Source organism: Pyrgilauda ruficollis, unplaced genomic scaffold (genome assembly GCF_017590135.1).
Source record: "Pyrgilauda ruficollis isolate IOZ18807 unplaced genomic scaffold, ASM1759013v1 scaffold21, whole genome shotgun sequence".
NCBI lineage: Eukaryota > Metazoa > Chordata > Aves > Passeriformes > Passeridae > Pyrgilauda > Pyrgilauda ruficollis.
Genome location: NW_024520318.1, coordinates 3,869,007 through 3,998,867, shown reverse-complemented (window position 1 = coordinate 3,998,867; position 129,861 = coordinate 3,869,007). Strand labels below are relative to the sequence as shown.

General features: G+C 42.2%; 6 protein-coding genes across 17 annotated transcripts; 1 reads left to right on the top strand and 5 right to left on the bottom strand.

Moving 5' to 3' along the window:
- Positions 1 to 4,915: 4,915 nt before the first annotated feature.
- Positions 4,916 to 14,940, bottom strand: CLDN11 (claudin 11). Its single transcript, XM_041467825.1, has 3 exons — positions 14,563 to 14,940; positions 11,859 to 12,023; positions 4,916 to 6,023 (listed from the first exon to the last, which is right to left on the bottom strand). Exons 1-3 carry the CDS (start codon positions 14,786 to 14,788, stop codon positions 5,791 to 5,793), a joined length of 624 nt encoding a protein of 207 aa, XP_041323759.1. The 5' UTR covers positions 14,789 to 14,940; the 3' UTR covers positions 4,916 to 5,790.
- A 6,477-nt stretch (positions 14,941 to 21,417) lies between these two features.
- Positions 21,418 to 37,568, bottom strand: SKIL (SKI like proto-oncogene). The gene is made up of 6 exons (XM_041467824.1): positions 34,936 to 37,568; positions 30,059 to 30,156; positions 28,053 to 28,294; positions 27,612 to 27,853; positions 26,366 to 26,590; positions 21,418 to 23,541 (listed from the first exon to the last, which is right to left on the bottom strand). Exons 1-6 carry the CDS (start codon positions 36,040 to 36,042, stop codon positions 23,380 to 23,382), a joined length of 2,076 nt encoding a protein of 691 aa, XP_041323758.1. The 5' UTR covers positions 36,043 to 37,568; the 3' UTR covers positions 21,418 to 23,379.
- A 3,761-nt stretch (positions 37,569 to 41,329) lies between these two features.
- Positions 41,330 to 67,420, bottom strand: PRKCI (protein kinase C iota). 2 transcript variants are annotated; one of them, XM_041467871.1, is made up of 18 exons: positions 67,231 to 67,420; positions 59,994 to 60,115; positions 55,546 to 55,635; positions 54,757 to 54,807; positions 53,485 to 53,570; positions 52,319 to 52,459; positions 51,460 to 51,514; positions 50,924 to 50,982; positions 50,266 to 50,442; positions 49,447 to 49,544; positions 48,591 to 48,677; positions 47,863 to 47,998; positions 47,293 to 47,380; positions 46,234 to 46,359; positions 46,051 to 46,130; positions 45,005 to 45,094; positions 44,579 to 44,694; positions 41,330 to 43,832 (listed from the first exon to the last, which is right to left on the bottom strand). In XM_041467871.1, the coding sequence occupies exons 1-18, from the start codon at positions 67,344 to 67,346 to the stop codon at positions 43,745 to 43,747; spliced, it is 1,806 nt and encodes a 601-aa protein (XP_041323805.1). In that variant the 5' UTR covers positions 67,347 to 67,420; the 3' UTR covers positions 41,330 to 43,744. The 2 variants fall into 2 exon arrangements, with proteins under 2 accessions (XP_041323805.1, XP_041323806.1); XM_041467872.1 differs by lacking the exons at positions 53,485 to 53,570; positions 67,231 to 67,420 and having other exon boundaries at positions 59,994 to 60,045.
- A 2,914-nt stretch (positions 67,421 to 70,334) lies between these two features.
- On the top strand, positions 70,335 to 99,457 carry PHC3 (polyhomeotic homolog 3). Of its 7 annotated transcripts, XR_005955166.1 has the most exons (16): positions 70,335 to 70,378; positions 73,166 to 73,313; positions 74,053 to 74,211; positions 75,601 to 75,678; positions 77,194 to 77,352; positions 77,812 to 77,910; positions 79,004 to 79,238; positions 80,679 to 81,553; positions 82,969 to 83,119; positions 83,433 to 83,686; positions 84,386 to 84,542; positions 85,815 to 85,929; positions 86,640 to 86,790; positions 86,875 to 87,106; positions 87,263 to 87,363; positions 90,973 to 91,007. XR_005955166.1 is itself a non-coding variant. In XM_041467693.1 (15 exons), exons 2-15 carry the CDS (start codon positions 73,188 to 73,190, stop codon positions 91,125 to 91,127), a joined length of 2,913 nt encoding a protein of 970 aa, XP_041323627.1. In that variant the 5' UTR covers positions 70,335 to 70,378; positions 73,166 to 73,187; the 3' UTR covers positions 91,128 to 99,457. The 7 variants fall into 7 exon arrangements, 6 of the variants coding, with proteins under 6 accessions (XP_041323627.1, XP_041323626.1, XP_041323628.1 ...); XM_041467693.1 differs by lacking the exon at positions 87,263 to 87,363 and having other exon boundaries at positions 77,227 to 77,352; positions 90,973 to 99,457; XM_041467692.1 differs by lacking the exon at positions 87,263 to 87,363 and having other exon boundaries at positions 90,973 to 99,457.
- GPR160 (G protein-coupled receptor 160) lies at positions 88,942 to 102,845 on the bottom strand. 5 transcript variants are annotated; one of them, XR_005955167.1, is made up of 3 exons: positions 101,877 to 102,845; positions 99,908 to 101,388; positions 88,942 to 89,040 (listed from the first exon to the last, which is right to left on the bottom strand). XR_005955167.1 is itself a non-coding variant. In XM_041467701.1 (3 exons), exon 3 carries the CDS (start codon positions 101,332 to 101,334, stop codon positions 100,312 to 100,314), a length of 1,023 nt encoding a protein of 340 aa, XP_041323635.1. In that variant the 5' UTR covers positions 101,335 to 101,388; positions 101,877 to 102,480; positions 102,589 to 102,845; the 3' UTR covers positions 99,589 to 100,311. The 5 variants fall into 5 exon arrangements, 3 of the variants coding, with proteins under 3 accessions (XP_041323635.1, XP_041323634.1, XP_041323633.1); XR_005955168.1 differs by lacking the exon at positions 88,942 to 89,040 and adding an exon at positions 93,744 to 93,859; XM_041467701.1 differs by lacking the exon at positions 88,942 to 89,040 and having other exon boundaries at positions 99,589 to 101,388; positions 101,877 to 102,480; positions 102,589 to 102,845.
- Positions 102,846 to 110,170: 7,325 nt separating this feature from the next.
- On the bottom strand, positions 110,171 to 126,334 carry SEC62 (SEC62 homolog, preprotein translocation factor). The gene is made up of 8 exons (XM_041467834.1): positions 126,256 to 126,334; positions 118,655 to 118,763; positions 118,167 to 118,272; positions 116,943 to 117,153; positions 115,175 to 115,267; positions 113,124 to 113,184; positions 112,700 to 112,819; positions 110,171 to 112,147 (listed from the first exon to the last, which is right to left on the bottom strand). Exons 1-8 carry the CDS (start codon positions 126,289 to 126,291, stop codon positions 111,681 to 111,683), a joined length of 1,203 nt encoding a protein of 400 aa, XP_041323768.1. The 5' UTR covers positions 126,292 to 126,334; the 3' UTR covers positions 110,171 to 111,680.
- Between the last annotated feature and the right edge of the window lie 3,527 nt (positions 126,335 to 129,861).

Below are 129,861 nucleotides of genomic sequence, written 5' to 3'. Positions count from 1 at the left end.
CGGAGATGCTCTGCCTGGAGCCGCAAGAGTATCCATCCAGCTCCTGTCTCAAACAGTGGCAAACTACAGTCCTTTTCCCAGTGGAGAAGAACATCCAATTCTGCAAATCTTAACCTGGAGTGCTCCAGGCAATCCAACGGAAGTTTGGCCTCTGCAGCATCTTCAGGGTGGGAGTGAGGATTTGGCTAAAGGACCTGTAAGCTTTGCTCTGGCATTGACTCCTGCTGCCCACCCCTACCACGCTTCTACAAGGAGAAATCCTGAGTGTGTCCCACTGAAAAGCTGTTGCAATGTGCACCGCTCACGGGCCAGCTCAGGAAACCTCTGCGACAGCACTGAGCTCCTCTTGTGACGGTCACCACCCACCCATGCTTGGCTGCTCTCATCCTTGATGCCTTAGAAGTACCCAAGAGAGATGGCACCTCGCAGGTCTGGCTGTGTGTTTTCAGGGAGAAAGATTGATGCTATTTTCCTACCAGTTCTTGTACCACACCCAAGGTAGTCGTTTTCGTCCTGCTTCCACACGGTATTTGGGCATCTGCCGAGCCATGAACTCATGCCCAAGCACCCTGTTGGGTCAAAGCCTGTTCTTCTTGCAGCCTTAATCTCTTGCTACGGAGCAGTTACCAGTACCAGTGTCTGTCGTCACGTCCGCTCTAGTCACGCCGTAAAATTTGACAAGGGCTTGACCCCTTGCTCTGGTGTCTGTAGGAACTTCTCCATTGGATCTGAGCAGCCTTTTGGCTGCCCCCATTCCCAGTCACCCATCCTCCTTTCCCTTCTGGGGAAGATGGCTGTGCCCCATCCTGGTACCCCAGGGAACAGCATTTGATGCCACAGATGTGGATGGGCTGCTGTCAGCCGTGCTGGGGGTGGGAGCTGTACCACATCCCACCCAACAGAGGTGTTTAAGGAGAAGGTGACCAAGCCACAGGTCTTGGGGGTTTGCCAGTGGCCAATGGGTGGGTTTACAGGATCCCTGCTCCCTGTTCTGGGTGGCAGCTCCTGAGAGATGTGTGGGTTCAGCCTCTGCCAACCACGTGCTGTCTCTTGTAGCAGCATTGGGCTCTTCAGTGGGCCCGAGCAAAGGCTGAGAAGGCAAAATGTCCAGGTGTGCCCATCACCTCTGGGCACTGCTGGCCAGGGGGCTGGGAAGAGGCACAAGTGTTTGTTTTGCTGTAACCCCAAATCCAGCCTTTCCTGGGGGTGCCCTGAGGGAGGTTTTCACATCCCTGGGCCATCAGGAGGATGTGGCAGAGCGGGACCATCCTGCTCCCACCTCTGGTGAGAGGCACAAAGCCCCTCTGTGCCTGCCTGCCCTCCACGGGGCACATGCCCTGAGGGGCCAAATGCATGGTACAGACGGAGCATAAATACCTCAGACCTTCCAGGCCGACTCTGTAAGATCTCAGCCCCTCCACAAATTCACTCCACATGCTCACAACCCCTCAGTGCGAGGCCCAGCGCTCAGCATCCTCCTCATGGCAGCGAAATCACACCCCAGCAACGTGGGATGTTGTAAATCCAGCTTGTAAATGACCTTCACTTCGTTTTGTTCAGTCTTTCTGATGTATATCTTGCCTTCTTTTTTTTTTTTTTTTTTTTTTTTTTTTTTTTAAGGTGGTACTTTCTGGTGTAACAATTCTCTGCAGTTCTGGTATGAAGTTGGTGTATTTGTTAAAAGCAGTTTGTTCTATCCTTTTTTTTTTTTTTTTGTGGTTTCCAGAAGCCCATTGGTGCATTGTACAATGGGGTCTTGTAGTGTGTCATGAGAAAGAAAAAAATATGCAGATATGTTATGGAGTGATTTTTATTTTCAAATGACTGTGTTGTTGACAACTATACATATAATACATATATATAATCAAGATACTAAGAAAAAAAATCTAAATTTACCAAAATCTGTATATTTTAATAAATGCATAAAGCTTTATTGTGTGCCTTTACATTTAAAAATCAAAGAGGAACTAAGGGATTTGTAAAGAAAGCCAGAGGCAAATGTGTCTTAGAATTAGTTTCCATAGCAATGTAAATCTTTTAAATGAAAAACTAAACCAAAAAGTAATAATCAAAAAAATTCCCATGTAAATTTTGTTTAGTCAGTCAGTACCTGAAGTTCTAATATTTTTTCAGTGCTAAATTGCAGCTAGAAATTAACAAAATCTTGCTATAAATTATTCAAAAATTCCATTTTAGACGATCCATTTCAGCAGGCTGACTTTGTTGTTTACTTGTGGTGTTGTGAGAGAAAATGGCTATCTGTTTGCACAATAAAAAAAAAGAAGAGGGAAAAAAAAAAGGAAAAACCTAAAGCCAATGACCACAGGTTGACTATTGCAGTGCAAAGGCCTGGGGTGCACCAATGCCTTCCCATCTGCTGAAACTCACCTTTCCTTGGGGGAGCTGGGGTGTCACAGCACTGTCCCCTCCCTGCAGGGGCCGTGGGGCTGTGGAGAGGCAGAAACGCCAGCTTTCATCTGATGCCCAGAGCCTGGGCAAAGGACTTATTTTTCCCCTGGAAAATAGCCTCTGTTTGCGGCCACTCGCCCTGGCCACCCTGGCCACCCAAGCTAGAAATTTGCAAATTTTGCTGTATTTCTCCAAAACTAAAGCTGCCAGAAACCAGGCCTCTGCAAGTGCTCAGAGCCCCAAATGCCAGCTTTCATCTGATAACCAGACCCTGGGGAAATGACTTCTTTTCCCCTGGAAAATGTCTGTCCCCTTTGGGGAGCTCAGGGCCACCAGTGTGTCCCCAAGGGCTCCTTCCTGCTGTCCCTGTTATGTGGGGATGGGGAGCCTGCCAAGTGCTCTCCCCGTCATAGGCATGGGATGAAGAGCTCCAGCTGATCCTGGTGGAGCAGGGGAGAGCTCTGCTGGGCATCAGGGACCTCCACACTGGGGTGACCACCACAGCTCACAGCCACCACTCCACACTTGGTGTTAGGAACCGTGTGGAGCAGTTTTTCGATTCAGGAGAATTGTATTTGATCCTATTTTGAGGCTTTGGGTCAGCAAATGAGCACTAAAAGCCTTCATGAGCCAACAGACTAAGAGAACCCCACAGGGCAGAAGGAGGTTTTGGGCAAGCACAAAGCAGGTATTTCAGCTTTGATCCTTTAAAAACTAGAAAAGTTTAATGTTCTTTGTGCTTCCTCAGAACCCTTCCCCTCTGTGGTGCCAGCACTAATACCCTGTCACATTCTCAGCCCCATCTCCTCACACCCCATGGAAGCAGATGTGCATTTTCCCTGCAGCTGCTCCGGGGTTGCTTTGCTTTGTTTGTTTGTTAATTCTCTTCCCTGAAATAAAACTTTTTCCTTCCTCTGAGCAGCACTCCCAGGGCCTTTCCAGAGTTGGATTTGGGGTCGGATGCTGGCAACCTGCGGCTGTGGGCAGAGCACACAGAGCCCCAGCACCACTCCCTGCCAAGGATCCCCAGCACCACGAGCATGAGGAGCACGGCATGGGTGAGATTGGAAGGGACCAGCGCATCCTAACGGGGTGGGCAGAAAAAAAAATCCCCTAAACGCTGCCTGGCAGGCAGAAATCACCAACAGTGAAGGAGTTCCCAATCACCTCATGCACCTCCCGCAGCACCAAAACCTTCCCCTGGGCATCCCACATAGGTGTTCCCGTGTTTTTCCCTCCCAGTTTGCTCCAGGGCTGTTTGCAGGCAGCATTCCATGGGATTTCTGCTCCGAGATGTCCCACTCGCAGCCGGTGCCGGGGTTAAGAGGGTGAAGCCGCGGGCACAATCCACAATCCCCGGGCAGCCTGCACAAGCTGGCACGTCTGTGCCCCGCTCCTCCCGGGGCAGCATCACATCAATGGCAGCACTGACAGCGTCCCCGGGCTGCACAAGAACCGCCTGTGCCCTGCCCGTGATGTCATGGGCACAAGTGTCCTGCCACCGCCCGGGGACATTGCGCAGCGATGCGCAGCCCGCACAACAGAGCCGCGTTCAAGGCTGCTCGGTGTGCGGGGAAGATGCTCTGGCTGCTGCCCGTCCCTGGGCCAGGCAGGCAAGGGTCCTCGTGGAGCACAGCCAGCCTCCCTCTGGATCCTTTTAAAGGCTGCGGCTCCCCGCGTGGAGGAGGGGAGGTGGGAGCTGCAGCATCCTTGCCCGTGGCTGCATCACTCAGTTTGGTTTCTCCAGCTGAAGCAGAGCGAGGGCAGTCCAGAATGCACGAGGCTTTACTGACAGCCCTGTTTTCCCATTTTTCATCATCCCAAGAAACTTGGTTGCTCAGACCTTTCTCCTCCTGCTGCCCCTCCACTGGGGCTCTCCTCTTGCCCATGTCTGAGCAGCAGCTATTCCTCTTTTCCTTCTCTTGGCCTACACAAATTGTTTGAACTGAGTTAACATCTCTGAGAACAGATGGGATTTTGTACCAGTGTAATTAAACTACAGCCCTTGGTAAGGACAGAGCTAGATCTTGATCTTGCACAGTTTTGATCAGAGCAGTGACTCCAGATCAGACCCCTACTTCAGTTGAGAGCACTCTCAGCAACATGAGGTCTCAACTTCACAGTGCTCAAGGTCATCTCCACCACTTCAGGGGCTTTCTAATTCTTCCTAATATAAAGAAACCCACTAGTGGGTACAACTGGTACAAGCTGCTACTGGGAGAAGTGAAAGAACCAAAGGATAAAATAACAGACAGTCCCATGCAGGCAGATTACTCATATTTTAAATATTCTTCATTTAATGCCACAGCAGAGCAGTTTTTCATCCTGAACTGCTATAAAAAAAGAAAATCTTCAAAATCATTGGCAATCCCTGTCATGGAAAAACTGGCTATGGAAACACACAGGAAGGAAGGAAATAAAAAGTAGTCAGGGGTTGCAGGTACTCTGTTATTTATTGTACAGTATTTCACTGAAAGTACAAAGGCATCATCAGTACTCACCAGAATTGTATTGTAACAGGTACATTATACTGCATGTTAAAATGTGCTGCTTTAACGAGGCAAGATGGAACACAAACTTAGAGGAAGAAAGAAAGGAGTTTAAAAAAATGTAAAAATACATTTTTTAGTAACTGATCTGTACAAAAGAAAAAAAGAAAAAAAAAAGAAACTGAACCAGAGGGCAGGGATTAAAGCCCCCAAAGTCATTTATAACTATTTAAAAAGGCACTGTTATCTACCATGTCATTAGGACCTTTGGGTTCTGTTTCCTTCATACTGATGACTGTGGGGGTGGGGGAAACACTGTTACTAAAATGATCAGACTCATACAAAAGTATTTACAGAGAAAGGCAGAAAAATCCCCTCCTCTTGTTCCAAAAGAGAAACATTTGCCCGGTGGGAGAGGACAGCCTTTCTCCCTATCCTCTCCCCACAGCCGTGCCAGACCCGAGACCTTGAGTGGGAGAAATCAAACAGTGAGGATGGGGGAGAAGCCGAGTCCTCCTAACAATGGGAAAGTGTCTCTCTCATTTCTGCTTTATTGCTTTAAACTCTCCTATTATCAGGGGAGCTAGAAGATAAACTAAAGTCCCTAAACCCCACACCACATCCCCAAACCATCCTGGCTGCAAGAAGAGAGGGCAGGTGCTCGGGACAAAACGGTGAGGACCAAGAGGTAGGGCTGGCTGGAGCTGTCTTTCTAGAGAAAGGGGGGAAGAGACGGGGAGAATAACGCTTCAAACTACCAGACATTTGTGCTGCTTTTCTAAATCTCCCCCTGGGAGCCTGCCAGCCGCGCGTGTCAGCAGGAGCAAACCCAGGGCACACGAACCCACCAGCCAAAGCATCCGACGGCAGCCGTGGGACGTCGCCGGGGCGCCTACACGTGAGCGCTCTTGGCGTGGGTGGGCGAGCTGGATCCCGAGCCGTAGTAGAAGCGGTTCTCGCCGAAGGTCTGCGCGTCTCCCGAGCAGCAGACGATGACGCAGCCGCCGAAGAGGCAGAGGGCAGAGCCGATCCAGCCCGTGTACAGCGAGTAGCCGAAGCTCATGATGGTGGTCTCGCGGTGGGCGCACACCGGGAACCAGATGGTGGCCACGACGCCGCACATGGCTGGGGACAGGGGGGAAGGACTGAGTTAGGGCTCTGAACAGGAGGGAGTGGCAGCAGAGTGTCTGGGGACAGAGAGGAAACTCATCCCTACTCCCTTCCAGTCCCACGGTGGGACCCAGAAGCGGCGGCATCAGGGCGAGGTCCAGGAGATCTCCAAGCAGGAGGCAACATGGAAACCTCAGGAGGAGAGAGGACAGCCATCTCTCTCAGGCACCAATACGAAGGAAAAACAACTGCTGCCTGACACAATGTGATATATTTATTAGAAGGGAAACAGATTTGTTCCCTCGAAATATCTTTAAGAGGGAAAAATGAGAGTCATCCCTGAAACTGATGTTCTGGAGAACTGCAGAATTAGGAATAGATTAGATATGCAGAGGCCGTGGAAACTATATGGATCAGTGAGAGAATAAAATCTGTGGACCCGTGTGAACTGGTTTAAATCCCTATTTCCACATGGACTCACATGCTGTGTCCTCAGCCTATGTCCCTCCTCATCATTGCAGTGACTCTACTGAGTGGTCACATAAACATCACCAAAATCTCCCAGCACCCTAAGGCAGAGTAGGGTTTATGAAATACGAGCAGAAAATGAGCAGGGACAAAATAAGCAGCAGTTAGGCATTGCTGGGGTTTTTTCAATGGAAAAGGAAATGTCTCGCAGCTCTGGAAAACAGATTCTAGTTCCCTGTGGAAAATTTCTATCAAGCAATGGGGACAAACCCAGCAAGACTCTCCAGACATTTACTGAATTTAATAAAAATGGGACCTGAAGACTCTGCAGAAAATGGGATCCTACCTAGGCACTACAGTGGGTCAAAAAATGACTGCAGGTTTCACCTTTTACTTGATATCCCATAGGGGGTTTTTCCACAAAAAGCCAGAAGGCAGCTGCAGTGGTGCTGTGAGGTGACATGTGAGGGAGACAGTCCCCACAGAGTCCCCACATGCACCGAGGGCAACGGGAGTTGATGGTGTTAATCACCTCCCAGGAGCAGGTCCTAAAACAATACTCCTTGATGGCCTGTACATCTGAGAAGAATTAATCTGTCAATATTTACTTGCCTCCGGGACAAGCTGTGCAGGACTCCATCCTTGTGCCTATCAGAGAATCAGAGCAAAACAATAACAGGACCATGGCAGCGTTACAGATTTCCACCAACCGTGTTAAAAGGTATCTGGAGGCAGTGTCAGAAAGTTAAGGTTGCAAGAGGGAAAAAGAAAGGGGTGAGAGTAAAAATAAAATTGTTTAGTTAAAGCAGAGAACAAACCGTAGCTCCTGGCCGGTACAGCAAAAAACCCATCCCCAAAGCTGCAGTTATTGTGAGAGAAAATATTTTCTTATGGAAAAGAGAAGAACATTTGAAGGATGCTTATAAAGCCAGAAATAATTTTGGGCCTCCTCAAAGGAAGGGCCCCGCAGCTTTGGAAGGAATTTTGGAGAAGGCAGGGAGGGGACAAGAGCATTTCTCCTGCGTGTGGAGTGGTCCTGCAAACAGCTCATGAACCTCCAACGCTTTAAAACAAAAATGTATCAGTTGGGAATCCACAAAGCATTCTAATGGGCTCTGGGAACAAAGCTGCTTTGTTGTCCGAAAAAACACAATCATCTTTTCTTTCTCTGTCAGCAGTAAATATATATATATATTTGTCTATAGACTATAAGAGCCTTATCTCTCCAGACCCTCCCCCACAAGACAGGACCGAAGAAAACACTTGCACTGGGGTGAGAAGAGCTCTCAGGGATGCTCACACAATGGCATCTCTTGTGCATGTGGCTCCACTACATGTAAAACCACCTTATTTTAATGCTGACGATACCAGAAAGCTGTGAAACACAAGCCAAGGGCTTTGCACGGGTTCACTTGACCTCTCTGTCCTCGGAGGCTGCCAGCTGCTGTCAGCCACCAGTGACCCCGCTGCTGAGCAAGAGGAATGCCCTGGAACAGGACTGGGCTGCATCTCTCTGCATAGATTAGGCTGGGCTGTAAATCCTCCCAGGAGATGGGAAAAGGACAGTCAGCAATTGCAATGTCTCTCTGCGGGCTCAGATTTTATTCTGGTTGTACCAAAGAGAAAGGTTGAAAAAAAAAAAATATGATTTGACAGGAAACCCAAAGAGATGGAAAAGGAGTTTTAGGGCAAGTTTCAAGTCCTAAAATGGCTGCCCATGTGGAAAAGAAGTGTAGATAGAAGTTGTTATCCCTTCTCTTGTGCTAATGTTGGGACACCCTTTGCCTCTCTCTAAACAAGAAATCTTCAGACAGTAGAGCTGTGTAGCCAATATAGTCCAGCAGGAAAATAAAAGAAGGTCTGCAAAGAGAAGGAATATTTCCTATTAGAGCAACCAATTTAGCTGGGAAAACAGGCCTGTTTTGGGGCACACATGTGGAAATCCTGCCTGCTTTTTACAGCTGGAGTAGGCAATCTAGTAAAAGCCACTGCCTCTACCTAAAAAATCCTCTCAGCACTGCATGGCATGAATGTCCTTGCTCCATCAGATTGCTGTGAATCCACAGGGATACATCCCAGCTCTCAGTGTTTCCAAGACTTTTTTCACTGTGGATTTGCAGTAGCTCAGTCTGCTGAGCTGAAACCCTCAATACTCAGCATTAGAGATGTGTTGGAGTCAGAAGGACGTGCACAGAGACAAGAAGCACAGAAAGTGCTTGGGGAGCTGGGAGAGAGGGAACAGGATTGTTCTAACTCAGGGGACAGTGAGTCCCTGCCAAATTCCTTAACAGTAAGTTAAAGGCTTTTTGCAGAAGAAAGAATACTTTTCTTTCACATCTAAATTTAACTATTCCAAATTGCTGACTCAAAGTCACATGGATTTCTCTTTCAAAGCATTTAGCTGAAAAAAATAGATACCATTTTTTTTTTTTTGTGTTCAAGGCAATCTTTTTATCTTGATATCTATGGTTTTACAAGTAAACCTCATGCAGTCTTCAGAAAAACTCATTAAGATCCTTTATTTAGTACACAATGGCTTATTTTGTAGCAGCAATTCCCACTAACGTATATTTAATCTATTTTCCAGTGTCTGAGTCCTTCTCCTCCATTGGGAAAATGCCCCCTTGGTTACCAGCAAGGGGTCCTCCAAATCAGTGTCAACAACAAGCTGGGCCAGGGTTTTTCCATCAACACCGACATGTGAAATGTTTTCACACCAGCTCAGAGCAAGCCTCTGCTGACGGTTGTTTTCAGCCATAAATCAATTCTCTCAGATAGGATCAAACAGAGCCATAAACACATCAGCAGCAGAATAGCAGGGCGTGCACACAGGTTGCACTCTGGCAGCCTGTGATTATCACTGGACAGAAAAATCAATGGAATATCTGAGCCCATTGTTTTCCTGGCAACTTTTCAGATTTTTATATTTTTGGTTTTGTTTTTTTTTCTCTCTTTTTTGGCTCCAAGCTGTGTTTCAGTCCCTGTTTTCCCTTATACCAAATCTCAGTGACAAACTGCCATCCCTTCCCTGAGCAGCAAGTGAAGTTTGCTTTGGGGCCAGCTCCCCTGTTTGCATCCCCACTCCTTGTTTCTGCTGCATTGGGGAGTGTTTTAGGGGTCATTTTCTTTTAACCAGAGCTCTGGGTGTTGCTCTCCCCTAAGAGGAAAATTCTGGAGCCTGTGAGGTTGTGGAAACCATAAGTGAGAGTTCAGTGGCTGAAGGGTGAATAAAAACAGTCCAGGGCATGTTACTTCTAGAATATAATGGATTTTAACTCAGAGCCTGATCCATGCTTGTTAAATGCTCTGGAATGGTGACACCTCATCTTGCAGCTAACAGATCATTAATCAGCTTAAATAATGTCAAAGTCCTAAACTCTGTACATTATTCTTCTTCCAAAGGGACTGCCTTGCTGATGAGCCTGGGAAAAAATGGGCTTTGTAAATATAAATGTGGGTTCGCTTCCTCTTTTTTTTTTTTTTTAAAGCAACCTAAGAGCAAAAGAAGCTTATTTATTCTTCATTTGTGATCTGACAAAAAGAGCATTATTGTAACTGTGACTAAAACATTGTGACCAGGCTGCTGATCCCAGCCCAGATCATTCAGGGCATCAGGAACACCAGTAAATCATTCACCTGTAGGTGCTTCAGAGCTCACAGCAGTGACAATCAATAAGATGTGGTCCAAATCTGACCCAAAGATAATTTGTCTGCCAATGTCTCTGTGACACAAATGTGAGAGATGTGATCTCTCACACTTCCTTTCCTCACAGGGTCTGCCTCGTTGGAAAGCCATGTTCTGAGGCAGAGGGGAACCTGGTTTATGGAGCACCACAACTCTCCATCATTCCCTCACATTCCCTGGTGTCCCACTGCAGCGTGACTGGGGTGGGATCGTGGCACACCAGACACCAAACCCTGGTGGGACACTGCAGCATAAAGCATTTCACTTGTTCTAACACACTGGAACCCAACACTGTCACTGCAGTTTGTCATCTCTGATTTGGTCCTGTCATCCTCTTGCCCTTTGGGAATTTTAGGGACAATCCTCCTGCCTCCACATCTGCAGCCGTGCAAGGAGGCTGACCTGAAGTATAGTTCTCCTTGACTGGAACCAAAATCTCGTGGCTTTTGTGGCAAAGTGCAGCTCTGCTGGACAGGGCAAATCCACCAGAGCAGACTACTCTGGCACTAAAATTTCATTCACATGCAGAAAACCTCCATCTTTTCTTTCACTTCTCCAAGCCCAAATGCATGACTCAGGGTTCCAGAGCTGGGGTGAAGATCACACTCCAACATGGCTCTTCATGATTGGGATATCCTAGACCAGCCCTATAAAGCTGATATTAAGACTTCCAGCTGTGCTCTTAAACTCCACAGGCACCTATAGGGCCCCTTGGACCCAATCCCTCAGATTTGGCATGTATGGACTTGTGCTAACCACAAGGTGATGGAGGAGGACTGACTACGAGGAGCATCCAGAGGACAGCCCTTCTGAGCGTGCAGCAATATTCAGTGCCCACTTGAAAAAAAAAAAAGAAGAAGAAGAAGAAGAAAGAAGACGGGCATGATGTCAGTGCTGGCTGCCAGCGAGCAGCAGAGCCACACAAAGAGGTCACTTTGCCTCTCCCCTCCTCCTCTGCCACAGACGGGTGAAAACAAGGCCCCGCAGACTGTTGCTGAGATGACGAGGCCTCAAGAACATGCAGGTGTGGCATGGGGGACAATGAGCTCCACAGTCTGTGCTGCTCAAAACAATCTCCTCCACAAGCACCCAGGACGGGAAGAAATTCCCAGGGGAGCTTGGAGGCCGAGGGCGAGGCTGGCCAGAGGAGGTTGGGAGGCACTGAGGGCATGCCAGTCCTCTCCCCGTGCCAGTGCCATCCCTCTTCCCATGTCCGTGCCACCTCCATGCTCCTTTCCCTGTGGATGCCGCAGGACCAGCCCCATTCAGTAAGGGCTTCCCTTCCCACATGCCTCAGCTTACTTGCCCTGCATGTCCAGAGAAAATTTGGAGGCTCTGCCTTCCCTATAAGTAGCTTGGAAGTTTAGACCCTTTCCCAAAAATCACCTCCACAGCGAACCAGCACGATCCGTGCCTGCAGGCACTGCCCGTGTGCGATGGCCTTCCAAGAAAAGCTGTGACTGACGACCCCACAAGGCAAAGACGGAGGGATTCACAGCCCTCCCTCTAACCCTGCTTCATCCCTGCCTCCTCTCCTTGTCCTCCCACTCCTGTCCCTGCCTTTTGTCCACCCACAAATGCTGGAGAGCTCCAGGGCCAGCCCTGCACAAACCCTTCCAGGAGAACACGCTCCAGCAGGCTGCAGGGTCTGGGAGCAGGGATGGGCTGCAGCCCCCCAGCTGGGGCAGGTGCCTTACCCAGGAGGATGATGAGGATCCCTCCCAGCTGGGAGCGCCGGTACTTGGCTGCCCCGGGCTCGTGGCCCATGCGGATGCAGGGCAGGACCGTGATCAGCAGGAAGATGGCAGGAAGTCCCAGGACGGAGGCGGCGATCATCAGCGCTCGACATGCTTGGACGTACCCTGTGGGCAAGGCAGAAGAGGAGGGTTTTGTTATTTGGCACAAGAAAAGGAGGCTTTGGGCTACAGCTCCTGTTTGGTTAGAGCCCAAGATATGCACGGAGTACGGGAAATGGGTTCATTCTTGTGTAAACATTAAATCTGCACCAGGCACGGGGCAGTGAGGCTGCGGGGCAGTGGGGAGTGCGTGGACACGGGATGTGCAGGCTCACAGATTCCCAACAAACAAACAGCACTGCCCGGAAAACACAAGCTCTTCCCAGAGACACTGAGAAATCATGGAGCTGGAAAATACGGGAAGGGAAAGTAGGAGAAATTTTCTCTAGGAAGGAGTTTCCCTATATTTTTTCGTAGCAAGAGCTTGATTAAAAACCAAGACTTTTAAATCTTCAAAATTAAATAACAGTAATGTAAAACCTCAAAGACTCTCCTATCATTCAGAGGGCTGAATAGTTGTAGATCCACTGCTGGCACTGCAGGTCCATGGGATGCTGCCAGCAGCTGCCCCTAGGCAATGAGCACTGTTGACCTGGGAGGAGGAGGAGGAGGAGGAGGAGGAGGAGGAGGAGGAGGGATACTCCTCACCCACAGCCACACCTCAGCACTGAACCCCAGGAGCTCCCATTCCTCTCTTCGTGTCCCTGTGCACAAGGCAACAGGAAAAAACAAGGACCAGAGGCTGTGGGGGTGCTGGGCAGGACCATCACATTTCTGCCACTCTGGGAGGGTCTATGTATCACAATATATGATTTTAAAAATATTTATATACTATATGTATATCTAAATTTTAAAATATATAATTTATATGTGATGTATATATACTATACAAAAATTGCATGTAAGTAAATTATACCAGGTCATTATTAGCATGCAAAAGGAAAAGGACAAATGTCAGATTTGCTCCAGTGCCTAGTGTCCTCCCCCAGCTTTCAGGACAGTCTCAGCACAGTGAGTGTGCTGGCTCTCTGTCCCCTCTTATTAACAAAAAGGAGCTGTCAGATGCAGACATGGAATTCCAAGATGCTTCAACCAACACCAGCAAAGAGGGGCCTTGAGTATATCCCACTGACACACAGGTACAACACCAGGAATGAGAATTTTACTGTCTCAGGAAATGCAGACTCTGTGTGTATTGACTATTTCCTTGATTTTTTTTCAAGAGGAAACTTTAAAGAAAATTATTACCTGAGGAGCTCAGAGCATAAAAGCAGTGTGGATTCTGTGCAACCAATCCCAAGTAAATGAGAATACAAACAATTCATTTTAAATACTTGACTCAGACAAAGAAAGGCTCTAAATATATTTTAGATACTGGGCACGCCAGGATAAATTTCCCTCATGCCAAGCTGTGGGTATCAAACAGGCTACAAGCAGAAACATCTTGGTTTGTGATTTGCTTCTGCTTGAGGGAAGCTTTGCTCTCTGCTACTGCAAGACCCATTCACAATAAGTTGCATTCACTAATGTTTCTTTGGGGCAAAACCTTCCTCTGCCTTCTCTGCTGGATCAGATTTAACAACAGCAGCAGTAAGGGAGGCAAACTTACTAAAATAAAAGTAAGCACACACAGAGAAAGGGAGAATGAGAGACTCAACATTCCTAAGTGCTGTGTGCCACAGACCAAGCTCTGTAACAGAGAGACATTCAGGAATTATCTTTTTCACCTCTTGTAAAATTATCTTCACAACAATTTAAAGCAGCAAATAAGGAAACGTGAAAGCAAATGACAAGGAATTTCTGCCCTGTCAGCTTTGAGAGAGGCACCTTCGACACGGTAGAGGAGTTGCAATCTAAAACACAGCAGAATGAAGTGCTGCAGAGTTAACAGTGGTTGAAACTGGCAAGATCACAAACCAAACTTACAGGGACCAGACCTCACAAGACTTTGGCAGGTTTAATTAGCCCAAAAGATGTATTAACGCTGACTAAACACCTTGCTTAATTTTTGCTTTTCAGTAAACTAGACGAAAGTTACTATATCATTAAAAAATATCAAGTTAAATGTAGTTACATCAGTTTGCTGTGTAAAAGTTCTGTCTTGCCTCAGAACCTGTGGGAAGCACAAGACCATCAAGACTAATGATGATCTTCTGAAAGATTAAAAGCCATAGCAGTATTAATAATAGATGCTGAAAGATTCATTACGCTCCAAATCACTTTAAGGAATCAAACATTAACATTTGTAATAGTTCACCCTCCCCTTGAAATGCTCTATTACACCTCAGTGTGCTCTGTGTGTTTTGCAGGGCAATCCAGACACAAGATGTGAGAGGAGCAGTGAGATTTTACTGAGAGCAATGATTAAACATTAACAGAATTTTAGCAGCCACAGAAAACCTGGGTACGATTAAAACCAGGTGTAAATCAATGAGAATCATGTTAAGAGCTATCATTCACCTTCTTTAGTGCATTTAATGGACCATGTCCTGTGCTGATGAAGCTGGAGGAGCTTCACCATCACCTCCTGCGGCAGCAGCACCTTGCTCTGGGCAAGGCTTCATCCCTCACTCGGGGTGGGAAGGAGAGGATGGGACACACTCACCTGGCAGTATCAGGATGTCCACGAGGGGCTTGCAGTGATAGAGACCTGTTGCCATGACGCAGTCTGCCCACAGCCCCTTGGATCCCAGCTCATCCATTTTCCTGCAGGTGGTGATGGTGTAGCCGCAAGTCACCACCCAGTCGTTGGTGGCCGTGGCCACAACCACCCCGATCCACCCGACAAAGCTGCAGACAAATCCGGCCAGGTGCAGGCAGGTGGCCACCATCTCCGTCCTTGGGTGGGGACAGCTGGACAGGACAGTGCCCTCGGGGTCAGCGGAGCCGCCCGGCGAGTCCCGGCTGCTGGAGCGGGAGGATGGGGATGGGCAGGAGCAGGTCCCTGGTCAGGCTCTGCTCAAACACTGGGCTGCCTCTGCCCAGCTCCCTCCCTGGGAGGGGTCAGAGCTGCCTCCAGCCCCACAGCGCAGGGGAGGAGCGAGCGGGGAGCCCCAACTTCTGCCGGAGCATCCGCAGCGCCCGAGGGGAAGGAGGGAGTGCAGAGGAGGAGATGCACCATCTCCTTTGCAAAACAAACAGGGGGGGTTGGTGGGTTTACTCAAATGCAAACAAACAGCCCGACTGTTTATTAGGGAGGGACAAAGATTAAGGCAGTGCTTGCCGGCTGAACTTTAATAGTCGCGCTGGTGCATCTTCATGGAAAGGTAAGGGAGAAATGTGGTGGACAGAGTGACTCAAGAGGTGGAATTGATCACCTCATCAAAGCATCAGCACAGCTGCTGTAAAGGGCCAAAATCAGTCTTGGGTCTTTCCTGATGTTTCCAGTAATTGTAAAAATATAAAAGACCCACTACTGCTTTCTCTGCTGTGCCTGGGCTTTCAGAGCTATTAACTAACACTCACTGAGTATTAAATACGTGTTTAACAGCACCGTAGTCGCACTTTTGAATCCTCAAATTGAAACGAGCAGCTTTTAACTCAGACTTTTAGTCCGAGTAAATTTGCTATACAAATTTTAGTACATTTGATAAAACAGGAGCAGCCCACTTCAAAACGCCAGAGGTGGAGAAACTTCACATCTTCCCGTTCTGCACCAGGAGAAACAGGCAGGCAGGACATTTTCCGAGCTTCGCTCTGTATTTTCACGGCACATATGCGTGTTCTCGTGTGCCAGCACACCCCTGAGGATATTTCATTGCTGTGTGCTCTCCTCCAGCGCTGCCGGTTTTGGGAAGAGAAGGTTTGGAGCAGGCAATGCCGCATGCCTGGAGAGACCACTAGTGGAGAGCTGCCTGCGGTGCACGGGCAGGAGCAGGGACAAGTGACACAACAATGAATTTCATTCACTCCTAGAGCTGTCAGTGAGAAAGAAACACTGGAAACGCCACTCCGAGTTTAAAGTGCTAGGAATTCAATATATCCTGCTCCTCATCCAAGGGTATTTTTTGCCGTTCTTTAACAACTAAGAAGAAAAAGAGCATCCTAACTATAATTTGTCACCTGCTCCTTAGATCCAAAATTCAAGGACATGAGGTCACAGTTTTCTGTCAAAGCCTCATCTGAACACTGGAGCACGACCAGTAGAGTTGAAAGCTCTTTTTCAAGAGAAGATAATTCTAATAAATATAAATTTCATAGTTGTTTTCGCATTTGTTTTATATTGTTCTTTACTTCTTAGGGTTTTTCTATACCTGGTTTATGGTATTTCTGTGAAGCCAAGCTGCCAGCTGGCCTTCCATGAAATTTCCTGATGTGATTCCACCTTCCTGCATGGCCTATCCTCCTACTGCACCCACCTCAGGTGGAGTGTGCTGTCACTGACATCCAAACACCAATTTGTGTTGTCTAGGGCTCAATTCGAGATGGATTTAATCTTCCCCTAAAAACCATTCCTTCTTATTTATTATTCAGGAGATAAACTTGCAATCTTTTGGGTGAAAGTGGTGTTGTTCCACTTCTTGGACTGAGCAATTGCACTGGACAGACCATGGACACCTCCTGAATTCAAAAGGAGATGAGAGATTTCACCCCAAAGCTGAGGTTTGGAATAATCTTACACTGTGATAGTGCAGGCACATCCTAATGCACAATATAAGTATTTTTTAAATGCTGAAGGCATTCATTGGTGCATACATCCTTCTGTAATTCAGTCTCCTACATTTTTGGTTTCCTTAACCACAAAAGCTTCTTAACTCCATGTTTTCCTTCACAAACGTATTTATCAAGGAGTGTGCAGGAGCAAGGAGTAAAATTTGACACTTTGGTAACCAGCACTGTTCAACAGAACTCGAGCTGGTGCCCACAGGGCACAGTGTGAATTATTTCATTAATGCCAATAGAGACAGGAGACATTTACCATTTTGTCAGTGTTATAAATCACACCACCAACAGTTAAGTGAATATAAGTTCATACAAGGCAAGTGGACAATGATTTACAAGATCAATAAAAGAAGGAACAAGAAGAACTTGCCAGCTATATGCCAAATAAACTGATACACTTTGGGCAATAGTCTCAAAAGCTGCCTTTTTAAAAGCAAGTGCTACACAGGCATTTATTCCAGCAACAGTGTGAGCTCCTTAAAAATCAATTTTTTTACCCTTCACTCCCAGAGTTTTCCCCTGATCTGCATTGTTCTCTCTGACAAAAGACAGGCATGGCAATTAGTCACAGCTATCCAAGCTATCAACACCCCAGGGCTTTCTCATCCAAATGACTCACCTTGAACTTTTTCTTTACATTTTCAGTCTCATTGTTTCTTCCCTGTTTGGAAATACAGCAGTATACAAAAGCAAGACGGGAAGCAGAAATAAACAAGTTTAAGTGGTACAGTCAGTTCTTAATTTCGTTCTATACCAAAGGGTGAGCTCATCGTTGTAATTTTCATCTTTATTCTGGTTCATACTGCTCCTTTCTCTCTTTATCTGTAAAATACAGGTTTGCAATTATCTGAAACATCATCAGGATTTCCTGTATGGGAGAGCAGGTCCTTAATACAAGGACAAAGTATTTTTGCAGTGATTTGAGAGGAAGAAAAAATGCCAAAAGGTGTGTGAATGTGCTTTCTTATGCATCAAGAAAATCTTCTCAATATGAATAAAATCCCCCAGAAATTCTCCAAAATATTATTTGTAGCAAAAGTTAAGGTAATATAATTAGATGGTTTACAAAAACTAAGAACTCCTGAGAGTTCTACCATCAGCAGTAACTATTTTTTTTTTTCAGTAAATAGAGTAAAATTCTCATTTCTGATTTTAACTTTGGATAATCTCAGCATTTGATCTGGCAATGTGTGTTTTTAATCTCATTTATTATTGAGCTACGGAAGAGTTGTGCACAACTCACACATTGCTTGAGCAGTCAAGCAGCAACAAAGCTGGGCACCAGAGAGCTTGCCAAGCATGCAAGGAGTTCTATTTTCAGGTATAAACACCAAATTTATGGAAAGATACATAGAAAACTTGGTGCCAATGCCTTTACAGAATCTTAAGAGCTTTAGAAAGTGGATCCATGGGGAGGGACAGCTTTGATCTTGTCAATTTTGCTTAAAATACCTTTTAGAGAACTGAGGACCTGCTGCAGGCTGTGGGAGCTCTGCTAACAAGTTTTGGTGTAATCAGATTTTAATTTACTGTAATGAAGGCAAGGAAGGCTCTGTCCTTAAAAAAGCACTGAGTTAAACACCTTCAAAGAGCCAAGTTTAGAAGTCAGTGTTCAAAAATACGACAGAGACAAGTGTTCTGACATTACAGTTCTTTATTTGTTTTTGAGTCCACGATCTATACAGGTATTTACAAGGCATGGAAATGGATAACAGCACAAAATACAATTGAGGTATAAGCTAAGAGCACAGTATGTCATGTTTCAATAAATATAATTCAAAATTTGTAAACTAAGTGACCAGATAGATGCATCTTGTCTACTAAAACCATATAAAATATCTGTTAAATCTCACGTGAGGTAGAGGACAGTTTTGTGTGTCATGTGATGCAACCACAGCAACGCTGACAATAAGACTGTACATCATTGGCAAAGTATTAAAAATTGTTGAATGCACTGGTCGTTTTTCACAGGCCTTTCCTATGGTTTCAGTATTGTCACTCAACCTGTTGCCTTGAGCTAACACGGACTCAGCTGTTTTGCAGCTACTTTCTGTCATTTGAGAGAATTACACTGGCATGTCAACAGCAATAAATACTTTAGAGTGTGAGGATGAAAACACAAAAAATGTTCTGTCAATCACAGAAAGCAACGTGATGGCAACGAAATATTTCAGACCAACTTTTTATTATTTCCTAGAATTCGCTTAAATACAGTACAGCTGTGCTTTCCTTTAAGTGAGGTATCTCTTAGAAGAAAAAAAATTCAATTGATATCGTTACACTTAATTAATTTTCAAATAGCAAAATTTTATACCGTGTTTGCTGTGCTTGATGAAGTGCTTAAAACTCATTTTTCAAGCATTTTTCAACTGAACCACTAACCCTGAAAAAAACAATTTGCTAAGTAATGGAGACACACTATAAAATCGTCGTGCAATTCGTAAGCAATAACTGCTTTCACAAAAGCTAAAAAATGACTGCATTTTTTAAATAGATATATGCAGCAAATAGAAAATTCTACAAGCTTTCTGTAAAGAAAACCAATGAACACTCACACTACAAATGTAATGAGCAAAAAGAAAACTGAAATTTGCAGCTTTCTGCTGCTTACTATCAATGGCTTAAATAAAATTACCAAAATATTGCAAGCACAGATTAATAGGTAGGAGAAATCATGTCTTTTGTAGACTTCACCATGTTATAGAAAACTCTGTTGTGTGGATTAATTACACGAATTAAGTGCAGAAAAAATACAAAGTTGTTATCTTTACTGACAATCAAAATATATACTCTACAAACAAGTGAATTTTAGGAAGCTGACCACTACACCATTTTGAGGCCAACTTCCCAACTAATGCTAGGAAAGGTTTCCAAAAATTTCATAACACATTCTAGCTATCCCCTCCCCCAGTACAAAACAAGAATGTATGAATAAAACATTGTGACTTCTAAAATACAGGCCAAGACTTATTTCTTTTCAGGCCACCAGTAGCTTTATGCTCCCACCCAACTTTTCCTACATCACTAATTGCATTATGCCTTTATTATGTACAGATGGTTTTACACCTAAGCTATCAATATATTAAATATAGAATAAAATTAGTTTAAGAATGTGAAACAGAACTACATTCATCTAAATACTCCAACTGAACGATATGCTTTACAAAAACTAAACCACAAACTTAACTAAATTTGGAGATTTAGATAAAATCTCTTTCATTGAGGGACACCTGGTTACACTGTGAGTGAGGTGTTTCCAGACTGCCAAAATTACAAGAGTTTTACCCTCTAAGCTATCATATTTTATTGATTAAAGTATACAAAGCATGTTAAACTTCTCTTTTATAAAAGTATAGGAGCAAATTAGGTAATCACCTCCGATCCTACTTATTCCAAAAGGTGCACTAGGCAACTTCCACCTCGGTGTAGGTGTTTAAGAAAGCAACTTTCAAATTATAGACAATTTTAGGGCTTTGTTCTACAGGCTTCATGTCACATCTACCTGGGAAAAATTACTTCTTGCCTGAAAAGATCAGTAAGCAATGACTGAAGGCAAACCAAATAATACATAAAATGAGCATGCTATGACTAAAAGCAAAGACCTAATGATGGGTTTAGTCTCTACCATTAAGTGTGCACTTAAGTGAGGGCCCTCAAGTGTGCATTCCAAGTTCCTATGTCAGGCTGTAAAATTAACCATTCAACAGAATTAGGATAAGGTAGCAAAAAAAAAGTCAACATATATTTTTTCTAAAACTTAAGACCATTATTTACAATTTACTAAAAAACTATCTTTCAGAAACTGTGAGCACACAAAGGTCTATGGCACATTTATGTATACATTATTACTTAAAATCAGTATAAAATTAAGACTACACATATGAAAATTGTTTATGTTATGTCAAGAGCCTGAAAGTAGTATTTAAGAATTTTAAGAGGATTACAATAATTTAAAATGCATTCTAACTTTAGATTAACTGAATGGAATATTTACAAAGCTACTTTTAAGGTCATTTTATAATAAATGTTCCATTGGCTTTACCAGCCAGATGTTCAAAAATAATTAGGAGGCCTTATCTGCAATTGGAATTGGTGAAACTTCCTATAGCTGCTGGAGTTCTTGCAACAGTGAAAATTTTGGTACAAAGGATGGCCACCTTTTTATTGGTGCAAAGGATGGCCACAGCATTTCCAGAGCCTCCAGCAGTGACCCAAGGGCTGGCAGAGGCACAGGAACCTGGGCTGCACCAGCCCTCCAGGGCCACTGCTGAACAAGGGGAACATCTGAGCAGGACAAGAACACAGACAAGACCTGAATGGAAATGGAATATTCACTATCCTACTAATAGAGTAGTCCCAGCAGGGTTCCAAACATCCCACAGCTAAGCTATGAATACAGTAGTGCATCAGGCACTGCAGCTGTGAGAACGAGCTGTGGCTTTACCCTGCCCCACAACCCTGAAAAGCAGCACAAAGGAACTCTCTCCATCCTTCAGCAGCAGCCAGGTGGGATTCCCCATTCCCCAGCCCACCCAACACAGGCTCTGCCAGTCCCACTGGACAGCCCCAAGCTCTGCTCCCCAGCCATCACACCTCCAGCAATCCCCCTGCCTGCTCTCCCTGTGCCACGGGTCTGGTGGCTGCACAACAAAACATTCCTGGTGTTTTTAAAGCAAGAGGTGCACACACAACCAGGAACATTTAGTCAGCACCTTTCCCTCCAAACCAAGCTGCAAAGACAGGCTTTTTCCTTTTTAGTTTGATTTTTTCCTCTTTTTTTTTTCCTTTTTTTAGGAACATTTAGTCAGCACCTTTCCCTCCAAACCAAGCTGCAAAGACAGGCTTTTTCCTTTTTAGTTTGATTTTTTCCTCTTTTTTTTTTCCGTTTTTTTTCTTCTTTTTTTTTTTTCCAAAGGAAAAATTTGGAGATGGGACCTGAAGAAAAATATAATCCTGGTATACTTTTCCAGCAGGGGGTGGAACTAGATGATCTTTAAGATCCCTTCCAACCCAAACCATTCTGTGATTCTCAACACTGACAAAGAAATTTTATTTTTATCTAACTTGCTTTACTTGTCAGTGTAAATATGGCACAGAGCTCATAAACAAAATTGTACAGATATTAAAAAAAAATCCTAATACTCTGTGTCATTTAATTTACCACTTCATTTCTCATTCAATTTAAAGATATGTGCAATTTTATCTTTCTCTGTGATATTCAGTCTTGTTACATCACTAACAGAGAAACAAAAAAGAACAGGAGTTTTCAGATTTACTAGTTGAGGAAAAAAAAAAATCAGTGTAGGCTTTTACTAGTGGTTTCATCCAAAATTAACTGAATTATTAAGAGAATATTAACCTTAAGTACCTCAAAACCAGAAACTAAAAGCACAAGTTAAAATTATGTCATGAGACACTAGAATTACTAAAATATTCCTATCACTGACATGATCAGCTGACATCTGCCAGCTGTATCCAATTTTTTGGAGAGAAGTGCAAAACAGTTTTTCTTCATCCAACTTTAGCCATGCATTTAACCCACTAGGAACCAGACTTCAGAAGTACTCAGACACTATATATATACATAAAACAGTAATTCTGTACAATTACACATTTCCCAATGTTATAGCTTAACAAACATGCTGTATTTTCTTAATTCATGGTAACCCTACCATGCCATTCAAATACAGAGACTATCAAAATGATTTTTCAAAGTGCCATATCTCAGAATTTTATATTTTAAGCTATGATCACAATGTCAGTTAAGGCCTGTTCTATATGATGAAAGAAAAATCCACAAGTTGGCAAGAAGCTCAAAGTGTGGAGGCTTAGGGTACTGAAGAAATTAATACATATTCCTTAATAAATATTCTTTTTCTTGAAAGAATTAATATCTGAAAAACAGTTAAGTCAAGCTTTCTCAGTTTCTAAAAGGAAAAGCCCCACCTTTAAGCCTTTTATTAATGTTTTTTCATATGTACTAGACAGAAAAAAAACAGAAGAAAGCTTGTGAATTTTTAACTTCCCAAGATTCCACTGTAATTGCAATTTTTTAAAATTCACAAATCCAAAATGAAACAAAATAACCCCAACCCCTAATGTTTTCCAGCAGAGCAAGCAAGTGCTGCCTTTAACACTCCTTAGACTGATAATGAGTTTTTAATAGACAATACTGCAAAGATCAGCTGACTTCACACAATGAAATTATGGGAAAAACTCCTGCTGGTAAATCACTTTTGATACTCAATCATCAATCAGTTGTGGCAATTTTGAGCTCTGCCTTACAGACAAAAAGCTGCCTTTAGTTTCCTCAGTTCAAGAATATTTAATTTTCACTGAAACCCAAACTATTTAAGACCTTGAAGAATTGAGGGTATTTTTAATGTACTTTTATAACTGGATGTGCAATTGATAGCAAAATAAAGATACCCACATATGTTTTAACAGACAATGTTAAAAGGTGTAGAGTCCTTAAGACTGCATTAGAAATAGACAGAAACTGGTCACTCTAAATCAAGAGTTTTCTATTTTTCATTGTTTGAGAAAAACACCAGTACAAATCAATGCAGATTTTCATTGCTAGGAAAATCTAAAAATGTCTATCTCTATTTATTTATATCTATGTATATCTTCATCTGGACCTGTCTGGGAAATAGAAATCCATAGAGAACACTTTTTCTCAGCACACAAAAATTGTTCACAATCATTAAAACCAAAACACCCTGTCTGAAGGACACAGTCATGCTTCCTCTTCCAATTCCTATTTTCCTTTCCCATTTTTTGAAGATTTCAGGATCTGTAGCTTCAATTCCTTTATCATCATCTCCAGCTTTTCCCGGGCCTCTCGTTCCTGTCTCAGTTCATCCTGGAGCTCCTGTCTATCTGCCTCTGCATGATCCAACCTCTGCCTCAACTCTGCCAGCTGTGAAACACAAGAGACACAGAGGCAGAGTAAATTTTAGCAAATATCAAAGGGTCACAGGTGGCCACTCTATACATCCAAATATTTCAATCCTCCAGAATTATGCGGTTATCAGGAATTGTGCACTTACCTGCTACACCATTAGAAACAATGTCAATGTGCAAAGTTGCATAAACATCATACTACAATTTAAAAAATGAGAAAATCTAATTTTTAAATGCATATAAGTTGTAGCTATATGAACTGTCACACCAGACTGTCAATAACACACAGAATCTGCAGGGAAAAATTGTGATGATGTTTGTATTGGATGTGTCACAAATCCCAGAACAAACTGCATTTTTTTCATTTCTCATGTCCCTTTCCCTTACCTGACAAAATATTACTTCCTTATTTCAAAGCCTGAATGTATTTCTAGAAGAAAAAAAAATCAACACTGTTTTCTGATATTCCTTAGTATAAATGAAACATTCAGAAAATCTTGAACATAACCATCTGTGTGTTTATGTGTATGTGTTCAAATATAAACCTGAGTCCACACAAGTGTTTTAGTGATATAATTTGTGTTTAAACACAGAAATTAAGTATTCTTTTCTTCTTTGGAATACAGCAAGATTCAAACTTGCTAGAATGTCACCAAAATTATTTACAGTGACATCTGGTAACATCTTTTTAAGTTAAGTGGGAAAGTTACTTATTGCTTATAGTATAATACCAGCAGTTAAAACAGGGAGACTGGAAAGCAGATATGCTCCTCCCATTGATTCATGGGGTTATTTCTTACTAAAAGACCACCCAATTTATTTATAATTTATTGTAATTTAATTCCATGTAAAAAAAAACCATCTGCCTTTATAATGATAGGTATCTACCTGATGTGCTTCATCACTCAGCATCCCTCTCACTGAGAATTAAGAAGACAACTCAGGAGAAGGAAAGAGCAGGAACATACAGGGTATTCCTGGTGTTCACCAAGTGCTACAGAATGTACTGAAGGGATGGCTGTGCTGGTTTTAGAGAAAGACCACATTTCATCCCCACTTCTTCAATCAGAAATACTTCAGCAGTTCGTAGCCAACAACAGGCTGTTAATGCAAGTCCTGACTGCTGCACAAGTGATGCAGTGAAGTGCTGCAGTGCAACAGTGCCCACTGCCTGCATGCTGCAACACGTCCCTGGCTTTGATTTCCAGCTCTAAGGAAAGGTTCCAGGACTGGTTATTCTGCCTTACTGTGGCTGACAGGGTGAAGCAAGTATTTCAATAAAGAAGTCAAAAAAGGGGACAAGACAGTGCATATTCAGGCAGGCCTAGAAAAGAGAAGAGACTTTTCAGCAAGCTGCAAATACCAAATTCTTAATTCTGTCTAATGCACAAGGATTCCTCGCAGTCCACAGTTCTCAGACAGAAAAGGCAGCCTGGGCAACTGCTTCAAGAGCACATCAGATTAAGGCTCTTTTAAAATGCTGTATACACAGCTTGGGCAAGTTCTCTGTTCCCAAGACCTCTCTTAACTCTGGTGCTTCTTGGAACCAGAATCTAGTGCAAGATGTGATAAATGGAAAAAATAAAAGTTCAAATTATACGTTGTGAATAGATCTAGCACAGAGGTAATAACAGAGTAAACTTTTACACAAGGAATATACGTAGTTTTCAAAGTCTGACTTCAAAAGAAACACACAACCAATCTCCTTGGGGAACAATCCACAGTTTTCACCCTCCAAAGGGAGTAAGCTGCACAAGCCCTATAAAACATGCTGTACATGATGATCTCCATAAATTAGAACATGTTGTTACTTGCACTAACAGGGCTTGTACCAGATGTTTAGTAAATCAGGCCTTAGTCAGAGAGGATTATTTCCGGCAGCAAAGGCCAGGAATCAGTGGAGTGGGATGTCATGAAATTAAATTCATGAGAAGGATTTACGATGCAAGTCTCTGCCCTACTCACCAAAAATACCAAAACCTGTCTCTCAAGTAGTGCCTGTTTCTCAGTTTGAGTCTGTCTGAACAGGAAATATACACAGTTGTGAACAAAGGACCACAGAGCTTTACTGAGCTCAAGTTTTAGGTTTTGTTCATTTTCTTTAAAATGAGCCTGTTAAGATTAGTTTTCTGTGATATGGTGCAAAATTTAAAAAAAAATTAATCATAACTACAGCTGATTTTTAAAAGAGGCATTCCAAGGTTCCCTTTATCATTAATTATATTTTTTCCCATTGGAATAACCTCCAACATAAAGAAGCAATAGTAAAAGCTAAAAGGAAAGTGAGGGAAAAAAACCAACTCCATAGGTTTTGACATATGAATCCAAGAGGCAAGAATGAGATACACCAATATGATTTTCATTTCCAAGAAAACTCTTGGCCCAATGTTTTGGTAGAGCCCAGAAGGGGCTCGTCAGATGCTGCAGAAGGTTCTACCACCAAGGAACATGAGGAGCAGCAAGGTATGCTACTAATCTGACAAAAAGAAGGTTCCAAGATTTGGAATTTATTTTTTTTTACATAAAATAATAATAATTCTGTATCATGGGAAAGCCCATATACATTAAAAACAGAATTTCTTTTAAATGAGGATGCAGCAGACCTCATATTTAAGTTTAATATTTCATCAATAATATCATATGTTTCTGTAAGTTACATTCTGCCTCAGTTTCAATCAAGGAACAGGAAAATAAATATTGCTGTCCCTGACCTATTTTGGTATCTGTCTGTGGTGTCAGAACACAGAGAGAAAATGAAACCTTCAGGTGGCTGAACAACAAATTCACAATTTCCTGAGACACTAAACATGTTTTGTTTGAAATAAACCTTCCCTTCTCACCTGTGCTGCATATTCAGCTTCTTTATCTTTTTCCAAATTGGAGTCACAGCTACATTTTTGCTTCATCACTTGGTCCAGTTTCTTCTCCAAGTCTCTCTGCTCAAAATAAAATTCTTCCATTCTTTGTGCATGCTCTGCTTGCAAACATTCGAGTTCTTTTTGTAAATTCTGCTGCTCTTCAGTCAGTTCCTTCATAGCTTTAGAGTTGCTTAACATTTCCACTTCCTGTAAAGAAAGATCAAAATCACATACTCCTTCCTCTTAACACCAGAAAAGTTAAAAAAATACTCAAAAGTGTTTCTGGAACCAATGAGGCAAAAAAGACTATTTGTAACTACCAATAACAACAGCCTGATAATGGTATTTATCTACTTATCAATGGCAGCATGCAATTCTGTGCCATGCTTCTAATTTTTAAGAAATTACTTCTACTTCCAAGTACAGGGAGCTTTCAGAAAAAAATTTGCATTTCCAGCAGTGAACCTCAGGAAGCAGAAGCACTGATTTACTAAAATATACTTTGAAGATGCAAGAGGTGTAGCACCATAAAACAAAATGAAGTGTTTGATTTCTTTGTCCACTGACATTTTGATATTTTTAAACCTGTAGTTTTTTTAAACTTATCTATAAGCTTTACCTCCAACAGCAGAACAAGTTTACAGCAGTAGCTCTAGGTCCCTATCTGAGCTCCTGGATTCTGAGGTTAACATTTAAATTAAAATAAAATAAATTAAAATATTAGGTCTGTTCCACGGATACAAGAAGCAAAGACAGTATTTAACTGAATTCAGAAAACAGAAATGCCACAAATGAACACCAGCATCTAAAATAATCCATTATTAAAGAAAAGACTAAAAATAAAATCCCTAAAAGCACAGCTTAGCAAATGGGAAGAGGAAAGTGGTGTTCTTTTTTATACAGGGCAGTGATAAGACCATTCCTTAGAATTCTGATGTCTGCATCTTCAAAAACCTGAAAACTGAGAAATTTTAGAGCATACAGCAAAAGCAGAAGCTCCTTGGACCCAGCAGCTGCAAATTGAAGAGACATCACTTATTAATAGGCTCAAAATCCATGAGCATAAGGGATACTGAAGATTTGGTGTCTGGATTTAAGCTGAGGGGAAGATGATCTGTGTGCTCTGGTGTTTCTAAATGATGCAATTTGGGATGCTGACTGTGGGGCCAGCAAGCCCACAGCAGCTCCCTGCTGCCCAGGGGGAAATGCACTCAGACTGCCACGGTACCATTTGGAGCTGCTGCTTCCTCCGCAGAATCGTGTTCAGCTTCTCCTGCTGCTTGATGTAGGTTTTCATGACTTCTTCCATGATCCTTCCCTTGTCATCCTCACAGCTGATGTCCTTCATGAGCGTGGGGGACAAGGTTCGTGCATCAGCACCTCCCTCAGCACGGCCAGAGTCCCTGGTGATTTTGGAAGAAACGCGCTCAGGCTTTGCACCTCTCGCAGAACGAGTCGACACGGGAGGATCTACACAGGAAAAACAGAGAACAATAATCACAGAAAGCTCAAATTCCAGAAAAAAATGCAAAGAAAACTGAGATCACAAAAAGGAGGAGGGAATTTTTGGAAACCTGAAGTGACATCACGAAATTCTAGCTCAGTGTAAAGCTCCCCAGAATTCCATGGTACAAAAATCAAAGCCTTCAATGTAATTTTCACCACTCACCTAAACGTTTATTTGGCTGCTCCACCCCAGTTTTCAAGTCAATTTTTTCCTGTTCTTCAAGAGAAACCTCTGGATAGGAGGCAGGTTTTTTGTGCTTTCCACTACTGAGCTTCTTCTCTGACTGCCCAGGTGAGGATTTATTAACTTCTGAAGCTTTTACTGATGTTTTTGCAACATCCTTATACTGAGATGCAAGAGACACATTCGGGGCAACCACTTTATCACACATATAAAGGTAGTAACTGAAAAAACAGCAGAAGAGTAAAATTAATAGTGAAAGACATAATAAATGATGGCTGGTTGAGAGCAGTAAGTTTAATTTAACACGAGTTCAAACTGTGAAAGCATCAATGAAAAATAAGCACATAGTTTTTTAAATTTTTCCTATGCAAATGGAAAGCCTAACAAGCCACTTAATCTCTACTGAGTAGATTACCTAGATAAGGTTTTGAGCCTATCAAACAAGTAGATTTTTCAAATATGGCTGATTTTAAAAAATTACAGTAAATCATATGAAGGCTTCATTTAAATGCAAACAGTGAAATTAGAACGCCACTGAATCCAGAGTCTCCAGCATTTTCATAATCCTTGTATTATGAGGATGGGAGATGATCAGTGAAGTGGGAATGAGCACCTCACTTAAGTAACAAAGCTGTTTTCTAACAGTCCTGGGGTGTTGTGATGAACTCTCTGTGTGTGGAGACACAAGGCTTGACTCCATTTTTCTCAGAAGGCTGATTTATTATGTTATATATTATATTAAAATACTACATAAAAACTATACTAAAAGAATACAGAGAAAAGAAAGATCAGAAGGCTACAAAGAACAAGAATAGAATAGAATGCATAACAAAAATCCTGTGACTGCTCACAGCCTTGGCACAGGTGGCTGTGACTGGTCATCAATTGAAAACAATCCACATGGACCAATGGAAGATGCACCTGTTGCATTCCACAGCAGCAGATAGTTATTGTTTACATTTCTTTCCTGAGGCTCCTAGCTCCTCAGGAGGGAAAAAATCCTAGGAAAGGATTTTTAATAAAATATCATAGCTACACTGGGGCACATCTGAGACCAACGCTGGACCTTCCTTCCCAGGTACACTGAGCTGCCCATTCGGATTTTCACAGCTCCTGGACTCCTGGGAGCATCCCTGTGTCCCACCTTCACCTCAGCCTAGTACAGAGGGAAGAGAGCCCCAGGTGTGTTCAGGTCAGTGCCACGATCACCAGTGCCACTGGAGCTCCAATTGATGCCTTCAACACTTCCCTTTCTCCAGGTTCTGAAGGAAGGCACTGGCAGAACAGAACATCAGGGCCCATCACAGAAGTTCCTCCACTCCCTTCTTTGCGTGGGAACCAGTGTGATGTGTGTGCACCAAAAAGGGCCTGCTCTGACCCAAATTCAGGACCTGTGCAACCACAGGGGGTGAGGACAAGAGGAGTATCAAGAAAAACCATTTCCCTCACTGCTGCAGGTGACAAACTGGATAAGGAGTCAAGGAAATGCACTTGGTTTCTAAAACCAGGAAACCAGCCCACAGACAATTCAGCTGCAGCCCAGTTCCACTGTGGAAGAAAGCCTTCAGACATCTCTTGGAAATCTTTTCTGAAAGGAAATTAAGTTGTCCTCATGGTAAATAGGCCCTGTGCAGCTTTCCATATGTATGCATTGTATTACAATATGAAAGATCAAAAGTTACCTCTGTCATTTCTACTAAGAAAGAGGAAATTTTAATTACATTTCAATTGTATTGCCTGCTGAAGAACACCCACAGGACACAGCTTGAGTCCTACAACAAGAAACACTCATAAGCAGTTCATTAGTTTTTACACTAAGAAATACATAAAAATTTAGGGTTAAATCATTCCTGTGTCATACCTTAAGAGTATTCCTAACAGTTCAGGTTGCAAATACATTTTTTTCAGTTTGAATTATCCCTAAATAGTCAAAAGTATTTAATACTTGTCAGTGCTTATAGTTCTACCTAGGAAACTCAAGTTACCTGGGGTGGAAAAAGGAAGGTGGTTGAGGATCAGTTTCTGCTTCTTGCTTTATAACTGGATACCACTGTGGTAATTCCAGGTTCTGCTGTGGCTCTGCCTAAAGGAAAGAAAATAAATTGGTAATTGAAATATGGATACAGGTTATTTACATTTCATAAACACTCCTCAGAGATATGGCATTTACACCATTTAATACAGGTACACCAGAGAAACTGGGGCACTGGGAAATGGGGTGTCTTTGGCAAAGATGCAGGGTGATGCAAGCCACAGAATTCTTTGATCTCCAATTTACCACTGTGGGCAAAAGAGCAATGAAATTAAAGGAAAACGTCTTTACAGACCTATCTAAAAGCTCTGCTGAGTTTCCAAAACTCTTCTAAACAAGTCTGGGAGAAACAGAAAGCAGAAACTAGGATTCCCAAAAGGTTGGAGGAGCCTTTTGTAATAATGTGTCTATATAAAGTAAGCACCTGCCAGATACTTTATTTCAAAATTAAATGGAACAGCGTGCTGGTGTTCCAGGGACAGAACTTTCTTCAGTCATCACAAATTTTTATTACACAGTAGGCAATACTGCTCCCAGTAGCATGAAAATGCCATTCCCTTTGCAGTAGCAAACAAAATGTACCTAGGTGCATCAGAATATATAATCTTAAAAACTTCTGGGTATTTTGCATTTGGAAAGCAATTCTTGTTCTGTGTCTCAAGAAATGTTTTTGGAACTACTCTGTACTCAAAATTCCTGGTGATACTTTGTGCTCCCCTGCGAAATTGCTCTTAATTTCAAGTGAAAGATGTCTCACCATAATATATTTACAATATTCTCATAGTTCAGAAATGGAATGATAATTTCACTGTATTGGAACAGCCTTGGGACATGGGGGTTTGGGTAGGGTGTGGTTGGCTGACCCCAGGCCAAGCACCCACAGAGCTGCTCCCTCAGCACCATCCCCAGGGCATGGAAGGGAAAAGAGCAAGAAAGCTCCTGGATGAAGATAAAGCTGGTTTAAGAGGTGAAGGAAAGATGAAAAACACAAGTGAAGCAAAGGGCATGGCGCAGTCTCTCCCTGAGACAACCGCCCAGCCACCCTCAAACAGCCTCCACTTGGATGCCAAACCCTCTTTCTTCTCCTTCTATCCCAGGTTTTATTGCAGTAGCCAGAACACTGGCATGTTAGCCACAGTTTTAGCCACAAATCCAAAGCCCAGCACCATACAGGCTGCTACAAAGTAAGTCAACATCATTCCAGCCAGACCCAGTACCTCTGACAAGCTGCCCAATTAAAAAACAGCCCATAAAGCTAAAAAAGTTACATAATCCTGTATTGAAACCTTTATGTAGTGTTCTAATATCTTCACAACTTCTTATGTGCTACATTATCAGAAAAGTTTGTATTTACACACCCTGGAATAAACCTTTAGAGAACCTTTTGATCCCTGGCAGTGACCTGAGCCATGGTCTGCACAATCCAACAACCCTGACCCTGGCAGGGAGCAAACCCCACCTGCCCCATCCTGACCCAAACTCCCACCCCAGGAAACTCAGCTCTCACAATGAAACTGAAATTCAACTCCACCCCTGCAGCTCCTCAAATCGCTTCCAACACAGAAAGGAGGGAGGGCACAAGGAAGAGAGGCTCTGGAGTTGTAAATTCATAAAAAGGCTTTAAATAAAAAAGATTTGAGTAATCTTTAGAAAAACGGCCTCATCCTGACACTTGCCAAGTTTTTTCTACTTACTCATATCATTTCAATAATTTAAATAATCGCATATAATCTACTTATACTGCAGCTAGTATGCAGTGATCTGATTTTTGCTTCAGATCACATCTGTCCATATTTCAGGACTCACATTTTAACATGCTTATATATTTACATATGAAATTATCAGGTCATCTCTATTTTCAAATTACTAGGTCAGATTTTTGCTTTTTCTTTTTTTTTACCTATTTTAAGTGGAAACTGAATTTACTGCCTACCCGTTAGTGTGAATCTTGCAAATGCATCTTATAGAATGCAATCAAATTTTTATTTAGGAAAGAAAATGAAATGTTACCATAAATAAACAAAGTCTTTTTCTAACAGGATTCTTCCCTCACTGTTCAGGTAAATGAAATAAGGCATCTATGTATATATATATGTCTATTTCATTACCCAACAATCTGCTTATTTTAGATGCTCTTAAGTAATTCTATAAACACAGTAAGTTGAATTGAATGACTTCTACTCAAACTGTTAAAAAGGGTTACATGAAAAATTACATGTTTTTCTTCAAGGCTAGTTGGACAAAGCTGTTCTTTAAGGAAAAAAAAATATATAGGTAAGTAATGGTTTCAGTGTAATCATAAAGCCAGTAGTTTTAGTAGAGATTGGATTTATAAAACCCCCACCCTGTGAGATTTCCCCCACACACTGTGACCAGCTCAAGGAATCAGCCTGAGAAGCAAGGCAAAGTTTTAGTGCAGAGATGATGAGAAACTGTCGCAAAGTCAAAGGGAACAAGGATCTGTCAGTGCAGGAATCAGCAGAGACTCGGTGACAGCTGTTCCATGAAGAGCAGGTGGATGTTGCACTGCAGCCTAGAACTCCACAGAAAATTGTGACAATCAAGCACACAGCTTACAGCTTTCTTGTTAGCACAAAGAACAGAAAGGAATTAATCTCAAGAGTACTTTGCTCTTAAAATATTGAAACAAAAGTGTATTTGCACTGTGGGGTGAATAAACTCAGAGTGAAATGCTAAGGAGAAAGGCAAAGCTTGGCATCCAGGATGCTCCACAGACTATGGGATTTAATTAATTCATTATTACTAGATGGGGAAAGACCTAGCCAAGGGCAGCTGTTCTTTGTGGGTCCTCCAAGACAACCACAAAGGATGTGTCAGCATTTCTGACTACTGACTCAGCAGAGGTGGTGAGGAGGTGACAGAACAGCAAACAGAACATCCTGCAAATAAATTCCCCTAGGAGTGTAAGGAAAGGGAATGTCTACGTGTTGTACCTGATACCTCTCCCACAACACAGAAATGAGGAAAAGAAGTTGTGGCTGTTCCATCCCTGGAGCTGCTCAAGGTCAGGCTGGATGGAGCTGTGAGCAATCTGGTCTGGGGAAAGGTGTCCCTGTCCAGGCCAGGGTGGGGAATGAGATGATCTTTAAGGTCCCTTCTAACCTAAACCATTCTGTGATTCTATGAAAAGACAACTGAAGCAGCCTAAGTTCCCCCAGGACAAGGAAAGGGAAAGTGTAGTCCAGCACTGCCCTCTTAAACTTTTTTTACTCTTTTCTACTTCCCAGATGAATATCCACAGGATGAAAAAAAAAACCCAAAACCTCCCTCACCATTGATTTTGCTCAGGTTTCTACAGCTTCTGACTCTGGTTTCACACATTGCTTTGTAAGAAAGAGCTACACAGGTCTGCAACAGAAGACTGCAGAAAGTTTTACAATTTCATTTGCATCAGTCCAGTCCAAATTAGTGCCACTGTTCATTTCAGCTGGGTTTTTTTCATCTTTGCAGATGAAACTGAAAGATCTCATTATCTGAAATCTGCTGCTGTGGGCAGAAAAGCACCATTTATAGGTGTGAACATGGAAGAGTATTTCCACTGATGCATCCACCATGCTGTAGTTCATTTCTTACACTGGCATTGCAAGAATAAAGACTGACATGTCTTTATCAGTTGAAAAGCAAAGTCTCTTTGCTAGGAGACTGCATCTTCAAATAATTCAGCATGTGGAAGCATGCCATACTGCAGACTTCCATGGGAATCTGCTGGTAAAATCTCTTCCTGCAGACTGGCACCACTGTAACAATACCTGTTACTACAGTCAGCCTTCCTGCAACACCAACTTTTCAGAAATTTGTGCTGAAAGGTGTCAGCTCACAGCACCCCTTTTTGGGCTCAACCATCTGTGCTGCTCTTGCTGCTATTTTGAAATCCACACCACAAAACATCCAACAGGCAACATGGATTTATCAAACCAGCAGCCATCAAACAGACATAGAAACACTGAATACACTGAAAAGAAACTGTCATGGGGCAGAAACCATTAAAAGCCTATTAAAGTTTATACCCCAAAATTGTGTTTTCTATGAATGGGAACATTTATGATATTAATGTTTCTTTGCTGCTTGTCCTATTATTTAAAGTAGAAGCTCTCCAAGGGACAAAAAAGCTCTGTATTTTGGAACCACAGCACAGACTTGCAGCAGTATTTTAGGAAAAAATAAGATGTCTATTATTAACTATTGTCAAGATACCGGCCCACAGCTCATTACTTGGGCTGCTTAAAACCCCCTCTTTTTGGCATATTTCACTGCACAAGTGGTTTAAACAGAAAGCTCTTGCTGAACAAGCAGACTTTGGGCTTCTAAATAGCCATTTAGCAAAGCACCACTACCCTGCACACAAGTCATGAGATGGGTGGCCAGCAAGCCAGGTTGCCATCCAGCCCACGTGTGCATGCTGGAGTACAAATAACAAATGAAGAATTCCTTTGTAATACTTGATTTTCAAGCTCCTTTCTGCTTTGCTCAGCTGCTGCAGCACACGCTGCATAAAATCTACTCAAAGGTCAAATGGGAGAACGAAAATTTTCACAATAGCCTGAATTTTCCAGAGTCTGTATACCTTAGGACAGAACAAGAACCAACAAAGCCAAGCCAGCTTGAATGGTTACTTGCAGCCCAAAGAGGAAAGAAATTACCACCCCTCTTAATCAGAAATGTTATTTCCATGGTGAAGCCCTCACAAATTTAACTTAGGTTTGATGTGACAAGTATTCCCACTTAGAAAAGCGAAGTAATGTGCTTCTAAAACAAGTATTTACATGTGAGCAGAAAGAGATCTGGGAATTTTACACCAGGTGAACTTACTTTGGACCGAGTTCTTTTCTGATTTTTCTCGCTGAATTTCTCCTTCATTTCCTCCAAGAGATGCTTCAGCTCTCTCTCCTCTGACGTGCCCAGGTATTTTTGGTTAATGTGCAGGTAGCAGTGCCACTTGGCCGACTCAAACCCCCAGTGGCAGGTCCTCTTGTCCGGGGATCTGTGTGAATGCATCACGAAGGTCTGGGGTGAGAACATCCCGTAGCATTCCAAGCACTGGATACACGGATCATCCGGGGCAAGGTAGAACTGAGGTGCAAACAACCCCTGGCACTTGCCCAGGCACTCATGCTCTACTTCGAAGGCACTGCCAGTCTCTTTCAGCTGGGCCAAGGTGTTCTTACCAGGGAGGAAACTGCCACTTTGGGGAAAAGTGCGAGGGCGCAGTAAAGCATTGCATAGTCTCTGAGCGTCCGTCAGCGTGATGAGCCCACAGGACGGCGCGTTGAACGGAAGAATTCCCAAAACCTTCAGAATGTGAAGCTGGTCAGAAGTGCACCTTGAGCAGTAGATATAGAGCTCATCACACACCGTGTTGATCTGCTGCAAGGAGAAGTCTCGGAGAACCGAATTCAACACTTGAGGCAGGCAAAGTCTTTTTTCTCCTCCGACTTTAAAACAAGAGATGGATTCCCCCTCCAGCAGGGTCTGCGTGAGTTCCGTGGAGCTGTCTGGGGGGATGAGCAGCGGACCAGAGAGGATTTGTGGTGATGGGAGAGGCAGGAAGACAGTGGGTGACATACTTTCCTGGGAATACCGAGCTGAAAAAGCTGCAGGTCCACCCAGTGAACTCTGGCTGCTTAGGTGGAACTGTGCCAACGTGTGTTTCAAACCTGGATTTAAACTCAAAGGCTCAGATAGTGAAGCACTGTTTGGCTTGGTGGTTTCCCCATCAGCCTCCACCGGAGTTTCATCATAGTCATCCAGGTTTTCCTTCTTTATTGTTGGCAATTTATTTATTACTACCTGTACTTTGTTATTTACATGCATTTCTGTCATTGCTTTTTTCAGTGGAGGACTCCCATCCTCTTGGATCCTGCTCCTTTTTTGGTCTGAAACCAGACCTAGAGGGAAGTTTATCTGTGGGCTTTCCATTGCTAAACACTGAGCTTTAATTAAGCCAGTCCTGAATGTGCATTTTCTTGCTTTTTCATATAAAAAATAGTTTCATGTGATCTTGGATTACCTCAGGTACACCAAGCTGCACACTCCTTTCATTAAAACATCACTTCTTCAGCATCCAACAGTAAAAACTGTAACCCATTTTGCATGTAATACCACAAAATTACTAATGGAGAGGTTACACTATTTTCTTAGTTATTTGTTCAATTTTATAATATAAAAACCCCAATGCAATATGTATACAAAAGGTTTTCTTCATACCCTAGCCACTACTTTACACAGTAGTCTTGTCCAGCAATTTAGTAAAAAACGATGCGCTGATGCGTGTTCATCCTCAATCGTTTTTTTCCTTTAAAAAATATACTGTCTTTTCAAATAAGTCTCTATTTAAATATTAAAATAGAAAAATGGGCTCAGTTAGAAGAACGTCAATCTTAACGAAACTGATCCAAAACGTAGTTTAAGTTGTGTGAAAATTTTATTCAGCACTTTCAGCTCCCAGAGATCAAACACAATCTTAAGGGCTTGCTTTATTGTGCTGCCAGCTTTATGATTTCACCACCACCACCGTGACAGCTACTATGGCAGTTCACAAATAAATCCTGAAATTAAAGGCTGATCCAGATCGACGGCAAAAACTAAACGTCCCTAGAGAGTCACCTTTCGCCCAGATGTCACTGGCGTGTGTCAGAATTTTCCCAGCCCAAGTTATTAGTAATAGAGGTGAGATCCAGGCCATGGGCTGAATGCATGCCGTGTGCTAGCACAGAGTTCTGCCCGTCCTTCCTGATAACCTGTGAAAGAGAGAGAGGCCATCACAAGCAATCTCAGAGTTTGTTCTGTACCTAAAGGGGCTTCAAGACAGCTGGAGAGGGACTTCTGACAAGGGCAAAAGTGTGACAGGAGTCACAGGACAAGTGGGAATGGCTTTAAACTGAGAGAGAGAAGGTTTTGATTTGATAGAAGGAAGAAATTATTCTCTGTAAAAGCAGCAGTGAGGTACTGGCACAGGTTGCCCAGGGAAGTTGTGGCTGCCCCATCCCTGGAAGTGTCATAGGCCAGGTTGGACAGGGCTTGGAGCAGCCGGGAATAGTGGAAGGCGTTCCTGCCCATGGCGGGGGTTGGAATGAGATGGGCTTTAAGGCCCCCTGCCACCCAAACCATCCGGGATTCCCTGCCAGAGGCAGGGTGCGTTTCCCAGTAACTCGCGGAACACCGGGACGAGCCCCGACCGACGGGCGATACCGGCGGGGGAGGGGGCGGTCCGGAGCGGCTCTCCCGGCGTGCACGCCCGAAAGGACGGGCGCTCCGGCGAGCCGCGGGCCGGGCACCGGCCCCCCCATCCCGGGCACCGACCCCTCGCCCCGCAGCCCCTCCCGGGACGCCGCACGCCGCCGCTCCCTCCCGCGCCGTGACTCACCCCGGCGCCGCCGGCACCGCTCCGGGCACGGCTCAGCCCTTCCCCCTCCCGCCGCCGGGCTCGCCCCTCCGCCCTGCCCGGCTCCCCGCTGTCCCCAGCCGTACCGCGCCGCTCCGCCGCCCCCGTGTCCCTGGCCCCCTCCCATCCCCGGTACCCCGCTCCCCCTCTCCCCGCCGCCCCCGCGCCCCCCCTCCGCAGCCCCCGCCTATATATATATATATATATATATATATATAAAATATACGTTTAAAAGTGAGTGTACATGGAAAAGTGTTGTTTCTGCCCAGCTTCCCCTCAGCCCGCCCGGTCAGACCCTGCCCCGCGCCGCCCTGTCGCCGTTCCCCCGTCGGCGGCCGAGAGGGGCCGGCTGAGGGACGGGGACGCAGCGGCAGCTGGGGCGGGGGAGGGAGAGCGGCCATGGCAGGAGGGGAAAAGCCTGGCGGGAGGAGGGCCAGGCGCTGTCGGGGAGCTGTCGTGTCGCTCGCCTGAGGCGCGACGGCGGCGGCGGGCAGAGGCGGCCAGCGAGGGGCTCTCCGTGACTGTCCCTCAGTGACTGTCCCGCGGAGAGGCTCCCGCAAAGAGGATCCCTCACTGGCTGTCCCTCAGAGAAGGTCGCTCAGTGAAAATCCCTTAGTGACTGTCCCTCCAAGAGCGTCCCCCGGCAAGGGTCTCACAGTGACTGTCCCCCAGCGAGGGTCCCCACGAGGGTCCCCAGTGGCCTGGCACCCCGCTGCTGGGGACGGGGAAGGCGGGTCAGTGTGAGGGTGCCTGTCCCCGAAGCAGTGTCACAGACCGCTCCCTCCAGCCACGGGCTCGCAGGAGATGTTTTGGGAAGCGAAATGATCAAAGCGCGGAGAGGAGGGGAAGATGCTCTTCGGGGACAGCTTAGTCGCTGTACAACTCGTTCGTGTATTACAAGTTTCTTCTGCCTGCAAGAAGCCCAAAGCTTTTCAGTTTACATCTCTGTGAAGACAGCGCTTCTGCTGGGATTACGGCGCAATCCAATTTGCCGTTTCCTTTCATCCCACACAGTTACATATTTTGATGCGAGTACAAAAGCACGGCACATGAAAATGGGGCAGTTGTACAAGCACCAGGCACCGCTTAGCACCGGGCAGCGCCGGGATCCCTAATGCCATCCCAGGAGGATTACGGCACAGCCACAGAACGCTGCTGATCTGCTGGGAGAGGCTTTTGGTGCTCTTTAATCCTTGATTTCGCACCTTTGATATGCTCAGGTTTCCTCCGGGCTGGCTCGCTGATGGAGAGGCCCTTGAGCATCACTGCAAAGCTGCTTCAGGAGTCGCCTCAGCTCGCACTTAAACCACCTCATCAGTTGCACTATCTGCAACAATATCTACAATATCTTTCGATCTCAGTGATCTTTAAGACCTCTTCCAACCCAAATCACTAGGGTTTAATAGAAAAGCAAACATTTTTGCAAAGAATACTAACACCCACTACTTATTTATTAAGCAGATGTAAGGGCTGCTTAAAAGCCACAATATGGCAGCATTAAACAAGATTTCTGAATGCACCAGCTTTTGGAGCTGATTCTGAAAGATATGAACCTATGAGTGAATTGTCTAGACACACAGACATTCCAGTCTGCTTCACCCTCTTGGACTTTATTACCTGATTAAAAAAAAAAAAAAAAAAAAAAGTCTCTTCAAATACCAATCAGTGAAATGCACTATGTCATAATCCCTTTCGAATTTACTGAAGAAAATGTAACATCTAACATTGGAGCTGGACTGATCAGTGTCTGTGAGGAAGGCAACATATGTAGGCAGGTATTCCATCTTTTATTAGACCTCTTGATGTCACGGAACCTTAGGATTCAGTAGCATTGTTTAATTTTTTTTTTTTTTTTTTTTTTTTTTCAGGTTCTGCAGCAGAAATGTTCCATTTCAGGTTACAAATCTTGGTAACTATTGTGCTGTAATGATAGTGTTGCTATAGAGCTACAATAATCAGGCGATGGAAGACAAAGTTTGTAGGTAGAGAATTGTCTAAAAAAAGGTGTTAGCTCTGCCTACAGCTTCTACTGTGGACTGTGAAAAGCAGTTCTGAAGACACTGCGCAGCTAAAACCTGAGTTACAGACCTTTGCAAGTGGCAATAAAGTGCAATAATAGCACAGGAGGAATCTTGCTTTGATTAATAAAGTGTGAATTTTCAAGAAGTGCTGAGGCTCTAGGGAAGCTCACAAACTTCCCTGATACACAGTCCCTGAAGATACACAATTTAACTACAAACTATGCCCTGGAGAGCACAATTTAACTGTGAACAAAGATGCACATTTTCTTCTCTGATGAGATTACACTGTGCTTTTCAAAGAAAAAAAAAAATCACTTTGGAAGTCATGTTTAATAGTAAGTTGTAACAGTTCAGACTCTTAGCTGATCTGTCATGGGAGGTTTCACTCTTGTAAAACAGATATCCTATTACAGGTTGTGTTTTAAGCACAAAAAGTTGATAGATTTTGCAGACACCACATCCTGCAGGACAAGTCACAGTGGGGACAGTGCACAAAACACTTCAGCTCCTGAAGGACCTGAGCTATTCCTCTGATGTAAGAGGAGTATATGCCCAGACACTTTACTCATCCTTAGAAGTCCAATGTGGACACAAGAGATTCCTGGTTCTATTTATGCCTGAAAAAGCCACCTCCCACCAAAGCTGCACAGACCTGGGATGTAGATGCTGCTCTGCCTTCAATCATTGGTGATTAAATGGTAAGAGTTCACCTTTCAAGTATTCAGTCCAGATCCCTTTATTATAAGCAGGAAAAAAAATTAAAATAAACCCATGGGGGATCTCTTTGACAAAAAAAAAGCGAGATATGGTAAAATCTGTTTTTTCTCAAAGGGGCTCCAATGCCTACCTTCTCTCTTCCCAGGAAAACATCATTATTCTGTGGTCAGTTGCAGACACCTCTGTTGCTTCAACGCCTTACACCATCCACGCTGAAGCGAGGACGCTTGCTTAGCACTTACCAAGCGTATGTATGGATTATCCAAGCTATTAGCTTCCTCCATAGAGTGCCTCAGCATAAACAATTGCTCAGACTGAGGCGAGAGCAGCTGGGCACCCAACTGAACAGAGAGAGGGAGCGTGCGTGGGGGGAGGTTAAGCATGTAAGATATGCAGCCATCTGCAGCACTCGCCAGGATTGCCGACGCACAGCCGTGCTAACCGGCAAGACAAAAATCTCTTTTAAAAGATACTGAAATACAGAAATTAAACCACTGCATCTGTGGCAGGCTATGAGCTAAGTGCCATCACCCTCTGTGTCAGAAATCTGAGAATGCAGGGGAGGAGTTGAAGAAACAAAGAAATAAATCATGCAGAAGTAAGTGCAGCAGACGAGAGCGAGAGCGTTGCTCTGAACTCCAAATCCCAGCGCTGGCAGCTGAGATGACGTTGTACAAGTTCCAGCTGAAAGAGCCCTTGGACGAGCAGGCTAAAGTAGCATTTTGTATTTTCCTTTAAGATTTCTGTCTCTGTGCACAGGACTGATGCCTCACTGCTTTTGCCTCATCACTGGTGTTGGAAGGAAAGACAGAACCTACAAGGATGGTATTATTCCAAAGGACAAGATGAGCATGAGGCTGGGGAGTGATGCTGGAGCACAACCTGCATTCTCAGACACGTTTAGTAAATGCAGGGTGAGAAAGGCATTTCTTGGGTTGCTGTGGCCCATCCCAGTGCAATTTTCTATAAGAAATGAAAATATTAGAACAAGGCTCCCATGGGATATGGACAATTTAAAAGGGTCAGATGATGATCCCAAGACCAGCATTTCACAGTATTTCTCTGAGATTTTAACACACAGAGGTCTAATATAAATGTTTTATTTAAAGTAAAAAGTGTGCACAAATAAAGGAAATGATTACACAACAACGTACAAGACCATAATCCACATGAAACAGGAAAAAAGTAGTGACAATATTAACTAGCAGAGCACCCATAGGAATCCAACTCGTGTACAAAAAAGAGGTTACTCCATAGAAATACATCATGCTTCTGATGCAGACACGTTCTGCAAAAAACAAAAACTACTGCACTGGACTGTTTACACCCAATATCCCTTCTGAATATTTATGACAATTTCTGTATGCTTAACAATGAAAAATAACAGTTAATATCATGGCACTTTGGAGAAAATTAAAGTTTAAAAATGGATTTACTGTAATTTAAGATATTTGTCACTTTGCAACATTCTTAATGGTTAGATATGTAAATAGAAAAAGTATTTTTCTATGACATTATAAAAAAAATTAACTTTTGCTTTACTCTTCTGTGCTGAATGGCAGAAATGTCCTTCCTTACATAAAGCCATTTCCCTTAATACCTTATAGGAAATTATGCCACTGTAGAGACAAGGCTTTTCTTGTTTGCTTTAAATGATTCCCAGGTTTACTATCAGTTATGCCCTAATGTCTAAACTGATCATGTGGGTACAGGAGTCAGAGGCTAAACAATCACCATTTTCAAGCTGCATGCAGAGCAGTTCACTTGACCCCATTAGCTGCTCTTTAAAGGAAGGTTCTTTAAAGAACTCTGATATTTTACATTTGAAAAGATGCAGCTTGAATTTAAGGAAACCTGATTTTTAACAGCGAGGTGGTTCAGTGCTTCACTGAAACTGAAGCCCCTCAAATCACTTCTCAGTTTTGGAAACTCAGCCCAATACTAAAGAGTTTCCTATTCACATTGCAAAGAAAAACATGAACTAAATCTCATACCATGACACCAGTGTGGATGTGTGCAATCTCTCTGCTTGCAGCTGACATGGAAGTGAACAGACATACACAGAAAACTTGTGCTATGAAATTAGTGTTGCCATACAAGAATTTTCACAGAAAGACACTGGCCAAGCAAAAATCTACCAAAAGCTTCAGGTAATGTTTGCCAACTTGTGCTTACAGATTCTCAGATCTGCTTTCAGTGATGCTTATCTTCTCTTACAGCTCTTACATAACACAGATTCCTTTCCTCAGTGTCTCTTAATCCCTTTTCCCCAAAATAATAATAAAAAAGTGGTACATTTCTTTAGCCCAACACATTCATAACTATTGCTTTAGCATTAAAAATAAGAATTATCTGTGCTGTATATTACACTGCTTACTAACATGAAATGTAAGAAACACACCTCTTAGTCCTAGTTCCACCCATTCTTTCAATTGCTTTCCTTGAGCCTGCTACCAACATTTCAGGTTTGATTGTGAGTACAGATCACCATCTCTAAGGGCAGAAGTTAAAGGAGTCATTGTGGACAGCACCTATTTTATTCTAGATATGCTTTTTCCACTGGCAAAGTGGAACTCATTCTCAGCAGTGTGGCAGTAAGATAAAAAAAGAAACCAATGCCCTTTTCCAGGCTGTGGCTGTACCGTGTGCACTTTTGATGCAGTTAAGACAGCAAATATAAAAGCAATAAATAGGATGAGGTTCAGTATAAGCTGCCCATTACTGCTGAATTACTCTGTACAGATTTTAACTACTCAAAGAGTTAACTAAATTCTTTCATTAAACTGACACTTGATGCCATGTCCAACCCTTGCTGAAAGGGCCAGGCTAGGAAGGCACTCTCTGTATCAGTGTACAATTCCTAGTGTGAGTACTGGAGCAAAGTCTACCAATTCTGATATGGAGTTAATAGTCTCCTTCAGGGTAGGATCAATATTTCCCAAGAAAGCAGCCAGTCTTGACCTATTCAGTGTAAATATCCACTCTCCTTGCTGTCATTTCAGTCTGAAGGGCACAAACAAAGCTCTAATTTCTATGTCTAGAACAGGGAAATCAGATGTTCAGAGAGAAGAGATTAGGAACTAAGTTCTTACTTATCTTGCTGAAAAATCTGAAATCCTTGAAGGATAATTTATTACATCACCTGATGCAATTTGTTTTTCATTAAGCACTGAAAACCTTTCCTTGCTCAGAACACTGTACTGGCAAACTATACAGTCAGACCCTTTGTTCAGTCAGGAGCCCCAGAGATCAACTCCTGTATTAAAATTCAAATTTGGCAAAATTGTTAGGAAGTTCTAACGTTGTAAATCTGGCAGCTGAAGGTTCAGCATAACAACTGTTCTGGACAACAATCAATACAAAAAGAAAATTCACACTAGGTGGTGGCAAGGGCAGGATGTTGAGTTACTCATTTTATGCAAGTGCATCCAAATGGAGAGATGTTTATCCATGCAGAAACAAACGGAGTAACAATTGGCACAGTTCAGAAATGGAGAATTCAGACACATTCCTCAGCTGACATCAAAAGAGGATTTATGTATTCAAAGCCTTCAAATTCAGACTGGTCAATCTTCTTCACAATATCACTATTAGGATTAAAAAACAATCATTAGTTGAGCAAAATTAGAAAGATAACATTAACTGATAGTTTGACTTAAAATTTAAACTGTTCTGTAGACTGCAATTGAGAAAATTTCCTTTCCCTCTTTTGTCCCTCTCCACCTTTACAGTTATCACTGGGCTCTTTTAAGCCCAATAATGGTACCAAAACACAAAACCCCTCAAAAGCAGTGACTGGGCTTCACTCACTAACTCACAAAGCAGTCTGCAAGGTTTGCAATTTCAAAACTTGCCCTAAACAGTCAGTTTTGTAGGGACCTGAAAACATTAGGATGTGATAGATAGTGCACCTGCATCAGCAGCTTTTCTAAACAATTTGTACAGTCTGCATTTAGAAAGGGATGGGGAAGGAACTTGGATTGCATAGGTAACGTTTAATATACACTGTTTATGTTTGCATGTTTATGTTAACATTTAATACACACTGTTTATGTGAATGTTATATAAAACACTATAGAAGTTCCTAAAATGTGAACAGGAGCAGCTCAACTAAACTAGAAAGGTCCTTTCCTCCTCATCCCAAATCAGGGCCTCTCATGAGTAAGGAACCACAAATCCACTACCAAAACCAAGCACATTATCATCATGCATTTTATAAAGGTTTTTCAGCCAGGATAGTCTCACCTGACTACTATCAATATAAAACACCCAAACCAGTAAAAAAAAAAAGCTTCTTCTCTTCTCTGAACTTCTTAAATTCTACATTACTTACTCATCATCTGGAGTGAGCTGCACAGGTTCATTGGTGAATTGGGAATCAAAGTTATCCAGACCAAATTCTCCAGATATATTTGGTTTAAATGGAGGCACCACTTGCTTTTGCTCCATCTAAGAATAAATGCACTTAGTCACACTGAGAATGAGTTACAACCTATTGAATTATTTTTAAACAAGGCTGGAAATTACTATTAAGTTTATTTTTTATACATTCTACAATCATTCTAATAATCTACTGCATTTACTGTGTGTAAAAGGGGAAAAAAGACTGTGTATTGTCATTTTGGTATAATATAAATTAAGAGCTTAATGTTTTTGAGCTTAAGGTCCTCTCTTAGACTCAAAACAACTTTGTCAAGTCCAAAACAACTTTGTCACTGTATGCCAAGAACCTCAGCCAAGGCAGGGGGCATTCACATACCAGATCCCAATCAACGTTGCGGAAGAAGGGATGGCCCTGGATATCTGCAAATCCTGTCTGAGGATGGCAGCCCAAGCGTTCCTTTGGATCCTGTGCAAGGAAAAAATATTTCTAAATGAATGCCACAGCCTACACATGAATAAAATGCCAATGTTACAAATCCCATGAGAAATGAAACACCAGATTTACAAGGAATGCTGAAGAACTAAATTAGCATTATTTATTTTGGAAACTGCTCAAATTTACTCTTTGAAATAGGGAGGAATATATGGAAGGCCTTAACTAAATTTTATATAAATGACTATGCTGATTTTCTTCATTTTCATTCAGACCTGTTAAACATTCCATAGGTTTTAGAGCAGGCTTGGTTAGATTACTAATGAATTTCATTCTTTCCCCACACCTTCCCTTGCTCTTCCCTGAACAGATTATGCCAGGAGATCACACTGGGGCAGTAACTGCAGCTCCTGGTAAATACTATGGAAAGAAGCTTATTTTAACAAGACAATTCCATCTCTAGGTACAAACATGCACACACTACCAGGGAGCTGTGACAGTGTGCAGTGAATGGTGTGACTTTCTTAGAATAATTTATCCAAATCTGGTTTCTCCTGTATCTCTTTCTTCCCACTCACGTAACACTCACTAAAAGCCAGCAAGTGCTTGGACTCATCATCCACTACCACACGTGCACCTTCTGGCCCTCAGGCTGGAGAGCCCCCAGCAAGAAGTGAGCACATCCTGCCTCTGCATCTCCCTCCTGGAAGTCATCAGAAGCTGTCCAAATGATTTGCTAAACCACTTCCCTCAAAACCAACCTAAATCTGGTAAGTTTGTTCAATTCTCCACGTTAAAGAAATAGCTTGGAGCACTTCTATGCCTTTCACTTAGGAATTTACTCATAATCCCAGCCTGAGAACCAGGAGCTTCAGATTTTGAGAGAAGTATCTAGAACAGGGTCTTCAGCCCCACTGAAATTCTGCTTTAGGCTCTCACCTTTTCTACCCTGTTTCTGTATATGGCAGATAAAGTACATCAGCTCTTACCTTGTTAAGGAAACTCTTTAGAACACCTGCTGCTTTCACAGACAGGGATCGGGGAATTCGGATCTGTTTTTCCAAAATTACTGCAAGAAAACAAGGATCCTATCAGCCTTTGCGTCTTTGAAGTTAGTTTAAAGGCTAAGTAGAAGCAAAGCACTGAAGTGTAGGAACACTGATGGTACTCACCTTGGAAGAGATAATCCTCTGTGTTCTGATCAGGGTTGTCAGAACTCCCGACAATGTCGAACGGCGACCGGCCCGCCATCATCTCAAACATCAGCACGCCAAGGGCCCACCAGTCCACGCTGAAGCCTGAATTCAAGAGAGAAAACACCACTGGAGATATTGCACAACAAAAATACCAACACCTCTGGGGCTAAAAACAGACAGAAAAGAACAAGTTAAAAATGCAAATTGCCAGTCTTTCCAATTAGCTGAATAAAGGAGATAAGGACTATAGCAGACATTACGTGAATCATTATGTACACAACAGGAGATGATGCTCTGCAGAGGAAATGCAAAGAGGTTGAAGGTTGGTGTTAAGCCCTTAACCAAGGTTTAGATAATATTTAAACTACTACTAATCATTACTACCCAACAGTGCATTATCCAGGCTGGGAGATAAGGCCAAGGAAGGATAGTGTAAGTCTTAACAGCAGCAAGTCAGTCATTCATGGAGCAAAGCATATCTCCCCTACTATCCACTGCTAAAGGAAATCCCAGTAGCCAGGCTGGGGCTGATACAGTCTGGCTGGCCTAGAAAGCTTGTGATAAGCAGGAATATCTGAAGCCAGCATGAAAGAAATATTTGATTGAAATAAGATGGCAAATTAAAAAAAATATGTAAAGGGACATCTACTATCTAGGCCTTTTTGCAATGAATTTGTATCTAATCTATCACTGCTGCCAAATGTAAAGCTCCAAAACCAAACACAATTCCAGACTGCAAGTATTATCATTAGTAGTATCTAAAATAGTTATAAAACAATAATAAATTTGGATGACTCAAGCTATTCTTCAAGACTGTTCAAGGGAATTTAAAATGTGCAATGCAGAGTATCTCATTTGCTTTGTGCGATGTTTTCTGCTCTTCCTTTGAAGGCTTTATTTACTTTTTCAGACAGGATGTGGAATCAAGACAGATCATGTGTCTAATGGATATTTTTTACTTTCTACTGCTTAGACAACTCAAATAAGAAGAGATAAGGTGAAAGTTAGAAAGTAGCAACAAGAAATTCCATTTACCATAATCCTCTCCTCGGAGAATTTCAGGTGCAATATAGTTTGGAGTCCCACAGAATGTGCTGGTTGTGTCACCAGGCCTCAGACCTTCCTGTAGGAAAAGATGGGAAGAAAATACTTTACAGTTAACTGAAGATCCCCCACTCCTGTGCTAAGAGCTTAATTTTGAATTAAGTCTTGAATAACCAGCATTATAGCAATTCCACGGCAAAGTCAAAGCTGTGCTCCAGTGCCTTTGTAGTGACAAGTTTTCCCAGGGGAAATGGGCAGTGCCACAGAATCCAAACAGGAGCAACTGACTGATCATTTCAACCTCTTTTGAAATCACCTTATCCTGACTATTTCAGCCAACCCCTCCCAGACAAGTTGATCCAGGAGCTTTATGTAAGTGTAGTCCGTGCACTCTGGCATCTGCCTTTTCTCCACATGTGGAAGTGAAATGAATATACAGCTTGTGTGCACTGTGTACAAAGAGAGACCTTGAAATTTCACTTTTAAAAGTCCCAGCATCTTTTAATTTATAACAATTTCTTAATTGTTGATTTTTCTAGTTAGCAAGAAACTAGATCTTACCTTGCACATGCCATAATCTGTGAGTTTAATATGTCCTTCAGAATCTAGGAGCACATTATCCAGTTTTAAATCCCTGTAGATTATCCCTCGCTCATGTAAATAGTTCAGTGCTAGACTGATTTCAGCAGAATAAAACCTAGTGTAGAAAGAAATACTGATTAAGTAATAAAAACCCAAAAACACAATAACACAGTCTTGGTAGTATGATATTTTCTATACATAATCCCAAGTATTCTATTCTTTTTCCACAGAGAAGTGGCAAATTCTTTATAATCATACAAATGTTTCTATGCACTTCAAAAGTTGTCTTTAGTTAATAGTAATGTCTCCTGCAATCATCCTTTTATCTCACCATCTGAGATTAAGCATATGCACCAAGAACTCAGCATTTGCCTGGACAGCTGGTAGTGGTTGTTGTACAAGAAACACATTGATATCATTAGATATGAAAAAAAAATACCACAAAACTGTTCTTCTAGAAAAAAATAGCAGACTGAAGTCATACAGAATAATTCCAATGCAAACAACATCTAAATGCTTCCTATTACAGTTCCTTCTTGAAACAAAAACACGGTGGCTTGCAGCAGCAAAAGGACGATGCAGTTTCACATTTCTTAAATCCTTAACATCTGCAGAGGATTTGCTGGCTCATCCCTTATAATCTCTGCACTGCTGCACCGTGTCAGAAAACCACTGTTTTGATGCAAGAAATCTGGAATGAGACACACCTGGCATGTTCCTCTGGCAGCTTCCTCTGCCTCTGCATATGGAACATCAGATCTCCTCCATTGACATACTCTATAACAAAGAATAACCTGGAACACACAGGATTGTTACCAATGATTGTGTGCACGGCTAAAAGAGGTGTGAGATGTTGCAGGTCTGTTATAGAACAATGCTCATTCCACTCCTCCCATCTCTGGCACCACAGCTGGTTTTACCATTTTCACCTCCTTTGAATAAATTCCCAAAGTTAAAAATCAAGTATACAAAGTTTCTCTAGATAATTCCTTCATTGCTAAAGGAATGTAATGTTCCCATATTCCTCATCCATTATGGGTACTGCTTGTCATTACTACACACGTGACTGCATGGAGCCACATCAGTTTCTTTTATTGTACAGGATAGAAAAATAACAAAATTTTCATCTCTATTACTTGGTCTTCCTTTTGAAAACTCACATGCTATTTTCTGAGTCTTGCTCACAGATTTGTTTTCAACGAATCCAGACAAGTTTGGGACAATTATTCCTCTGTTTTCGTACTTTTGATTTTCATCTCCTCAAGTTTTTTTTTTCCCTTCCATTGCACATTCTCTTCTATCACATATTCTCAATCCCTTTTTTCCTACTAGCTGCATTTCTCTTCCTGTCCAGAATCCTTCCCACCACATCTACCACTACTTTACATTCTTCTGCATTTTCTCCATCTGAAAACCTCGGATGCACATGGCATTTGGATCACAAAATACTACGAAGATTTACAAAACATTGACTTTGCTACTTAACACTTCATGCCTTTGAGGTGCCTGATAGGATGAAATGTTTTTAATAAGACTATTTTATTATTAATTTATGACCTTTACCTGCTTTCTGTCTGGAAGCAAGAGTGCAGTCCAACCAGAAAGGGATGATTTGAGGCCTGTTCGAAGACGTGTTTCTCTGTCTGAACCCAATCAATATCCTATTTTTTGAAGAAAAGTGACATTCAGAAAAGGATTGTTGCACTTCTTAGCTCAAGAATTAATGACAATTAGCAGAAAGACATTCAAGGGCTTTGCTGTCCTTGTTTTACTTGCAAGAAATTAAATATTCTATAGCTCTGAAATGTGAAGCAATAGCTGATAGCATACGTTTTATTTCCTGGATGTACTCTACTCTTAGCCTCACTGTGTAAGCACCTTGAGAATGAAAACACACTGATAAGATAAACTGGTGCAGGGAAATGTAAAGTAGTACCAAGAAATGCAGAAGGAATCAATGGTAGACTGAGAAACAAATGCAAAAGCTCTTGGACAGCAAGCCACAGTCACTCCAGTGTTTTCAGAGTAGTCCAAAGAAACCCAAGGGAAATCCTCAGGAACAAGAAGCCTTTAGCAGTTTAATAGTGCAATTTCTGACACATTTTCACTAATCACTGTGCAAAAATTGTTAAGATGGGGGTCTGATATAAGAAGCAATTAAAATAACATGGTGAGATTTCTTTGTGACAAAAACCCAGACTTGAACCTATGAAAATCAGACTCCACCTGGCTACCTGCCTTGTGAACCTCCTACAGAGCAGTACAAGAAACCACATGTAGAATTCTCACTGAGTGCTGCAGCCCAGACCTGGCTCCCCCCTCCTGGGGGACCCTGGAGCTGTCTGGAAGAGCTGCCCAATTCACTGAGAACACCTTGCCCACCTCATCATCGTTGACGAGCTCTTTCTTCACCACCTTCATGGCATAAATGCGCTCGGTTTTCTTCAGCCGAACCAGCAGCACTTTGGCATAGCTGCCCCTTCCAATGACCCGCAGCAAATCAAAATCCTGCAGGCCCAGACTGGAGGAAGCTTTGCCACTTTCCCTAATGCTCATTGCCTGTGGATAAAGATGCACTGAAATGAGGAAGCAGCCTTGCCAGTGTCAGCAACTGCAAAAGTCAGCATTTCAAACATTTCAAAATTAATATAAACAAGTAATTCAATTAACACTTGTTATCTTAAGACTGTACTGTCCTGGAAAGGAATGTGCTGGGAAACAAAGAAGGCAAAGGAGTCTTGGCAGATAAGAAACAAACCAAACTGGGAGAATTTAGAACACTTTGTCAATCAAAGCACATCTCAACTCAGCCTTATTTTATTTCAAAATAAAGCAGCATGCAAGCCACACAAGCACACATCTCAGAAGCAACCCAAATGTGCCCTCTGTGCTAATTTTCAGTTTGTGGCAAATTAAACTACTAAAATCTTGAAACTGAGACACACAGGCTTTAAGATCTCTGAAGATCTTCAAGGGTTCCTTCCAACTTCAGATACTCTGTCATTCTGTGTGCAGAGTTAGCCTGGATAAGATATCTTACCTCTTTTTCTTCACCAACATGGTCCAGGCTCTCATGACTCGAGGGATTGTATGGTATCACTGGAGACGCAAGAAAAATTTATTAGACTGATGCAACACAACAGGATTTTCTTCTGCCTTAAAATTTCCACAGTCAGAGAAACAGTTTAAATGCTTCTATCAGTCAGAGAAACACAGTTTAAATGCTTCTATTGAAAATATTCAGAATGGATAGGTTGGCATTAGGACCATCACTCTGACTGCCGTAAGAATAAACATGTTTGGTTTTGAGTTTTTTTGCTTGGTCACAGCATTTGAAGTACTCACCTTACTAAATGTAACTGACAGCATAAATTCTTATTTGTTTAGTCAAGTTTCTGAAACTGCTAAGATGTGGAAAACTGAAATTTTTATATTTATATTCCCCTTAGCATTAAGAAGCTGTCTTACTTTTCTTATTCTATGAAAAAATAAAGAAGACTTTTGAAAATAATTTTACTTCAAAGTTCACTTTTCAGCTACTTGAAGTAATTTAAAGAAAAACATTATTGATCTTACCTGTTTCTACATTATCTGAATGCACTGATGATGGATCCATAGGCATTATTGGCTCCTGCAATCATAAACAGGATTTTTGTAATAGACTGTCCAAGTGTCAGACACACTATTTTAGAATCAATAAATGAAATTAATGAGCCCTGAGGAATATAATAATATTAATCTATCTACTTTCTAACTTGATTAGTCAACATAGTAACTAAAATATACACAATGAATTAAACAACTGCATTCCTTATTTTCCCTCTTTTCTGGAAGTCATGACATGTTTCCAGAAGCTGCAGAAGTGACAAAAGAGAAAGAAATACAGCAGATGAGAAGTGAGATAGAAAAACTCAAGTCTTTCAGCACTATATATATATTAGTCAAAAGAATTCCCAGAAGATACACTTGAAGCTGTCTGCTTTATGAAACCAGGAGCAGTAATAATCTAAATTTTTCTCAGGATAGGAAAAATTTCTGCTCTTCATATTCCTTTGCTGTAAATGGGAAAAAATCCAATCATCTATCATATATTTAGAGAATTTACTCCACCTATCCATTTTGAAGACGTAAAATAGTGTGTACATATATACATGCTATGCAAAGTCCCCATGAAGGATGGGATAAATGTCCCTTATATGTGACAAGGGAAATCATGTTAGATGTGCAGATTAGACTCCTGTCTTGCTAGAAGTTGCAATTTTGCTCAGTGAACCCCAAACTTTCTTGCAAAAGTCATGGTAACCATAAAAATTATATTTCAGCTACTGCGATTATTCGCAGGCTGCAGTTTGAAAACCAACAGTATAAAATGGGGGCTATTTGTTTGATTGGTTGGTTGCTGCTTTTTTGAGACAATTTCTCAGGTTTTACTTACTGGCTGTAGTGTGTGTCGGCCACATTCAATGTTGACAAGTTTGTGGCACTTCTTGTGAACGAGGAGTTTGCAGTTGATGCACTTGTAGCCCTGGCGCCCCAGGCCCCATATCCGGTCAGTGCAGATGGCACAGTGAGCTCTCTGCAACCAGAAACCAACCAAACTCATTAAGAGCAAAACTGAAGAACAAAACTATCCAGCCACACTTGCATTAAACAAGCTCATCTCGTCATCTCTCTGTAGGTGAGCCCTTACAGAGGAAGGCAGAAGAGGAGAAGCTTCAACACCTTAAACAACCAGACAATGCGAATGGGAAGATCACCACTCGCTGAAGGATGTTCACAAAACAACTCCAAAGATCCATGAAAACAGGCTGCCCATGGAGGCAGGAGTGGATTTAACTGATTTAACTGTGGTGCCTTGATAGCCTTTAACCCAGATGAGGTCAAAAAACAACAACAAAAAAGCTGAAGTTAGACATGAGGATGCTCAAGATGAAGTTTAGTGGAGACGATCTCAAGCATTAAGCACACAATACACTAAGCTTAGAGAAGAAGGAAAGATTATTGAAGCTGCCAAGGGACCTGACTTACTCAAATATTTTGGGTTTGGTTTTTGCTGTTGCTGTTTTTAAACACAGCACAGCCTTCTCGGTCCTTAGCTAATTATACTTGACCCTTGCTTCCTGAAAACATTCTGAATGGTTTGTTATTTTCCATTGATTACCTGGCACCAGAAACAGACTGTCTGGAGAAACATCTCAGCTTTCACCTTTAAAAGTCATGAAAGAAAAGTCTGTGCATCATAAGCAAGTTCAGACCATTTTACTCACAGAAGTTGGAAAACTGAGTATTTACTTTTAGCCATCTAATACATTCCAGTTTACCCTCTGGGAAGATTTTAAGGGAACACAGGAGCTTTGACATTATGCTTTCAGAGTACATGTAAAGTGAATTGTAACCAATTTGCTTTGTTTCTTTCTATTTCAAGTTCCTGATGATTTAATATTGCTTAAGTTTCCCAAAGATACAGGATTACCAAAGTGCGTAGACAAACAACAAAAACGAAACTAAAACTACCTGATAACTTTTCAAGGCAGTGGCATCATCATTATGAAAATAAGACATCCCTGTATCATGGCTTTAAGTACCCAACAAGAGTCTCACCCTGTTAAAGCGTTTGGCTTGGAAAGTGTGACCATTTGCACAATAGAGCTTTCGCCACCGGCGGGCGCCTCGGCGATAAATGGACTCTAAGAGGAAAAACACAGGATTATATCCAGACAAATGCAAACACAGAACTACATCATCTTCTCCTGGAGGTTTCTGTGCAGAGTAACTCACAAAGTTTCACTCCTGCTCCTTACAGAAACAGAGGAATGCTCCAAGTATCTTTTTCCTTTTTTTTTTTAAGTTTTTGAGAACATTTGAAGTAGAATATCCTGATCAACTCAAAGTTAATTCTGATTTTTCTGAAGTTAAAAGGAACAGTGAGTCAAGAGAAAGTAAATTGTCCAAACAATACAAGCACTTGTGTGCAAAGTACACACACACCTCAGCTCAACCTGGGGAGAAGCTGTGGGGAAGGGAAAGGAGGAAGGAAGGCAAACTGGGAGCATGTCCTGATTTATAGGATTGCTTGACAAATCCTCCAGTGTTTTAAATCCACAGCTGCCACTATTAATTTCTTCCTTTTTTTTTGCTATTACTTTATTTTTCATTACTTGAGGCATGTCAGAAACCAAAACTGAAAACAGATATATGAAAAACTACACAGAGCTGCAAATCTCTTTCTGATTTAGTCTGCAACCTCATTTTTCAGATAACCAGCATTACTCATTCTGCCCAAGTTAACTTTTAAACATGCACATGTAGATTGGATTGGTCAGAGATTTGGACACCAAGCTGACAGATGCTTGTGTGCATAACAGACACACCCTTTTTTATAAAACTTTAAGACTGGGGGGAAATAACCTCTTTAATGTCTAGAACAGTTAACACACTAGAGGTTTTGGGAGAATCCTCCTGATAGCACCCAAACATCAATTTCAAATGAATTAACCACAGATTTGTAAATAGTGACATGACAAGTCATTATCATTGGTTACAAGCCTCTGCTCACAATTGTCAGCCAGCAATCTGGCAAATCCCCAAAAGACAGGAATAGGATAAAAAACTGTCATAAATGAAGAGGCAAAAGCAAGGAAAGCAGACTGACATGGGTAGTTAATAAGAATGTGAAATGCTTATTAACAATGATTCAGAACTGAAAAACATTAAGTTGAGCAAGATTTCCTATTCCTTTTAAATATTTGATTGTTACAGATTTGCATTATTAATATTCATAAGTGCAGGATGCCAAACAAAGAACATCAAAATCTGCTAAGACAGGAAATCTGAACTGATTTTCTGTATTTCTTAGCTGAAATGCCTACTTACTATCTTCTCCTGGACAAGGCATGCCAGGCCGCTCTGGGACACACGGAAACACTGCAAGAAAGACATTAACTTCTGATTAGCTTTCATTTTAGACACAAAATAAATCTGCATCTTTTTAAGAGAAGGAGCCTGTTGAGACTCTGTAGTGTAACACACCAACACTTCATAATGATGACTTTTCTGCTCTAATCTCTGATAAACCAAGATCGACCTTCAGATAAGAAGTTACAAATAGCTAGAAAAATATTCTGGAGAAGCTGCCAAAATAGGCATTTAACCCTGAACAATTAAAACTGAGCAACTACACATCAAACAGAGGCATGATATTATTAAGTTTAAAACTGAAGTACATAATTTTAGAAAAGTCGAACTTTTCAATAATCTGCCATTACAAATGGAGCTCATTAACTTTTTTCACTAATAGAGATGCTGCTCTAAAACACTTATTCATAATCAACTTCAGGATAATGTAAAAATCTAATAAATAAATAAATTGTACTTTATCACTTCTACCATTCGCTGCCAGCACATGTCTCAAGGCACTTGGGCTGAATGAATGAAGAAACAGAGGCTGGATTTCATGAATAAACTAACAGCAAAATATTTTTTCTCCCTTAATTTAAAAAAGAAGAGCTAAAAGCACAGTGAATGGTCATCAGCATCCCTTGACAGGATGGCCACAGGCCTGAGAGGAGAAGGGTGTGAAAGGCACAGGAATGGAAGGTAAGAATTCCACTCATTCACAGGTACAAACATGAGCAGCAGTAAATTTCAGTAAATTTCACCTACCATGGATCAGAAGCTCTGAATCCTTGTTTAGCTCATACAACCGAAAGGCCTCTTCTAACTCCAGCTGAGAGGAAACAGTACATGGATCTCCTGTGGAAAGAAAATAGCACAAAACTCAACCCAGTCAATTCCACATCATTCAGTAGCTCCCTCACAGTTGGTTCCAGGATAATTATTGTAGAAAAATCCAATATTCTCAAATGTGGTAGTATTTCTTTTTAACACTGTTCAAAGAGTATATATAAAAATAGAATCATATTGAGTTCTTTCAGGGAAAATAAAAATATGGGATATTCCCAAGAGGCAAGCAGATCATAAGAACAAAACATCATTGCTACAAGCATGGTTACACATATTTCAGTACAGGAGGTGCAGGCTGTATTCCAGCACCTAAAAGCCTTCTAAGAGTACCTTTTATTTCATGGATTTTTAATTAAAACTGAGTCAATTCTATTTTCACAGCTGCTTCAGCACTGCCAAGACTTGCACCAGGACTTGCAAAAGCAGTTAGAGCTTGAGTCTGTCCTCAAACCTCAATGAAACTTTTGACAAATAACATAATCTAAGTGCAACACCCCATTTTTCTGATTTGTAACTACTACTTTCACACTCACACAACTATTTGGAATAAAATTCCTTAAAGAAAGGATACCAAGGCAAAAAAAAAGGTGGGAGTTGGCTGGTTTTGTTTCTTATTTTTTTAAATAAAACAACTGCAGTTTTGTTGACCATTTGTGATGGTGCAGACTAAATTACATACCAAATCCCTGATGATGAAGTTTCTGAAACTTTTCTGTTTTCTTTGGTGTCTGATGCAGATTAGTAACATTATTTAAAAATTTGCCCCCTAAGTGAATAAGCCTGTTTCAAAATAATACTGTAAATGAAACATTTTAAAAACAATGTTGAGTCTCAATCATCACTGCCTCAAAGAAAGAAAATACTTTTAGTTATAAGCTCAACTTTTTTCCCCCCTCTTCATCTACACAAGACGTTCTGTGCAAGAACAAGGGATTTATCTCTGCCTGCTTGTCCTCCAGCATGAGCAGAAGTTCATTTTTAGCCCAAATCCCATACAGCAACCCTGCCTTTCCATATTCCTAATTTTTAACAGAAATACTATTTTCCATGTCATTAAGTGGCAAACTGGTTATAGGTAACCAAACTGGAGGAAGGCAGAATCATTTCCATCCCGGCTAAACTGGATCCAGTCTGGAAGTTTTACTGCTTTGAGTCCTCAGTCAATACCACAGTCAGAAAGTTCACAAGCAACAGACCATTAACTATTCTCTTTGTGTTTTATACTGCAAGGCATCTAAATTAATACAGCCACTGCTAAAGCTTTTCAGTGCCACCACACACCCAGCAGCAGGAGGCATTTCAACTCACCCCACAGAAGTTTTTCCAGAGAATTTGTTTTGTTTCTAATGTATCACAATGCTTTGTTCCAATGTATCTTCCCCCAGAAGAGGAAGGACATGGACCTGTTGGAGCCAGCCCAGAGGAGGTCACTGAGTTGATTAGAGGGATGGAGGACTCAGCTATGAGGAAAGGCTGGGACAGCTGGGACTGTTCAGCCTGGAGCAGCTTGGGGTGACCTAATTGTGGCCTTCCAGGACCTGAAGGAGCCAACAAGGAATGTGAAGAGAGAGACTGTCTACAAGGGATGGAGTGACAGGACAGGGCTTCACACTGACAGAGTGAGGTTAGATCACATATTGGGAAAAAATTCTCCCCTGTGAGGGTGGCCCACAGAAGCTCTGGCCATCCCACCCCTGAAGTGTCCAAGGCCAGACAGGATGGGGCTCTGGGCAGCCTGGGATTGTGGAAGGTGGAATGAGATGATCTGTAACATCCTTCCAACCAAACCATTCTGTGGTTCTATGCATTCTATGCTATTGCAAAAAATTATAAATAATAAATGGAAATGGTCCATTTTCAGAGTTATGTCTTTATAGTTTCCTGCACATCAAATCCTCCAGATGAGTCTTTGAAGCCACCAGTCATTTTCCACCAAACCACTTCCCCCTACAGCCGGACACCTGGACACCACAGTGCCCACCCACAGCACAAACTTACACTGTACAGAGCAGAGTGGGAGGAGAAGGAACAATTGTATTTACTCAGACTCACTACGAGAATCAACAAACCAGTTTTTCTTCATTTGTTTCTGACACCTGTGCAAACAATTCTGTGTTTTCCTTTGGCAGAAGCAAAAGAGGGTCCCAAGAACAAGCAAACTCAGAACAGAAGGTTTACAGACATCTCTCTCAACAGGCTTGAGTAGTACAAATTTTGCAGCTAAAGACAGCTGGGATACATAGGAAAATATTTACTTTTGAGTTATACAGCGAGAAACAACAGACTGAAGACACACACGAGGCCAGTGTCCAACCCACAGGATGTTTCAGAAGGCAGAGTGAAGCTGAACTGACTATATATGGAAAAAACAGAAATTTGTCTAAAATCAAATCAAGTTCATTCTATTTTCCAGCTGTATCTGAAGATTTTGGAAATGACTCCACTCAATTAAATGATATCTTTGTGTGCCATTACCTCTATGAAATCAGAGTAGCTACACGTGAAGCCCTCATCTTGCAAAGGCATTTAGTATATGACAAATCAAAACTCAGTGTCCAGGAAAATCCAGTTTAGTCAGGAAGTAGTGATGCCCCAGACTCCTTATCTTCTCTCAGACTATAAAAACCATGAGTAACAGTGCAACAAGCACCAGCCTACAGCACACACATTTCCTCACGCTACTGTTAAACAGTGAACTTCAGGCTGGTGGAGAGGATGTGATAAAGGCATTTTCCAGTAAAGCAAAACAGGTTTCTAGAAAGAATATCAACTGAAAACACTACAGAGTGGTGCTGAGAGAAGAGGCAGGGAGCTTGGCAAGAAGCCATGCATTGTATGTACATGCAGGAATTACTCACAATAAAGACATGAGGATTTGCTTTAAACACACTCCTCACTGGCAGATTAACTTTTTCTCCACTGACATTAAACTGTAAGTCAATGATTAAAGAAAACATGGACTGCTTGTGAAAATCAAATTCTCCACATGAAAATAGTCCAGGCAAACTGCAACCTTCCTTTTTTATTCAATAGGCCTATCTCTAATTAAAGAGCAGAAATTGAGACAGAATAAACTGTGGCTTCAAGTAGATTATTGAATCAGTACAAAATGTTTATTAAAAAAATATATATATTTCCTGCAGTGATGACACTGCAGACTCCTCCACTGCAGTGAGGAGTCCATTATCTTCCTGATGATAAAACAACACAGCCAGTATATTATAAAGTAAATGTTCAACTCCCAGTAGCTCTGCTGCACAGTTCAGTCATAAACACTGTTCATTTTACTGTACTGCATCTGCCTGGTATAAATAACTTTGGAATGATGAGGAGAAGACTCAGACTCCCAAGACCACATAATCTTCAACACACCTGCCTATATGGCACTTCCAAAAACCAACTTTGCTCCACATTTAGCTTTAGGCTGACTAAACTGGCAGTGGCCCAATTTGACACGGGAGGAAACAGTTCCATAAGCACCATTTATGCTGATGGCTGCATGCAAACACCAACCACAGCCAACAAATCACTGCATACTGCAGCCTTTTATGCACTGCATCAGCTAAAATAACTCCACAGCAATCTCATAATTCAGAGGGCTCTTCCTTGTAGCTGTAGCTCAAAACCTATGTGTGGGATGAACTAATTCCACTGAGAAAACAGAACCTACAAATAACCTTAAAAAAAAATTACTACTGTACACACACAGCTCAATGGATGACATTATTAACAGGGAGAGCAGACTGGACTTCTTTCATCCAAGGTAAACTTGAAGATGGATTATGTAAGCACTAGAGATGAGTTCTCAGTCAAGGCTGTCACTGCACTTTGATGAAAAGTTACCACACATCATTAGTATTTGGAAGAAGTTTTATTACTGGCTATGTGTTAATAGACTTTAGGTTGCTAAAGTATCAGCTGATAATAACACTTGAGATATAATGTTTTTGGTTACACATACAACTCAACTATACATTAAATTATATCAATATTTTAGATAAAGACTGCAATTTGTATAACTTAATGTCAGTTTGACTCTTTCAAAAATATAAGATATAAAGGGAATCTTCAGCAGTATAAAGGAGTTTTTTCTGTTGCCTTCATAAGGAATCCTAACATTGAATTAACATTTTCATAGTCACTGAGGTCTTGTTTGGTTTATAAAGATTGAGAGCAAGCTACACACTACGTAGTGTGAAACAAATACCTCTTCATTAAGCTCTATTTAAGAAGGCATTGGATAACTTATTTTTGGAGTCAGTTTCTATGTTTTATAAGCTTATCTTATGAAGGCAGAGGGAGAGGAAAAGATGAAAGGGACAGAAAAGCTGGGAAGCTGAGCAATGCATTGATGAGCACTGATTTACCTTCCTCATCAATCCACTTCATGGTGAAAAGCTGCTCGTTGTCAAAGGAGCACATGTCTCGAACTTCACTGCACAGTCCCTCGAAGGAGATGGAAGGCTCAAAATAGGTTATCATGATGTCCCTGGGAAAGAGAAAAATAAACTTCAGAAACTATTTCACAAAACACAACACTGAACATCATCTCTAACACCTTCTATAGACCACTAATATTAACCCCATCCCTGAGCAGCTCCCTCTAAAATGGTGAAGTAAAATAAAGTACCTAAGTTCCCTTCTTATAGCAAAGTTGGACTCCAAGTGATTTTTATTACTTGACATTTAATCTTACAGGTATCTGCTTCAGAAAAACTCAAATTTTATGCCCATAAGTAACTAAGAAGTGAGTTGCAGCAGGCAATAACCACACAGAGAAATCAGATCTCTTACACCAGTGGAAACTCAAGAATGAAATGCTGCAAATGTTTGAATAATGGTCAAAACACATTTCTAGTTTTACTTCCTCTTTAACAGTTATTTAGTTATTAGTATCAAAATGTAAAAACACATACATCTACTCCAACTAAATTTTGATTGTGTAGATGTTATGAAAAATTAATGACAAATACTAAACAGATTTCCTAGCAGATCTAGGGGCATGTGCAAATATTCAAAGTGCCTTTAAAAAAAGTGGTGCTTCACACAATGAAGGGGAAGGCTGACAGAGAGCCACATACTTAGAACTGAAATGTACAGCTTTACTGTTATGCAGAATGGATATTTCTGTGATCATAAAAAGTGAGTTAACCTGGTTTTTATATGTTAGCAAAAAATGCTGGTTCACTGTATTGGCTGGGTCTTAAAGGGGTACAGGTGACAGGGCTCAGACCCTTAACCAAAGGAGTTGGGAGACACAGAGGAAGGAGGAAGGCTTACAGCACACTCTTCAAACATAGCACAAAAGCTCCATGTTTGAGCTACCAGATTAATCTTCCCATAAAAGCCTCACCCAGCTGGATTTGCTCTGGTGGGTGCCAGTGCCCAGGACTGTTTGGGGGAGCTAAAAAAAATAATTGAAACAACAGATTTTTTACTGGTCAGAAATCATCAAGGTTCCTACCAGAGTGAAGTGTACGTATGCAGCAAGTTAAATATCTTTAAATCATCATGTGCATGGGCAGATGGAGATCAAGAAGGTGACTTAACATAAAATGCTGTGGTTATGGAACCGGAACAGTGTTCAGGAGGGGCAGAGAGCACACAAAAACCAAACTGAATGCCTGAGGCTCCTCTGAGAGCAGCAGCAGGAATAAAATCAACTGGCAATTTCTAAGCACTGTGGAAGAACAACAAGCCAGCTTCTGGATTTATGAGCATCAACATTTGGGTCAGGTTTAGTTAGGGGACAGACTCCAGTAAATACAGCAGATGTGTGCCCAGGACAAACACAACATCTCTTCAATAATCTGAATAAAGCAGTCAAAAAGCTGCTACGTGATTTGGGAGAGGAGTCACTCCTGTTCTTTCCACGTGAGACAAAATGCAAAACAAACAACAACTGGACCCTGGTATTCAGACACAGCACAGTCATTTACAGCAAATGGGGCTTTATTTGAAAGCCCCAGTCACATCCATCCAACCCAGCAAACTCTTCTCTCAGACACACAGGTCTCCCTTTGCATCTTCTACAGAAACAGCAGCTGGGAGCTCAATGCCAACAAGGTGGATCTGGCAGGATCTGACAGTGTGTCACTGTCACAGACACACAGCAGCCACCACACAGCAAGCCTGGATTAGCAGGCAAAGCCTTAACCTGTATTTCCTGTTTTTCCGGGAAGGAAATAAGGCACTGCTTAGTTAGCAGCTCCACTGAGTTTACCATCCCTTCCTTGATTCACATTTTAGCACAGATTTATTCACTGTGGAATATGTTCTTAAACAGAAAAATTAGTTCTGAAGAGTGCTGAGAAGCCAAAGTATTTATATTTATATAAATTTACATTGCAGGGGTTTCTGGGATTGAACTAGCCAGTAGAAAGTTTGTTACATGACTACTACTGCCAGAAAAGCAGAAAGTTACAGACCACACTTTTTGAGACTAATCATCGATGCTTCAGCAAAAACTGAAGATTAAATTGTATATATATTAGGAAAATCTGTTCAGCACATTTTCAAATGTGATGATTCAAGCTAACTTAAAATAGACTTATCTATACTGCAGCAAAAAGGAAAAATCACAATGTTAACATGTACTGAACAGCCTTGGAATCTCTTCATATCTCTAAAGTAAAAGCTGATACCAACTGTAAAAAAATCTCTTACTACTTGTTGGTACCTTTAAGTAGCAAAGCAGTTTTCCTTCATGTAAAAAAAAAAAAAAATGGAGTTTAATTATTTCAGAATTCAAGCGTGTTCTCTAAATTACTACTCTAATACCTCTAGCAGGACATGTATCAAACAGTTACCAAATAATTTGGAATATCTCTTCTGCTATAGCAGACAGTAATCAGTCTTTCAGAGAACTCTAGCCAACAGCAATATTAAAAGAGAAAGATGATGTCAAGTATAAACAAGGTTCCACAAGGAATATCTACATAACACAGGAACTGAAAGGTTACAGGTCTCCCTAGTGCTTTATTCTGCCATTTGAACTCCCCTGATGACCCTGACACTTCCTGCTGACACAGATCTCACTTTCACAATGGTTCTGCTGTCACACCTTTGTGCCTCCACACTTCTTGCCCCTAACACAGCACTGATGATGCCTTTGTTAGGAAAAAGCTGCATTCACCCAAGCCAAGAAGAAGCTAAATTGTATCAAGAAAAAATTCTGCATTCTGAATAAAAGTTAGTTGGCCAAATGAAAGTGAATATGGACCATAGCCTGCTGACTTGCATTAAAGATACAAAATGTCTTCTTTTACTGAGATGTGGGGAAAATGTTCTTGGCAATAGGCCTTTCCTTGTGATGAAGATAAGGTTATACACTGCTGGGAATAAACACGTTTGTCACAAAGCTATCCCAAGGTGAAATAAATATCTGTTTGTCCCCTCTTGGCACACATAGGAAATTAGAAGAAAATCTGATTCAAGAACACCTTTTGCACCACCACATCTGGAGGTGCCAATTAACTCTTACTATGCACTGGACTTTTTACAATTTGTTTTAGCACTATTGTAGTTGGTCTTAATCAGGGACCTGTGAGTAGGAAACGTGCAAATATACAAGACAGAACTTGTCCTGAATTACTTTCACTGAAAATGCTATCACTTCTATCTTTCATAAATATTAATAAAAATTATTTATTCATACTACTAAAAGGCCTGAGTCAATATCCTGCAAATACCAGAATCAGTAAAACATAAATCTTAGGAAGACCAAGAAAAGGCAAATGGTAAATGTAAACACAGTAGAGAACATATTTTAAATACATATAGAAGACCACATTGTCCACCTGTCCTGAGATCAAACAGCTTTCCTCACTTTCTTTTACAAATCACCCAAGATCTGTAATGTCCTTCAACAAAAAAAAAAAAAAAAAAAAAAAAAAACAAAAAAAAAAAAAAAACAAACAAAAAAAACCCCCATCCAACGCAAAAACCAAAAAACCAGTAGCAACAATTAAACACAATTCAGCATCTGTACCTAATTTCTCACTCTGGTTTTGAACTCCTGTGAGAGAACAACCCTGTGAGAACAGACACTACTGCTTTAGACTTTTCCACCTGCAGCCTCATATATCCCATATTATGTATAGGGAAATGTACAGACACATTATACATGTTACCTACATATCCACACTTGAATCACACACCTGGGCCAGTCATTAAGAGTTTTGAAAAAGTCTAATTAGAGCTCCCCACAATGAGCCCCCAGAGGACTCGTCGGGAATTCTGCTGTGTCAGGGTAATTTCTGTACCATGAGCTGCAGCCACTGCCATTCACAACCATTTACAGTGTTGCTTTTCCCTGTTCAAGTCTGTGTTCTGGAAAAAACATATTGTCAGAAAGCTAAATAAATATTGAAACATCAAGGGGGGAAAATGTATTCACAGGCTTAATTCAAAGTTTTCTTAAGCTGAACATTCTCCTACAAAGAACTTGATTGTCAATGGACAACAGAAGGACTGAACTGTACTGAAGAACTGATCAAAAAAAGTGCCCAAGATAAATAAAAAGAAATTATGCAAGAATTCAAGAATCCTTAAGAAATGAATACCCTGGGAATCTTCATGGAGGTACATTTAGATTTTACAGTTAAATCATATTTTCTCCTCACTTTTTCTACTCATGCAACTAAAGTAATTAAGTAATTAAAATTAAGAAAAGAAGCAGGTTTACCATGTATCATGAGAGGACTGTCAGGTGTGTTCTTCATTTGAACCAAATCAAACTGAAGGTGAGCAAAACATTGGTATCTACCCCTTTTTATTAAAAATTCATTACAGCCTACACAGCTAAAACCAGCATAAAATCTATGTCAGGCACTGAAAGAATACATGCTAGCAGATCTAATCGTGACAGAAAAATGGTTATTATAGCTGTTTGGTTTTTCAAATCAGCATGAATTCTACAGGATTCCTTGAGCACAAGCAGTGAATTATTCCTACCTGTTCCCTACTCCTACAGCACAGGTATGAATGATGTAACAACTTCTTGCACTGACCTGACAAAAAGCATCTCCAGCACATGAGGTAAGACAAAAGGCAAACTTTGAATATCATCAGAGCACTGAAATGGTTGTAAATACAGATGCTGATCAGTGCCACACACTGGGAGCTGCTATACTTTGTTATTGTATCAACAAAAATCCACCTTTAGAGTGACAAAGGGAATTCCTGAAAACCCCCTCAGGAATCTGTTACACACACTGCACAGATCACAGTAACTCTCTAAAATATGTAACACTATTTTAAGAATTTTAAACAACCAACCCTATGTGGAAGATAAGCACAGTTTAACTGAGAGAAGGAAATACCTGGAAAAGCTCAACTTAATGCCCTAATTCCCAAGCCTCTGGGAATTCCCCATCCCCTTATTATCATGATCCGTGTTCACTTTTAGGAAAATTTCCCGTCCTGTTTTAACATATTTCATGAATTTCAGATAAAGAATTACCACCGCACGGTTCAATGAAACAAAGACTCTTCAAAGGGTCCTGTGTGAAGTCTTTGTCTTGGCTGAGAAAAGCAATTGGGCTCCTGGCCAGACCCAGCCGAGTTTTGGGGATTCAGGCTTGGCTCTCTGCCCCAGGCAAGTATCCCGACTATCAGATTCCCAAACGCTTCAAGAACAAATCTGTGCTTCTAAGTGGCTGGGTTGGGCTGGCTTGGTGGTTTTTTGCTTCTTTTTCTTTTTAACCAGAAACTCTTTTTGGAAGATGAAAAGACCTTCACAGCCAGACTTTCCCAATAACTTCTACAACCCACTTAAATGCTTCCATTAAAAGGAAATTAGGAGTGATTAACGCTTCCTGATTAACACTGTTTCCCATTAATTCCTCGATCCAGCTCTGAGACAGTTTATTTGCAGAACGGGGAAAAAGCTGCCTTTGGTATCAGCATTCAGTTCTCAGTCTCCGAGTCATTTCAGGGTAAGTGCAGGTAAAATGTTTGATATCCACTTGATAGTGCAAGTCTGAGAAGGGGCTTGAGACTTTCTGTTGCAAGAAAGTGGAGAGACTAAGCCTACATCTCAAAATAAATCATGACTAAGGCATTCAGCTTGTTAGTTTGTTGGTATTCACAATGGTTAACCAACACCCTCTATGACTCAATGCCATTATTAAATTGATAACTTCATTAACAGATAAAAAGTCAATGGACAGGACTCAAAAGAAACATTCCAGTGCCTGTGAAATTATTACCAGTGTCATGAGCCAGCATTCCTGCCCAGTGTAGCAGATTTTTTTCCTCACTCCCACAACCTTGGGCTGCTTCCTCCCTATGCTAAAGCAAGAATCCATGTGATTGCATGTGGAAATGATCAAGATTAAAACCGACCCAGCAGAAGAAAAAGAGTTTTCACCCAGAAGAGTTCCCGTTGTAGTTCACTGTCTGACCAAATGAACACCTCTACCAGCTGATAGCCAGGGGCATCTTTGCTTCCTCAAGAAAAAGTGGATTAAAGGGACTGTGAACCAAAGAGCTCCGAATTTCACATACTTTGACAGTGTCTCACATGTCCTTTAAAACCACAGATTGTGCCAGTCTCTACAGTAACTTCTACAGACTTCTGTCAAGAAAAGCCCCAAAGCAGACACAAGCCAGAAAACAAACAGCAGCAAATACCAAAAGCTCAGAGTAGTTTTTATGCCTCTCCTTAAAATTACACAGCTAGACATAGCAGAGAATAAATACTGAAAATGTATTTTCACCTCTTCTTGTGCTCAACACATATAACTGGAAGGAAGCTATCAAGAGCATCGTGTTCACACTTAATCCAAAAATGCAACCTACATTGTTTTCTGCTTAGATCACCTCCCCTCAAACTTAATGGCCCAGTGAACTACTGGCAACCCTTGCACTGAAACTTATTAAGTCCCGGAACTGTTACCATTTAATAGTGGGCTGTGAACACAAGGCAGAACGTTTCTTTTGCTCTGTGTGTTATTGCTGGAGAGCCACTGAATTAGGCCCACAAAATTCAGATTTCCATTTCTGCAGACACTGAGTATTTTGGGGTTTTTTTTAACAGCAAAAGCATAACTGACAGTAGATGCATCTGAGTTACCATTCACAGACTCCCCTGGAAATCTCTCGGCCCCTGGCAAACAGCCTAAAACCCCATGAAACAAATTTTCATACAAACATCCTCTTCCTTTAGTCCTGAACATCACTTAACATAGAAAGACCAGGACAAAAGCTGGATCCCAAACATTCTGGCGTGTGTTATGAAGGAATGTGTACTTATTACTGGCAGCCAAGGCCTGGGGGTGAAGGGAAGCAGGGTGAGCAGGGCAGACGCTGCTCAGGCACATCTTTGCTCACCGGGACGGCCACCCCAGGAGAAGGGAGGATCCCACTTCCCCCTGAACCCTGACACCAGTCCTGCACTTGACATCCATTTCAGCACGGCCGGTTAGTCGTGGAGTGTTTTTCCTCCGCTCTTTCCCTCCTCCCCTACAAGTCAGGGCATTCCCAGGGCTTGAGCCAGGAGTGTCCCCGGGACTCCGAGCCGGGTGCCCCGAACACCCGCGGCGCCGCTCCGGACGCTGCTCTCCGCCCGGCCGTCCCCGGGGGCTCGGCGCCCGCACTCACCCCTTGTAGTAGGCTTTCACCCGGACCTGGTGGGCGCCGTCCCCGCCGAGGCTGCCCCCGAGGCCGCCCGGAGCCGACATGGTGCTCCCGGCGCCGCCGTCCCGCTGTGTCGGCATCGCCGCCCAGGCGGGCCGGGGGAGCCGCAGGCTCGGAGCGGGCCGGGGCGGCGGCTGCGCGACCCCCGCGCCTCCAGCGCGCCCCGCCCGCGCCGGGCGGCACCACGCGCGGGGGAGGGAGGGGACCGCGCAGAAGCGGTGGCGAGACGGAGCGCGGAGCTGCGCGAGGCGGCGCGGGAGGGCAGCGAAGGATTTCCCCCGGCGGGGCGGAGCAGCCGCCCCGAGACCGGTCGAGCGGCAGCTCCGCCGCCCCGGGATGCGGGTGCCAGTCCCGTGCGCGTCCCCCTGCGCTCTACATGGGCTCTCTCCGACGGGACTCCACACCTGTGGAGCGGGATGCTCCACGCTGCAACGGAGGGGGGGAGGCGGCGGCACCGGCACCCAGGTAACCGGCAGCCCCGTAGCGGAGCCGCCGCAGCGGCCGCTCCGGGTCAGGCGGGTGCGAGATCGCACGCAGGTCCCTCCGCTCCCGCCGCCGCGTCCGGAACGGGGGCGACACCGCGGCGTGTGTCACTGCCCCACCCACAGTTGGTACGGCCCAGCGCGAAGCATGGCGGGGCTGAGGGCGGCGGGGCGGCCGTGGCGCCGGCGCGGCGGGAGCGGAGCGGGATGCGGGACGCCTCAGCCGCGGGTGGCCGCCGTGATAGGGAGCCAAGGAGGGAAACTTGTTCTGCCCAAGTAGCGATGGGGCTGATCCCCAGCAGCGTGAGCACCTCATACTGAGCACCTGCAGTGCCGTGGTCCTGCTCTGCGGTCTGGTCCATCCACAGAAGAAGAACGTGCTGCTGCTGGAGCGAGTCCAGAGGAGGCAAAGGAGAGGGTCCAAGGATCGGAGCCCCTCTGCTCTGGAGACAGGCTGAGAGGTTGTTCAGCCCAGAGACAGCAAGCCTGCAGGGAAACATTAGAGCCCCCTCCAGTGCCTAAAGTTGTCTCCAAGAGAGCCGGCGAGGGACTTGGACAACGAAGTGGAGTAACAGAACAAGAAAGAACGGCTTCAAATTTAAAGAGAGAACAATACTAGGAAGAAATTCTTCCCTGTGACAGTGATGAGGCCCTGACACACATTACCCAGAGAAGCTGTGGCTGCCCCATCTCTGGAAATGCCCAGACTCACCAGGCTGGATGGGGCTTGGAGCAGCCTGGGAAGGTGCCCCTGCCTATGGCAGGGGTTGGAAGTGGATGGCATCTGGGGCCCTTCCAGTCCCAGCCGTTCTGCAATGGCCCTCGTTCTAAGCCCGAAAGAACCAGAGGTGCCCATGGTGGTAGCCATGGACCAGGCTCTGCATCTGAGCTGTTACATAAAACCAAACCCGTCCCAGCATTAGGAAAAACAGCACCAGACACATCTAACTATGCACCTCGGCAATCTGTTCACACCATGGCTCCTCCACTGTTGTGGTTGCTGCCAACCCAGTTTGGGAGGTGAGAGAAAAATCAGGATTTTAACACAAATCCATGGCAAAAGCAGCACGCTGCCCTTTCGCAGCCAGCACAGAGCTGAGGGGCAACAGGAGCTGTTCAGAGGCAATGGCAATGTGCTCCTTACAAAGACTGCTGACCAAAGTGTTTTCCGTGGGAATTCTGGAGACTCCTGCAATGTGCAGTGCCCACAAGAAAATGTGTTAATTTCAGGCAAAGCTTTAATTCCCTTTTATCAAATGGCTGCGATATTTTTAAAGAAAGTAACATGAAGGATGTGTTTCAACTAGGGGTGAAGCAGCGTGGTTAACAAAAGGTATTTTATTAAGGCTGCAAATCATAAGCCACCTTGTCACTGCAAGCAATACTAGAGGATTTCCAAGAGTACTTCAAAATGGGTCATCATTTTCCCTACACCTTTATTTTTAACCTATGAAAATTCCCATTTTCTCCTGCTGAATTATGTAATATTTTATAGAAAGGAGGCATCCTCATTAGACCTGTGGAATTGTCACTATTTGTCGCAGGCATCTCACCTGTGCTCAGTGCAACTGTTTCACTTGTCAACAGTTTAAGCTCATCTCTAATGCCTTGGCAGGTATTTGAGTTTTGTTAGGCACTTGCTGAGTCTCTTTTCTTTGTAAAGAATTTAGCTATCCCAACTAGCTGTTAAGTGTCTGTCACTTTCCCTCCCTTCTTAGAAGCAAAAAATCATTTAGGCTGGAAGAGACCTCAGAGATCACCCAGTTCCAGCTTTTGATCAATCCCCACCTTGTCAACCAGAACAGAGCACTGAATGTCATGTCCAGCTGTTCCTTGAGCACCTCCAGGGATGGGGACTCCACCACCTCTCTGTGTAGTCTCCATCAAATGGACTTCCATTCCAAATGAAATTCCAAAAGTCCATTCTGGGATCCCCCAGTGTGGCCCCCACATCCCTGACCATTCCATGGGGATCCCCCAGCCTGGCTTCTGAGAAATATCAGGATCATAAGGGCAAATTTTTAACCCTCCACAGAACATCTCCAAGAGCCACACCATGTGCCTGAGTGCATTGTCCAGACACTTCTTGAACTCTCTCAAGCATGGCAGGCACAGAGGATTTAGCCTGAAGGCACCTCCCAAAGTCATCCAAACACAGGCTTACTATACTTACTTTGTAGGTGCTAAAAAAACGAGGCACGATGCAAGAGAGAGCAGAGGTAATTACTCTAACTCGTATTCACAAAGTGCTTTGAGCTGGTGAGTTGCAGGAAGGATGGAAGGAAGCAAGCAGAGCCTCAGAAAGGAAAAAGATGCTCACACCGTGATTAGGGGGGATGCACTGCTAACAGTGTCTGAGCAACAGCTGCTAAGCGTAGGAGGCACTTGAAAGAGGTGCCCCGTTTTGTTACACAGGGAAGTCGATAAGTTATTTGTGCTGAAAACACCGCATATTTCAATTCCCCGGGCCCCCCGCGGGTCTCCCTCAGCCCCTCACGGGGTCCGCCAACATGGCGGCGGCTCCCGTCACGTGCGCGGCGGCGGCCGCGCCCCGCGCGCGCGCGGCACCTCCCCCGTGAGGGAGGCGAGAAAATGGCGGCGGCGGCGGCGCCTTGAGCGGCGCGTCCCAGGCGAGTGTCCCGGCGGGGCGCGCGGAGCGCGGGCAGCGGCAGCCGCGGGGCCCCGGCCGGGCCGCAGGGGCGGGGAACCTGCGCCCTGACCGCGCCCCGGCGCCGGGCCGGGCCGGCCCCTCCCGCCCGCCTGCCTTGGCTCTCCTGAGGGGGCGGTGGCGGGGCCGGGCTGGGCGAGGCGGGGGCTGAGGGTGGGTCAGCCCGGCCTGGGCGGGGGGCGGCCGGCCCGGGGGCACCGGGGCCCCTCAGCTCGGGGCCGCTGCTCTACGTGTCGTGGGGTGTATTCCCACAGAGCATACCTTCGTTATTATCATTATTTTATTATTTCGGAGCTCTCTGTCAAATACCGAAATGCCTGCAGGGGTTAGGCTTGGTGGAAAATTTTATTTAATTTGGTTTTTTTGTGGTTTGTTCTCTTGGAGTTGAAGGGAGAGGTTGTGAATTGAAAAAGAAAAAAAGAATAAACCATGTGTTTGTGGATGATTGTGGATGTGGGTTGTCAGCAGGGCTTGTTATTACCATGGCATTTGCTGAAACTTTCCAAAACATGAGTAATGACATTCGTGTGTCCACTGTGAGGGTAGTTTGTTAATTGGTATAGAACACCAGGGGTTTTTTTTGGTTTTTTTTTTACTTCAGGTGGTTGCTTTGACTAAGAAAAATATAAATAAATAAACAAAACTTTGGAATATCTACCTTATGCACAATGTAACTTGAAGTTATGTGGTGTCTTGTACTGTTACTGCTTGAATAAATGCATATTTTCAATAGAGTTCTCTGTTGTGCTTCGTATTTTGGGCTCACTTAAATGTGTAGTGGTTGTTTCAAGTCAGTGTGTTTTCTAAAACTTTGCCTTATGGAGATTGTTTTGAGTTAATGTTGCTCAGGGAGCATCATTGCAAAGTCTTCATCATTAAACAGAATTAATTTTCTTGAGTTAGCATCTGATGCCTGCACGAGGTGAGGTGTCAGAGGAAAGATGGAGATGCTGAGTAAAAATTTAGGAGCTCCTTACTGTACATCTTTTTTTCGTTGTGCATCCTTTGTGAGAACAACCTGAGCAATGACAATACTATTTTTGAAATAATTTTGAGTGAAAGGATTAACAGCTCTCACAGAGTAAACTTGTGATGGCATAGTTACTAATTGGGATATGTTATAAATCTTGCTTATAAGACACCAAAAATGTGGCTGAGAATGAAGGAAATGAAACATCTAATGTTTTAAGCTAATTTAACTGGTTGTATAACTCTGCAAAAACTAGCTAGACAAGTTGTAGGTGTAAGTATTTTGAGGTGCTTTTAATGTCCACTGAAGGAGACAGGATTTTTTCAAGATACTTTTCATTATGTGAAATTAATGTAAAGCGATTTTAGAAATGATGCTGGGTTTATTGCAGTTGGAGTGGGAACCCAGGTGTGTTAACTTGTGCCCTGATGTAGGTACACAAGTGGCATCAGTAGTGCACAACAGACCTGCATTTTCAGCAACAAATAATATTTTTTTCTTTAGTTCTAATAGCAGGGATCTCTGCGTTCAAAGCATCTTTGATTTCCACAGATTTTCTCTTATGGCAAAGTCCATGCCTTTGTCCAATACAGGGGTAGAAAAGAGGTTTTTAGGTGACCACGTGGGTGTCACAGTTCAGTTGTTCTGCAGCATCGTGGGCAGCCCTCTGCTTGCAGAGCAGTCGTGTTTTGGGAGGGGAGGGTGGCAGCCTGGCAGTGTCCTGTTCTGTTTCCAGCTGTGTGAGTTGAAACTCCTGATTATATTCCCATTTGATTCAGTGGCCAATGGGCGGTTTGTTAGAACTTGGCAAAGCTGCTTTTTTTTCTAGTACATTGCAGCTTTCTCTGATTATTTCTCTGAGTCCCTCTTTATGGTAAGAAGGAAACATCTTCTCAACCCTCCCTTTTTTTGGCATCCTTTGGAAAGCAATAAACAGCTACTATGTGATTTCCTGTTAATCGTAATACAAAGACTGAAAAAGAAACTGCAGTAAACACCCCCATAACATATATTGAGGTTTGTGATTCATTTCAGTTATAAAGATGACATTTTGTGCTCTGCAACAGAGGGAAGCCGCATAAGACTGGGGAGGATCATTTGAGGTGCTTAAATAGGTAGTTTCTTCTGTGCTTCTTGCTATATTGTGTGAGGTATTGCTGTTTAAAGGATTTTTTTCCTGTATCCTTGCCCTCTCTCCTCAAACAGAGCATTTCACTGGTGATTTTTGCCAAGAGCAGGTTTTGCTCAGTGTCTAGGGTCAGCCAGCATATTCATTCCTGGGCTGTGTGGGTGAGGGAAGTGCTACTGGTCCTGTGCAGCTAGCTGGCAGGAAATCTTGGATGTATTCCTAAATTGGTTCTTTATTACTACTTTTGATGGATCTTAGAAGATTTTAAGTACATCTCTCAAGAGATTGCATCAAATAATAGAAAATGCTACAAACTAAGATTAGTTATTAAGAAGGAATTCTTTACTATAGGGTTGGTGAGGCCCTATGGAGGTTGCCCATAGATGTTGTGGCTGCCCCATCTCTGCAAGTGTTCAAGGCCAGGCTGGATGGGGCTTGAAGCAACCTGGTGTATTGAAAGGTGACTCTGCCATGGCAGGGGGTGGGACAAGATAGTCTTTAAGGTCCCTCCAACATAAACCATTCCGTGATTCTGTGAAACTTACCTTTTGAAAATAGTCGATTTTTCTGTCTCAGTAAAACATTCTTTTGCATTAAAATCAGCACGCTGTGGCCTTGCTTGTGAATCACTTCTGTGTCACTCCTGCCAGGCTGGACAAACGCTGCACAGCTATGGAGAATGAACCCAACACAACGACATGTTCTGCATCCACCACGACCGTCACCACCACCTCCACTTCCCGCACGCCGCTGCCGCAGATCTCCGTCTACAGCGGCTCTGACAGACATGCTGTCCAGGTACTGGGCCCTGGGGCTTCCTCCCTGTCCTGTACAGAGCTCTGAACACAGGCACTTTACAGGATTAACTCTTCATTCTTTATTGCTGTTGTCTTTTTCAATAGCTGGCTTGCTGCTGTTCAGGAGATGTTTATTGGAGGGTCTCAGACCACTTAAGGATAGTTCAGGGTAGGCCTGTCTCCCTGAGGGAGGGGGAACAATGATAGAAAGTTCTATGACAGAAAGTTCAGTTTGTTCACCCTTGGCTGAGGGTGCAGATTATTAACATAAACCTTTGTAAAATGAAGCTGTTGTTTGACCAACTTTGACTAGAGCGATCCAAGGTGTTTGTGTAGGTAAGTCCTGCTTGGGATCCAGCCCCCTCTTGCTTTTCTTGAAATTAGGTCTCCGTGAACTCTGTACACTCCATTCTGTTGTGTTTGATAATTGGGTTTCTCACACACTACTCTGATCTCTCAATAAGCAGAACATGTAGGATGTGTTGACAAGCAGCTGAGAGGCTGGGATGATGTGTTGGAGATGATGCTGTATTGTCAGGCTGTCCTTGAGAATGTGAATGTGTTGATGTTGACAATACTCTGTGACTTGGTCAAGAGCAGTGAGGGAGCAAGTTCAGTATGACATAATTGGTGTGAAAAAATTTATTTGGCTTTATTTCCTTATAAGGGTAAACTTTAATATCATGTCAGCATGGTGAGTGCTTTGTAATTGTAATTAATTACCTACTGATTCATCACAGGTTATTCAGCAGGCCTTGCATCGTCCTCCTAGCTCAGCTGCTCAGTACCTCCAGCAGATGTATGCAGCCCAACAGCAGCATCTAATGCTGCAGACTGCTGCTCTGCAGCAGCAGCACTTAAGCAGTACCCAATTTCAGAGTCTGGCAACTGTTCCACAGGTGAGAGTGAAGATTGCTGAAAAAGAATCGTGAATTGTCTAGAGCAGGGCTACAGTCATTGTCAAACGTAATAACAGCTTAAGTGCCTGAGCTTAATGCCTCATGATAATTCACTGTTATATTTTAATGATGTTGTTATTTTAAATTGTATCATCCTCCAAACTGTTTGGGGGATTTTGCCCAGTGGTATAGATGCTCCAGTAGGCAACCATTCCATGCTTTATTGCATACATTATAATGCATCATGTAAATCATCAAGCAGTAATAAAATAAATATTAAAAATAGACTACTTCAGTCTTCATCCCATGATTTTCTCTAAAAGTTGGTGGGGGAAGCAATGAATGGCATTGTATCTTAGTGAAATAAAAAATAATGAACATCTGGCATCTTAGTGTGTTTTGCCTCACATCTGGCTGCATTATAAGTAATGGCAAAATTAAATTTTAACCCTGAGTGTGAAAATGTAGGAGGTAAATGACATTTCATATCTGAAACACAGCTTTTAACATCAGTGATCACTGGAGGAGACCCATTTTGAATTAAAGCAGTAGCAAGATTTCCTTTGACCTCAGTTTGCCTTGGATTGAGAATATGATCTTGCAGAGAGAGGTGGTTATTAATGATTTTACACAGGGAAATGCTAAATGGAGTTATGGACCTCAGGGATATGGCTGTTTGGTGTCAGAACTGGACTGACTCATTTTTGCTCCTGGCTTTTTCTTCTATACCTTTTTCATTAGATTGTAGTAATATGTTGATTTGTCTTTTTTTTTGTTGTGATGGATTTCTATGTGGATATACAGTTACTGAAAACAGAGCGAAGAAAATCAGTTTGGGAAAGGCTGAGAAGTTTTGCTTCTGTTCATACAGAAACGTAAATCACTGTCCCTGCTATTCATCTGAAGGGCTGGAATAGTATCCTGTGATAGACACTTGATGTGCATACATACGTTACCATTCCAGAATATGAGACTGTTCTGTGCAGCATTTATATATATTTTAGAAGATTCTAATCACAATAAAATTATGACATGAGTTCTAGATATGGCATTTTAAGTTCTGAGCACCATAGATAGTGAGGTGATCACTTAGCTCCATCATTAGCAGTTTGGCAGACTTTACCTCTGATCATTTTTCTTCAAGTCTTGATCTGAAAGAATTATATGTCTGAAATTTGGCAGGACTTCAAGGAACTTAGCACCTTGCAGGTATCATTCCATAGTGCAGAGTGCACTTTGCTGAGCACTGTTTCCACTGAGAAGCATCTTACTGTTAACTCAGAGAAAGGTAAAGGTAGAGAGGGCTGTTTCTGATGGTTTATGCAATAAAATGAACATCACTTAAGCACTTTCTGATTTCACTATTTGACACATATTCTTGCTATTTAGGCAAGCCTGTCAGGTGGGAGGCAATGTACTTCCCCCACTGGGAGTGTCACTCAGCAGTCAAGCATGTCGCAGACCTCGGTACGTAACTGCACCAAGCCCTCCCTCCATTCCCAACCCTGCTTGGTTGTTATATGGCTACAGGGAAACCAGAAAATATTAACAGCATTTCAGTTTGTATTGTTAAAATTAATACTACAGGCACAGTGAGCAGTATGATGACTCTGTAGTAAGTGCTGGGTGCTGTGTGTGATTGTTGGTGGCCAGTGTTGACTTCCCAAGTCCCAGACCCCTCTTGATGCTCTGAGGGGCAGCTGCTCACTCCACAAGCACCAGTGGCTGTTCAAACTCCTGGAGAAATCATTCCCTGAGCTCTCATCTCTTACATGATTTCTTACTGGATTTTCTACTTTAGTTTCTTTATTCAGGGCACTACTATAGGTGAAAATCATAATTGTGTATCAGAAATTAAATAGCACTAAATCTAAAGAATCCAAGTAAATGCTCACATGTATCTGTGATACTGATTAAATGTTTATAGTATTCATTCTTTTATTGATTATCATCTTCTATCATTCATCTTTTTTGCAGTTTCACTTCCCATATTGTAGGCATGTGCTCAGGTTTCAGTTGTGAGCAGCTCTGTGTTCAGTTCATGCTGTATTTCTTTAAGTGCCATTGTCAGACATGCACAGTATCTTCTGTACAGTTTTACATCTGTCTGAAGTAGGATTTGTTAGTCCTACAGACATCCTGCTTATTAATCACACCCTCAAGCTGTTCATGACTCCAGTGTGCATAGCTTCAGTGATTTAACTGTGTATTTTTTTAAGCTCTCATAGCTTGGCTTGGCTTACAGTTGTTAAAAGTAAAACCATTTATTCATTAAATTTTGGAGGGAAATTCTATTAAGATGTCTGATGTTAAACTAACAAAATAATTGGGCTGGGGTTTTCCAAGGAAATCTTTTAAGTAAGTGATGAAAAAGAGCTGGGCACTTAACTCTGTTAGACTGAGAAAAAAAGCAAAAGGAAAGACACAACAGCTTCTTTTTTTTTTTTTAAGAAGATGCTAAAGAGTGGTTCTTGAGCATTTAAAATGAAATTGGAGAAGGTTTTAGTCTTCAGTCATTTTTCAGTATGCATATGTGAAATGAGGATTGAAAGTCCATAAGTGGTGGCACAAAGAAGTGTCCTGATCAGGTTGCATAATGGAAGATACCAGTCCAGGCAGTTAATATAAACATTTGAAGATCTTTAATATTAAAGTTCAGGTGTTTTTCTTAAAATGTTGAAACCTCATTCTACATATTCAGTAAATGTGTATTTCTATGAAACATATTTTCAGACTTCATATCATTGTTTATACTTGTAACGGCTTATTATTATTTACTGCGAAGTGGTTGCTTGCAGTTTAAGAGTAAAAACATACAATCTTGCCAGAATCCAATTTTGTGATGATTGGCTCAATATATTTTTGATATCTTCACAGTTCAGAGATTCCAACTGCCCCTGCCATTTTTGTCAAGGGCTTTCTGGCTTTAGACCCTAGGGTGATGGAATTTCCATGACAGCAGCAATATTTTTGTTTCCTTAGATTAACCTCTCCACCTCTCCTACACCTGCACAGATAATAAGCCGCTCTCAGACCTCCAACACCACCAGCAGCAGCATCACCCAACAGACGATGTTGCTGGGCAGCACCTCTCCCACCCTGAGTGCCAGCCAGGCTCAAATGTATCTACGAGCTCAGATGGTAAGTTTTGATTACAGTCCTTGCAAAGTTTGGTCTGTCCCTATTGGAAGATCTAAGCTCTCTTTCTTAAATATAGTAGATATTGGGCTGCTCTTTTGTCTTATTTTTTTCCCCACTAATTTGTAGTATTGAAGGGAAAGTGTCCTCTTATGTGCTTGTATGAAAGTTCATAGCTATGTTTATCTACCTCAAAGATTTTTCTCAATGTGCAGAACAAATATTATATTTGGTTACATTATTCTCTTTTATTTTCTTTGTTTCTATTCTCTATTCTTTTCTTTGTTTACTAAAATTACCATGATAAATAGTTCTTTAAATAAATTAATCTAAAAGTAAAAAAGTAAATCTTAGAACTGTAATCAGTATGTGGAAGTATGGTATCTCTTTAAGATACTGCATTTCTTTCACAGGTATTTAAAATTTCGGTCTGTTACCATGTGTTTCTTTCTTGCTTAACAGCTTATTTTTACTCCTGCGACCACTGTGGCTGCTGTCCAGTCTGACATTCCTGTTGTCTCCTCATCCTCCTCATCTTCCTGTCAGTCTGCAGCTACTCAGGTGAGCTTGTCTAAACTTATTAAAGGTCTGCCCCATCGAGTGGGACAAAACTGAAAAGTAGGGAAATGTTGTGCTTTAGTTTTTCTTGCTTTACTTTCACCCCAGACCAGAGAGCAGATGAGCTGCTGGGGTGGCTCTGCCAAACTCCAGCTGGGTCACCTTACCTGTGAAGGTGTGCTGAAGGATTTGTCCTCACTGGGACAGGGTGGCAGTAAATGCCTCCTGAATGCCAGCAAGGAAGCAAGCACGGTTGTCTTGGCTTTGAATGTGCCCTGTGGTGACACACAGAGCAGTGAGAAGTGAAATGTAAACTGGCTGTTCATTACACAGGTACTAACTGTTGAGGGCAGAAGGGATTATATAATGTCCTCTTTTTCTTGTAAAAAATGATGTAAATTAGTGCTACAAGGGTAGGCATTACCCTTGAAAATGAAATTTTAGCTCAGCACATAGGATTGGAGATCTGGGATTGTTATGTGCAGAATCTGGGTGTGGTAACAGACTTCAGTGAAAATGATCCCTGACTGATGTACATTTCAGAAAGCAAACTTTTTGTTTCATGTTACATTGGAGGGATCATGATGAGAAGGGAGGTTAATATTGGTTAATTTGGAGGTTAATATAGAAACAAAGGTCTCAGTTTTGTTAGCACACAGATGGCAGAGAAGACTCTGGTCCCACTGACCACCCAAGGCTCTGGTTTATGGTGGTGTCTGGAAGCTCACCACTGCGCTTCTGCACTGTCTGTAAAAATAAAATTGCCTTTGCTTAAGATGCCTTATGTCACTTACTTTGAGGGCACAATAAAAGAGAAAAATGAAAGTTTTAATTCAAATTAATTAACAATTTCCATTTCTTTTAAAAATCCAATAAGGAAAAAAAGACTTCTGTATTTATCACTAAAGAAATAAAGATCCCTATCCTCTAAATTTCATGGCTTTAAAGATACTTTGATATGCAGATTTTTAGCTTCTTGTGATCACATGGGATGAGAAGCATTACAAAATGTAATATTTTTTTTGCTGTTTTTGCCTGATATTTATCATAGCTATTTATAAAGTTTGGGTCTTTTCATGTTTTGATCATTTCCCAGGTTCAGAACTTGACGTTGCGCAGTCAGAAGCTGGGTGTGTTGTCAAGTTCACAGAATGGCCCACCAAAGAGCAGCAGTCAAACTCAGTCCCTGTGCCCCAGTAAGGCTGCCAGCAGCTCCAAGGGCAGCCAGCCAGATCCCTCAGAAAGCAATAGGAAAGGCGAGAGCCCCGCTCCAGAGTGCCGGAGCACGCCGGCCACACGGACATCCAGCATCCACCACTTAATTACACCAGGTGGGATCAGTGTGCAGCTAGAGGAAACTGATTTGTAGATCACGGTTCTGTCAGACTTCAGTGTTCTCTGACCATGTTATTATAGATATTCCACATGAACAGAGTTCATATTTAATTAGTAAGTTCGCTTATTTGTTGGTATTGGTATTGCATAGGATTTTGATTAAGCAGAGGCAGGAATGTTCTTAAATCGCAATACAAGCATAATGTAGCAACTGCAATACCCTGTTGAGTCACAGCACAAAGATGATTCTCATTCCTGGTCTCTCTCTCCTCTATGTTCATTGTCAGGACATGCCATCCCATCTCTGGGCAGCAAAATGTGGGCTGAAACCACCTCAAGCCTCTTGCTCCCATCTAAATTCGTTTTATTGGTGGTTTGTTTCTTTTGTCTGTGTTGTCTGTGTCATGAGAATGTTCTTATATCAAGTACTTTTAGAAACCCATAGGTAACAATGCTAAAATGTTAGTATTTTGTATTGAAATAAATCAAAATAACCTGTACTTGGTTAGAGAGGCACACTGCATGCAGCATATTTGCATCTTAGCTTTCTTATTTTGAAAAAGTGATGGTAGTCTAGGCAATTGGTCTGAATTCTGTGGAATGTAGCTTGGCTTAATGACAGCTTTTAGAGAAAGAGTGGGACTTGGAGGCAGACATTCTGGAAGTATTGAACTCTAATGCTCTCAGAACTCATGTTGGTAAGAAAAAAAACCCATGCTTAGTAGCAGAACAAATCAAAAAACCTACATAAATGAGTTGTTTCTCAAGTGGACAAGACAAAGCAAGAAGAGGTTTGCATGTGGAGGAAAATGTGTGTGTGCTGTAAGAAATGTCTGGTGAGTCACTGGTTCACTTAAAGGTGATGATTTCTCTGGAAGCTGCACTATTTTTAGGTTTGTGCCTCTCAGTTGCTGTGTTCAAATTCAGGCAAATGCTTTCAATGGTTTATATTATACTAAACTCTTGGAATTTTATTTAGTCTCTTAGCATAGTATTATCTGAGGTTTAACTTAACAGTTATCAGCAAATCCTGTTGTGCTTATCATTTCTCTTCCAGTCTGTTTCAAAGCAAAGGTAAAATCCATTTAAAGTTGTCTGAAATTCTTAAATTTAAGGCTGGATTGGCAACAATCTTAGACCTGGCAGCAAAAAGATAAATTTAGATACTTCTTTGTAGAAAGTATCTTTCTATATGTAAAAAGCATGACCATATTAATTTGTTAATTGCTGCATTTTGCTTTGGAAATTGATATACTCCCCTAATAAATTGTTCTTGTGTTCTGTGTGCTGTCAAAGAAGATATTTTTAAACAAATATTGGAAATGTTACAAATATTATGCTGATCTTTAAAGTGAGAAATTTTGAGGTATTTTACAATATTTTTAGATCTTGAAGAAAGAAATACTAATTGTGACTTTTTTACCCTTCCCTCACAGCTTCATATTCTCCATTGCAACCTCATTCTCTAGTAAAACATCAGCAGATCCCACTTCATTCACCACCTCCAAAGATTTCCCATCATCAGCTGATCCTGCAGCAGCAGCAGCAAGTCCAGCCGATTGCACTTCAGACTCCTCCGGGCCAGGAGCCGCCTCCATCCCAGCACTGCCTGCCCCTCCCCAGCCATGCGCTGCCTCCGGCTCCCAGCAGCGTCCAGTCCCACTGCTCGCCTATCCACATCCATCCTCCGCCTCTCACGCTCTCTCCTACCCCGTCCCAGTCAGCTCAGCAGTCAGTGGTGGTGTCCCCTCCGCCGTCTCACTCCCCGAGTCAGTCACCCACCATAATTATTCACCCTCAAGCCCTTATCCAGTCCCAAGCCAGCTCCCTGGTGCCGGCGGCTCTGCAGCCCGAGCCGGCCGCTCCCCAGGCGGCTGCCGCTAACCCCGTGCGGCCGTCGCAGCCGCTCAGCCTCCCGCAGCACCTGCCGCTCCCGCCCTCGCCCGCCGTGCACATCGGGGCCGTGGAGCCGCCCAGCTTGGTTTCCCCGGGCCAGCAGCTCGTGTCCTCCACGCCACACCAGCAGTATCCAGCCCTGCAATCCGCTCCCATCCCTCTGGCAGCTCCGCCTCAGCTCTCGGCATCCTCAACCCAGATTCAACCGCTGCCCCTGCAGTCTGTGCAGTCTTTGCAAGTGCAGCCTGAAATTCTGTCCCAGGGCCAGGTTTTGGTTCAAAACACTTTGGTTTCTGAGGAGGAACTTCCTGCTGCAGAGGCTTTGGTCCAGCTGCCATTTCAAACTCTTCCACCGCCACAGACCGTCGCAGTAAATCTGCAGGTGCAGCCGTCAGTTCCGATTGAAACTCCAGTGGTGAGTGATAACATTGCATCCTTTATTCTTTCCCTGGGCTTCTCCAGAGCTGTGAGTCAGGCACGTTGGCTTCAAAGCGACCTAAATCAGGTGCTAGACAGGGGACAAAAAACCTATTGATTACAGAACTGAGTTTTAAGAAGAGAATAGTCGTGTTTCTTCTGTTTCATGTTTTGGTTTGTTTGGTTTTTTTTTTTTCCTGCTTTTTGCAATGGATCATCAGTGAAGAATATCAATCAGGAATAATGAAAGTAAATTTAAGATGTAAAATTTTGTTTCTTAATGAAATTACAATGTATTTGAAGTTTAAAAAAGTAAGTAAACGTATGACAGTGTTTCATAAAGAATTTTGGTAAATATTATGTGAGTACTGTAAACTTTTACTTCAATACAAATAGATTTTGATTAGGAGAACAATCTGTACTAGGTGGAAGGTGCATATCAGGTTATTAAGATGGTAGGTTTCTGGGTTATTTATTTTGTACTAACATTAATAATATTCTCTTCATAAAAAAATAGGGGAATTTTGATGCTGTTTTGGCAATTCCCGTCACCACCATTTAATTTGGTCCATTTTTGTTTCAGGTGTCTGCAGTTTGTAATTGAAGGTTTTGCCTTCAATCACTAGATTAGAATGATGTACAAGAAAATAAAATGTTATGCAAATAAGGCTGACATTTAAGGTGGTGTTGCTGGGCTTTAGGGTAAAATGCTAATGAGATTAAGATGAGCAAAGGAATCAGCAGCTGTTGTAGGCTTTTTTGAGCCTATCAACAGGTTAAGGAAGGTGTGCTGTTCATTTTCAATTTATTTTAAGAGGGTAATAATCTCAACTCTGGTATTTCATGGAGAAATTGGACAAAAGAGTAGGAGCCAGGTTTGCGTTTGACAGGGTGGTGTTTTACATTTTAATCTGCTGTCAGGAATTTATGTAAATTTATTTTAATACTTTTGAGGGAAAGATCTTAAAACCTCTTATAGCCACTAATGCTTGATAGTCTTGGTGTACTCTTTTGAAATACACAGCTTGATTACACTGCTGTATAAGATAGAACAGACTTGTCATTAAACTTGCATTTTGCAGATGTATTTAAATAACATCAAATCCATCTGTAAATAAAAATAACAGTAAACTATACACATATGATATTGAAACAGTCAAGTTCTCTGCTCTGTTTGATTGGAGAACTGTGCTTCTTTATATATGGCTGTTTGTAACAAAATAATTTTACTGTCATAGATATTGTGATGTCATCAGAGTTCATTGTTTGGTGTGCATTTTGGGAACTAGTATTTTATTAGAAGATTAACATATTTGACCTAGTAATTTATTTTTAAAATTGTATTTATGCAACTCTTTTAAGGTGTTAAGATAGAATGGAAATCTCTCTAAAGCAATAGTTTGTTGGATGCAGATTTACCAAGTGGAGAATGTGTGTGAAGAGGAGATGCCTGAGGACTCAGATTGTGTCCACATGGCAAGAACACCTACACCACCCACCTTGTCCCCACCAGCCATAACCTTGGGCAATGGAGAGGCTCTTAATTCAGAAGATCCTTTGTCAGGTGAGGACAAATGCCAAACTAAGATAGCTTTTGGTTTTGTGATTTGTGTAAGTAATGGCCAGCTATGTTTGTAGCTAGCAGGTAGTGAGTAAAGGAAGATGTTTGCATGAGGAGGGTGTGTTTGTGGAATAGTCTGTTGAGATAAACCATCTTGTTTTAAAAGTGGAATGTATAAAGCCTAGGGAAAAGCCTGTGTTAGGGGTTGATAGGTGCAGAGATGGGTCTTGGGGATTTATCACCTCTTACTGCCTGATTCTGAGCCAGTGGTTGGACATAAGTGATAAAACATAACATATTTTGTTATTTTTTGCAGAACATGGGGGACTGCCTTCAGTGACATCATCAGTCAGTGCCTCAGTAATTAAATCTCCATCTGATCCTTCCCATGCCTCTATTCCACCACCCCCTCTTTTGCTTCCAGCAGCAACGACAAGGAGCAACAGCACATCCATGCCCAATAGCATTCCCAGCCTAGAAAATAAACCTCCACAGGCTATTGTTAAACCCCAGATCCTGACCCACGTCATCGAAGGCTTTGTGATTCAGGAGGGGTTGGAGCCGTTCCCTGTAAGTCTAAATTTGCTAGGAATTTTTTACTACTAATCTTTGAAATGAACTCTTTGTAAGAATGATGTTATTTGTGGCTAGTTGATATTTAGATCTTGAATTATGTTTCAGATATTGGTTTTGACCTTTTCTCCATTGATTGGTGACTTGAGTAGTAGGTTATATCTGGAGATAACTACAGAGAGTGGGTTTAGGCTACCATTTGGAATGACTTTTTTACATTTGTCTGCCTCCTAGATACCTCTATTTAAGTGATACCTTAATTTGAACCTCAGAGCTGAGTCTGTTAAAATTTTAAAATGCTACAGTTTGTTGTTTCAAGCACTGGCAAGCTCTTAATGGGGCTAGGTGTAATTAGTGCAGTGTCTGGTGAGAAGTACTGTTGAAAATTTTAAATCACAAACAGACGATTTAAAGCTTGTCTTTCTAATTTAATGTGTGTCTCGTTTTCCCATTGCTTCATTTCTGTAGATATAATGTGTTTCTTCCTTTGTTAAATATAATTGTAAACTCTGCAGAGCAGGAGCGAGTCTTAATTTGTTTGAGAAATGAACTTTGGCACGATATAATTACACTTCATTGATATGAGGTACAAACTGAGCATCTTCTTCTGAGAAGATTGAAAACATACTGTTTTTAATTATTCACTGTTGTGAATAATGTTAATTACGCTCTGTTGCTTTGCTTTTATTGCACTAGGTCAGTCGTTCATCTTTACTGGTGGAACAGCCTGCAGAGAAGAGATTGCTGGTGGAGGGTCAGATCATGAGTGTGGTGTGTGTTGAATCAGACTTGCAGAACACAAAACATGCAGACAACTCATCAGACACAGAGATAGAGGATATGATTGCAGAAGGTTTGTAGTTTTTGTTTAAATGCCCATTTCCCCCCTCCAGTTCTGTGTGCTGGAATCAAACTGTGGCCTGGCCCAGAAAAACCAAGTTATTCTGTGAACATATTTTTGTATAAATTAATCTAAGATTTCAAAGTTCAGAATTTTGTAGCCACTCCTGGGTTTTCTTTCCCACAGCCTGTATCCTTATTGCACCAGAGTTGTTTTTGGTGATCTGCTTAAATTTAGTCTTAATGCAAGTCTTTCTTTCATTCTCTTAAAATAGTTCTGTTCCTTTTTCCATATCAGAACTCTTTGCAGCAGTTTTTTTGTCCATAATTTGTTTCATTAGATGTTAATTCAATTTTCTTTTCAGTGTGAACACTATGCTGTGTCTCAGATTTCAGACAGCTTGTCTATTTTGTGGAATTATACAAACACTCATAGCTTTGGGTTTAGTTTTGGTTTAGCTCTTGACAGCTGGTGTTAGGTTTATGTAGAGAATTTGTAACTACTCATTAGAGCTGGTAGGTAACATCCAGCATCGAGACACATCCACGTACATATCGTGTGAGTAGAGGAGATTTGCTGATAGTAGATCAGGGTATGACTGTGTGTGTGGCAGAAATGCCCTTCTCAGTATTTCCAGCTCTTTGCTACACTAGTGCTTTTTGTAGAGCAGGAAAAGGGCCATCTCACCTCCTCAATAAGAGAAAAATACTCTGTAACAATAAGCTGTAAATTAGCAGATGACATAATCCTTTTCTTTGTTGCATGCAGCTTATCTTTTTCATAGACTGAATGTTACATATATACAAGATTCAGTGTTTTCTTTGCTTTCACAAGTCCCTTTGGTTGTAGCAGCTGCTTCTTCAAAGAAAGTACTTTAAAGGTTAGTTCATTATGTCATTATAGAGGGTTTGCATTTATACTGTGGAAGGCCTGATTCTCTTAATGAACTCTTCATGAAGCAATTCATGAGGAATGTAACCCTTCTTTTTTAATTGCTTGCTATGTTTGAGGGCAGACCTGCTCATGGGTGGCTTGAAATTCAACAAAAAACTGATTAAGTTCATTGAATAACTTAATTGAAGGTTCATTAAGATTCAGTTTGCTCAAGATCTTTTTTAGACAGAATGAAATCTATGACTAGCTTAGCTTTGCATAATTGTCTGTTAATCAAAGTATTTAATTGAATGTGTTAAATATTTGATGATCTTTTGTCTGATTGAGGTGAGAGATGTGAACAAAATTTTGTGTCATTGAAAGTGATTTTATTCCTCATTCCTTCTTTAGAGGGACTGGATGAAATTGAAAATGATCTTCTGAAGTGTGAATTTTGTGGGAAAATGGGATATCCCAATAAGTTTCTGCGGTCAAAAAGATTCTGCTCCACATCCTGTGCCAAAAGGTAACTCTATGTAGTTATTGTTTATCATTACCTGCTAATGGATTAATCTCTCCTGGTTAACAAAGCAAGAATTCACAGTCAACATCTGAATGAAAAATCTTCCACTATAACAACTGGAAAGTTGATGTTTAATACCATAAGTTTTAGAAATGGGGAATAGTTTCCCATTTGTAGTCGCCACTCAGCTCTTTTTTGGCATCAGTGTGTCTGCACATGACCTTTCTCATATGTCTGCTACATTCCCATTTAGGTAGGGGGAATATATATTTTTGATTTGGTACTTTTTGGGACACCACCAGCAAAATAATCTTAAAGAGATTTAGCCCTTTAATCTTAACATGGGATTTTTGCCTCTGTCCTCCTTTGACTGGGTGTCAGCTAGGTAGAGAAAATGGAACCAGAAAATACAATGTGATTTTAGGTTTTTAGTGGGCATTTCAGAGCAGAGCTGTACTATGCAATAAAATGCAAAGGTATTTCTAAGAATGGGAAGGACAGACATCTTCCAGGGGTAATCTGGATGTACTTGATCCCACAACGAGATGAGGGTTTTGATGAAGTGGCCTTTGAGATACCGTTCTCTTGTATTTCTGTGACAGCTGTTGTTGTAATTAAGCAGCATTCCTACAACACTGTGATGTTATGGTTACTTGATTGAATTCAGTCCAAGAAACTACTAGTGCATTATTGAATATATCTTACTTCTTTAGGCACAGCCTTAGTTGCACTAAGAAATTTGGGCTGTTTCCATCAGACAAGACCAGTCGTTGGAATCGGAAGTCAGATAGCCAAAGTCTTGGGCGACGCGGGCGTCGGCCGAGCGGCCCTGAGGGGGCGTCACGAGATCATTTTCTTAGACAGGTCTGTGGAATATTTGCTTAAAACTATGGCACTGCTTTGGGAATTGCAAATAAAGCCTAATACTGTAGTTGCTACATTTTCCAGCTTCCAATTACTTATCCATCTGCAGAAGAAGATCTGGCTCCTCATGAAGACGCTGTTCCGACGGCCATGACCACGCGCCTGCGGAGGCAGAGTGAGAGAGAGAGGGAGCGGGAGCTTCGGGAGCTGAGGATGAGGAAAATGCCAGAGAGCATCGACCTCTTACCAGTGGTGCAAACTGACCCCTCAGTATGGACTGTCGATGAAGTTTGGGCCTTTATACATTCTCTGCCTGGTATGGAAGGGGCAATAGCTTGTTCTGGTGGTTTTAACAATGAAGTTCCTTGCTTTATAGCGGCACTGTGATGAGGAGGTGCTGTGGTAACAGCAGCAGTGTTAGCTGGTGATAGAGACTGGAATGTGATTTGTCTCCTCTTGCTTGTTCCTTCAGCACAAATCCCATGTTGATAGAACTAGTCCCACTTCTGCTGTTGCATCCCAGCTGATGGAGATTAGAGCTGTTCCTTCCTTCAGTCTGACTTCTCTCAAGAGGTCAGTAGAGAGATCAGACGCACTTCCTCCCTGTTACACTGCTTTCTTCTCTTCCTTTCTCACTTCCTTCTTCTCTTTCTTCCTCCCTTGCTGCTTATTCAGTAGAAAAAGCAAGAGCAGTGTTACTTCCCTTGATACAACTGAAAAGTTTGAAAGACCTGTCATGATACAAATCATTAAAAAAGAATAAGCAAGTTTCTGCTATAAAGTAAAAATTTGTTTTGCATAGGTTTGCTCAGAGATCTTCTGCCTAGAAACTCTGCATATACTGCTAGTCTCAGTTTGTTCTCAGAAAAAATAAGTTTTTTTCCTTGTTCACAAACCTTTCCTTTAGATCAATACTCACTGTTACCTTTATGTTATCTTCAGGTTATTTGGCATTTATAATTTCCTAACTATCAAACCTTTAAAGCTTCACTCCCCACCTTTTCTCAAGGATGCCATTTTATCTAATCAGACACTGCAACCCCTACAGATAAAAGATAAGGCAGATCTCCACAGTAGCAGTCATACCAGAATTTTTTTTGTTTACCCATTAAAACCCAGGCTACGTTTATTCCTAATTTTCTACTTTTTCTGGAATGCTGTACCATTTTTTTTGTGAATCTCATTAGGCTATTAATCTGTAAGGAATGTATCTTCACTGCTAAGTCATATACGTGCATTATGACAGTCTTTTGTAGTAGGTCAGGCAAAGAATTGCATAAGAGATGTCTAAAATTGGCAAAAGTCATCCTTGAAGCACCTTTCTTCTGATAGTTGATTGCAATTCAGTAACACTGCTTCTGGGAAGCTGCAGTGATGGATGTAGAAACAAGCAAAGCTCCTTAGGTTTGGGACGTGGTCATTCCTGTTTCTGTACTGGAGCTGTGTTACGGACTGTAGCTCTGTCACTGCTGTTTTCAGTTACTGTTTTTATGGATTCAAGACTCTAGTTAGCTCAATAACTAATCCTAGGCTCTCAATAAATGGTAGTTCCTGTGCTAGAATAACTGAAGTGCCACATAAATACAATTCACTTGCAAGAATGAAACTTAAAATTTTATTCTTAAAATGTGGTTTCTGTTTTGAAACCATTAATTTTACAATATTTCACGAGCTGCTGGATCTGGTTTAGTTTTTTGTATTCTAGAAACAATCTTTGATTTTAAACAAACTTATATTTATTTGTATGTAATGAAAGTTTATTATAATTACTCATTCATTTCCATATGAAGGCCTAGTTTCTCAAATACTTTTTTTTAAAAAAGAAGTTCAATAGATATTTAAAGTTATATTCACAACCTGCCAGAATTTTTGTTGCTACGTTGCTGCATTTGGGTTTTTGGGTAATTTTGGGGTTTATTCTTTTCAGTATATTCTCAAGTCACTCTCTTGAAAAAATATTTTATCATATACTTCCAAGATTGATTCATGGAAATAATATAGATTATTTTCTTTATGGCATTTTATATTATATATCTACTTGGTGCAGTCTGTGCAGACCATCTGCCATGCTGTAGGAGATGGTGATTTGTCACTTTTCCATGAACATTAGGAACATCTGTTTTCATTTACAGCTTTCTGCACAGTCTGTAGCTGAAATTGACTTGTGTCCTTGTCAGGCTTTTCCCAAGTTCCTCTGGAGCCTTTTGGAGAAGTCAGTGTCCAGGACACTTGCACTGTTAGCTGCTTCTTCTGGGGGAAGAGACAGAAGAGCTTAAGCTGAGCAGAATTGTTCTCCTTTCTGTCTTCAGTTGCAAGATAAATGACCTTTCATCCACTCTCCACCCTTTTTTGGCCAAGTTATTGCACAACAAGCAATTGCAAAAGTGCTTAAGAATATACCCAGATGTGCTTGGATGTGGGAACTGCAGTACCTTCAACTTCCATGCTCTGCTTTTCCAAAAAATGACTTTGATAAAAAATATTTAAGAAGTTGCACAGAAATTGCTTGAAAGAAAAAAGCTGGCAACAACAAACATCCAGTTTCCTATTTAAATAGGACCAGTTTTGTTCCTAAATGTAAGAACTTCTCATGATCTCAGACTCTTTGTAAATGGTGTGGTCTGACAATCACAATGTTCAGGTCTCAAATCAGACATGCCATGATACCTTTCCCAGAAATACTCAATACTTGACTTATAAATGTTTTATCTGTTGTCAGCACTTCAATAAGAAAACCTTTATGATGATATCAGAGATGATTGTTACATGAGGTCTGTTTAGCAAATCATTAAGAAAATTTGTGCTCTATTCTTTGTGAAAAGCTAACTTTTTCAACCTTGAATGTTACAACCTTCACACAGTGGTAATCCAAATGAATTCAGGTTTGGATGTTGATACTTCCTTCCATGTTTCCTTTCCATTTGCCTTGTACACATTTGTAAATCCATCAGGAAATTAGGCTATCTATTCTTTATGGAATTTAAATCTGAACACACAAGAGAGTATGAAATTAGTTGCTGTCATCTAGGTAGGAAAGTTCTTCACAGTAATTTCATATCTCTATAATAGTGTACTTTTAAAAAGGGAAAATGTAAAAATGCCAACAAATAAACTTCCTTGAGGAATAATTGACATGAATGGAAGATGGAGCACAGATTCAAGTGTGTCTGAAAGGCTCTGAGACAGATGGAGAGACTGCTGGTTTGAGAACAAATGTATTAAAAAACCCCGTTAAAAACATGGTTGGGGGAAAGAAGCTTCAAATAAACAACTGACAATGAGTGCTCTCATGGATGTTGTTGTTAGACATTTATCCATCTAACAGAGCTGTCACTGAGTCAGGCATAACTGGCTGATCCTGCTCAGCACATGTCCAAAACATCTTTGGAGGAACCTTTATTTCCACAGTGTTCTTCTGTGGAAAGAGGCCCTCAGTTACTTGGGACAGTCCAACCCATGTACAGTCTTTTTTTTAATGTTGTGATCTTCAGTAACCTGAGACTGGTATTTCATGTTGAGAAAAGGAGTTTAACTTGGGGAAAAAAGATCCAACCAGTTTAAAGTTGCATTTGTGAAGTGAGTTACTGCTGTGTGTAGAATACTCACTCTGATAACTAATGATAAATGTCTTCATGAGATGGTTATGTCAAAGCCCATACATCAAAACTTTGTTTCCTTAGCTCAGTGGTGTAACACACAGATGGAATTAACTCCTTTTGGAAATTGTAGCTATTTGGATGTTCTCACTGCACAGAGCAGTATAATGTATTTTTCATTTACAGAATTAGATAGTCATATCTTTTTATTGCTGGAAAGAACCCACTTGAATTATGTTCCTGATTGGGAAAATGGCACTGAAATAGCAATCTCTTCTAATGATGAGAGGTTGTTCCTCTTAATGAAACGAAAATTCTGTCTTTGCTGGGACTTGAAATTCCCAATGAGTAGTTCTCCAGTAAATACAGTGTAATTAGAGGCTGTAGTAAAAATTATTTTCGTATTATTTCAGAATTCCCATCATAATACTGAACTCTTGCATGTAATTCAGGTTCAACAAGCTAAAGGGATAAGCCCTGGAAAATGTGTTGCTGAAAAGATCTGGTGTGGACAAAATCTGGTGTGGACACTGGATGTAAGAATGGGCATTTCTAAACCAGTAATCATATTTTTTATTGCCTTTAGGTTGTCAAGATATTGCAGATGAATTTAGAGCACAAGAAATTGATGGACAAGCTCTCCTTTTGTTGAAGGAGGATCACCTTATGAGTGCAATGAATATTAAGCTTGGACCTGCATTGAAAATCTGTGCACGTATCAATTCCTTGAAAGAATCCTAGGAGGTGAACATGAAGGTTTAAACAACAGTTTCTCAGTGACAGAACCAACAGTAATATGCCAACATCTTCACTGTGGCATGAGTGTTACTGTGATGTTTTGTTAAGTAGGTGGGGCTCTCCCCACATAAAGACTTTAAAATGTTCCTTTGATTATACCAGGAGTCCTCTGTAGTTTTCAATAACTAATAAGTTTATAGTAAAGCCTGAGTAATGCTTTGAGTTGAACTTTTTCATGGAAAAACATGAAGTGAAATATGCTGTGATAGGTTAGATCTTCCCCAACATGTACATCATCTTATGAGTTATGATTAACACCCCAATGCCCACCCCAGTCTAGACACCATTTAAATTGTGTTGCTGTATTCTGAAAGACTTCTCCCACATACAGCAGTGTTTGGACTGAACTAACAGAAGTGTCCACAGGCCCTGTGGAAGCACTAGTACCAGTAAAATGCTATGCATTTAGTTGTGCTCTCTGAGTTTGTTTTAGTCTTGAGCAAATTGTTTGTAAGGGGTAGGTTGGCAGCTGATTTTCCTCGTGTAGGCTTACCCTCATCTCTGCCACTATAGTATTTTCTTGAAGTCTGTAAAATACTATAAACCATGTAGATGTCTCATCAAAATCCTCATGATCAGGCTACTGACACTCCTGCCAGAGGTAACTGAAGCACATGTTACTTTACTCTTTGAATGCTGCTATGCACTAAGGGGGCATTAAGTGTTAGGTTTGTAGTTTCATATGCTGCTAGTTAAGCTAGACCAGCAGTTCTCAAATGGGGGTTCAGAGTGGACCCTGAGGAAGAGTGTGAGCATTTGGGGTTCAGGTTCCCAAATGCCTGGGTGTGAGGGGCTGAAAACTGCAGCCAGGACCAGCTCATGTTGAGACAAGTTGCTTTAGAGACTGAGGGTAGAGGAGGGACAGCATAACTCAGATGTTCTTGGTACCTCTTCTAACATGTCTTTCCCTGTAGTGCATTCCCATTGCCTCACTGGAAGCTTCCAAGCACCTTTTCCTTGTCCTGTGGCCAGTGTGAGCTGTGCTTGCAGTACTCTGAGGAAGGAGCAGTGAGGCCCCTTCAGAGCTTGTGCAGGAGCAGCTGCTGCTGCCATGAGGGAGCCTGGAGCTGCAGGTCGGCAGGAGGAATGCCAGCGTTGGCAGCTCTGGAGAATGTCCTGGTTTAGGGCAAACCTGGGAGGACCAGGACAGAGAAATATCCAGGGGCCCTGCTTTGTCCCTGTGGCAGGATGTTTTGTCTTGGATGCTGCAGACCCAGGTGGTGGGATTTTAGTGTCCCCCTCCATCTTCCCTCTCTCACACTCTGTGGAACAAATACATTTCCCCAGTTACTGATGCTCTTGGAAGCTGCCTGGGCTCTGAGGCAGCAGCACCTTCTTGGCCTTTGCTTCCCCACCACCTGTGCACGGATGCTCTTGGATGCATTTTGTCCTTCTGTTCCCTCCCTTTTGCAGCTCCACTCCCCTTATGTACAGACCTGGTTCCTTAAGCTCTTGTTTAGGGAAAGAAGGGTACGTGTGCTGATAGTCATTGTGTATATTTGAATTAAATATGTGTATGTGTCTGCAAATAATGTATTTTTTTTTATTTTATGCAAATTAATGCATAATATATGATTCTGTAGGGAGGTATTCAGGGGGCTTTACAGTATTCCTGAAGAGAAGAGGAACTGACCTAAAGTTTGAGAACTGCTGCCCTAGATCAAAAGGAGTCAATGCACATACACTGGCTAAAAGGCAGGTTTGTGACAGACAGATTAATATGTATATTATTTAACTGATGACCTTAAAGAGTAAATTTGAATTACAGAAAAATCTGTGCTTCATTTTCCTTTAATTAGACTATTGCTTTGTTTCCACTAACAGATTTTCTACCATTACCTTCTGGAGAATAACATTAGAATCATTGTTCTTAATTACAACTGTTTGAGCTTGCTAATAGCAGATGTTATTAATGTTTTTGTTAACCACTGAAGCTGCAAGTTAGGACAACACATTGCAGTTGCACGCTGGTATGTGGTGAGAACCCTTACCCAAATGGCACCAAAGCTTTAGAGGATGAATTGATGCCTGGGTTTATTTTGGAGGGAAGTTGCTAAGCACTTTCTAGTTTGGGTTTTTTTTTTTTTTTCTATTTTCATTTACTGTTGTAAAATAAACTTCTTAGTTGAAGTTCCAATGTTTGCTAATGTTCATTTGAAAGACATTCAAATGATGGAGACAGTGGGTTCCCATTTGTAGCATTTCTGTAAGATACACAGTGTAGCATATCTGTAACATATGTTCTAAAGGATATGTTCTGTTTTGATGAGCTAACTGAAGACTAAAGATATCTTAGATATTTATCCTTTGGCTTTTGTCTTAAAGTTTTATTATTTTTATACAGAAATCTCACTGGCTAATTTTTAATCTGTCTTCTGATTGTACTGTTCTTAGGCAATGTAAAAAGTAGAGATACATAAATGTGGTTTGATAATGGTTTAAGGTGTACTAGAAAATGTGGACTTAGGGGTCTTATTTAGACCTGTAGTTAATCAGTGTTACATGCATGAGAATTTCATGGCTGCTTTAATTTTGCTTTATTAGACAGCTTTCAGGAGAGCTTCTCCAGCTAGTGTTTGTGTCCAGCTCAGTCAGAATCCCTGCCAGGTGCCAGGAGCTCAGAGCAGACCCCAGTAAGGCACATCTGGTCCTGTTCATCTGGTATGTAACATTCCCTGTGGATTTAGGAGAGCCACAGATAATGAGTTATGCTTTAAATATTCATAAATGCAACAGCTTAGAATGTGGGCCTTATGCATATTGAAAGTTTTTTTTCTTCTTCAGTGGTTTTGGCAATTAACTGGAACTTAAAAGCAGACACAGCTATACCAACCTGTACTGATGGAAGTGCACTTGTACAGGAGTGTTTGCTAGTGTAGCTGTGTCAATAAAATGAATTTTTTAAAAAGTCACACTTGTATGTGAAAGTAGGCTGGAACATTTCCAAGTGCAACTGAAGTCTACTTGGGAAGCTTATGAATTTGCTCCAAAAAGCAATATAATACAGTATTATATTGAGTAATACTCAATAGAGTAACAGTCCTCCAGAACCATTTTATGTACTGGCCACTTGCTGTTCAGAGAGGTGAGGTTTTCCCAGGCTTATACCATTTCCCATGTTAGCCTGTACCCTCTTCCAAAAGAAGAAGTATTAAAGATTTTAATTGTATTTTAACACTTGTTCCCACAGGATATGTCTACAAGAAATCTTTTTTCTTCTCTTTATGTCCTGGGATTTTGCTTTCTGTATTCAGATTTCTGGTGTGCAGGCTACCCCTCACAGTAATGTTTGCAGTATTTCAGCTTCTGTAGGAATAGGTCAGAAGGGACATACATTCCATGGCATTTTCCCTCCCTTTTTCTCCACCACTCTCCATCCTACCCTACTCCTTAAAGGAAACTGCAGCATTAGCTCAGGGCAAGGCCCTTTTGCAGAGCACTGGGCTGAAGGTGTCTGTCAAGATTTCATGCAACAGAACAGAACTGTGACACGTGTCTCAGCTTCAGGGTTTGTTGGGGTTTTAAAGAACTGCACATGAAAGATCAAAAGGGGTGTGCAGCCTCCCCTGATCCATCTGGCTTGTATCAGCATCCCTGCTTTGCAGCAGGAGCAGGGCACTCCCCTGAGGAAGCTTGTCTGCCTCCACTGACTTGAAGTGCCAGTTGTTTTGGCTCAGCAGAGAGTGTTTGAAGGGGTTTTAAACAGGCTGCATTGTAAATCCATTCTTTACCCATTAACCCATCATTTTTTTTCCAGAAATGAAGTTCTTGATGGAGGGTAAAGCCTTTGCTAGATTTTTGTCAATGAGACATTTCAAATAGAAGATTTGTGTCCTGCAGGCATCCATTTCCTCATTTTTTTCCTGTGAAAGCAGGTATTTACCCCCTGACTTCCACCTGTGCTTTGTCCTTAAATGAATCCAGCCTTTTGGATAGAACAGATTGAATTCCTTTGTAACTGCAGATGTGGCAGGAAGAGGAAAGGATTAAAGGGTAAAACCAACGGTTCGGGCAGATCTGTGATAGCTTTTGCATCATTTCTGTACCTTGAAGTGGAAGGAAATTTTCAGGTACAAAACAACTGAAGTGTAATTTGAATGGAAGTTCAGTGTGAGACTGGGCTGGGTGTCAGCGCCTGGCATGGCAGCTACAACTAATGCCAGTTTCAGGTGGATGTTCTCATTCCAATATCACAATATCCATGCAGAAACTTCCACCTCAAGAGCTCAACAGATTTCTTACAGTGACAAATCTACAGCTCTGAGTGATCAAAGAATTCAGTGACAGCTGTGTTGAGTCCTGGTTTTGCAAATAATTAGACATCCCCATAATTTGTAACATGAGTAGTTCTGATTGTACTGAGACTGCTCATATTAAAACTCAGCATGTATAAAAGCTTGCAGTGTTATTTTCTCACCAGTATTTTATAGAGATGTCCTGTTAACCTATACTTAGAAATATATTTGTCATCCTTACCCAGGTATTTCCTCATTGATTGTTTTAGGTTGCAGATAATGACTGTACAAAACAATCAGTCTAGGGTAGTTTTTTAATATGCACCTGAGTTAGTTTATTAGAGATGGAGAGAAGCTAATATTTTAGAGTATTTTGTTTTAAATACCCTGTTCCTGTTAAATACTGAGTGGAAAAGGTATGAGCAGAGCTATCAATGAATAATTTCAGTGTAAAGTGTTAATTACTCATATTGAATTAATTTTCAAGTCACTCTTGCATAGTGACCTGTAGTTTCAGACAGGAAATACTGTGAGGAGAAAGAAATTTTTAATTCATTTAGTGCTTGGTTCATTTAAGATGAGCCTAAATTAAATTAATTTTAAAATAATTTGCCTTTAGTCATGAGAGTTTATTTAGACCTGAAAGGTTCTCTGTAGTTACATACCTGGATGGCTTTGCAAATGGTGACATTGGAAAAGAGACAGTAGTAATGCTCCAGTGCCAGCTGTGTGGGCTTTTCAGGAAGCTGTCCCTGGTCTGAGCTGATGGAGTCAGGGCCTGGGACACACACTGAGCACCAAGGCAGTGAGCACACAGTGCCCTAATCCATGAGAATCAGCCTGGTTTGTTTTTACCATCTTCATCTCTTTGAAAATCTGACATTTCCTTCCACACTCAGTTTCTGAGAGTGGCATTTTGCTCTCTTGGGTGTCAGCTCTGAGGGCTGGGGAGTTTTGTGTCCTGCCTCATCCCCTGGCTCTCAAGGACAGCACTTCCACATGTGCTCAAGGCCCCATCCTAAGCTGCTGTGTAGGTTTGTGTAACCTCTGCATTAAAACACACACCTGCTCATTCACTTGAAGGTTGCATGGCATTTTCTGATCTCTTACAGCAAAGTGGAATTGAAAAAGCAAAGTTCAGAGCTTTGAATATGCTGGTAATTGCAGGAATGGAGTAAGTTCATAGTCCAGCTTTTGTAGCCATGGGTTTAACTTTTCTGAAGCACAGTTCTGGGAGCCAGTGTAATGAACTTTCAAGTTAAAATTTTTTACATTTCCAGCAAGTATTCCTGTTGAATTATCCAAATGACTCTGTAGAGTAAGGAGCTAGAAAAATAAGATTTTAAAATATTTTTTTTCCATCTAGAAGTAATTGTAACATGAGCACAATTGTGCATTTGTAGAATTGTGATCATAAACACTGTTTAAGTGCAATACATAACACTGAAGGAGCATTCTAATGGTGTTTATGAAGCACTGCTTGGGTACATAGGGTTGTTGACAGGCTCGGGGTGTTGTTGCTAGGTAATAATCAGGGTATCTATGCTGATTATGGGATTAGGCTTGAAGCACAAATGTCTTTGATTCATGAGGTAGATCTGCTTTGTGAGTGAAGCCTGGGCAGCCTGTGGAAGGCTTGTGGTGTCCTCCACTACCCAGCCAGGATGCTTCCATCCTCTGGCAGCTTTTTGCAAATTCAGTTTTGGAAAGAACAATGAGGGATTCTGCACACCTAAAAACTTCCTTTCCAAGCAGTCTTTGTGTTATAGGATGAACAAGCCAGTACTGACCAGGAAAGATGTGTGTAAAGATGAAGGGTTTTATCATTGAGTGCCAAATACTCTGTTCAGAGTTGAAAACACATAGAATATCTCATTGAAATCAGTGTTGGTAAGTAGGAGATTCTTTAAATGAGAAAAGTACAGAAATCTCCCATAAAGGTTTAACACTTTAGCTGCTGTTAGTATTAATATCAATACTGTAAGGTATTTGAATGGTGTAAGGCCATTAGTTGCTGGCACAGCACAAGAAGTGATGTACAGAGGAGATGTAGCAGTGGTTATCTGTAGTTCTTTTATTTCAGATATTTCCTTCTTCCTGGCACAGCTTCTGTCCTCTCTGGCAGTGAAACTGTCACTAGAGAGGGATGGTTCTGGCACCAGTGCTGGGACTGCCCAGAAGCACCAGGTTAATAAAAAAAAATGCAGAGTAAAAGACAATTGTTAGGAAGGCAGTAGGATGGAGATCACTGCACAGCTGGTGTCTCCCTCCCTGAAAGTAAGGATAAAAGTGGGCTTGCAAAGAGGGTTGCCATTAATATGTTTTAAAACAGTCCCTTGGCAGGCTCAGGCACCACAGTTGGATGTTGGTGGAGACCTGCCACTGTTGTCTCCTCAGTGGAGGTGGCAGCCTAAAAGCTGATGCTCTTTGGCACTTTTCCACAAAAAGTAAGAAAGAATAAATTTGACAAGTAATACAGAGATGTAACATCAATCCATTAATATTTGTTTTGGCTGCAAGTTGTGTGTTCCCTGTAAAAAATGTTAAAAACTTCAAGTGGCTTTAGGAGCACTGCAGCAGCTACAGGAATTCTGGCACGTTAGGGCAGATGGGGTTGGGTAAACTTTAATTAGGGCTTGAGAAGCTGAACAACACTGATAAATAAAACATGTCAGCAGCCTCACCCAACTGGTTGCAGTTCCAGTTCTGTGCATGTTAGTGATTCAGAAGGGTGAGACTTACCATGCAAAACACACCTGAAATGAACTTGAAAATAGCTTTTCCTTCATCTGGTGTTGAATGAACTTTAAAAGAGGAATTTCCCCCTGCCTGCCGAGTCTGTAGGAATTAGTTATTTCATGATTCTGAAATGCCTGGTGCATTCCTATATTTGATGTATTTGCTGATTTTTAAATGGAATTAGGTTTTGTAAATATTTCATCAGCCCAATTTCAGTGGGTGTCCAATTTCTATAAAACCTGAAGAAATGCTGTGCCCAAGGCCTGTGTCTAGCCATGGTTTATCCTATAGCATCTCCAGCACTAACTAACAGCAATTGCAGTTTGAGGGAGCAGGGAGCAATCCCTTAGGGTTGTTTTTACAGTTAACATAGCATGTGTTTTCCTGCTTTTAACATGGAAATAGAATTTCCTCCAAGTACATTTTCCAGCATAAAAAATGAAATAATTTTTGGTGCCAAACACTTCAAACTATATTGCTAAGCATTGCCTCCTCTTATTGCACTAGTTTTTAAATTCAGTTTTCGATCATTTACTGTCCTTTTGATGGCCTTTTAAATAGGTTTTCCCCCCAAACCATTTTCTACTGCTGAAAAATGCTTGTCCCCTTTTGATTACATTATGGAAACCTCAAAGAAATTTACCACAGACTGGGGGTGAAAAAAGCACTATGTGGGGTGAAGTAATCAAAATAATCGGATTTTGGTATGTTTCAGAAATCAAAGATTAATTTATGATTGAGATGTGATTGTGTATTCTTATGGAGTGAAATACTGGAATATTCTTTTATAAGAAAATTTAACCCATGTAGTTTTAAATTCTGCAATTAAATCTATCTCTATAATTGATATATAATAAAATAAATTATTACCCAAAATTGAAATTTTACAGTTTCACACAAAGAGCACACAATGAGCTATGTAAAAGTGTGATCTTCACTTTGTGAATCACTTTTTAAGAAGCACTTTCCTATTGCCAACTAGCATGTGAATGAATTTTAGATTCTCTCATTTGTTATGATCTGTAAGTGACATTTCTTCAATCTGTCTCTTAATGGATAAATCCATCCTACAAATGCTGAAACAAAGCACCTTATACTATGCTGCTTAAACTTGCTTGTAATTGCACCTTTTGTTATCTGCAGAGTTTTCTTAATGAGTATTCTTGTGTGAAATCATTGTTCCCTGTGGGTCTGGGGGACAGTTAACCAACCTACAGCACCATTTACTTAGTTTCTCTTTCAATACAACATTGTATTGTGAGTTTAGTGCTTCAGAAATAAATGCTAATTTCATTTGTCTGCTTTGGTTGTGTATCATTTATTTCTCTTATACAAAATCAAATCAAGTCCATTGTAAAACTCTAAGAATTTGAAAACTGACAGTATTTTTGCTAGAAGCCTGACTAATTCTTTCCTTGCTGAAGTAGTCCCACTTCATATTTAACTCTTTTAAAGTAATTTTGGCTTCAAAATAATCTATATTTTAATTTGAACCATTCTTTAACCTTGGGCATGCATTTATGTATAGCAGCTAACCTTGATGCTTATTGCTTTAATTATTTAATTATTAATATGTTCGTGTACCTTAGAGGAACAGCAGCAAAGGAACAATGAAACAGCACCTCTCCCGTGGTTGTGGAAGTTGCACATCTTGCACTGGTTTTGCACTACATAAAATTTCTATTTCTGTAGGAGTCGTAATTTTAACTAAAACAAGTTATTTCTTGTTAAACAGACAGCAACCCTTACCTTCCATCAAGCTGACAAAAATCCACATTTTGGCAACAAAATACACTTCAAAAAGTCATTTGAACGTTGGGTCAGCATCTGCATGTAACTCCAGCCGTGAAGACTTTATTGCATTTTGTACTGTAAACCTGAGATAATTCCATTTAAAGGAAGAGTAGAATTCTAGTCAGAAAAATGACTGAAAACTTGTCCTATATAAGCAGTGGTTTTTTAAACGTGTAGTTTGAAGATGAATTCCCTGACCAGGCAGTGCTTGCAGTGCAGTATTCACTGAAGTCTTGCTAGACACTGGACTTGTTTCTATGGAGTGAAGCTCTGGAGATGTTTCCTTGCGTTGTCTGTAAGGACCCGGCCACCCAACATCAGAGTTCTGCTTCTTTGCAGCCCTTTCAGTCGGCAGCTCATTAACAGATGACAATTACTGTGCCTGGCTTATCAGCTGGCTGTGTGCTTTCATTGTTGAACGGCATAAAGCAGAATTTCCAGCTGACAAAGGGGTCTGTGCACCACCCCTCCTCCGTCAGCTCCACATCGTGGCACCGGCACCAGTAGGCTGCTGCCAGGAGAAAGCTGTTGATGAAGCACAGCCAGGGCACGTTCATCTCCACATAGGCTGGGATCTGCACACCCAGGAGCACAACCACCACCTGGAGAACAACAAACGGTGCCCAAGTGCCAAGGAAACACAGGAGGAGCCTGCTCAGGAGCTGCCACTTAAAGCAGGTGTTGTTGTTGTTGTTAGGCACGTAGGGGAACATCAGCACAGGCTGGCTGGAAAAGGAGAGGAGCCTGGCAGACAGCAGCATGGTTGTCACCTCCTTCCAGCCAGCCAGGAGAGCCGTGCCCAGCAGCAGCACCATGGCCCACGACACCGAGGAGCTCTGCCAGCTGCCAGAGAGAGGGCACTGGGAAGGGGAAACACTCTTCTGCATTTGCAGCTCTTCAGAGACAGCAGGAACTTGGAGAGTGCAAAAAAACCCAGAAATCCATATAACCACCACGGCAAATCCATAAAGTAACTTCCGACCTCTTGTAGGGACCTGGGATGTTCGGGAGACAGTGGTATAATAATCCAGGGCAGCCACCAGGTACACCGGGTAAGGCAAGATCCCGTAGGTCAGAGAGGTGATCTGAGTGAAGAGGCAGATGTGGTACTCTGTGAATCGCACGCCCCAGAGCACAAAGTCCTCAAAACAGAAAATGAAACACATGCTCAGCAGCAGTGTGAAATCGAGAAGTGCCACTGAAACGCAGAAGTATCCCATAAAACTGACTTTCACAGGTCTTGGCTTAATTTGCAACATGAAGAAATCGAGGAAGACTTTTCCAAGCATAATCAGGACCAGCATGTAGCTGATTTCAAGACGTTGGCTGGCGTGGGTGCAGTGGTGCTGAGCAGAACCATTTTCACAGGGTCTGGCAGCCATCCTCCAGTGGTGAAAACAGCAAAAATAAATGTCACAGGGCACAGTGCTTCATCTCTGAAAAGAAAAAAAAAAACATTTGTAGAAATTTATTTCTGTGGAGCTCTACCAATTAGTTCCATCATAGCAACTACCCAGTTTGTCTGAATTTTTCAGGCCCCTTAATGAAGAGTAAAGAGCTTCACTAACTCATCATTAAATTATCAACAACTGCCTAAATTTTGTTTTCTTTGAATTACATTCTTGAGAGTTAAAAGGTCAACATAATTTATTTTTCTGGCTAATGACCCAAGGAAAGGTATAGGAAAAAAGGTTGACTATGTTGCTTTCCTTTAGAGGGCATGGAGAGGTCTTTCTGTCCAGCTGACCAAAGGGATGGAGGTTTCAGAGCTCCTGCATATTCTGAAAAAATTACAGGACAGAAATCATAGAAGACACTGCAGGAGATGCTGCAGCACAGCCTCACAGTTCATTATGCTCATAGAATCTGTAGGAAAACGAGACTGCAGAAATATCCTGAAAGCAGAAAAAGCATCAAGCATCACCTCCTTTTTTGGTGGAAAAATCCTGGAACTCCGAGGCAATCCAAAGCACAAGGGCTTCATTAGTGAATTGGACTTCTTTGTTCATCTCTAAGTACTGCAATGACAGAGACCTCAGAACAGCTGGTTTTCCCTTTAGACTTCACAAGTTTCTTTATGGTAACTCTTTTCCAAATATTAGTTCCTAAGGAAAATGAACATAGGGTGGCTCTGCGTATGTCAGCAAGACAGTGTGGACAGTTTTATCTGATTTCTTCTCTCTTTCCTAAAGAAGCAGGGTGGTGTCCGTGATCCCAGGGAGAGCAAAGAAGAGGAGCCAAGGCAGCTGTACTTGAGCTGACTCCTTGGCTCTGTGTTAACAGCGAATTGTTTCGATTCAAGCAGACACCTCGTGTTAGTGCACGTTTGAGTTCGTGTGTCCTGAGAGCAGAGTCAGAGCAACTACAGGTCCTTGGCAGCACAACCTGAGAAGCATCCATGGAGTTTGTTTACAAGCCTACCTGGGCTGGCCGCTTCACTCTTCATCTGCACAAGTGCATCCTCTGAAACCTGATCTGTATTACAGTACGGCTTAATTCCCGTGTGTTTTGTCTTCATGTCCTGGATGCTGCACTCGGGCACGCAGAGAGGAGAGAGCCGGCACGCAAACAAGGTCCCGTTCAGTAAGAGAATAATTAATACGACTATTATAGCAATAATAGTAAGGCGGAATCACCTGTCGGGGCCGTGCGGGCACAGCCCCCATCCTGCGCACAGAGATCCCCGCGGCTGCCGGCGCCTCCCGCTCCTCGTCCCGGCTGCTCCCGGCGGGGCTCCGCCGCTGCCCGCGGCCCTCCCTGCTCCGAGAGGTCCTGCTCCGAGCCGGAGGGAGGGAGGGAGGCGGCCCGGGGGCTCCGAGGGGACGCCCGGGCTGTCCCCGCCCGGCCCCGGCACCCACCTGCGGCTCCGCGCTCCCGCCCGGCGGGGCCGCCACCTCCGCCCGCCCCAGCGCGGGGACCGGGCGGGACCGGGCGGGCGGGGAGCGGCCCTGCGGGTCGTGTGCAGGGAAACAGGGCATGACACAGGTGACACGTAACGTGTGTAACATACAGCACGCGTAACAGAGCATATATAACGTGTAACAGCTGTTAAGAAAACATATAACACACATGACATGTAACACCTAACGTATAGCACGCATAAACATAGCACATATAACACACAGAGCACATGTAACAAAACATTTAGCACGCTAAACATAAATAACACATACAACACCCATAGCACATGTAACACACAACATTTAGCACATAAATAACACATACAACACCCATAGCACAGGTAACACATAGCATTTAGCACATAAATAACACATACAACACCCATAGCACATGTAACACACAACATTTAGCACATAAATAACACATACAACACCCATAGCACATGTAACACATAGCATTTAGCACATAACACATATAACATGCATAGGACATGTAACACATAGCATTTAGCACATAACACATATAACATGCAGAGGACATGTAACACATAGCATTTAGCACACATAAATAACACATATAACACACAGAGCAGATATGACATACAGTACATATAACACAAAATAACTGCCCTGGGGAGCAGGTTCTGTGTGTTGTGTTTGATCCCCTAGCAATGGGAGGTGAAGCAGCCTCATGGTGCCCCAGTGCTGAGAACAGCATGGTGGGATGCCCAGATCCTTGTAAAAGCCACAGATAAATATTTTGGGTTCTAAATGTGCAACGTGTGTGGGGAAAAAAGGCAATGGTGGGGCACGAGGGTGCTTCAGCAGGAGCCCCCTGGTCCCCCAGGACTTGGCTGCGTGGCAGGGAGCACAGGATGCTCCCTCTGGGAAGCTCTTTGCCCACGGTGGGTATTGTTTGATGTAGCTGTGTGTACAAAGGAATCAAGTGGCTGGCAGGACTTCTGAAAGTAACTAACTCTCTGGAATTAAATTCAGATGTAAGCTGTGATTTTTTTCCCCCCCTATATTTTTTCTTGTCCTTCTCCTCCCCCCTTCCATAGTTCATCTTAAGGATTAAAGAACTTGAGGGGAAAAAAAGTTCTGTGGTTTGTTAGGTTTGGGTTTTTTTACAGAAAAACAAGATGATCAGTACTCTGTAAAACCTGATAGCTTAAAATAAACTTCAGCAGTATTTATGCTGACCACAGTTATTTATCCTCAGAGTGTTTATTAGGACTGTTGCACAAATTGGAGTATAACAAGAAAATGTTTACACCTGACAGAGGTATTGCAACTTCTGAGCACCCAGTCCACCCACAAGTATCTGAATACTGATGCTTTCATAGTTGTTTTCTTCTTAGTTCTAACCCAGGGCAAAGCAATATTTTCCCAGTGGGAGCAAATGAACTGTTTGGATGTCTGGTTTTGTTTCTGTTCATGTCTTTCTTTCCAACTGCAGAAACTGCTGCACGGGCCTGTGTGAGGAGATGCCTGGATGTTGGGAAGGAAGAACCAGGAGGGGACAGAGACAATTTAGACATTTTTTTTCTGCTGATAAAAATTCCAATGAGTGTGCAACCTCCAGACTGTGTCAGCTCTGTGCTCAGTGAGCATTCTGGGGGAGTTCCTCAGTGGGGCCCGCAGAGCACAGCTCTGCCCACATTACATCCCCTTTTCATGTTGTGTCTACTTGTCAGCTTCCCTTTCCCTCCACCACCTTGTGCTTGTTTGAAAGTTTGCTTTAACTCACTGATTACTTTTGCTTTCTGCTCCTGAGTGCTGTACCTCATCTTCCATCCCAGAGAAATGATGGTACAAGATGGGATATCCTGGAAATCAAATGCAGGGCTTGGTGCCGGCAGGTCCTTGCTAAGTCAGGAGCTGCTCACTCCATGTTGGATAAAGGCTGCTTCTTCCTTTACAGGAAAACTTGCAGGTACGTGACCAGCACCATCTGCTAAATAATGTCTTGAGCCCATCCTGCTTGGTTAAAGAGGCTGCGTTTATCTCCATGAGCAGCAATAGAAAGCCTTAAGGAATTAGTTTATATTTGCATTGAGGCAGCTGTGTGTAAAAACAAGAGAAGAGACTTCTCCTTGAGGAGAGGGGTACATGAAATAATCCAGAGAATCTCTTCTAAAAGCTGTTTGTGTATTGAAAGCTCATGCAGTGGTTCTGTGCTGTCTGTTTAAGACATTTGCACAGGAGCTTCCTTCCTTCTTCAGGGCTGTTTCCTGCTGCTGGTTGCTCATATTTTGGGTTCTGTTGTTCAACTCAATGGAAAGGAACTTTCCTGTTTCCTGCTGGTCTTTTCCTTAGGGGAAAGGAACAAGAAAAAAGATCACCTCTAATTTCAAATCTGACAATAATTTTCTGAAAGAAGGAGTGACTGAACAAACTGTCCTCTCTGAGCAGGTGTTGGGCTCTACCCTGACCTCCCTGCTGTGCTGGAGCTCAGCACTGCAGCCCCAGGGTCACTGCAGCCCCAGGGGCACTGCAGCCTCTGAAGTCCCTGAGCAGGAGCAGTCAGGACCAGCAGAGTCCCTGCTTGTTGCTGCTGCCTGAATCAGGGCAGGAGGTTTCCTTCAGACAGGGGCAGGTGCAAATAATGAATACAACTCCTTTACAAGGAGCTGTGGGGCTGTGCTTCCTGTGCAGTTAGAGCTCAGCCTTTACTTTCCCCCTGCTCTTCCTGTCTGAGATGTGCTTTAGAAGTTCATTGCCACCAGTCCCTTTATTGTGTTGAGCAGAGGAGTAAATTGAAACCTCACCTCTGTGTGTTTCAAGCAATTTATGTTGGCATCTTTGACACCTCAAGCCCCGTGGGCAAAGACAGGGAGATAAATGCATCTTTGTGCATTTTGGTGTCACGTGTGGGGAAAGCTGCACACTGTGAGCTCCTGCAGAGATGCTGATGAACATTCCCACTCCCAGCGAGGGGCTGGGGGTGAGTGACTCTGGAGGACGATGGCCCCACAGCCAGGGGCCACTGGGATGTCCCTATGGAATGTTCTCTGGAGCACATCTGTCCACGGGGTGAGTGCCAGTCTGCCAGCCTTGCCTGCATCCTCCCCATTTCCCTGGCTGTGCCTTTAACTGGGTGTAGCCCAGCTGAGCCTGTTTAATGCCCTGGTAGGGTTTGTGCCTTGTCAGCACTGGATTAGCAGCCCGGGTTTTGCAATGGCCAGTGGTTGTGGAGCTGCTGTCCTGAAAGGCTGCGTGGCTCAGACAGACAGAGTTTATGAAGACTCTTTAATTTTAAGAGAATATTTAACTAATAGAATATATAACCAGTAAACTGTTTAAGCAACTTTATTTTTAACAAACTTTACTTTTAAAGAAAAAAATGCTTGATTGATGTCCCATTTGCAAGATGTTTTATTTTTCAAGGACCTTTTAGAAGAACAGACAGTATGTGGTGGATCTTCATTTTGATCAATTGAGGTGCTCATCTTGGTAGCAACAAGTTTGTTCTTGGGAAGATCTTGTTGAGGAATAAGAAACACATTTCCATAGTAATTTTAATTTGAAAGCTTTTTAAAAATAGAATTCTAATTCTGCTTATTTGGAGAAAATCCAGAAAATGCTGTACAGAGCTGGTGTCAGCCCTGCTGGATTTTCAGGAGTGGTGTTTCCTTGGTTTGTGTCCCTGCTGTGTGCTGTCACTGCACAAGGTGTCACCTTTCCTGCTGCTCATGATGTCACTGCACTGACAGTGGGTCTTCATCTTTGACACAAACATTTTTTCAAGGAACTGGGAAAAAGATGGTAAAAGCAAGGCCCTAAAAATTGCATTACATGAAGCAGTAACCCAATTCAAGGTTTACTGGTCACTGTAACTCAAAACTAAAATTAAGACTGAAGCAAACTTGGAGTGCAGGGTGTGATCAGATTCTCTTTGTGTTTCACAAACACCAAAGCAAAGCTTAAAATCTTTTGTGACCTTTTAGTATGTTAGTACTTCTTGGTAGACTTCAATTTTAAGAAAATTCTGTTGTGGCACTTTCATTTAAAAGGAAGCTAAAAAGGGGGAAGATGTAATTTCAATGTCACCTTCAGTGTGAAGAATTCAAAATTCCATCTTCTGAATCCCTACAAACAGCCTAATTACTGGTTGAACACTCACATGTCAGAAAGAGAAATTAAGAATTTACTGTGAAGGCCAGTGAGAGTCACCTGGGGCTCTGCTCCGTGTTTTTATTGATTAGCAAAGATAAACTGTCAGTTTCTCCCTCCTAAGCACCTCCATCCCTCACTAGATCCAGGCTCCAGGGGACTTCCTGGGATCACAAGCTGAGCCTTTTCTGTGTTTGCCTGTTGTACATGATGAGGATTAATGGTTGTTACCACCTGCAGAAAATCTTTGGTCTTTATCTAAAGCAGGATCAGTGTTTACCCAGGACTGTTCCCTCTTTACTTCAACTTGCACTGAAACTGTTTGCACAGTGCTGTTGCTAACTCTAAAGCAATTCGTCTCTCAGAAGTTTTTTATCACAAAACATTTTTTTTTTCTGTGATTATTATTTTCCCATCAAAAAAAAAAAAAAAATACACATGGCAAAGCAAATGCCTCTGTGTCAGCCAGGCAGTAATGGACTCTTTGTGGACACTATCAGGAAATGTGCCTTTTGTTTTCCTGCACCTGTTACTGAATTACAAATAAAATAATCCAATGTTTTATTAAATAAAATGAGAAGCCCTAATGAAATTGTACCAGCCATTACCAGGAAGTCTATTGACAACATTCAGCAGCTGCTTCAGTCTCAGTTCACTTACACTGACAGGATTGTTTCCCCCTTCTCCTTGTGCTCTGAGTGAGAAGGGCACAGTGCCTTGAGCCACCTCACACCACTCTGCTCTCGCTCCCTGGGGAGGATTTGGTCAGTCAATAATAAATGATGCTCAACAATTAAGTACCTTGGACTTGTAGAAGTTTGTTAGAAACCAGAGTCCCAGGCCTTGCTTCTGAGTGTTTTGCAAACATCAGCTTGTCCTGAAAGTAATAAACAGCTAAAAATGTCTTTGATTCTGTGGAGAGGGGTTGATCAGAAAGGTTGAGAATCAAATCAGTGAGTCCTTCTCATTAGACAAAATACCTCAGCAGCCTGAGGAACACCCTGAGTGAGCTGGAGGTCAGCCTGGCTGCAGAGTTAAATGTCACCAACTCCTTCACTAAAGGTCTCCAAGAGAATTGATCTGTCTCTGCTGTATCTAAAAGTCAACACATCTATCACAGCAGTGCTGGCGAGTAGGTGGAGACTCTTTTCCAGGACAGGCTGTAATTCCTAACAAGAGCTAAAAGGTGAGTCCAGCACTATTGTCTGTGCTAAGCCTTGCATGAAAACCACTGAGAAGTTGCATCTCAGCTGCTTTGGATCTTGGGAAATGTTTGATACAGACTTTCTTATACAAAGAGTGTAACAAAGAATGGTGTTCAAACCTGCATGATTCAAGGTTTGGTTTTAAAAATGTTTCAGAAGTAGCTGGATGAAATGTCAGCCAAGGAGTAAGGGATACAGCCCTCCCTTCCCACAGCAGCTGGGAAAGGAATAGCTGGGAAAGGGTAGAAGGAGCAGTGGGAGCACATACAGGTCCTGAGCGCTGAGGGTGAGCAGGAAATTATCTCCAGAATCTGTCTCCTGCTCTGGCTTTGTGCTGGCTCAGATTTGTGGATCTGCTCTGAACTTATCCAGTACAGCTCCTGAAGAGTCTAGACTCAAATATAAGCAAGGCAAACACAAGCTTTCTAGTACTCAAGGAAATAATACAGACAGAACTTTTCTGTTGGAAGCTTTGATCTAAGTCAGGATAAGGCAAATTTTGGGGATGTGAGGGAGGGGAAGGATTGGTCCCTGTTACAAACAGCTGGGCTGTGTCATCTACAGTCAGGCCCATCAGGACCAAGAGCTCATTTAGGTGTCCCAGAGCCTAAAAGGTGTCTTTGTCCTCACCACGGCCTCTCCAGGGAGGAAAACAGGTGTGCACATACTGACACGTACATTTTCCACAGTTCTATTTTTTCCGGGTGGTTTTTAGGTGTATTTTATTTTGTAAATTGCCTATGTTTGGAGTGGGATGTAGAAATTTTGGCATGCAGACTGCAAGGGGTGGCCAGCACAGCTGCCTGAGGGAGGCACAGGAGAGAAAACGGGGGGATTGTTCTGTAAACTGGGCTGACTTGAACTGATTCTGCCAACAGGTCCAGGAGGGATTCTGGCAGGACTTCCAACTGCAGCCAGTCACTCACCTGCAGCTGGAAGAGGATGTTTCTCTGTTGCCCAGGGCTTTTTATGCCAGCTGTGAGGCTGGAACATTGCTTTGCTGTCCCTGTGACCCCATTAGGAAAGAATTACATCCTCAGAGGAGCTGCAGAGAGCCCTGGCAAGGCTCTGAGGGCTCAGTGCCACAGTGAGAACTGCTGGGGGTTGCAGGAAGGAACATAAAAGCTAAACCTGGCAGGTGTTTTCCATTTCTACAGTTCATGTTTAGATTGTCTACATTTAGTGTTTACATGGGGCAGATGCTTCTGCCACCCCTCCTGAGTCCTGGGAAAGTGTAAGGAGAGCACCTGAGGAACTGAGACATTCTCCAGTTTTCTTTATCTACCATTGTTCCTGCAGTATGTTGCTCAGAGAGCTTCACCAGTGTTATACCAAACAGAAAAAGGCCAAAATAACTATCATCCATCTATCTGTCTGTCTGTCTATCTATCTATCTATCTATCTATCTATTTATCTATCTATCTCCTATTTTTTATATCAAACACCAGAAAAATCTGCTGTGTGATCGACAGTAGGGGAACATAAATGCTTCCCCTGATGTGCTGCCATGAACAAACTTTACTGTTTGAAAATTGCTTATCATCTCCCCACTACTGTAACTTTTCTACAGATAGAGAAATAAGTAAGTTCATAAAATGATAATTTTCACTTGTTTCTTAAATTGCTAGAGAAAGAGCTGCCTGTTTAAGGACCCCAAAACCCAGACACCTCTCTCCAAGTGGGCAGTGCTGGCACGTGGCACACACCCCTGAACAGGGAGCAAATGGCAACATTAGAGTTTTTATTTGACTATTTCCACTTGATTTGCTCAGCATGGCCTGAAGATGTTCTTTCACTTGGAGGAGGAAATGTACTTGAAATAGCTGAAAACCACTGCATTAACTTCTTAAAACCCTGTCCAGGGCTTGGCTGCCCTGTGATGCCCCAGTGCAGGCTCTGCTCTCCCCATCACGTTGTGCACACCCCACTCAGGTACAACAGGACTTCATTAGCCCTCTTAATCAGTGATAACACACAAGTGGCCAGGAGTCAATCTGTTTAGTTAATGGGTCCTTTAATTTTTTTGCTATATTAATAAAAAAGTAATCCAATTTATCTGTTTCCTTATGGAGTAACTATTCAGGATTTAAGAAGCAAATACACCATATCCATGAATTGTTTATCAATGCAACCATGATGATGTATATATTTGCACAATCTGAAAAATTGGTATTTTCATCCAAAATGCCGACGCTGGAAGGAAGGGAAGCAATTTAGGATAGGAAAAAAAATTCTCTTACCCTCATCTTCTCTGAGTGGGCTGGGAAGACAATCAAATCTACAAAGTCCTTGAGAGGAAAGAGGCTGAGTTGTAACTTCTTCCACGCTCAGTCAGCCGAGACCTCCAGTCCATCCTGCACAGAGGCAGCGGAAGGGAGAACGGCAGCGGCTCCTCCGAGGGATTCGCAATATTGACGGTCACTTCACAGCAGCTCTGAGCCACCAGCTCTGCGAGCACACCAACCCTCTCCTGCCTCTTCAGCTTAAAACTACTCCAGTTCCAGAGTACAGAGAGGTTTAACATTAAGGCATCCATACAGCTCTGGTGTTTGCTTTCATTTAATAAAGATCAATTTACTCAAATACATGGAATGTTGGCACAAAACTAAAGCTTCTGTGGAACAGCTACCAATCATACACAAATACTCCGTGAGGTCCTCTCGACTTGCATTTCTCTGATAGATACACCACAACATGGCTTCAATAATACAAACTGAATGCTGGATCAAATCTCTAAATAATAAGTAGCAGTTAAAGTAAATGGTTTGCTTTATTTGTAAATTATGTACAGAATACATTTCTTTTTAAATTATGATGGAGCAGGAGAAAGAAAACAGCCATCATTTCCAAACCATGCTGCTTCCTTCACCTGCTGGAGATGACATCTCTCTCTGCACTGGATGCACAAAACCAGTTTGGATTTCCTCAGTTGCTGGCACATAGGCTGGAGAAACAGAGAACACTGCAGCCAAATTCAGCACTACCAGCTCCTCTACTGTCAGCAAAATACTTCTGCTAAAACTAGTTTTCTCAGGAAAGTTCTCACAATCTTTTGAAAACAAAATCAAGAAAAATATCAAGAAGGCTGTGGGCTAAGAAGGGCTTTACCTAACTATCAGATGAGGATAACTAGGAATAATCTGAGATTTGGTCATTCAACTTTTACCTGGTTTACAAAAGCAAGTTTGAGAAGCTAAACTAACTGACCAGTTATGCAAGTACCAGAAAATGATGTTTTTCAGTATGTTTGAGGACAATCTGGGCAATCTATCAATCAATAAAAAACCTGTCAAATTGATAAAACTTCTGTAAATGGATATTAATGATTAACATAGTACCGAGTAATCAAGTTAATGGTTAAAAAAAATGAAGGAACTAGATATAAAACTGTTTGGTAACACGAATATTTCAGCAAACAAAGATGCTACTGTATGGTCTATGTTTTGGTGATCAGCCAACAAAGAAAATCCAACCATTTGCACATACTTAGTCCCAAACCACAGTGAGTTATGATTTTCCATGTGAAGGCCCACTTTCAGTATCTTCCTCCTCTTCCTCCTCACAATCCCCTTCATCTGTTTGCTGTTCCAGTTCCTCTTTTGTGATCATTTCAAAGTCGTTTCCATTGCCACTACTGTGCTGGGACCTGTCATCTTCGCGCCTGTCACTGTCAGTGTCTGAATGTCGCTCTCCTCCTGAGCCGTCTGTTCCCGAGTTCCTCGTGCCTTCTGTTTTTCCATCCTCCTCTTCCTTCTTCTCACTGTCTGATTTCTCCTCACTGTCACATTTTTGCTGCTTTTTGGATTCTGCTTTTTCCTCTTTCTTTAAGTCTGCTTTTGGTCCTTTGTATTCGTGTGTGTACAGGGGCCTGAAGGAGTCAATGAATCCCACATCTGCTGTAAGGTTTGGCAGGAACCAGAAGTGATGCCTTCCTCCAGTGATGAGCCAGATGATAAGGAAAAGGATGCAGCGAGCTGTGTGAAAACAAGGGAAAGTTTGCATTTTGTTATAGACACACACAGTGTACAACCATGCTGTAAGAGATGCTCACTGCTAATGCCCACCCCCAGCCAGGGACTGGGGGATGCTCAGGGGAAGCCCCTCATTCCACAATAGCTCTGTGGAGTAGTTTGTTCTTACCATGTCTCCACCCCACTAACCATGGATCTTATCTCTGATTTAGCTCTTAACCCCTCTGCCACAGAAAGCTTTAAAATCATGCTGACACCATTCTCGCCTCTTAATATGTTTCTGTGTGCAGTTCTGGATTTGTTCCGCACTTTTTTGTTTAAACACAGGCAGTAAACGAATCTGCACTACACAGGAAACACCGACAGGTGACACGAGCCTGAGCTCTCCCCCTTCCCGTGGCACAACTGTGACACCCGCTGGCCGCAGGGAAGCGCACACAGCACCCGCCCGGCTGCGGCCGAACCGCGCCCCGGGAAGCGGCACCGCCCAGCCCGAGCTCGGGGAGGAGCTGGGCTGTGCCTCGGGCCTCTGGGACCCTGCCTGCCGACACTCACCGACGGCGAGGAGCAGAATACTGGCCACAAAGCAGCCGGCGCCCACGCTGAGGTAATAAACACCGACGCGCATCTCGGCTGGCCAGAGCGGGAACAGGGTCGCGGCTATAACGGCGATCACTGAGCAGGGAGGGCAGGACAGAGGCACGAGAAGCATCATTAGTTTTTCCCGGTACATGTACAGAGGTTCCAGGCTTACTACTCATTCTAAGTAGTGCCTTAGATTCAGTAAACATCTATACTATTTTAGATTTTAAAAAATAAAATTAGCTGATTTGTCTTATTCTACACAATTACAAGTTCTAGGGTCAGAAATGTATCACTCATATTTCATATTTTTACATAACCCACATTTGCCCACTGGACAACTCACTGGTTAGCTTAAGGAAACAGAAATAAACAACTTGTGTCTACTCTGACTTACCAAGGACAAGTCCCATGGCAAAAGTTTTAAAGTGAACAGGGTCATAGATCCACACGTAGACCTACAACAGAGATGACGTGAGTTACACTCAGAACAAGCTCTCTGATAAACATCTCGTGTAGTCCCTCACCCAAACACTCACTGCCAGGCTGCAATGCTTGGTGCTGAGCAAAAGGCCTTCTGGTCAGCACCTGGGCAGGGCAAGGGGTCATGATTCCTAGGAAGGGTAACTGACAGGTGATGTAATCCTGAGGAAAATCAGACAGCAGAACTGATGTCTGAAATATCACTGAATCAAGGTTTCATGGTATCTTTCTTTATTCATTAATGTTGTTCAGCATGAAGCAAAAAAAAATGCAAAAAAATAAAAGTTCCCCAAGTCCACTAAGTGGAAACAGAAAGTCCTGTGAGCTTTGAAAAGAAAACACTGAGACTGCACACCTGGAACAAAGGAGGCAGGCCCCACGCTGGGCTCAGATCAGCGGCCCTGTACCCTCTGTCCCACAGCACTGTTATCTCTACATCTACAGCTGCAACTCTCAGAGCCAAATGTTTGTGTGAGAACTGTGGATCCATTTGAATCTGAGCTCCTCAGCCAGAAATGAAAAACTTCTTGGTAAAGTGCAGGATTTTCTGAACTAGAAAAACTCTGAGGGTTTTTTTTTCTTAGGAAACTAAAGAGTTGAATCCGAGCTTCTAACTTTGAAAAGAAGCTGCTGGTTACTAGAAACCATCTACATTGCAGATGTGCCAAAACCAACCACCAGAAGGGCACCTGGGAGGCAGTGGTGATTCTGTGTCATGCAATAAATATTTAACATTCTGCTTCCCACAGGGTGCCAAAGTTAACTGTATTCAGGTGCAGCTGCTGCCAGACAGCTGTTCTGTGAGCCCAAGCAAGCTAAGATGGTGACTGGGCAGTAAGTGTGTGATATCCAGCGTTTGTAAGTGCAAAATAATGAGGGAAAGGGAAAAACCCAGCTCTAATGCAAATACACAGGAATTGGCTCTAACAGCTACTACTTAAAAAAAAGCTTTTGTGAATTACAGTTGTTAAAAATGTCAGCTCATTAATAAACAGAGAAGTAACTGATGTTAGGACAAGCAGTAAATACTGTGGTATTGCAGATACTGGGCTGCAGCCTCATTTGGAATGGGCACTTCATGTAGAGACAACGGGGACAATCAGAACTGGGTGTGATTCCACATGAGATGGGATGAAATGGAGCAAAACAAGTGTAGGAGAACGGAGAAAGGTAAAATCAAGATACAAAGGGGAAACACATTTTCTGCACAAGTGATTTATTTACAGAATTTGCTGCCATGTATGTTTTATAACCAAAGGAACACAAGAATCCTGGGGCAGATTCCAGTACAGCCACACACAGCATCAACACAGCACAGTAAAACTTACCCCTTATCCCAAACTTGAGAAGCACAAATGTGACTCTGTACACTACAGAGCTGGTAAATAATTAAATTCTTTGTCTTCCAGAACAGCAAAGCACACAGAAGTATTTAAGGCCACAATTTCAGTCAAGTCAGGACGAGCATTCAGGAATGCCAAAGGGTTGCTGTCTGCTCAGATCACAAAGCCAGGCAGGTATTTTTTATTTCCCCTTCTGCGACTGAACCCAGTGTCCTGGAAGGCTTGTTTGGCTTAGAACAATTCTGGCATGGCAGTGGCTGTGGGATGAACTGGGCTGGAGGGACTTCAGGAGTCTTTGTCCCACCCTCCTGTCCCAGGCAGCGTCAGCTCCAGCAGCCTCTGAACCCACCTCGAGGACAAACATTTCACCTCATGGCCACCAACACCTCAACTACTGGTAAGGAACTTTTCTTTAGGATTTTTTTAAAGTTACTATCCTCTATTTACCAGTCTTTAATCTCCTTGAAGTATCTCAAAATCTGATTTCAAGATCAGCCATCACATTGCCATTAGTTTTTCTTTCAAGATGTCAAGAAGGGGTTTGTAGAAATCCAGTAAATTACAGAATTGTCTGACAATAGCATGGTGACACCCAAAGCTGAAAAGCACCTATAAATCTTACCTCATTTCCATCCAAGAAAACTTGGTCTTCATGTGGCTCAAGTTTAAATTTCCTCTTAGTTTCCTTTTTCTTGGGTGTTCCTGGGGTGTCATCCTGAGGACAAACATAAACATTTTATTGATATCTAATACATATAAAAATTATTATATAGTAAAAACACATATACAAATAATTATATATAAACTACAAAAATATAATGTTTTAATTTTTATATTTAACATTGTACATTATTTTTACTATATATTTTTATTTAACTTATAGTATCTGTTAATATATTTAATCTGGTAACTTTTCACAAACTTAAGATCATGTTCCCACGGCTTTGGGGTTTTTTTTGAAGTAAAGATACTTTATTTTCTCCTGTACCAACTGGTACCTCAAAAATCAAGGTAAATTGTAAGTAAAGAGAAATCTCATTTTAGTGTCTAAGGACTAGACTAAGACTTCAGGATTACACTGTGGCATCAAATGCCCAGCAAAGCTGGGCTGATACGAACAGGAAGTCTGTACAGGGATCAAGAACAGGAAACAACACTTGACCATCACTGACTTTGTTAGAATTATTTGCTATTTTAGTGCCATATTTACCAAACAGACATCCTGGCAGAATCAGTTTCTGCCCATTTATTCTTTGTCCTCCTCAATCTCTTTTAGGATCTTGTGCTTCCTCTTCTCTGTCTCCTGTTTGCTTCTCTTTGCTTACTTCGTTGTGAGAAATTAACTTTGTGGTTTTGGTCCTGTGTTTGATTCAAGTTCCTACCCACTGGTTTACATAATCCACTAAATATCTCTTCAATAAATAATGATTAGTTTAAAAATTAATATACATTTAATAATGTACCTCCCCTGATGACAGTGGAATGGAGGAGTTCGTTACTTTCATAATCAGCATTTTGCAGCACCTCAGGGGCTGGGTAATCTTACACTGGGCTGGGACTGCAGTGGGATTGTCCTGTTCAGAACTCTTTTGTTCACCATTTAGGTTTCTCTGGACAGCCAAACCTTTGCAGACAGACTGTAACTCTCACTAGATGTGCCATTATTTCAGTTAGGAATGTCTGAATGGGAATAACTTTGGACCACTATCCTACTAACTCTCACTGATTGAGAGCACTGAATGTAGAAGCAACACCATATTCACTCATCAAGTTTCTCCTGCAGTTTCCCAACATTTTAGAAATTCTGTTCTGCTAATAATAAATCAGTAATAAAGCCAATCAGGAGTGAAAACAAACCCAAACCACATTAAAACCTGTACAGCAGTAGCAGTTTAAACTTGGAAGCTCAAGTGCAAGGAAGCAGGATGCAGGCAGTCATGGAAGCTGTTACACAGCCAGTTACAGGCCCCACATACCAAATGTGACATTCCAAACATTCCTGTTACCAAACACTGCAAAACTGTTTGTTTCACTGGTGCAGCTGCACTGGTTTGGATGTTTGGTCACATGCACAAGTGTCATTCTATGGTAACTGATTTACACAGCCTCCCTGCCTGCTGCCACTGGAGAGAAACAGGCTTGGATTAACTCAGCCCACATTAAAAGATGACAAGGTACACAAAGGCCAACTGAAGCCTCTTTTTTCATCTAGACCAAAATAAGACCAAAAGGTAACAAAAAAAAAAAAAAAAAAAACCAGCATTTTTTAGAAATGAAAACAGGAAGATAAAGCAAATCATATTTTAGAATAATCAACTTTGAGCCAGTGCAATGTTAAAAATCTGTTGATGTATTTGTTACAGGTTTGTCTCTTCCCTTACAGTACTTACCTTCTTACACTCATCTTTTTCACCATCCTTTTTCTTTTCCTTTTCTTTCTCCTTCTTAGTTTTTTCATCTTTGCCACTTTCCTTCTTGCTCTTTTTCTCCTCTTCTTTCCCACTCTCAGTCTTTCCTTTTTCCTTTTCTTTCTTTGTATCCTTGTCAGGTTTCATTTTCATCACTTTCAATGCTCGATGAAAGAACTGTTTTTTCAGGAGTCTTAAAATTAAGTAAGTTAAAATTATTCATTTAAGTGCAGCTGTGAGAACAACATTTACACTCAATTATGTTATCAGACACCATTCTGGATTATCTCTCTAACATAATCATGACCAGCATGACTGAAAGGCAAGGTCACAATCATCTGCTCTATTTACAGCTACACACACCAGACCTACTTATCCCATGTCTTGCCTGTTGCTTTGCTTTTTTTGGTTCATCTGTTCAAAACTGGGTAAAAACTGTACTTTTCTGTGGCAGCATTTTGCAGATATAAATGAACACACAAGATGTTGGATACAGCAACCCACCAGATCCATTTAATTATCTTTCCCATTAATGCAATTCCTGCAATATTTATTTTCAAGTTCATGTCAATATATTTTATAGCAAAAATAAGGAAGTGGACATACAGCTCATCAAGATCACTGGTAATGATGCACAATGAACAGAACTGCTCTGTTGAAACTGTGGTAGCTATGCCAAGTCTTCCCTTCCTGTCAGCTACCAACAGTCCTTATTGCAAGTGCATATATTATCTATTTATGTGTGGAGATATAAAGATATAAATATATGGCAAGCAGGGCAGCAGGATGTAGTATTTGGTACTCTTAAGGTTGTCACCAACTAGAAACATTCTTGAAAGGAGCACAGCTGAATGAATTCCCAACAGGAAGAGCAGTAGAGAATCCTGCTCCTCAGACAGCAGGGACAGAGATTTAAGAGCTCTGACCCTACTGACTTCAAATATTGGCAAAATTCAGGAAACTCCTTTGGTTCACCTTGCTGCCCCATGCAGTGCAGTGAAAGCCTGAGAGAGTTCTGGGAACAAAAACAATGAAACTACATCATTTCCACTCTCAAACACAGCAATATAAATCATTACAATCATTATTTTTGCATACATGCTGAAGTTTTAGGATGCACAAAGCCCAAGTTACATTGGTTCCTAAATAACTGTGACAGCTGGACAACCACAGCCATTAATGACACTGAAGTAGCCTGGGTCATACCTGTTGCAGTAATCAACTACAGACTCTCGGGTTGTAAAGAGAGCCTCCTCTCCTTTCTTTGCCTTTGCCCATTTAGAATCCAGGAGGCAATCCACAGCTTTTGAAGCTAGAAAAAAAAAATTAAAAATGCATTCAAATTAACATTATTTTTAACATTTAGTCTACATTCCTTGAATCACAATGACCAGTTTGTTCTGGTGATGTTCTGCATCCTTTCAATCTTTCAAGTCAGATTAGTCACTACTCTGAAATATATTCCTCTTGACATCACACACCTTTAAACCACAGAGTGAAAAGTTTATTGCATTTACTCCAGGCTAGTGAAATTAATTTTATGGCTTCTTAATACCTAGATAAGTTTTCAAAACCAAACTGTAGGATCAGTACTTATTAGATAAAATACTATTAATAAAAATAAAACAGCCTCTCCCACCCTCCAAGTGCAATGTTAGAAAAAATCTGAATTCTCTGGTTAAAAGCAAACTTACCAATAAAATAATCAACTCGGTGGCCCATCATGTTGGTGGATTTTGTTGGACAGTTGAAGCGCAAGTATTTAGCAACAGCCTTCTCCTCCTTGAACGGCTCACCAACTTCCTACAGTGGGAAAAGTCAAAAGTTATTAATACAGTTTTAAACACATAAGAAAATCATCCTTTTGGGCTGAAAAAAATCAGATGTTGTAAAGTCTTCATTATTTCATGGCAATATATATATAACAAATAAAATATAAAGGAAGTGAAAATAGGTCAAGTAATTTTTCCTGAGAACTTTCTGTCTACAGGAAGCAAAAAAGCAGCAAATCTCAAGTTAGATGAACTGAAGGTAAGGAGGACAAACTCCTTTAGCAGATCTGTAGAAAGAGGAAACTAAAGGAAAGCCTAAGAGGAACGCAGCACATGGGAAGCTGCTTAAGGTACACAGCTGGGATGGAAACAGTTGTGAAGCTGGGAACAAATAAAAAGCAGAGTGAGGAATGAGTGTGTATGAAATGACAGCAATGTAGGCACTCAAAACACAGAGCAGCTCAGATTTCATGTGAGAAGGAGAAAACTAAGTTGAAAAGAAGCTGAAAGATTTGACTAGAAAATTTATTTGCCCACTGCACAACTACGGAATGAGGCTTTAGAGTACCCTTGAAGAGATTATTCCAATCTACAGAGTAGAACATCAGGATGAAAGAACAGCAGGATGAAACCTGAACATCAAAACCAATGTTTTATGAGAAGTCTGCACACATTCACAAATCTGTGATTTTACCACCTTGCAGAGAGGTAACAGGACTCTGAGATGTAAAAAGCAGAAGGATTGGGCATTTTCAGTTGTGTAAAATTAAGATCTGATACTTGCAAGCAGGAAATGGAAGAACTTTCTAATGTTCCTGCTTCACAAAAATATAGCTGAAAGAAACCATAGGTTGAGATATTAAACTGACTTACACTAACCTCCTCAAAATTATTTTCTGTAAATTCTTTTAATCCATAAGGTTTAATTCTCCAACCCCCCAGCTACTTGTGGATCAGTAACACAGAAACACAGGACAGTTTTCCACACTGCAGTGCCTTTTCTGTACCTGTTCTTCTTGTGTTGCCTGAAGAAATAGATTATATCAACCACAAATCAGATTGGTCATTTACAGGAATAAAAGTTTCAGAGTCTATTTAAAGACCTAAGTTTCCTAAAGTCAATAAACATATACAACCTCCACTACTGCTTTTAACATGTATAATCATAGTATCACAAGCAGCATGTTAAATGGAAATGCAAGGTGAAATAGATGTGTTTACACCAGAATCAAAGCTTCAGACGGTAAGAGTTGTTAATTTTCAACAGCTAACTTTCAAAACCAACTGGTTAATGAGTATCCTTCCACAGGAGATTGTTGCTTTTCCTGTCTGAGGAGAATTTTGAAGAGAATAATACAGACACAAGGTATCCAAATGATCAAAAGGCTCCATAGTCCTTAGTTCTGAGACTTTTTAAAAAAGTCTAAATCCTCCATATGAAAGCAGAAATATGCTCACTCACCAGGTAGTTTCAAAAACATGCCCAAATTAGGCCAGATAACCCTAACAGTCCTCAAATGGATATTACCTCCTGCTGCATGTTCAATCCTTTTTTTTATTTTTAAATTTTAAAAATCTGTATGGAACATCAGATAAGAAAACTATTCCCTGACAGTGCATGCATGCCCATAATTTATGTTCTGTGATTTCAGGTCCTCTTACATGGTACAGTTATACCAGTAACTGTAAATCAAACCAAGCCACCAAACTCGGTACCAAAGTAATTGAACAGCAACAAAAGGGGCTCCAATGCACTGAAATAAAACAAGTGACTGTGTCCCATCATTGCCAATGGGATAAGGCACCTGGAGACTGGGAACTGCAGGCAGCAACTGTGTGTGAAATGCTGCTTTTCTACTAATTCCTGTCAGCAAAGAAATTTGGAACAATTCACAGGGCAAATGTTCTTCACAGGATGGGCAGTAAAACAGAGAAACTGCAGATATTCTCATCAGTGTTAATTCCTCTGCTAAGGTGGTTTTTCTCCTTCTTCCTAAAATATTTATGATTCTGCTGGGTCATGTGATGCACTACACAGGCAGGGGCTGGCACCAGGAGATTTTTTTTATTGCTCCTTTCTCCCTATTGCTTTGTCTGTGAGGGATAGTTTCATAACAGCCCAAACAAAAAAAAAGCTTCCCAGTGAGAGAGACTGCCACGGTTTAACTGAGCTCATTCTGAGAAAGTGTCCCCTGCAATTTAATCCCCATTTTTCATCCTATTTTCATCCCTTTGTTTGCAGAGCCAGACTTCTGATAAAATGCGAAAATAAATGACTGTCAGAAAATAATATATTCCATCAATAAATGAAATCAACCAAAGCAATGGTGAGTTCATTACCCTAGACACAACTTAAAAAAGTTGCAGTTCAACCAAACTGCAACTGCAGTTGCAGTTCAGTTTTAAAAGTAGCCCACGTTGTCACTAGACAGCATGTAAAATTTAGAGATTTACAATCCCTGGTGACTTACAAACTCTGGCCATTAAAAATAAAATCAAACCAAATTTCTTATTTGTCTAGACAGAACTCCACCTACTGACAGGAACAGCAGTGCTCAGCCTAGTGACTTGCTAGAAATGCAAAGATATTTTAATTTTTTAGGAATAATTCTCAATCACAATTCTGCCCTATACGAATTCATAAAAGGACAATCAAACCCAGGGACCTTCCAGACTCACTGAAGTGAAGGGAAAGTCCTAATCTAACTTACCATTATCTCCCAAATCAAAGTACAGCACAGTCCCTGCTGGACTTCAATGCATGGATGCAGCTCCCAGTTAATTCAACCCCCAGCTGGGCCTGCAGCACCAGAGAGGCCCAAACACATCAAAATAACATCTGAACTGAGCCACTGAATTCTCCCCCTCAGCTCTACCCAAGCATGACTTATTCAGGTTTTCCTACTCCTGGAACACTCAGTGGATGACAAAAGGGCAGAGCACATTTCTGGTTTGAAAACTGCTCTCATTTTATTCCCTCTTTGCGTCACAGTTGCAAGAAGATAGGTATGAGCCAAGACAGGCCAATTTCCTTCCACAACCTGGTAACATAAAGAGGGTTCTGGAAAATCAGAAGAGTAAATGATGAGTGTCACTAGCAAGACAAGTTATTCCATGTGCAGCCAAATGCATTACAAGGATTTATGTCCCTCTGTTTCAAAAGGGTCATCAAAATTCTTTTATTTCAATGAAACAATATCTAGTTGATTTCTTGTCTCTTAGGTTTTCAGAACACAATCCCTCAAAGCAGACTGCTGAAGCCTAATAGTTGATACAGTTTTTAGATAAGGAAAAGAAGAAATTCAAGCATATTTATCATGTGGTGCCTGCTTTTCAAGCTGAGAGGCTACATCAAAAATGACACTGTGTCAGCCCAGGTTCCATTCCACACACCTCATTATAAAGACTCTACAACTGCACCAGCCTACTCTTCTCTGAAAGTGCTGAGCACATCACAGCTTGGGCTGAACTGCAGGATTATCTTTTTCCCTTCCCTGTTGACTGTGAGGATCTCAGAGTGGGTGCTCCGTGGCAGGGTACTGGGTGCTGCTGAGTTATTTGTACTTTGCCTAAAATAAACTAAAGTGCCACAGACAAAGGAAAAGCACAGAAATTGGCATGACTGGAGTAGGCAGGGGGAAACAAACACACCAGGGTGTGAGGACTTGCTCTTAGGACATCCCAGTTTTCTTCAGTGACTAACAAACACAAACTTGCCCCTGCACTGATGACCAGTACAAGGACTGCCCCAGGTCTCTTAAAAGAAACTGTGGCAGAGCCATGTGGAGAAACCAGTTCTTCTGGATTACCGTGGCCATGTGCTGGCCACAAAACATTAACTTTTCTTTAGAGAAAAAGATTAGCAGATGTTTTATAGTCCAGTACATATCCTATGGAAACAGAAGTATCTGTTTTCTTCCCTCTTGTTTTTTAACCTGCTAAGTTTTTTGAGCAAAACATACAGAACTCTGTAAAGGTACAGAGTTCTAAAACAGATCCAAGGAGCAATGTGCAGTATTTTGAACAGTGTTTTGAGGCCAAAACACACCAGCTTCAGTCCCCTTCCAACCCCAGGCCAGCCGCTCTGACTTTTTCCCTTCCCACCTCCAAAAACCTAACTCAAGATTTCCAAAAGACTGATTCTTGTTTTAATGACAACTCAGGCTGCTACTTTTCATTCCCATTTTTCAACTTTTTTTTGCCCCCTTGATCTTTGTTTCTTCCTCCTCTATCAGCTGATACCACTCAGCTTTCAAAGACGTAATTTAACCAGTCTCCTTTGTTATCATCCCACTCATCTTTACTAGAATTTATGAAGAAAATAAAGCCAAATGGCCAAGCTGGAGTAAAATATGTGTTACTGGAAAAGCATTGCATTGTCCTTTCTGCAGATCCTTTTCAGAGTCATTCACACAAAACTGCAGCACAGGAGCAGCAGTGCAGCTCTGCAGCTGGGCATCTTCCTTCCAGAAGAACCCAAATCATAACAGGACCCAGCTGTAGGCTACAAGAGTTAATGATTAGTAGATGTCCTTCATCAGGAGAATCTCAGCACTTGAATCAAAGAAAAAAAGTCAACAAGGAAAGTACCTTTCATTAATGTCACTGATGCCACCTCAGCCAGCAATTTGCAGTGAGACACTGACCCCCAACCTGCCCAGGAGCTGTTTTCTCTCTTTTCAGGAGCAGTATTTATGTGCATTAACATTTCTGGAGTGCAGGACATAGCAACAAGGTGCGACGCCAGGCGCTGTTAATCCCAACGCAAAGATCAGCCCAAAACCTGACACGGGCAGACTAAAACTGTGCACGTGGAATGCAGCCAAGGCAATGAAAACTTAATGCCTATTTAACAGTCAAACTGCAGAGCTGCCAGCACAGTGCCACGTGTTACCCGGCCCAAAGGAAACAACATTCACTTAACTTTGTGGTTAAGTGAATATTTCAGGACACATATGGAAAAAAATACAGTTACAAGACATGAAGTAGCTTTGATCAGGTTGCTGGAGTAACAGGCATTCAAAGGCATCTCCCATCTTTTGAGATGTATTTTGTCTAAAATAAAAATATTAAACTAGCCATTAGACAACATATGTTGTTTTTCTGCCAGTAAGTCCTTTATACACAGCAAGCATTCTTGATTTCAGACATTTGAATCATGTGGGAGCCACTGGGTAAGCAATCTGCATCCTACAGACCAGCCTCCCTTCACTACTGCATGTCTGAATTAATCTGTGTTGATTACAGTTCAATTACCATCAGGAATGACACTTGCAGAAATTTACCTCCGAAATGTCTTTGTTCAAACTTCTGAAGTTACAATTTTTGCAACTTTTGTAACTTTGAGAGGAACAGTCTAAGCTATGCAACACACATTGGGCAATGTGTCCTTTGATGAAAGTGCATTCCATAAAACACATCCTTCCTGTGACTGCTTCCGATGGGAAACGTGGAGCAGGCTAGACAGAACTTTGAACTATTTTTGAGCCTTTTTCATGTCTGCTATCTGACATAACTACCATGATTCTAATCTTGATGGCAAGCATAAAGTCCTACAAAAATTCATTCCCTATCCAGGTTGTGCACCCATGGTTTTTCTAATTGAACTCCATTACATCAGCCTCATCCACATCAAAAACACCAACTTTTCCCAAGAACCTCACTCCTGTCAAAAAATCCAGGGTATTCAGATGTCAGGCTTGCGTGCAGTACAATAAATAATCTCTTCAGGGGGCAACATCACCTTCAATTAAGTACAAACTGCTAAAACACCTGAAGCACCTACGAATAAAAATCCCACACTTGATTTTAAAAGAAGACACTTGCACCATGAGCCTGAAAAACGTGATAATCATACTGCAAATATGCCAAAAGTTCAAAAAGCTTAAGAAAAATGAAATCCAAAACCCACTACCAAGAAAAATATGAATTGTTTTATTCACTGACCAATTAAGAACACCCCCCTGGGTGTTCTTAAAGTATTCTTTGTCCACTGTCCTGTCTTCCCATTGTTGTTGACCTACACTAGGAACCTGTGACAATACACATTTATTTGCATAATTATATCACAAATTTAGGCCACGACCTTAAGTTTTAAAACCCAGACATTGATTTAATTACTAACAATCTGGGAAATACTTTTACTGCTAACAGGCTGGAAATTAAATATGTGCTTAACTGCCTGCAAGACCACAGCCTTGGGTGTTATACAAACATTAAATTATGTTTAAGTTTGGTTTGATGGGTGCTTTATTGAGCTGTTGTCATCCTTGGAAAGGGACAGCCTATAAAAATCTTAAAGGGAAAATAATTCTGTGATGTTTTGCAATAATTCATTGAATGCTGTGATGGATAGGGCTCGTTCAACAAGATTTTTTGATTAACGATTCCTTGCATTTCTCCCCCTGTCTCACTAATTGGAATTAAAGGGAAAAAAGAAACCTTTACAGGTACAGGCAGATCTCCATCTTCCTGGGGGAAGGGAAAGTGGGCTGGAGAAGGGAAGGCTGAGAAAGGAGAGAGGGCAGCCAAGCAGAAGGGTGACATATGAAGCTTGCATTGTTAAATGGCTCTGTGATCTCTCCCGTGAATATTATCTGCTCTTACAGCAGAGCAATAAACCCCAAACAAACACTGTTTAGGCCGAGTGTTGATAACACATAACAGTAACGAGTGTTATGGTCACTGACACTGTAAGTACGCCCAAAACATGCATTAAAAACTCTGAAAACTCCCTGTAAAAATTACACCTCGACGTACCAGGCTCCCAGGTTAGTGAAAACACCAAAGCAGCCCTCAGTTTGCCTCTCAGTGCCACCACACAATTATCACTACATTTTAACACGATCTCAAAGCTGATTAGGTCTATTTATAGGCGTGCCTGTTTGTTTATGTTTTCCAGACACAAATTTCCCTTCCTTCCCGCATCATTTCCCGCTTGGGGCACGTTTGCTTTTAGGATGCTTTTACCATCTGTCCCACGTCTTCTGCTTACGGTCCCCGGGCCGGACACGCTGGGTGAAGGTGCAGCTCCCGGGTGTTTTGGTGTTACCCGCACTAAGCTATTGTTCGACACTGATAACGGGGCAGATTCTGAGTAAAACACGGCGATTAAAAATTGGGAACAGCTCCAAATGTCATTTTTTTGGTCACGGAGAGACGAAGAACTTCTGAGGGCGCAGAGCCCATGGGGATGAAGCGGGGGCGCCTCGGATGTGCCGGGGGGCCCCGCTGGCCGCCCCTCAGCCCCGAAACGCTCCTACTTGAGCTCCACCATTCTGTTTTCACAGCCTTTACCAATCTGCTAGAAAATTCTGAGGAGAACCTGCCAGCCCGGGCTCCGGCCCCGGCCTGAGGGGCTCCCGGTGCCCCGAGACTGGGGCTCTCTCACCGCGGGCCGCCCGCAGCCGCCACCTCGTAACAGCGTCGGGCGGGAAGGCCGCGGGGAAAGCCGCTCTAAGCACGGAGAGGGGGAGCCACAGGGCGGGGAGGGAGAGAAAGAGAAGAGAGGGAGTCTCGGGTACCTGGACGCGCTTCCTGTGCCGCCGCCGCTCCGCCATGTTGTCCCCGTCCGCTCCGCCGGTGACGCGCGCGGGGGGGGCGGCGGCCTCGCGAGAGGCGGCGGGAGCGAGCGGAGGGGCGGGAAGGGGGCGCGGCCGCAGCGCCTCCACCCATCGCCGCCCCCCGCCCCTCAGCGACCCGCCTCGGTCCGTCACCGACCCATCTTGGTTCCCCCCTGCTCCCGCAACGCTTCATGGTGCCCCGGTCCCTCATAGTGCCCCCTCCGCCCCTCAGCGACCCGCCTCGGTCCGTCACCGACCCATCTTGGTTCCCCCCTGCTCCCGCAACGCTTCATGGTGCCCCGGTCCCTCATAGTGCCCCCTCCGCCCCTCAGCGACCCGCCTCGGTCCGTCACCGACCCATCTTGGTTCCCCTCTGTTTCCGCAACTTTTCATCGCGCCCCGCTCCCTCAGCGCCTCGGTCCATCACCCTGACTCGGTCCCTCAGTCCTCTCCATCCCGCCTCGGTCCCTCATTCTCTTCATGCCGCCTCGGCGCCTCCCCCAGACCTAATCCCACCTCTACCCCCCACCATCTCCCTCAGCCCGCCCCAGCCCCTCAGCCCTCACCACCTTGCCTCGGTTCCTCAGCCCCTCACCGACCCCCCACCTCGGCGCCCTCCCTTAACAGAATCATAGGATTGTTCGAGCCGGGAGGGACTCTGGAGATCATCAGTCCGACTGCCCTGCCAAGGCACGGTCACCCAGAGCAGGTGACACAGGAACGCGTCCAGGTGAGTTTGGAATGTCTCTGCAGAGGGAGACTCCACAAATTGCCTGGACAGCCTGCTCGAGTGCTCTGCCACCTTCAATGTGAAGAAATTAATCCTCGTGTTGAGGTGGAACTTCTTGTATTTTGCTTTATGGCCATTGCTCCTTGTCTTGTCACAGGGCACCATGGAGAGCCCCTCAGCCCCTCTCCCCCCTCAGCCCTTGACCTTGCTCCAGCTCTGGCTGTAAAAATCTGTTCAAGTTTTGATAGAGGATGTAAGGCCTTAAAGATGCTCAATACAGCACCTTTGTTAACTGGTACTTATTTAAACAAACTCATTACTCAGACCCCATATACTTACAGAATTAGATTCAGAAAGCAACCTATATAAAGCAGAAGGGCCTTTTGCCAGAGGTTGTCCCACATACTTGTACTATGAGGTCACTGGAGTTAGCAAAGCATATAATCATTTATCCTGGCTCCGTGTTTCCAAACCACACCCTGGCACTTTGGGATGAAAAAGTATGTGCAGTGCTGCATTGTCTTATCCAGTCCCCTCAAATCTTGTTGCCCCTTTCTGTCCCTATGATTTGGAACTCTCAGATTGAAAACTGGGCAACTAAGAACCTAAAAACGCTTCCAGCAGCATGTTTGCCTCTCAGTTTCAGTGCCAGGTTTTGTGCTTTTTCTGGTACGACATCTTTTTCTGTTGAATGTTTTCCTTTTGCTGTTGCTGGGCAGAAAATCTATACAAGTTACAAATTAAGCTGACTGACTGCAGAGTAAGTGAACTAGAAAAGTGTAATTCAAAAGATGAACTTCTAGGTAGAGGGAATTGAAGTTTTTATGGTTACAATAAAACAATGCCTCGTAAAAAGCAGGCAGACTGCATTTATTAAAAAATACATGCTTTAAGTTGGCAATAATTTTAGCAGTGATTTCATGTGCTTGACTTACAGTAACATAAAAGCACATCTGACATGGAGGCTTTCTTGCAGAGGAAGTTTCAGCCATCTGTAACTTACAGATGCTAATAATACACCATGGCTGCAGAGAGGGCTTTGGCACGGTGCAGCTCTGACCCCTCTGCCCTCCCTGCAAGCAGAGCCTCAGCTGTGAAACTCTCCCTGCTCCGTGGGAGATGCACTCTGGCCTCCTCCTGAAGGGTGTAATCACCTGATGGGTCATCATCCCTCATACTTTTACTGTTGGGCTCTTTTAAGGTTTTAGGTCTTACTCCTCTATGCTCTTTTTGAATCTGTTGCTGATTCACAAACCCACCTTTAAAGCTCAGCTCTTCATTTTGCAGGTTTTTTTTTTTTTTTTGGCATGGTATGTTCTCTGCAGTACACCAAGCTACTTGCTGCCAGAAAAGCACCTTGGATATCTGGTTGATGTATCTCTTTTTTTTTTTTTTTTTATCCCTACAGAAATTTTAATTCATCTTTGTGAAACACTAAATTGCAGGAGCTCTTCCCAGGACAGCTTCCCATGGAGCAGCACATGGAGCAAACCCATCACTTCAAGCAGATCTCTAAGAAAGGACTGAGGGATGGAAAATGGGCAAGAGAATGTGTAAGGCTGTGGATGGTGAATTCCTACCACTCTGGGGTACAGATCATGACTGAGTTGCACATGGAACAAATTTATTCTCACTCGTAAAAATGACAGAGCAGGAGAGAAGCAAGTGGCTGAATTCCAAGAAGCCATGGAGTGGAAGTGAAGGTTCAAACAGCCTGTGTTTAAGGTTGATGTCTGTAGCTGTGGGGCAGGCTGCAAAAAAACATTGCAGAATCAGGCAGTGAAGACACAGCCCATAAAAGGCCAACTGCCATCGTGGTGATTGTAGGTTCAGAATTACTGTTGAGAAGGATGTTGCATACAAGTGCAGTGGTTTCCTCTGTCAACTGAAGCCAAACCAACAGCATTTCATTAACTTCTTTTCCCTCTTCTTTATCCCAGCTGTGTGATCTAATACAGCAGTATGGATGCTGGAAGCTTGGCTCAAAATCCAGCTGGATACATTGATGGAATGAAAATACTTAATGAGCTACCATTAAATATAGACATCACCTCTGTTTGTCTGAGAGACAGGACCCTGGAAATAAAGGAATTGTCCTGAATTCATTATTGCTTTGTTCCTGTGCTCTGATTTAGGTATCTTCTCTTGGCCCCTGGGGCAGGATACTGAGTTAGGTGGTGTTTTACTCTTTGTGGTACATATTCACTTACTTCTGTCAATTTTTTGGCCTTTGTGCTATGTCTGATTGCTTTGGGTTCAGTCATCCTGGATCCAGAAAATGATGTGGGGTTGCCACAGCTACAGCTACACCAGAAAGACAAGGCTGTGTGCTGGCAATAGAATTACTGGCAAGCATGTCACTAATTACAGGGCCTTCTGCAAAACAGACTGGAGAGACACTCAAAGTCAAAGTAAGTGTCAGTTCTGAACAAACAAATTTGCAAGGAGCTTCTCCTCTGGACACACAGATAATCCTTAAAGATTTGGGGGAGGGAGGGGAGAATACAGAAGGGAGGAAGGGAGGAAGGGAGGAAGGAAGGAAGGAAGGAAGGAAGGAAATTCCCCATCAACCTGTTGGAAGCCATTTTCTTGAATATCTAGAGATGGTAGCATGCTGCAGGCTCTGGAGTGACCTCCCTTTTCATCCAGTCAGCTTCAACAAAGAATGGGCTCAGAATATAAAGAATATGGGTCTTGTACTGCACAGCATCACATACTGTCAAGGAAGGTTCAGATAAAATCCACCCACAAATACGTGAGTCATAACTCAGAAACATATTCCAATGTAGACATATCCTGAGTCACTTCCATCTCAAAAGCTTATAAATATTTAGTTA

Bases quoted from the DNA above. Each gene is read 5' to 3' on its own strand.
- SKIL (XM_041467824.1), bottom strand. From the start codon at position 36,042: ATGGAAAGCCCACAGATAAACTTCCCTCTAGGTCTGGTTTCAGACCAA. The intron at 26,591-27,611 runs GTACCGTGGCAG...CTTTCTTTACAG, and splicing joins GGAAGCAGCAGCTCCAAATG to GAAGTGGAAATGTTAAGCAA. The intron at 23,542-26,365 runs GTGAGAAGGGAA...TGTGTTTCACAG, and splicing joins AAGCTGAATATGCAGCACAG to CTGGCAGAGTTGAGGCAGAG.
- CLDN11 (XM_041467825.1), bottom strand. From the start codon at position 14,788: ATGGTGGCCACCTGCCTGCACCTGGCCGGATTTGTCTGCAGCTTTGTC. The intron at 12,024-14,562 runs GTGAGTGTGTCC...CCTTGCCCACAG, and splicing joins GGACATCCTGATACTGCCAG to GGTACGTCCAAGCATGTCGA. The intron at 6,024-11,858 runs GTAAGGCACCTG...CCCTGTCCCCAG, and splicing joins GATCCTCATCATCCTCCTGG to CCATGTGCGGCGTCGTGGCC.
- PRKCI (XM_041467871.1), bottom strand. From the start codon at position 67,346: ATGCCGACACAGCGGGACGGCGGCGCCGGGAGCACCATGTCGGCTCCG. The intron at 50,983-51,459 runs GTAAGATCAATA...TTGCGTCTCCAG, and splicing joins TTCAGATAATGTAGAAACAG to TGATACCATACAATCCCTCG. The intron at 46,360-47,292 runs GTAAATGGAATT...TCTTGAATTCAG, and splicing joins TCTCCGAGGAGAGGATTATG to GCTTCAGCGTGGACTGGTGG.
- SEC62 (XM_041467834.1), bottom strand. From the start codon at position 126,291: ATGGCGGAGCGGCGGCGGCACAGGAAGCGCGTCCAG. The intron at 115,268-116,942 runs GTAAGTACTGTA...GTTTGTCCTCAG, and splicing joins AAAAAGATGAGTGTAAGAAG to GATGACACCCCAGGAACACC. The intron at 113,185-115,174 runs GTAAGATTTATA...TCTCTGTTGTAG, and splicing joins TTTTCTTGGATGGAAATGAG to GTCTACGTGTGGATCTATGA.
- GPR160 (XM_041467700.1), bottom strand. From the start codon at position 101,334: ATGGCTGCCAGACCCTGTGAAAATGGTTCTGCTCAGCACCACTGCACC.
- PHC3 (XM_041467692.1), top strand. From the start codon at position 73,188: ATGGAGAATGAACCCAACACAACGACATGTTCTGCATCCACCACGACC. The intron at 74,212-75,600 runs GTGAGAGTGAAG...CTTGCTATTTAG, and splicing joins GTCTGGCAACTGTTCCACAG to GCAAGCCTGTCAGGTGGGAG. The intron at 84,543-85,814 runs GTTTGTAGTTTT...TTCCTTCTTTAG, and splicing joins AGAGGATATGATTGCAGAAG to AGGGACTGGATGAAATTGAA.